This window comes from Ornithorhynchus anatinus, chromosome 2, assembly GCF_004115215.2.
Source record: "Ornithorhynchus anatinus isolate Pmale09 chromosome 2, mOrnAna1.pri.v4, whole genome shotgun sequence".
In the NCBI taxonomy this organism is placed as follows: Eukaryota; Metazoa; Chordata; class Mammalia; order Monotremata; family Ornithorhynchidae; genus Ornithorhynchus; species Ornithorhynchus anatinus.
The window spans coordinates 94,787,277-94,931,455 of NC_041729.1; the positions used below are offsets into that span (position 1 = coordinate 94,787,277).

The 144,179-nt window shown below is 42.3% G+C and overlaps 1 protein-coding gene and 1 non-coding gene across 3 annotated transcripts; one reads left to right on the forward strand and one right to left on the reverse strand.

The window, feature by feature from the left end:
- Window positions 1–16,873: 16,873 nt before the first annotated feature.
- On the reverse strand, window positions 16,874–100,340 carry TMEM200A (transmembrane protein 200A). 2 transcript variants are annotated; one of them, XM_029058617.2, is made up of 3 exons: window positions 100,035–100,340; window positions 97,857–98,385; window positions 16,874–19,986 (listed from the first exon to the last, which is right to left on the reverse strand). In XM_029058617.2, exon 3 carries the CDS (start codon window positions 19,968–19,970, stop codon window positions 18,498–18,500), a length of 1,473 nt encoding a protein of 490 aa, XP_028914450.1. In that variant the 5' UTR covers window positions 19,971–19,986; window positions 97,857–98,385; window positions 100,035–100,340; the 3' UTR covers window positions 16,874–18,497. The 2 variants fall into 2 exon arrangements, with proteins under 2 accessions (XP_028914450.1, XP_028914452.1); XM_029058619.2 differs by lacking the exons at window positions 97,857–98,385; window positions 100,035–100,340 and adding an exon at window positions 36,067–36,240.
- LOC114809445 lies at window positions 90,298–90,430 on the forward strand. The gene has a single exon (XR_003757229.1). It is a non-coding gene; the product is annotated as a small nucleolar RNA SNORA7 (small nucleolar RNA).
- Window positions 100,341–144,179: the final 43,839 nt, after the last annotated feature.

Sequence of the window (144,179 nt, forward strand, 5' to 3'; positions counted from 1 at the left end):
AATAATAACTATGGAATTTAAGTGCTTACTATGTGCCAATCACTGTACTAAATGATGGAGAAGATACAAGAAATAGGGTTGAACACAATCTCTGTCCCACATAAGGCTCACAGTCTTAATCCCCATTTAACAGATAAAGCACAGAGAAATCATGTGACTTGCCCAAGGTCACATGGCAGGTGAGGGAAGGAGCCAAGATTAGAACCCAGAAGCTCTGACTCCAAGGCCTGTGCCCTTTACACTAAGCCATGCTGCTTCCCAAATGATAATAATATTAACTGTTGTATTTGTTAAGTTCTTACTATGTGTCAAGCACTGTATTAAGCACTGGGGTAGATACAAGGTAATCAGGTTGGACACAGTCCCTGTCCCACAAGGTGCAAACCATTTTAATTTCCATTTTACAGATGAAGTAACTGAGATACAGAGGAGGAGTAAAATGACTTGCTCAAGGTCCTACAGGAGACTTAGAAACCAAGTTCTTAATAATAATAATAATGTTGGTATTTGTTAAGCGCTTACTATGTGCCGAGCACTGTTCTAAGCGCTGGGGTAGACATAGGGGAATCAGGTTGTCCCACGTGGGGCTCACAGTCTTCTGACTCCCAGGCCTGCACTCTATCCACTAGGCCATGCTGCTTCTCTAAAGACAGCTGAGCCCCATCTGTCCCTGGCAGAGAGAACTGGCAGTGGGTGATTTCTCCCATCCCCACCTTTGCCTTTCTCCCATCCCCACCTTTGCCCCTGACCTTTCTTCCCTGGACCCGAAATGCAGGGTCTGTGGCACCCGGTTACAAGTAACTTATGCATAAGTGCCCTTGTGCATAAGTGTGTGTGTGTACTAAATTGGAGTAGTAGTCCCACTGTGCTCAGGAGTTAACTAAGACTGTTGGGAGGGGATGTTGGGGAGTAACCCTCTTACTCCTCCTATCACCCTACACCCACCTTCCTGTTACCTTTGCTTCCTGAAGAGCAAACCACAGGGCAAAGCATGAGAGAGCCAAAGTGAAGTCTACCCAGAGGGTAGCAGAAAAGGGGATGAGAGAGTTTAAGGAGCAGAAACTTCCTTCTGCTGTGGTAGCTAGCTCAGTCCATTAAAGCAGGAATACAGAAGAAAAGGAACTTCTTATAATAACTGTGGTATTTGATAAGTACTTATTATGTGCCAAGCACTGAACTAAGTGCTGCGGGAGATGCAAAAATGATCAGGTCCAACATGGGGCTCATCCGTGTAGGAGGGAGAACGGGTATTGAATCCCCATTGCAATTGAGGAAATAGGCACAGAAAAGTGAAATGACTTTCCCAAGGTAACTCAGCAGGCAGTGGTGGAGTTAGGATTAGAACCCAAGTCCTGTAGCTCCCAGGCCTGTGCTTTATCCAATTGGCCACACTGCTTGGGAGCAGCTCATCTAACTCTCTGGCATTCAAGCCTATACCAGGAAGGGCATAAAATGATGTAGCCTCAGCAAAGTGGATACAAATTTAGGAGAAGCAGCAGCAGCTGGAGCAGCTTCTCTTCCTAGGTGCTCTGTGTGTAGCTCCTCTCTCAGTTCCACCTCCAGTAAAAATGCCTCCGTTGGATGGAGTACTCCAGACTGAGAAGCAGTGTGTCCTAGTGGAAAGAGCACAGGGCTGGGAATCAAAGGACCTGGATTCTAATCCCAGTTCCACTACTTGTCTACTGCATGAGCTTGGGCAAGTTGTTTAACTTTCAATGCTTCAGTTTCCTCATCTGTAAAATGGGGATTAAATACCTGTTTTCCCTCTGATTTAGAAAGTGAGCCCCATGTGAGGCAGGGATAGAGTTTGACCTGCTTATATTGAAACAACTCCAAGCTTAGTACAGTGTTTAGTACATAGTAAGCACTTAGTAAATACCACAATTATCCTTATTATTAAGGAATAATGAGGCTGCAGGGATGTGTTCCCCCAAATGTGGAAAATCTCTAAGCTAGTAGATGCCTCTTAGGTGATTCTGGTATGCTTTCTTCTCTGTCCATCTTCTCCCACTTTTTCCACTCCTGGGGATATCACCAGATATTATTGCCTTCTCTCAGTTTTTCCCTGTGAGGATCCTAAACCTTACATTTCCTGCCATTGTTTCCCAAAATGGCCACTTGATCTGCTCTAAGACTTGCTCTTACCTTGGGACAAACTGGTACAAGATATTTTATTGGAAAATGAGGTTCCTCACACTTTCAACTAACCATATCAATTTCTTGAAACTTGTTTGATCTTTATTAATGTATTTAGGGAGGAGGGTTTTTTTTCCAGTCTGGCAGTGACAATTTTGATTAATAATCTGATATCACAGTTCCATAATGGAATAAATCTGGGGAAGACACAAGATGAAAGACTTCTGGTCTAAAAAGTGTAGTATTTGCACATTCCAGCGTCAATCAGAAACAAATTTTAAGTGGTACATTATGAGCAGTCAATCTGAGGGCTTGGTGAATGATGTTTCAAGGTCACATAACCATGTGAAATTCTTTCATTTTTTATTTTCCTGTTTTTTGTGCCAGGCTCTGTACTGAGGTAGATATCCAGCGCTTAGAACAGTGCTTGGCAAATAGTAAGTGCTTAACAAATGCCATCATTATTATTATTGCAGAATAATCAGATTTGACACAGTCCCTGTCCCAGATAGGGCTCAATGTAATGGTCCTCCTTTAACAGATGAGGTAACTGAGAAACAGAGAAGTTAAGTGACTTGTCCAAGGTCACCTAGCAGATAAGTGCCGGAGCTGGGATTAGAACCTAGGTCTTCTGACTTCCAAGCCTGTGCTCTTTCCACTAGGCCACGCTGCTTCTCAAATATTATTTTACATCCAAGTCTATACTTCTCAAAGACTTCTATGACATGTCACCAATATGTAAATGTTTAGCAAATGCTTCTAAATATCAAGGGTGTAAAAGGTTGCCTCACACAGCATGGAAAAGAAGAGGGAATCTAGGAGGACATCATTGACAGGAATTATATGGTGATGATGATGATGGTGATGCCTGTCCAGAGAACCAGATAAGAATTGGTCCTAAGACTTCGGGAAAAATAGCCTGTGTGTATAAATTGCTTTCTGTCTTTCTTTTTAACCACTGGGGCACATGTACATTAAACACTTGTAAATTGTAGTCTGTGGAAAAGCTGATTTGTTCTGGTACCAAATACAAGAAGAGCGTTAGGGTTGTCTTTTAAAAGAACCCCAAACATGTTTCCCAAGTCATGACCAGGCAAATTAACTTTTTTCAAATTGTATCTGTTAAGGGCTTACTATGTTCTAGGCCCTGTACAAGCCCTGGGGTAGATACGAGGTTGGACACCTTGTGCCACTTGGGGCTCATAGTCTTAATCTCCATTTTGCAGATGAGGGAACTGAGACATAAAGAAGTTAAGTGACTTTCCTAAGGTCACATAGAAGACAAGTGGCAGAGTGAGGATTAGAACCCAGGTCCTCTAACTTCCAGGCCTGCACTCTTTCTACTAGGCCACGCTGCTTCCCTTTACCTTCAGTGGGATGACCATCTTGACTGGGAGTTGATCAAATGTCCTCCAAAATGTCTTCCCTGACTAACCTCTCATTTCCCCAGACTATTTGTCCTCCCTTCTGTGTTGTCAATACACTTGGTTCTGTACCCCTTAAGCACTTTGATACCCTCCCCACCCTTGTCCCCACAGGATTTATGCATATATCTTTATCACCTGCTGTTTTCCCTGTCTGTAATTTATTTCAGTGAGTGCCTCCCTGACTAGACTCCAGGCTGTTTGAAGACAAGGATTTTGTGTACCAACTCTCTTGTATTGTATTCTCCCAGGTGCTAGGCTGTGGGCAGAGAATATGTCTACCAACTCTGTTCCACTGCACTCTCCTAAATCCTTATTACAGTGCACTGCACATGATTGATTGATTGACTGCTTACTTTGCACACATTAAGTTCTCAATAAATTTCACTGATTGATTGAGAATCCAGAGAGTGAGATAGGAGGGGTTATATTAATCTGGTCTCCAGCCCAGATTGCTAGAGTGAGGAAGACTGGATAACTTTACTTTTCAGTGCTTAGAACAGTGCTTGTCACATAGTAAGTGCTTAACAAATACCACCATTATTATTATTTAGGTAAAGTAAAAGCCATAGTGTGCTCTCAGACTGATGGCAGAACCTGGGACAGAGAAATGGCACTGCTGGCTTATGCACAGTTAGATAAGCAGTGTGGCCTAGTGGATAGGGTACGGGCCTGGGAGTCAGAGGACCTGGGTTCCAATCCCAACTCTGCCACTTGTCTACTGTGTTACCTTGGGCAAATCACTTCATTTCTCTGTGCCTCAGTTACTACATCTATAAAATAGGGATTAAGACTGTGAACCCCATGTGGTACAGGGACCGTGTCTGACCCAATTTGCTTGTATCCACCCCGTCACTTAGTACAATGCCTGGCGCATAGTAAGTGCTTAACAAATAGTACAATTATAATTATTATTATTAGAGAGAAAAGTACAGCTGCTTCCACCTCTTATTCCTCTCAACTGTGCTCCTCAAGCTTGAAAGTGACCATGGACAAATATGTATGTATGTAACCTTCAGTGGATGCTCAAAACATGTGATGAAGCCCTCCAGCCAACTTAACAGCTGAACCTGGGCTAAAGAGCCTTAGCATGTGGTATCCCCCACAGTCATTAAGGGGTCAGTGCAGGTGGATTCATTTGAGGATGACTGGATAGCTGCAGCTTCCAAATGACTGATTCTCCAGAAGAGATGCAAGTGCAACCCAGATCAACTGAATTACACGGAGCATCTCATTCCCATCCCATAACAGAACCTAATCCTGACAGCTAACTTCCTTTATAATCTAATGGCTAATTTTTCCAATTTCTTTGGCATCATTTTGAGAGGAAAATTGGGACAAAAATATAGTTTCTTAGTTGTGTCACAACAGTTCAAATAAACTTGATGAATAACCAGAGCCTCTTAAAGCCAGGCAAAAAAAAATAAAACTTATTTTGTAAATTTCCAGAAAGCAAATGAAAATGTTGTAAGCCCTGAGAACCAACAGACCAGCTGTGCCTGATTCAGTTTGCTAAAATACACTCAACTTTTTCTAACTCTAGACAACAGTAAGAATTTTTTAAACTCATAAAATGTTCATGAATTGAACGTGTCTTACCTTCCATTTCCTACTCTAAATCTTGAGGTTGGAACTACTCTATCCAATCTCCTCTCCCACTGGGAAATCGCAAAGTAGCCAGGCTTCTGGGTAGGGTTGGCTAAAATGAGTCTGCCAGACTGATGCACCTAGGATATTGGTTGTTAGAAACCAATACCTGCATTAATCATTTTTGGCCAAAGTCAGTAGAGAAGGTTCCAGGAAGGAGCTGACCCATAGTGCTTCGGAAAGGAGCATCTGGAATTTTGGGAAGTAATCTGGCCTTGCAAAGCTATTATAGTCCCTCACTCTCCTCCCCAAACTCCCTTCCCTTCTGATTGCCCTGCTTCACTCCACATTGCTTTACAGCAATTCCTTTAGTTTGTAAGCTCCATGACGTGAAGGATTATGCCTTTTTATTCTTTGGTATCACTTGATGGTTTTACTGAGTATTTACTATGTGCAGAGCACATAGTACAGTGCTTGAGAAGAGTCAATATAACAGAGTTGGTAGATGCTATCCCTGACCCCAAGAAGCTTGTGATCTATAGTCTGTTTCTTAGAGAAGTGAATAGAACATGGGCCTGAAAACTGGAAGGCTCTAGCTTCTAATATCAGCTCTGTTGCATGTCTGCTGTGTGATCTTTGGTAAATTGCTTAAATTCTTTGTGGTTTAGTTCCCTAATCTGTAAAATGGGGAGGGAGAATATGAGCCTTACGTGGGACAGGGGCTGTGTCCAACCTGATCAATTTGTATCTACCCCAGCACTTAGAACAGTGCTTGGCACATAGTAAGTACTTAACAAGTATCATAATTATTATTGCTATAATTATTAGTCTCATGTAATGTGCTTCACCCAGTAGGTGCTTGGACAATGCTACTGAGACTAATAATGATGATTATGGTATTTAAATGCTCAATATGTGTCAAGTACTGTACTAACCACTGGGGTAGATGCAAGTTAATTAGGTTGGACACGGTCCCTGTTTCATGGTGGGCTCAGAGTCCAAGTAGGAGGGAGAACAGAAATTGAACCCTCAACTTACAGCTGAGGAAACTGAGGCACAGAAAAGTTATGGAACTTGCCCCGGATCACACAGTAGGCAAGTGGCAAAACCAGGATTAGAACCCAGGTCCTCTGTCTCCCAAGCCGGTGCTCTTTCCATTAGTCCTTGCTGCTTCTTCAACTAACCATTTCTTGAAATGACTAGTAGGGATGGATTCACAGAACAGGTGTTTTAGGGAGAAATCCCATTCTTGGTTCTGCATAAACGTTTCTGTGTTTAAAATCGAACCTCAGCTTGTAAAGAGAAGTGAGGGTGCAAGGAGATAGAAAAATTACTTCAAATCAAATCTCTCGACAAAATTTTACACTGCTAAGATATTCAGCTATCTAGTACCAAAGTACCATCAAAGGAAAAAACAACAACTTGTTATGGAGATGAAAGAGAACCAACTTTATCTTGGTGGCAAATATCTTTGAAAGTTAAATAGTACTTCATTCAGGAAGCCTTTCCAAGTCATTTGAATTGGAATCATTTCATGTCCTCTTTCCCTAAAACTGTGTTTGCACACAGATAAAAGTCCTCTTCGATGTCAAAGTCTGCCTTCTAGAAACATGCCTATCACCAACTGCAAGCTATCAATTATAATTTGTCCATTATTTTAGAGACACTCACGGGGACAGAGAATGGTGTACAGTTCTCTGGTTCATCAGCGGAAGGAAACTAGGAAGAAGGTAGCAAAAAGTGAGTGAATGGAGAAATGGGAGAGATAGCAGAAAATGCTATTGACCATGGTATCATCTAATTGACATTATAGAACTCCAGTAACTACTATCGTCAAGATGAGTGGATCATTCTTCCTGATTCTGGCTACTACACTCTCACAGTTCTGTTATTTCCTTGTTGGTTTGCCAGAAATTGTGCTTTGGCCCAACTCTTTTTTGGGTCAGAATTCCCCTCTACTACTGCCGGAGGCATTTAACAGTTCCCCATCTTCACTAGGTTAACAGAACACAAGAATCAGCCATTGCAAACACACTCATAGTTCTCCATTTCCCTGACCTCTCCTTAAGGTTTTCCAAGAAATGAATGAATCAATCAATATAATTTATTGAGCATCTACTGTTCTCTGAGCAGTGTACTAAGTGCTTAATGGAGTATAATAAAAGAAACAAGCTCTGTCCTCAGGAAACTTACAGTCTAGTGGAGGAAACAGACATAAAATAAAAATGTACAAATAGGAGGGTGAAGTACTCAATAGGGTAAGTAAAATGATATGTACAAAAATGAAATGGGAATTAGTGGTAGGCAAATTGGTGAGATGATAGAAGGGAGAATGCCACCTGGAAAGAAAAGAAAATGAATCAGGGAAAATCTCCTGAATTTGGGGGAGATTTCAGAAGGGTTTTAAGGATGGAGGGATTTGACAAGAAAGTTCCTGACTGGAGGTCTCACCTTTATAATGCCAGTCTCACCTTTATAATGCCAGTCTCACCTTTATAATATAGCCAAGATCCACCCTTTCCTCTCCACCCAAACGGCTATCTTACTGTTACAGGCTCTTGTAATATCCCGGCTAGATAACTGTGTCAGCCTGCTCTCTAATCTCCCTTTCTCTCTCACCCCGCTCCAGTCTATTCTTCACTCCGCTGCCCGGCTCATCTTCCTGCAGAAACGCTCTGGGCATGTCACTCCCCTTCTTAAAAACCTCCAGTGGTTGCCTATCAACCTCCGTGCAAAACAAAATCTTCTCACTCTAGGCTTCAAGGCTCTCCATCACCTTGCCCCCTCCTACCTCTCCTCCTTTCTCTCTTTCCACTGTCCACCCCGCACGCTCCGCTCCTCTGCCGCCCACCTCCTCACCGTCCCCCGTTCTCGCCTATCCCGCCATCGATCCCTTGGCCCTGTCATCCCGCGGTCCTGGAATGCCCTCCCTCCTCACCTCCGCCAAACTCATTCTCTTCCCCTCTTCATAACCTTACTTACAGCTCACCTCCTCCAAGAGGCCTTCCCAGACTGAGCTCCCCTTCTCCCTCTACTCCCTCTACCGCCCCCCTTCACCTCTCTGCAGCTAAACCCTCTTTTCCCCCCATTTCCCTCTGCTCCTCCCCCTCTCCCTTCCCATCCCCTCAGCACTGTGCTCGTCTGCTCAACTGTATATATTTTCATTACCCTATTTATTTTGTTAATGAAATGTACATTGCCTTAATTCTATTTGCTATTGTTTTAATGAGATGTTCATCCCCTAGATTCTATTTATTGCTATTGTTCTTGTCTGTCCATCTCCCCGATTAGACTGTAAGCCCATCAGAGGGCAGGGACTGTCTCTATCTGTTACCGATTTGTACATTCCAAGCTCTTAGTACAGTGCTCTGCACATAGTAAGTGCTCAATAAATACTATTGAATGAATGAATGAAAAAGTAGTGCATTAGATTTTGGAGGTGGGAGAGTTGGAAATGAGGCATGGTGAGAAGGTGAGCAAGGGAGAAAGAGAGGTCAAGCTGGAGTGGAGTGGGAGAAGAGTGTAGATAAGAGGCAAAAGGCTGATGGAGAATCTTAAAGCAGAGAGGCTGGAGGCAAGACCGGACCAGTAGAATGGCCGAAAGAGTTGTCAAGCTGGTATATGAGCACCAGCATTATGACTGTTTGAAGGATGAGGAAAGGACAGATCCATAGGTTCTGAGAAGGGAAAAAAAAACAGGATTTATTAGGAACATATGAAATTTAAGATTTGAAAATGTGCAAGGAATCAAATGTAATGCTAAGATTGTAGGCTATTTTATAAAGAGTAATTGATTAATTGTGGAATTTGTTAAGTACTTACTTTGTGCCAAGCACTGCATTAAGTAATGGAGTAGATACAAGATAATCAGTTCAGACTCAGACCGTGTCTCAAGAGGTCTAAGTGGAAGGGAGAATAGGTATTTAATTTTTATTTTATATATGAAGAAACTGAGGCACAGAGATGCTAAGTAACTTTCCCAATATCATGCAGCAGGCAGCAGATGGACCCAGAATTAGAACACATGTCTTTGAACACCCAGGCCTATTCTCTTTCCATTAAGCCATTTTGCTTTTGAAACTGATCCGTTGGTCCTTGGCAGTATTATTTATTTAAACTATAAATTCCCAGAGGAGCAAGGGCTATTTCTATCTGACTTGTTTGTATTGAGCCCATCCCAGTGCCTATGCTGCATGTATGGGTGAATCTAATAAACACTGTTTGATTATCAACATCCTTAATGGCTCAACTAGTTCAGATTTTCTTTTGCAGTCAATTAAACCATATGAAAATATTGAAAATCTATTTGAAAGATCTACAGAAAAGGTAACCCATTTAAGGATTTTGCAACTTTCACTGTCAAGAAATGTTCCATTGTTTCTAGCCTACATCTTTCCTACAGTATTTGAAGCTCATTTTATCTTGTTCCATCTCAGTGGAGATGATGAACAGCTGCTTAGAATCCTTGGGACAAATTCCCTTCTTGTACTTGAAGATCATCATTAAATCCTTTTTTGGCATTTCCTCTCCTGGCTGAGTAATTCTGGTCTCTTAACCATTAGTTTTTGGTAATGATGGTTTTCTAAAAGGAGAGATATTGAGTGAGCTCCAACAGAGGAACCCAATACATCCAAAAGGTCCACAATATGGTTATTGAGGGCTGGTCTTTCAACACATAATCTTTTAACTTCCCACAGATGCTTCTTAGTCTCAAAAATATTGAGGTTTTGCCATTTACTGATGTCTCTGAGATCCTTTCAGCCACACTGTTTAGACTTTTTTTAATGCTATTTGTTAAGCGCTTACTGCATGCCAGGCAATGTACTAAGTGCTGGTTAGATACAAGATAATCAGGTTGTATACTATCCATGTCCCATATGGGACACACAGTCAATCCACATTTTACAGATGAAGTAACTGAGGCACAAAGAGGTTAAGGGACTTTACTGGGGTCTCACAACAGACAAATAGTGGAGCCAGGATTAAAGCCTAGGTCCTCTGATTCCCTGCCCATGCTCTTGACTTGAAAGTCAAGAAAACTAGTGTGACCCAGTGAATAGAGCCTGGGCCTGGAAATCAGAAGGGCGTGGGTTCAAATCCCAGCTCTACCATTTGTCTGCTGTATGACCTTAGCAAGTCACATCACTTCTTTATGCCTCAGTTACCACATCTGGAAAAAGGGGATTAAGAGTGTGGGCCCCATGGGGGATAGGGACTTTGTCCAACCTGATTTCCTTGTATCTACCCCAGTGCTTAGTACAGTGCTTGGCACATAGTAAGGACTTAACAAATACCATTGTTATTATTATGATCATAATTATTCATCAGTAAACCCAACTGTAACTAAGTGTCTCTGGCCAAATAAAATTAATCCTACAGTCTTGTTTACTGACTAGAAGGATCTTCCTACTACTTTTTAAAATACCCTGCAAATAAGCATGTAAACTTTATCAGCCCATACAAAAAATGTTCCAGGTCAAATTCCCATGAAGAGATCCAGGTAGTAAGACATATTAAATCTGCATTGCTTTTCATTTGACCTGTTCAGGCCATTATTTACCACCGACAGAGGGGTGACAGGCAGTCTGCAAGGCAGCTTTCAGATTCCCATCTGACTTACTTTAATAAGTATCTACTGAAAGCACTTCAAACAAGAGCTAAAGACAAAAAGCTCTCTTCTAAGGATATTTGATAAATTCAAGCAATTTGGATGCAAGGACATAATGTGATATCTTGATAGATGAGGCAAAAAAGGAAAGACTTGCTAAGCAAATCAAAATGTCAATCTGAGTGTGTGGCACAGGGTATTTCAGAAAAAGACATTTCCTGCCAGTCATGAAGATGAGTCAGACACAGAGTTTTCAGGCCTTTGGTGCAATTGCATCTTTAATTGAAGCCTTGGGTAATTAACTTTTTGTGAGAAATGGAAAAGCAACTGTTTTTGCTTGAACAACACTTTGAAGTGATGGCTAAGGTGTTTTATAATGGGAGTGTGCACACAGAGTTATTGAGTCAAAATAACCTTGGTTAAAAACCTCGCACTTTTTTTGAAAATACAGTTTCCAACATGAGAGTTCAGGTTCTCCAGTTAACTCTCCTATATGATATGCTCCTCAAATTAAATCTGTTTCCCGAGTATACATTCCTCTTTGTGTTTGATACCTCAATCCCATATTTATCCCCATCTGTTTTCCATGTTTTTGCAATTTTACTTTTAACCTCACCTAACCCTAACCCTAAGATTGAAATTTTCAGTTAGTTAATACTACTACTAATAATAGTATTTGTTAATTGTTTACTATGTACCAAGCACATTCTAAGTGCTGGGTAAGTAAAAAGTTATCAGGTGAAACACAGTCCCTGTCCCACATGGGGCTCATAATCTTAATTCCCATTTTACAGATGAGGTAACTGAGGCACAGAGAAGTTAAGTGATTTGCCCAAAGTCATACAACAGACATTTGGTGGAGCTGGGATTGGAATCCACGCTTTCCGACTTCTAGATCAATGCTCTTCCCTCTAGGCCATGGTGCTTCTCTACTGGGCCCATGTTGAGAATCAAACTGAGTTCAATAAATATGATTGACTAACTATTTTGGTTTAGACAATCTGCTGCTCCACTATTGTGACCTTTCACCTGGCTGACCTGTGACTAACTTCTATATAATTTTCAAAAATTATATCTATAAATATTTCAAGTATATTTTGTCAAAAATTACCCCGTAAAACACTAGCCCAATTTATGCCACCATACTTGGGCTGTAGAATTGGAGAAAGAAATCATGAATGCCATTATGTTTATAGTGGTAACCTTCTTTATGTCAAATTGAAATATAACCTAACTGTGCCAATTTCCACCCATCTTCCCTCCCAAATCCCCTCCTCCCCCAGCTTTCCAAGCACAGTTGACAACATCACAACCCTTCAATCACCCCACCCTTAGTCCTGAAGCACTTATTTACATATCCATAATTTATGTAAGTGTTTGTCTCCCCTTCTAAGCTCCCTGTGGTCAGGGAACATGTCTACCAGATCTGTTATATTGTCCTCTCCCAAACACTTAGTACGGTGTTCTGCACACCATAAGTGTTCAATAAATACCATTGATTTATTAGTTCTAAAGCCCACAAACAGCATTCTATCATATTTATTCAGCATTTACTGTGTGCAGAACACTGAACTAAGCACTTGGGAGAGTAAAAAATAACAATATTGCCAACACATTCCTTGCCCTCAATGAGATTACAGTCTAGAGTTTATAATTTAGCATTGTCCTTGACTTTTCATCTCTTTGGATTCTTATGTTTAGATTGTGACTGAATCCTATTCATTTTTCCTCTACAAATTTCCAGCATCCCCCCTTGGTTTCCATTGAAATGGCTGCCACCCTGGCCCAGGCACCTGTCATACCCCAATTTGACTACTGGATCAGCCTCCTCATTAGTCCGTTTGCCTCCAGTCATTCCTCTCTCCAGTATACTCTGCTGCCTGGGTCATTTTTGTAAAATGTCATTCAGTGTGCAACTCACATCTCAAAAGTAGTCATTCCTCCCCACCTCAAGCAGACTCTCTGGAACATTGTAAATGGCCTACTAAATCATTTCTATCCCTCTTACCTCTCTGTTTCCAACACCTTTTTCAGGTCTTTCCTTCTGCCCAGAACTATCTACCCCTTCATTTCTGGCAAACCACAGCTCTCCCCATCTTCAAAGCCCTTCTGAAATCATTATTCCCTCCAGGAGGCCTCCCCCACTGAATGTTTGTTCCCATTGGGTTATATTCCCCTATCTCTTCAGCACTTCTGTATCAACTACATGTTTTGTACTCTCATACAACTGAACACTTCACTTCTGTATGTGGTGATGTATAGTCTCTTATTTAGGTTCTTATTCATCTACATATTCATTTTTCCAGTCCCTTCTCCCTCTGTAAATTATTTTGCATTTGTCTCTCCCACTAGATTGCAAGTAAGCTCCTTAAGAGCAGGGAAAATATATTCTGTTTCTGTTCTCTGATCCCAAGCATGTAGTACAGTGCCTTACCCTTAGGATGGCTCAGTAAATGGTAGCATTTTATTTATTTACTCATGCATTAAATCACAAAGAATGAGGCCCTTGAATACAGTCATTCTTCCTTCATCTACACATTGTTCATCACAACATTGCTGATGGGGAGAGGGGGTTAGGGTCAACTTCAACTTTCCGCTCTCTTTCCTATCCAACCTTCAACTAGGACTTGGAGCAAGTAGCAGCATTGACATGTAAATGCATCTTCCTTCTTGGATAACTTATAAATTGAACAATCTGAATCCAAGTCTTTGAGCAGTGACCAAATAGCTAAATGGCAAACTTTAGAAGCAATCCATAACATCTGCTTTGCCTAAAATATTAAATTCCCAATCAAGTAATGAGGAAAGGAACATTTATCAGCTCTATATGAATTCAGAGCATGTAAAACTCACATGCTCACCCTAGACCATCCACTGCCAATATTTCATGAAGGTCTTCCTGTATTAAAATGTTAATGAACTCTCTCCAGGAGTAAGAAATGTTTAATTAAGTTCTACTTTCACCATGATCCATTTTCTAAAGGCTCTCCAAATTTCTTTTTAGCTGCTATATTAATCTGACCCTCCTAAGACCCCTGAAAGCTACATGGCTTCAATTAGAAAGTCAACGAAAGAAAGAACGGTTGAAATTCTTGCATCTAGAATATTCCAATTCTAAAACCAATTTGGTTTGTGGTGCTGCACAACAGGAAGTGAATTTGGATTTCAGAAAGACTACTGGGGGAATGAAACAGCTAATGAATGCCCACCATGCTCTATTATGGGGTTGCAAAGTGAAATTTCCTTGCAGGCACTGTTTTTAAAATCATCATTTTCAAAAGTTCCTGAGTGCAGGGGGGAGTCATCGGTAGTCAGCTTCAAATTCACAACCAACTCAGTAGCCTTTAGGGGGATGAGCTCAAATGAACTGTATAGCACACATGGTAGGTATCCTGAATTCTTATTTTAATCCCAGCTGAGAGTATACTCTAACATCTATGGTGATTATGAATTAAAATGAGAGAAACTGTCCTAGCCTAAGGTGTGTGTGTGTGTACATCAAAACAGACACAAGCCTTTACATGGAGTTGTCCTTCAGATTCAAAGATGATGTCCCAGTAATGAATTTCAACCACATGGCTGAAAAGGCAGATGTATGTCTGACAGTTCCTTTTACACTGTCGCAGAAGGCCATGCCCTGCAGACAGTTTTCCATAGGTAAAGCTCAAGTAAAATTCTCTGTTGGGCTGATCAGTGATCAGTGATCATCAGTGGTGAGTTGTGTTCTGGTTTTCTTTTAATACTCTGTTTAGCTCTCTGTGGGTAGGAATTTCTCCTTTTATTTTGTGGTCCTGCAATGGAATGAACTGTTTTCTTTCATTCGTACTCTGGAAAAAAACATTTTGCCAATTTTGCCAACATTTTGTGTAAATGTGTACTATATATATACTATGTTTATAGAGAAGCAGCATGGCTCGGTGGAAAGAGCATGGGCTGGGGAGTCAGAGGTCATGGGTTAAAATCCCACTTCTGCTGCTTGTCAGCTGTGTGACTTTGGGCAAGTCACTTAACTTCTCTGTGCCTCAGTTCTCTCATCTTTAAAATGGGGCTTAAGTCTGTGAACCCCATGTGGGGCAACCAGATCACCTTGTATACTCCCCTGCGCTTAGAACAGTGCTTTGCATATAGTAAGCACTTAAATGCCAACATTATTATTATTATATGTGTAAATATGTACATATAGGATTAGAAAGAACATTGATTCCTTTGAACTGTGGTGTTGAAGGCTTTTGCCAATACCATAGACTGCCCGAAAAGCAAACAGATATTGGAGCAAATTAAACCAAAGTGGTCTTTGGAAGGCCAAATGACTCTACTTAGATGAACATGTTTTGGGGACATAATCAGGAGGACAAATTTTCTGGAGAAAACACTAATGCGAGAAAAAGTCCAGGGAAAATGTGGAAGAGGAGGCAGACCAGCAGCTAGATGGATAGAGACCATAACAATGATAAAAGAAGAACCATTAGAAAGGTTGCAGATTATGGCAGAGGACAGAACGTTCTGGAGAAAGTATATCCATGGAGTCACTATTAATTGGAAACAACTTGATGGCATTTAATAATAATAATAATACTATATACATATACATACAAAATTATTAGTAAATATTTTTGAAATAAAACTTCCCAATTCCTTCCAAAGCTCTCTATTCTCTCTGCTTTCAATTCTCTTCTCACCAGCTTTTCCGAGTTGCTGTCCTCCCAAGGCTTCTCCAAAGCCCACCCCCTCAAGTAGGTCTTCCCTGATTGTCTGGGAGAGAGATGATGATTCTTCATTCTCCCTTCAGAACTACAGAAAATCACAATCAGCATATCAGGATCCTCTGGATTTCTGGGTCAACCTGGTGCCCACACACATGCTTGGAACTGATTGAAGGGATTGAGACTTGGGGAGGATCCAGCTGGCACTTTAGGCTGGTGGCTCTCCATATCTGACTCCCATCCATACTCCAAGAGAGAGCTCCTCTGGAGTTGTTGTTTGAGATGCTGGTGCCAGGAGTATATAAAGCAGAGAAGAAGAGGCTCTCCTTTGTCCTGTATGCAGGAAGGTGCCCAGCCAGCATTTTAGGAGGAAAGACTTTAGCTGATCTCCACACATCACCTTGGGCCCTTTCTTTCAGTCTCAGAGAAGGTGGGAGCCACTGTTTTCAAACCTAGCATCAGTTTTTAAACAAGGACAAAGATGGCTAGAGGACTGTGAGGGTTATCTGGCTCTCATTCTGGCAAAAATTTAATTATATCCAGGGTACAAATAATCCTTTCAATGCAGCTGGTCAAACCTAGAACTCCACATTGATATTTCACAAACTGGAACAAAACACAATGATAATAATAATAATAATAATAATGAGATAAATGTTTACTATGTGTCCTTGTACTAAGCCCAGGGGTATGTTTAGTACAAACTGATCGAATAAAAACCCTGTCCCACATGGGGCTCACAGTCTGAGGGGGAGGGAAGCAGCATGGCTCAGTGGAAAGAGCACGGGCTTGGGAATCAGAGGTCATGAGTTCAAATCCCGGCTCTGCCACTTGTCAACTGTGTGACTGTGGGCAAGTTGCTTAACTTCTCTGTGCCTCAGTTACCCCATCTGTAAAATGGGGATTAACTGTGAGCCTCATGTGGGACAACTTGATTACCCTGTATCTACCCCAGTGCATAGAACAGTGCTCGGCACATAGTAAGTGCTTAACAAATACCAACATTATTATTATTATTAAAGATTGTAAGCTCATTGTGGGGAGGGAATGTGTCTGTTATGTTGTTATACTGTACTCTCCCAAGGACTGAGGACAGTGCTCTGCACATAGCACTCAATAAATATGATTGACTGAACAGGAATAACAGGTTAATTCCCATTTCACAGATGAAGAAACTGAGGCACAGAGAAGTTAAATGGCATGCTTAAGGTCATACAGCAGACAAGTGGTGACCTGGGATTGGAACCCAAGTCTCCTGGCTCCCAGTGCTGAACATTTTCCACTAAGCCATTCTTAACTGAAGATTTAACTGAAAATGCATTTAGGAGCCAACTGCCCTCAGGTATATGTATACATTCACTGTGTCATTAACTGCTTTCCTAGGCTTGAAGAAAGGAGGTCATGAACTCTGACCATAGTTGTCCATTTGATTTTATTTCAAAAAATAGCAAATGTATTAAGAACACGAACCAGAAATGTATTAAAAGCTTCATAGCAAAATAGCCCAGTCTGATACAATAGAGAAGATTGAGGTTCTAACAAATGCACTATGCCTTGATTCACTGAGCAAATATCACTGTGTGGATATGTATGGAGCTGGAAATAGAAATATTTCTGTCTTACATTCCTCATCAACAACTGTGGTACATTAACATTTTAACGTTTGGCTATTTTGGGGAGAAGCCATGAAAACTAATTCCTGAGTATTTCAGCTAAATAAGAATATTAAACACAGCATATGAATGATCATTTGAATGTCTTTTGGAAAACGAGAAAACTTTCCAGTGGATATCTATTTTATCATTGATTTCCTTTGCAACAGCCAACAACTGCAATTCTATTACTTGTTCTGCTAAAAGCTTCATGGGGTTTTCCTTTGCTAAGAATTATTTAAAAGCTGAACTTCAAGGCAATTTAAATTGTAGCTAAATTTTTACTGAGACATCTAGCTAGGTTTAGGCAAAGCTAAAAAAGAAAAGAAACAGTCAAACTCATTACTACCTCAGAAGGCAGGAATTTCAAAAATACATAGTGGGAGCCTTCAAGCTGAGCAGTGGAGCAGACTGGTTAATATGAAACTAAGACCTCTTTCTTTTGCAAAGAGTATGGAATATTTGAAAACTTTATCTTGGCTTGAGGAGTTAATTTCAGATGATGGAAATATATTTCTAAAGTCACATTTTCATTCATTCATTCATTTAATAGTATTTATTGAGCACTTACTATGTGCAGAGAACTGTACTAAGCGCTTGGAAACATTTTCTCATGTGTAGTTTAGTCCATTTGAATACACTTTCTTTTTGAGTTTCTAAAGTTGCAAGCTTCTGACAAGCTTTGCTGTTTGTCCTTAAAACTATCTGCATTTCTGAACCACAGCATGGGAGTATATAAATTCTTCCATTTGCTACACTAAAATATCATGGAATTGAAAAGCCAAAGGCATATAGCAGAATGGAGAGAGTTCACAACATTAGAATATACCTTCACCAGTTGCAATGAATTCACACATAACACGAGGCCTAATTTGCTCAGTCTTTTTTTTTTCAACCCACCCCAGCCCTTCATGTAAACAATTTTCTGAAAATGACAGCCTTAGATTTGCAGGTTTCCTGTCAGAACAAAAATAGATCTTGTCTATGGGCCTGGAACTGATCATTCCAGTCCAATCTCTGGTTCTTTCCTTTTCTAGTCCCTAAGCCTCCTCTTTAGAATGTGGCAACCAAGAAAGAACTGAAAACAGAAGCAGAGGTGAGCTTTAATTTAGAGGCAGTTTCTTGACTTACAGGGATAAAAAAAATCATGCTTTCATAGAAACCAAAAGCTACTGGGTCATGATAATGTTCTTTTGGTGTTACAGTTGTATGTTACTGAGACTTTGAATCTCTTTCCTTAAGGAAATCAATAGCTCTGCTCAGAGAAACCAATTCACATATACAGTAACCATTTGGTTAAAACTGGCCTGTGCCCATAACTTCAACAAAGAACCTCTTGTGCCAATTATTTTAAAATATGATACCTTGTAAAACTTTATTCTGCACACTAAAATCTTGTTTCTGAAGTCCCTCGCTTTAGATTGTTACTCAAAAATTCATCATGTTCAAAACTCAAGTTGTTATGAGACCTCGATATCATAAGAAGCTTCTCCTTATTGGTGAAGTCCTTTTTGATGGAGGCCTGTGGCACCAGTAATCTATCCATTGGATCCTCTTTGTTCTCCAGTTTCATATACCCCTTGCTGTTGCTGCGATCCAGCCTCGGCCAACTTGGATGCTTCCTCTGTTCAGCCTGGACCGTCAGGGTGGAAGGACCCCGATCTAAGTCTAAGGATTTTGAGTGTGAAGAGAGCAGATGTAAAGATGTGTTGGACCCAAACTGTTTCCTAGCTGTGCCGGGTGACAATAACTCTCCAGTGCTAGGTCCTAGTGCCATGGAGGATTTATACTGACAGGCAGGAGAGCCACTAACTGAGTTGTTTCTGGAAAGAACCGCATTGGCGGGCTGGTAGGATTCATTGATATCGGGCACGGGAACGGTCAGAGAATCCATTGACAGATTTCGAGGGCGGCTCCTGTGGAACTCTGAGTCCTCGGTTATGTTGTCGATGCTGGGTTCGTCGATGACGCAGTTATTGAGTTTGATCACTGGCAACGTGAAAGCGCTGATGGAGGAGGAGACGATGGACTTGGTTTCACATTTTTTCAAACCGCTGCTTTTGTCGTCTGTTGCCCTGTTGTGGGGAGAATAAAGACCGAAGATAGAGACGGAGCTCTCCGACAACAAGGGTGGTATCAGATGCCCGATGCCCCTGTTCTCATTGAGGACCAGCTCCTCATCTTCGGCTGAACCGTCTGTGCGAAAAGTGCCCCGGAGACCTGAGAAAGAGGCAATCGTGTTGGCCGCCAACCTTGCGGCACAAGAGTTCCCATCCTGTTTGACTTCAGCATCCATTAACCCGGCGTAGGCTCCGTTCATGTGCCTTTGTTCTTTGATTCTTAGTGAGTGGATGTCTATGACGGTGGAATAGATGTCTCTCATGTGTATGATTTTAGTTTCCTTGTCACGATTCTCATGCAGAATGGCATTGGCACAGATGAAAATAAAAATGCCTATGCCCATCGTGAAAGGGCCAAGCATTTTCATCTTGTCCGAGTGTAGGTGCTGCTCAAAGAAGTGAACCACGACACCCCCTTGGTTTCGAATGACGCGGGTCTGATTGGTGGACAGTCTGGCTTCTGCACCAATGAAGTGTTCTCTCTGGGGCCAGTAGCCCAGGACGGCCATCGCGATCCCAAGTATGGAGATGAGCACTCCCAGGATGAGGAAGAATCCAGAGGGAGAGTAGAGTCGGATCTTCCCCCGAACCACAACAACATCAGCTCTGGGCCGACGTCGGACCGGCTTTTTCTCTTGTGCGGTGGGCACCGGTGTGAGGTTGACATGTTGCTGGGATCGGGCAGAGTCTTGCCTCTTTAAGGCTGCCAGGCCCGTTATCACTCCGCCAGTTGCTATCATAGTTCTGAATTTGGCACTGAAAAGAAGAAGAAAAAAGCAACTTAAGCTACTTTATGAAAATGTATTAATCAGAGAATAGCTTAGTCTCACTGAAATAAAACCGGGAGTCACAACACCTTTACTCTGCCACAGAAAGCCAACTGGATGTGAAGTTATATTTGAATAAAACTTATAGAGAAACGTGAGCCCTAAATCAGTCCCATTCCTGGGGAAAGCCAATGATCCTTCCAGCCTAGTAGCCTGGCTCCAATGGGGACAAAAGACACTTAGAAGGACAGTGAGATCATTACCCTCCCTGGCCTCCATCCTCATAGTTTCCCTAGAGAAGCAGCATGGCTCAGTGGAAAGAGCCGGGGCTTGGGAGTCAGAGGTCATGGGTTCAAATCCCGGCTCCACCGCTTGTCAGCTGTGTGACTTTGGGCAAATCACTTAACCTCTCTGTGCCTCAGTTACCTCATCTGTAAAATGCGGATGAATACTGTGAGCCCCATGTGGGACAACCTGATCACCTTGTATCCCCCCAGCGCTTAGAACAGTGCTTTGCACATAGTAAGTGCTTAACAAATACCACTATTATTATTCTTATTATTATAGCTTTGGATGGACCATCTAACAACTCTAATTTTTGCCTCTGATAGTCCATCTTAGAACAATCAATCAATCAATTATCAAACAATCAATAGTATTTATTGAGCACCCATTATTTAGAAGCAGCGTGGCTTAGCAGAAAGAGCATGGGCTTGGGAGTTAAAGGACACGGGTTCTAATTCCGGCTCTGCCTCTTGTCTGCTGTGTGACCTTGGGCAAGTAGTTTAACTTCTCTGTGCTTCAGTTACCTCATCTGTAAAATGGAGATTAAAACCTTGAGCCTCACATGGGACAAACTGATTACCTTGTATTCATCCCAGTGCTCAGAACAGTGCTTGGAACATAGTAAGTGCTTAATAAATGCCATAATTAGTTATTATTATTATTATTATTAACAGAGCACTGTCCCAAGTGCCTGGGAAAACACAATTGAATGAATCGTCCTGATTCCTGCCCTCAAGGAGTTTACCATCTAGCAGCAGGGGCAGGGGACTGGTGGGGCTTCCAATCTAATGGGATCCATTATTCATGTCTCTAGGCCTGTTGAATTCTTGAATAGCTGTACCTTTTCTCTCTACACCTTTGACTTTCCTTATACTAACCCCTCATAGGCCACTCATCCATTATCCATACCCTCCTACATATTTTCAGCCTACACAGTTCTTAAATTAGTGAATTTGAAGTACTTACCAGTCACTGTAGGAAAATCCTTTCCTTTTGTTTGTTTTGAGCTTACCATTTCTAACCTTAAGTGGGTGCCCCATCTTCCTGGTGTGGGATTTGACGAACAAGAATTCTATTTCCTCTGCTCTGGTCCTTCATAATTGTGAAGACTTTTTTATGGTATTTGTTAAACATTTACTATGTACCAAGTACTGTTCTAAGTACTGGGGTAGATTAAAGAGAGATTGGACACAGTCCCTGTCCAACGTGGGGCTCACAGTCTTTATGCCTATTTTTAAAATGAGTTAATTGGGACACAGAGACTTTAAGTAACTTGCCCAAGGTCCCACAGCAGATTAGTGGTGGAAACGGGATTAGAATCCAGGTCCTGCTAACTCCCAAGCCCTTTTTCTAACCACTAGGCCATGCTGTTTTTCATAGCCTTCAGTCATGTCTCTCTTCTCAGCCTTTTTCTTCAAGACTAAAGAATCCTATCCCATTCAGTCTATCCTCATTCACAACTCACTCTATCCCCTTCCACATCTTTTAAGTGCCCTTCTCTTGTCTTTCCTGATACGCTGTGAGTAGAATTGCATGCAGGTGCAAGGGGTTACCCTGGTTTTATATAGCCGCAAATTATGCCCTTTGTTCTGCTTTCTATGCCCTTCTTGATGATCCCAACATTTGGTTGGCTTTTTGCCCAGAAATAAAAATCCAACTAAGCTATTTGCAGAGCTCATAGGATAAAATGTCACCTCAGAGACATCTAGGTTAGCCACCTAAGCCTGGCATGCACCCACTCCCTGAATCTCTTGTTTTGCTGACAATGCAGACACATCAGCCCCAGGGGGAGGCATGTTCCTCAGTCCTTCTCCACATCCCACTCCCAGGTCCTAACAACTGTATGTCAAACTGATGGACAGAGAATACCTCTGATTTTTCTGCACCCAGCCTGGTCTTTCAACTCAGGACAGCTGCATGTGTGTGTGTGTGTGTGTGTGTGTGTGTGTGTGTGTGTGTGTGTGTGTGTGTCTGCGCAAAAAAGGAGTGGGGAGGGCTGTGAACATCCTTTACACTTTGCCTATCTATTATGCAAACTCCTAGAATAATTAGGAACCACATATAAGGATGAGATCAAAGAACAAACTACCCAGCCTGCTTGGATGAAACTACTCCTACTGTATTTTATAGGACTAATCTGGCACAAAAACAAGTGTATCAAGTCCTCCTACACTAGACCTTTGGATAGTATAAGCTCCTCTAGACTGTAAGCTCCTTGAGGGCAGGAAATGTTCTACCAAGTCTGTCATAGTCTACTCCCCAAAGCGCTTAGTACAGTGCTCTGCTCACAATAAGGGCTCAATAAATGTGATTGACTAATCATTAAGACTTTATAAAAATGTGATCACTGTACATTTTTATTCACTTACAGATGTTTTTAAGTTTCTCTAGGCTAGTACTACCTCTACCATCATCAACTTCAGACGAATAAGATATCAACCTGAATTTCCCACAATGCATCATGGTTCCCAGATTTCCAGCTGTTATTGAGGTATGTCTAAATCATAACAGGTGTATCTAAAAATATCTCTTAGTAAAACTTTGGTCTATGCAGATAATGAATCATGGAGACCTGAGGCAATCAACCAGACTGCTGAGGTCCTGTGAGCCCAGACCTGATTTAGGCCTACATCCGGGGGAAAGAGATCTGTTGGGGAGGAAGAGTTATTTGGCGTGAGTCATCCAGATTGTCCATCTTCACTGCTCAAATTCACCAGATCAGCATGACATTGCATTTTCATTACATTTCATTGTATTTCATTCAGCACTGCACTGCATTAGAGAAGCAGCGTGGCTCAGTGGAAAGAGCTCAGGCTTGAGAGTCAGAGGGCATGGGTTCTAATCTCGGCTCTGCCGCTTGACAGCTGGGTGACCTTGGGCAAATGACTTAACTTCTCTGTGCCTCAGTTCCCTCATCTGTAAAATGGGGATTGAGACTGTGAGCCCCACGGGGGACAACCTGATCACCTTGTATCCCCCAGCGCTTAGAACAGTGCTTTGCACATAGTAAGCGCTTAACAAATACCACCATTTATTTTCTTGGACTAGATGCAGCCTTGCAAACCTGGATAGAGTTGTGGAATTTACCTATGTAAATGCACACACACACACACACACACACACACACACACACACGCACACAGTGATCACATATGCCCGAGATAAAAGTAATGGCAGGGTGAGAAAACTTTAGAATTTCAGACTGTGACTTAATGGTGTTACTGGTATCTGACTCATGGCAGTGCAAAACAGTTCCGCTACTATCCCTTCATCACAATTTAGTCTCATCATCAGTGCTATTTATTGAGTATAATATGATGGGGCAGGGACCTGTGTGCTGGCAGTGGGGCAGACAGAGAATTTTTGCCATGATTTATAGAGGCCACCTTGGTCATGCTGGAGCTTTTGCCTGATCAATAGCTGTTGTCCCTATTTTACGCACTTCCTGTCCACCAGCATCTTGGGTCTGAGCACCATCTGAGTTTACTGAAGAGTGTAAAAGAAGGGTTGGTAGTAGGGTCAAAATGGTAGTGGGATTGAAAGGGGAGGAGAGAAGGATAAGAAAGCAAGATGTTGTTTCTCAAATGAGCTGGCTTCAGAACTCCTGACGAGGGCTCAGAGTGGGAGCCAGAGGCACGACCCTCCAGAATGGATAAATCTGGTCTGAATGGCGCAACACACACTTAACATTCTGTTTATCCCTGACAGATTCGGCCTCAAAATACCTTAGTGTCATTATCCGCTCCTTCTTCCTTTTGCACTGTGGCTTGGGAAAAGCAGAATGTCTCTGTTAGGCCTCATTTATTGAGAGTTCGCAAATAGTTTGACTGTTCCTCAGGTTTCTCTCAGGGTCATCATTGACATATAAAGCTCACATTAAATCTCAGATGTTTACTCTGGAGACTCTAACCTAACTAGAATTTTATTTCCACAACCACAGCCCCAAATATTTTTACATGAAAGCCTTCATGGTGTTTGCTTTTAGCAAAACAAAAGAAAAAACCCATTAAGCTCAAAAGGAAAGAAAAAGGAGCATATTAACATCAAGTTTGGAGTAGTTATAAAACAGGGAGGCAAATCGTTCCAGTGCACGTAAAAGTTTACAATTTGACGCCAAGACCGACCATTTCATAACATTGCCTGGGTGTGTTACAACAGGGAATCCAGGTATGATGAGACAGGGGAATAACGAAGACTGAGTTTTGATTCTGATTAAGACAAGGTCATCCCCAGTTTTTGAGCATGTGCAATTGCAGAGAAAGAATCAACTTGGCAGCCGACTAAATGACTGCATGCCCGGGACTATGTCTTCCAAGCTCCATTTAACCCACATATTTAATCTGTTGCACAATTCTGTCACTTTTACCTTTACAACGTCTCTAGAATCCATGTTTTCCTTTTCATCCAAACTATTACAGCACTGATCCAAGCACTTCTTATTTTCGGTCTGGACCCCTGCATTAGTCTCTTCGCTGACCACCTTCTGTATCTCAAATTTACCCTCTCCATTCCATACTTCACTCTGCCTTCTGGATAATTTTCCAAAAAACCAACAGTCCATTTGTCCCCACTCATCAAAATCCTCCAATGGTCATCCTTCCACCTCTACATCAGTCAGAATCTCCTTACCGTCATCTTTAAGGCACTGAATCAGCTTTCTCCTTCCTACCTAACCTCACTGATTTCCTTCTGTACTCCTCTAACACCTACCTACTCACTGTTCCTCGAATTTATCTATCCCTCCACTAACCCTTTGTCCCCATTCTCTGGTGGGCCTTGAACTCCTTCCCTCTTCACATCTTAGGAGGAGCCGCATGGCATAGTGGATAGAGCCCAGGCCTGGCCGTCAGAAGGTCATGGTTTCTAATCCCAGCTCTGCCAGTTGTCTGCTGTGTGACCTTGGGCAAGTCCCTTTACTTCTCTGGGCCTCAGTTCCCTCATCTGTAAAATGGGGATGAAGACTGTGAGCCCCACATGGGTGAGGATTGTGTCCAACCTGATTATCTCATATCTACTACAGCACTTAGAACAGTGCCTGGCACATAGTAAGCGCTTAACAAAAACCATAATTATTATTATTATTAGATCTAACAGTCCACCACACTCCCTACCTTCAAAACCCTCCTAAAATCACATCTCCTCCAAGAAACCTTCCCAGACTAAGCCCTTTATTTCTACTATCTACCCTCACTGCTATGTCAACTATACACTTGGCTGTTTGGCCCATTAACACTTCAGTACTCACCCCAGCCCCACAGTGATCATGTAAATACTCTTATACTCTACTATTTCCTATTTATAATCTGCTTTCTTATCTGTCTTCCCCTGTAGACTGTAAGCTCCCTGTGGGCTGGGATTGCATCTACCAACTCTGTTATATTGTACTTTCCCAAGCATTCAGTGCAGAGCACTGTACTTCTGTAAATAAACTGATAGATTGATTTGAAGCCAGTATATATTGTTTGCTTTAACTAATCCACTCCACAGGTCCTCCTTTGTTCCCCTGAAATGCTCAGTGGTTGGGTAGAGTGCTCTGTAAGCATATGCTAGTAATCATCCTTCAAAGAATAATTCATGGGAAATTCATGCATAATCCATTTGGAGCTGGCAACCCAGCTGTGGTAGAGCACACACGGCTCTTCTGGTTAGCCCCTTGGAGCAAAATATTAAAAGTGAATCAGAAAGCCCAGGTTAATCTTTATTTTATTTTATTTTATTTTTTTAGGTGGCTCTGCTGTGGGATGTTTCAGTAATTCACAGCTACAGGGTTTGGCTAAAGGTGACAATGAGGTTTCGGCCAGCTCAGCGTCCTTGAATTGCAAAAATTCTTTTTTTTTCTGCTCTGCTCTCTAATTCTTTAAAACTTGAACAAAGGGCATTTCAACAGTGATAATGTTCCCAAATAAAATGTCCATGGGAAAGTAATCCCTTGAGAAGCAGCATGGCCTAATGGATAGAACACAGAGCTGGGAGTCAGAAGGACTGGGTTTCTAATCCCGGCTCAAGCCACTTGTCTGCTGTGTGACCCTGGGAAAGTCTCTTATCTTCACTGTGCCTCAGTTCCCTCATCTGTAAAATGGGGATTAAGACTGTAAACCCCAAGTGGGACAGGGACTGTGTCCAACTTGATTAGCTAGAATCTACACCAGTGCTTACAGTAGTGCTTGACACATAGTAAGTGCTAAACAAATACCATTATCATCATTTTTATTAATAATAGTCAGGGAAAATTGGGACCTCAGCACTGGTTTATGCTTCCCAGTCTGGGGCTATGATCCATATAGACACCATCTCCACATGAAGGTTGTCAGTTCCACTCCCTACCCATTGTCCAAACTGACATGCAGTATTTCAAGATTTTCCAGCCCTTTCCTCTCCTCCAATCCCATTATCTTCCCAAATGACTACTGGAAAGTATGCAGAGTCCAGGACTGCTGAGAGCCAAATACTGGGCAGTGACAGTGGGGAAGGCAGAGGAGAGACCTAAGGGGGACCCAGTCCTTTTCCCACCTTAAGCCTCACTGCTGGCCTCTCCCTGCAATATGTGCTCTCTCCTCATTCACTGGTGGGAATATGAACAGGGAGAAGCAGGATGGCCTAATAGGTAAAGCAGGATCCTTAGAGTCAGAAAGACCTGGGTTTTAATCCTGGATCTGCCTCTTGTCTGCCATGTGACCTAGGTCAAGTGACTTCACTTCTCTATGCCTCAGGTGCCTCATCTTTAAATGGGAATTAAGACTGTGAGCCCCATATGGGACAGGGACTGTGTCCAACCTGATAAACTTGTGTCTATCCCAGCACTTAGTACAGTGCCTGACATAAAGCAAGCGCATCACAGATACCATGAGAGAAAAAAATCATCCCTGCTGTGAACCATGCAGTGTCAGGCTGACAGGTGGGACTGAGGGGAGGACAGCTGTGAGGGTAGATGGATCAGAGCTGCCAAGGCAGCAACAGTATGGATGATGCAGACACTATAGAAAGGGCAGCAGTGACCATCGAGCTGGAAAAATTACAGAGAAGGGCAACCTAGGGCTCAGGGAGATGGAGCAGGATACATGGGAAGGATTAGGATTCTTCAGTCTGGAAAGTCACAGGCTAAGAGCATAATTGAAGCTTACAAAATCACAGAGGGTAGAGACTGGGCCAACACAAAATTCATTCATTCATTCAATAGTATTTATTGAGCGCTTATTATGTGCAGAGCACTGTACTAAGTGCTTGGGATGAACAAGTCGGCAACAGATAGAGACAGTCCCTGCCGTTTGACGGGCTTACAGTCTAATCGGGGGAGATGGACAGACAAGAACAATGGCAATAAATAGAGTCAAGGGGAAGAACATCTCGTAAAAACAATGGCAACTAAATAGAATCAAGGTGATGTACATTTCATTAACAAAATAAATAGGGTAATGGAAATATATACAGTTGAGTGGACGAGTACAGTGCTGTGGGGATGGGAAGGGAGAGGTGGAGGAGCAGAGGGAAAAGGGGAAAAAGAGGGTTTAGCTGCGGAGAGGTAAAGGGGGGGGTGGCAGAGGGAGTAGAGGGAGAAGAGGAGCTCAGTCTGGGAAGGCCTCTTGGAGGAGGTGAGTGCCGTTCATCAAATCTCACACCACCAGGGGACAACCCCTGAAGCTTAAAGGTGGAAGATTCAAAACAAACTAAAGGAAACAATTCTTTACATAGCTGGTAGTAGACAAATGGAATTTACCATAAGCAACTGAACAGTTGAAAGTACCAATAGGTTTGAGATGGGCTAGAATAAATTCACCCATGAGAAATCCATTATGAATTCCTAGAGATTTGTTAGTTCTAGTGGGAAGTGGAGAGTGGGGGAGTGGAATTAGTTTTGTTGAATGGAATATTCCTAATCATTAAGACAGACATCCAGGAGGGCAATTATCACAGAGCACTAATAAGCACCCTGTTGCCACTGTTGGAGGCAGAACGCTGAGTTGGATGGGCCACTGGTCTGACCCAGGAGTGACAGTATTTTTAGTCTCAATTTACCAGATTGCAGAAGGGGGAATTTGGGTTGAGAGGAGAGTAGAGAAGGAGAGGAAGAGGTTACTACTATTGTCTAAGGTAGGGCTGGGAGCAAACACCATCTCAAAACTAACATTCCTGAATCTTCCTTGAGGCTAATATTACTGAGCTCTGCCAAGGACTGACCTGAAATTGGTCTGGGTTTAGGGACTTAAGGATTTAGAGCCTCTTGGGGGGTCAAGCTGGGTCTTTCCCATCTGGACCGGCCCTCCTGACCCCAGCAGAAGATGGACTGGGCAAGCTGTCCCCTCAAGGCCAACCAGAAGTCAATTCAAAGGCAGCCACAGAGTGCTTCTGTGCTTCGGAAGGCCTTTCTCCACTCCAGTGTTTGAAATATGTTCCAATGGAAAATCTTTCTGGGTAGGCCTGTAACTGATTTTGCTCAAAAAAACAATCTTAGGGGCTCTAATCCTGGGAGGGTGCTGGTGTTTTAGTCTCAAAATGGACTCTAAGGACATAATTTGGGAGACTGTCAGACTTTTCCAGAAGGGGCATTCTGTTGAGATACCATTTAGAGGACTGCAAGCTCACTTCTTCCAGGAGACATGAAAAACTACGGAGACACAACCCTCTGTTGACAAGTCACTACTCGAGGGAAAGACATAATTCTCCTATACCAGAATCTCGAGGGTTCATTTCTGCTTTCCAATTAATTGATTTTTCTCTGAGGGGGAAAAACAGAAAAGATTTTCAGTAATCTACTGAAAAATCTTGATGGAAAGATTAGATTTAAAACAAAGATCAAATAGTTAAATTCTGAGATAGATGGAATCTTGTTGGTCAAGACTGAACTGCTGCCTCCCGAAACATTGACTTCACTTGGTAATGGCTCTGTCACCTACTCAGATGGCAGAAACCAGTGTACTTGCTCAACCATGAAGCTGAGGTGCTTCAGCTGTCTGAGAAACACAAAGAGGAAATCTTTTCAGACACTTTCAGCATGAAGCATGGATGCTTCTGTGTTCGTGAGGCAGGATAATGGAAGACAGAAAATGCCCCCAGATAATTGAAAAATTGCATGTCATTCAAGCCTCTTGATAATATAGCTCATCTTTAGAGCTTGAGCCAGAGGTACCAGGAGGGAATATCTAGTGTCAGGAATATCATAACCTGTGCAATCTTAGATGCAAAAACTACCAGCAGTGCAAGCACCATTTAGAAGGATATTAAACCAGTCTTGCAAATACCCATGCAAAAAACAGACAAAATAAGTAAAACTATATTCAAAACATTTGTCATCATTTATAATTATGGTATTTATTACTAGGTCCTGAAACACTATGCTGTACAGGGGGGCAAGTACAGGATGCTCAGATTGGACATAGTCCCTCTCCCACATGGGGCTCACAACAATAATAAAAATAATAATAATAATGATTATGGTATTTGTTAAGCAGTTACTATGTGCCAAGCACTGTTCTAAGCTTTGGGGTAGATACAAGGTAATCAGGTTGTCCCAGGTGGGGTTTATAATCTTAATCCCCATTTTAGAGATGAAGTAACTGCGGCACAGAGAAGTTAGGCAGATTGCTCAAAATCACACAGCAATAAGTGGAGGAACCAGGATTAGAAACCACGCCTTCTGACTCCCAAGCCCGTGCTCTTGCCACTAAGCCATATGGCATAAGAGGAAGCAAGATTAAGTAATTTAGCCCCAATTTGCCACCCAGCAGCTGGTAAGTATATGTAATTTGCTTCTATGGAAAGTTTTTCAGGCTTAAATTGTCAGCAGCTTGAAGAGAAGCTTGAATAAATTCCTGGAAAAGTGATCACAATGAGTTACTGGAATGAAAACGTTTATTAAAGATAGGGGAAAAGTCAGGGATGTTAACCAATGATGAGGCGGGATATCAGAGTAATTATCAGATTGTTCCTCCAAGAATTCTGGTACCAATGCTGGTGAGATGGAGCCTCACATGAGAAATGATGGATGAGCCTCAATCTTGAGACCTAGAGATCAAGAATTGTGCTTAGGAATTCATTATATTGAGCTGGGTGGATCATTCAGGCTCTGTTGGTATTTATTGAGCACTTACTGTGTGCAGAGCACTGCAATAATTGAATGATCAGAGCACTGTTAGAAGTGATTAATGGCATTGCTTAGGCTTAGGCATTGCTTAGGCATTGTTTAGGTGCTCAATGCAAGTAAAAATTTACATTATGCTGGTACATGCAACTTGGGATCGGCCAGAGAAGAGCATAGGAAAGGGGGTCAGGAGACCCGAGTTGAGCCCAGCTGTGCCATTGGCCTACTGTGTGACTTCAGGCAAGTCACTTAACCTCTCTGAACCTCAGTTTTCCATCTCTAAAATGGAAAAAAGTGATTGGGAACACCATGTGAAACGGAGGCTATGTGCAGTCTCATATCTTTTCCTTTACCTTCAGCACTTAGTTCATGTTAAGTGCTTAATAAATGTCTTCATTATTACCATCATTGTTATCGCTGTTGTTATTAAAAGTAGGAATAATAATAACTGGTCATTTACTTAATGTCCTACTTCCTGGCAGGAGAGTTGTTTGGGAGCTGAAAAAAATATAGTCTGGGTTTTACATTTTTGTCCTTATTTTCAAGGCTGCTCTAAGATAGTTGATCTCTAACACCATTTGAAGCCAAATTTGAAAAGGGAAGGGAGGACAGAATGTTTTAGGTAAACAAGCTCTTTTACACGATGATCAGATGTAGGCAGATGGTTGCCCTAAGACATTACATCATCACTCATCAAAATAATTTAGACTTTCACAAATAAAGCTATTCTTGATTACAGAAAAGTAATTGGCTTTGTGCCTTAGCGTTAACTTGGGTTAACAACCAGTTATCTCCAATGTTGTTATAACCAAACTGAAAGCAGTATGGGGCATAGAGGTATAACCAAATCATAACAGTGTAACAAGGTTTACCAAGTTGAGCTATAACTTTAAATAGAAAAATATCCTCAGTTAAACTAGTCTAACTCTGATAAGCCTGTATTGACTTCTTTTTCCCCAAACAGATTTTAAGCATTTTAGCAATTACCAGCTTAACTATCTGACCATCCCAGCTATTTTGTACTGCAGATGAGGAAGCTCTACTAAATCCAGATCTCTCTCTGTAGTGAAAATTCAAGAAGTCCACATTCAGGATGTGGTAGCTTTCCACTGGGTGACCGAAGAGCCGAACATCACATTCCATATGCTTTCTTCCTTTAAAAAGATTTCCCTTCAGCAATGTCATTTCTTCTCCCGGATGGTAATGTGGGAGGAGGAGGAGGAATCGTTTGAAAGTGGAAAGAAAGAAGAGGCAGAAATAATATAACCCTCCTCTATGGCCACTCAAACGGGCTCAGGCTAAGTTCAAGGTAAAGAAAGTACAGGTACACCTAGAGGCTGGGAAAAAAAAAAGAGAAAAGTGCTAAAAGGGGCCCAAGGAAAGTAAAGGATTAGGGTAGTGGGGCCAAGCAGGAAGCACAAACAGTGCAAGGGGCTGGTGAAACACATGTTCCGAAGTGGAGCAACTGTTCATCGACTCACATGGACGAAAACTTATGGAGGGAAACCCATCTATCAGTCAGCAGATGGGACTCCAGTATGGAAAGACTGATGCTTTCTGGGAGAACTACTCCCCGTAGAGAAGCAGCATGGCTTAGTGGAAAGAGCCCAGGCTTGGGAGTCAGAGGTCTTGGGTTTTAACCCCAGCTGTTTGACTTTGGTCAAGTCACTTAACTTCTCTGTGCCTCAGTTACCTCATGTGTAAAATGGGGATTAAGACTGTGAGCTCCACGTCGGACAACTTGATTCCCTTGTATCTCCCCAAGCACTTAGAACAGTGCTTGGCATAGAACAGTATAGGAAGCACTAAACAAATACCATTATCATTATTGTTATTATTATTACTCCTTCACAGTGCCTGGTGTCCTGTTCTAGCAATCTCTACTGTCCACCTGGGAAGTGATAATAATTACCAACCCATCAGTGGTATTTATTGAGCACTTCCTGTGCTCACAGCACTGCATTAAGCACTTGGGTAAGTGGAATACAGCAGTAGACACATTCCATACTCACAAGGAGCTTACAGTCTACAGGTGAAGCAACATGGTCTAGTGGATACAGCACAGGCCTAGGAGTTGGAAGAACCTGAGTTTTAATCTGGGCTTTGTCATTTGTCTGCTGTTTGACCTTGGGCAAGTCACTTCTCTTTTCTGGGCCTCAGTTCCCTCATCTATAAAATGGGGAATAAGACTGTGAGCCCATTGTGGAACAGGGATTGTGTCCAACCTGATTAACTTGTATCTACTCCAACGCTTAGTAGAGTGCCTGGTTCATAGTAAGTACTTAACAAATACCATTATTATTATTATTATTAGGGGCCAGAATACATTAAAATAAATTACAGCTAGGGGAAATAAAGGAGTATTAAATATACTTTTACTCCTACTAAAATGATAATAATAATAATAATAAGCGCATACCATTTGCCAAGGTCTGTATTAGGCATTGGGGTGGATACTACATAGTTAAATAGGTCATAGTCCATGTTTCACACAGGGCTCACAGTCTAAGGGAGAGGGAGAGCAGCCATTTATTCCCTATTTTACAAATGAGGAAACCGAAGCATAGATTAGAATCCCAGTCTCTTAACTTTTCTTAAAGGCACATGTTCTTTCCACTTAGACCATTCTGCTTCACTATTTCCAGCACTACAGATAATGCAAATTGTTGAGATAATAATAATAATAATAATGGTATTTGTTAAGCACTTCCTATGTGCCAAGCACTGTTCTAAGCGTTGGGGTAGATACAAGGTAATCAGGTTGTCCCTCATGGGGCTTACAGGTTTAATCCTCATTTTATAGATGAGGTAACTGAGGCACGGAGAAGTTAAGTGGCTTGCCCAAGGTCACAGAACAGACAAGTGGTGGATGCGGGCTTAGAACCCACATCCTCTGACTCCCCAGCCCAGGCTTTTTCCACTAAGCCATGCTGCTTCTCCGTTGATGTTAATGAAGTGATGAGTTGATGTTAGGTAGAAGAGTTTTACTTGATGCAGGGTATCAAATTCCAGCATCAATCCAAATTTAACACTGCCCAAATTTAGGTTTCGCATTTGGGGGTTCTACTTTGGGAGAGAGGAATGACGGCACTTATCCTATAGACTGAAAGCTCACTGTGGATAGGGAATATGTCTATCAACTCTATTGTACTGTACCTTCGCAAGTGTTCAGTACACTGCTCTGCACATGGTGACCATTCAATAAACATGATTGATTTGTTACCCAGAAGATAAGCAAAACCTCATTATGGGTCCCAGTTCCTTAAGGAAAACCTAGAGTCTTTAAAGAATGGGAAGAAAAATATCTTAGAAGATGGACTCTTTCCCCCTTCAAAACCCTATTGAAAGCACACCTCCTCCAAGAGGCCTTTCCAGATTAATCCCCCTTTTCCTCAACTCCCCTCCCTTCCACTTCACCTTGACTCACTCCCTTTGCTCTTCCCCTCCCGCCCCACAGCACTTTTGCATAAACATATATAGCTATAATTCTATTTATTTATACTGATGCCTGTTTACCTGTTTTGATGTCTGTTCCCCCATCTCTAGACTTTAAACCCATTGTGGGAAGGGATTGTCTCTCTCTATTGCTGAATTGTACTTTCTAAGCACTTAGTACAGTGCTGTGCACACAGTAAACTCTCAATAAATACGAATGAATGAATGAATGAATGAATAAATGACCCCTCCCCTGTAGTTTTAGTGGCAGCCTACCATCCAACTTTTCAATTTGATGTAGGAACACTGTGGTTGCTGCTATTTTCCTAACTGGTTGACCAGCAGCAAGCAGTGTGGCCAGAAACAGTGTAGCCAAATGGATAGAGCTTGGCCCTGGGAGTCAAAGGGACCTGGGTTCTAGTCCCAGTTCTGCCAGTTGTCTGCTGTTTGACTTTGGGAAAGTCATTTCACTTCTCTGTGCCTCAGTTACCTCATCTGTAACATGGAGATTAAGAGTGTGAGCCCCATGAGGGACATGAACTGTATTCAATCTGATTACCTTGCATCTATCCCATTGCTTAGAACAGTGCCTGGCACATAGTTAGCCCTAAACAACTATACATTAAAAAAAAACAACACTCTTCTGCCTGCCTCTTACCCTACCTGCAGTGGTTCACAGTCAGATTCCACACCATTGCTTATTCTGGGCCAGCAAACTAAGCTGTCCACTCCCAAGTGGGAAATCCAAGGAGAGGGCAGAGGAAAGTAGAATTTCTAGCTCCAAAGGGATTGCTGTAATGGAGGACACTATTGCACTTCCCTGTACATTTCCAATATCCCTTCCTGAAGAGGAGCCAGGAATTGGCTTCAGGGTAACAGCTGTTATAAAAAGCAAATAAATTGCTAGCCAAAACTAAATTGGAGAATTATAACAGTGGGCAAAACCAAGTAAGAGGATAAAAGTCAAGAACAGAGGGGTTACATAGGAAAAAAAGTTTTGCGATCACCATGAATCTAGGAGACATAGTCAAAAACAGCACCAGGTGCTGCAGAGAGCAGCTGCAACAGACCCCAGGATAGTTTTATATATGCACAGTATGGAGAGCTATTCTCCCTCCCCGGCCACACACATACACGTGCACACATATACACCAAAACACTCTCACTCACTTTCCTTTCCCTCTTATTCCCCCACACTGCCTCTCTCTCGGTCTCTCTTCCTCTCTCTTTCTCATGAATAGAATTTCATTGTCAGTAGTGTCAGCTTCAAAGGCAAAGGACAGCTAGAGAGGAATCTTCTCTCAGAACTATCACTTGAATAGTTTTGTAGCTAGAAGATATTACATTCTGAAATCTCTGGCCCAATCACCGCTGGCAAAACAAGCTGACAGTTTGAGACAATTATATAGATGATTCAAGCAAAATGCCCAGCTAATGAAGACCAAAGTGAGATTTTGCTGCTAACATCTCTTTCAAGTCAACTGTTTCTTTGGATTGAAGGTAGAATTTGGGTCCAGAATTATCCAGATAATTTCTCCAGCATTTCCTTCCCGGTAAAGTTTAGGCAGTCTTACTGTATTATTCCTGGGATAGTTCAGTTAACTGGAATTTGACCACATTCTTGCTGTTCCTTCTAGAGAGTAACCTCATCCTTTAGACTATAAGCCTGTTGTGGGCAGGGAACCTCTCTACCGACTCTATTATACTCTACTCTCCCAAGTGCTTAGTACAATACACTGTACACAATATTTAAGAATGATTGACTGTTGTAGGACTATTTATACCAACATTCATCTCACTTCTTGAGGCAGAAAACTGGTCTGTTTCAATGCCAAAAGGTAGATGTTTATAGGTACCTGATGGTCTAAAACCAAGCTAGCTTTGATTTAAACCAAAAGCACTGTTATGGAGCATTAGCCTATATTTTAGAAAGCAGCTTTGGGCTTTATCAACAGCCAGAACTAAATGCAATGAGCTAAATCTAGGTCAAAAGCTAGATCAAAAAAAAAAAAAAACAACACTCAACAAATCTGGCCCACTCTCCATTTGATAGAAATGAGAAAATAGAAAGAAAAAGAAGCTGACATTCCCAAAGACTGAAAGGACAGAAAGTGTTCGTTCAGAGGGGGAAGGACCACCGAGGAAGAGTGAACAGTTTGAAATATGAAGGGAGAATGTGGAGAGAGAGAAAAGGAAGCTTCTAAAAAGAGAGAACTAAAGAAACAGAAGAAGAAAGTCTGGGTGTGTCAGAAAAGAAGACAAAACTTTGATTACCTCAAAGGGAGAGGTCCTGTCTAATCGATTTTCTGCACAGCTCCTTAGTACTCAGCTCAACGACAACCATGGATGAATTAAAAGTTTTCCCCAGCGCAATTTAACCTAAGGACCTGATTTTGCAATTGCTTCTCGGGCAAAGACCCCCATTAAATCCACTGAGAACTGTGGTCGGGAAAAGAATTCAGAATCAGACTCTTTCAGAAAGACCAGGAAATAGGGGGTGGGGAGAAAGAGAAAACATTTTTTTTCTAAATGAAGAGAGCCTGGCAGCAACCCTAATCTGTTTAGACATTTATGGCTGTTTCTATTCTGGGACATAAGCTTTGATTTTTTTTTTCTCTTTGTTATAGTCCCATTGCAATCAGCTTTGTCTGGCTCTAGCTCCAAAAAAATGCAAAAAGAAAATGGGGAAAATGAAAAACTGACCTCTCCCCTCCCCTGAAATATCTGCCATCACGGGAAAGGAGGTTTTTTTTCCACTATAAGAAATATAGCCTAAGGAGAGATTAGTAAAGGTTTGCAGATTGCCCTATTTGATGAAACAGTCCTTTCTAATAACAGATGTGTTTTAATCTCATTCTTTAAAAGTGGGTTTACAATTTAGAAATTCAGTGTGAATCAGTGGAACCGTACAGAATCTTCTAAAAGATGGGAAAAGGGAGGCTTATCAACACTCCCACTGGAAAAGAATGACTGTGCTCTAAGAATTGTATTTTGTAAGACTCATTCCCTTTTCCTGTGGCATATGATAAGAGGAATCCTGTCAAACATATATTCGCCAAGTGATAGAGTGTTATTACTCAACTGAGCTGTGGCAATAGATGACAAATCCTGGTAAAATGTGTTATCATAATAATTAGAAAGTAGGAAGAGGTAAAAGATTGTCTGTTCCTTTGGCTGTACTGTCAAAACACATATAGATCTAGTGAAAATTAGGTTTGTTTGGATTAGGTTCAATTTTTAAAAATCCATATTAAAACAAAAGAATTTTGTTCATGTCCCTCTTCAGAGCTATCATGCTGAAATAGTCCAGGCCACCCATAAAGATATTTCTGTTAGGAAGCAGGCACCAGCACAGCATATTTTAAATTCAGCACAAGTTAATATCAATTCAAGCATGCACATCTAGCAAATAAAGAACAACATCTTTCCTTGGGAGAAGTTGAATAAAACTCACTTTCTAGGGTTCTCTATGGTTAACATTCTTTGGTGAAAATCCATTCTGATTTCAGGCATCTTCTTGAAGAACAGAAAAACCTTCTTTCAAATTGGTTCCCTGGAGGCAAACTCTCCACTACATAATTAATCAAGGATTTCAGTCTTCTTCAACTCTCTCTGGAGACAAAATTCCCTCAGTGGCCTGGCATAGAGTGATGGAAACTAAACCATCAGGATACAAAGTTGTCACACTGCAAGCAAAACCATGGTGACAACTGATTGGTCTGTGCCATTGGCCAATTAGCTGAGTCACTTATCCGCTCTCTTGAGCTTGCCAAAAGCCATGACCTAGCCACATTCCATGACCTTATTCCAAGTGCCCAAGGTTTAGCTTAGCAGCTGAGACATTAGGGCATGCAGGATATTTCAGAGCAAGGATATAATTCACAGATAGAATGCATTAGTGGCCTGAGGTTTTTAGCATGGGGGTAATAATAACATCCCTAATTGTATTTCATATACACAGGATAAATATTAAATATGGCTTGCCAGACTTAGTAGAAAAATGTCCCAGACTCTTACCACCCATCCATTCATACAATGGACACAAGCAAAAGAGAAACGTTTAAAGGAAAAATTTCCTTTGAACCTATGTTTCTTTTTTCTTCTTTGTACAGAATCAGCAGATCATACCATCCCTGACATTTTATTATTAACATTTCATTATATTTTGGGAAGCTGTGTTATTCAATTTAAACACAGCATCAAGGCCCCAGAATTCTGAGAGCATGGAGCCTATAGTAAAATATCAAAAGTAAATACTTTCAAAAGCTAACCAGCTCTCAGGATTCATCTCCAGAATATTTTAGCGGCTTAATATCTCAAAAATCTTAGCAACTATCCATTAAAAGGTTGAGTTTCAAACCGAAGTTGCCTTGGAATAAAATCAGAACATTTTATGGTAATTTTTTAAGTGTTTACTATGTGTCAGACACTGTCCTAAGTGCTAGGGTAGATTTGAATAAGCAGTTTGGACACAATCCATGACCCATATGGGACTCAGTCTTAATCCCCATTTTACAGATGAGGTAACACAGGCATGGAAAAGTTAAGTCACTCACCCAAGGTCACACAGAAGGTAAGGTGTCAGAGTGTCAAAAGGCTTGAGTTCTAATCCCATCTCTGCCACATAGCTGCTCTGAATCACTCTTTCCCCTAGGCCATACTGCTTCTTATAAAGTGAATTCAGCCAGAATGTGTTTTGTGGTAGGGAGTGTTTTTGCTATTATTAAAGATGCTTCATTAAAAAGGAAATTAGATAATTGTTTTATTGATAGCTAAAGTGAAATTGTGTATCATAGTTTATGAATTCATAGTATGTTGGGGAACTTACACTGGTATTATCCATCAAACTAAAACTTGCATCCATATTTGCAGAAGCAGAAACAGAATCCAGGATCGAATCCACATGATGAGTGTGCCTAACATCATTTTGTATCATTTTGTTTTGCAGATGAATTTATGTGTGATGAAAAGCACCTGGAGTCAAATCTAAATTTGGTTGTGTGTTTGTTAAGTAGCTCCAAACCAGATCTGGGATAATTTTCACCCTCAAATGGATATTGAATTGTAACATAAAGCTCCTTTTCTGTTTAACTCTCTCTGTGCATATGAAACAGACTGAGGTGGTTTCTAAAATATTCAGAAAATTGGAGAAGCGTCTGTGTGCCACCTGTGTGGCATTCTAGAAAAGAAACTGGATTTAAGGTGGCAAATTCTTCTTTTGATCTAAATTTATCCAGTAATTAACAGTAGCTTTGAAAAAACTATAAAAGTCATTCGTCACTCATTATAAAATGGTTGAGAATGGGATCACCACAAGGGAAAACCTGGAAATGGTCAGTAGATCAGCTTTGAAATTCTTTGTGCAATGTCATTCTGATCGGTCTGGGCATGTGTGAAGGATTTATGATAGCAGGATCCCCAACAGCTGCTGAAGAATAAAATCGGAATACGGAAGGTAAAATGGAGAAGCAGCATGGTCTAGTGGAAAGAGCATGGACCTGTGATTCAAAGGATCTGAGTCCTAATTCTGGCTCCCCTAATTGCCTGCTGTGTGACCTTGGGTAAGTCACTTAACTTCTTTGTACCTCAGTTACCTCATCTGTAAAATGGGGATTAAAACTGTGAATCCTATGTGGGGCAAAGGCTGTAACTAAGCCAATGAGCCAGTACTTAGTAGAGTGCTTGGAACATAGTGAACATTTAACAAATACCATAACAGAATACCAAAAACAGTGCTGGAAAAAAAACCAACACATTTTTACTTCAAATTATAAAGAGTTGGGGTTTTTTCAGTTCTATTTTTGATATTCTATATGTGTATATGTATTTTCAGTATATCTCAAACCTTGAATTTGAAGACGGCATTACTGAGATGAGATTTTTTTACAGGGTGTGTGGATGAGGCCGATAAGATCGAATGACTGACAATCCCTTCTGCATTACATGAATGAAAAAGTTGACCTGTAATATTTGTTCCCCACAACGTGCAACTGTTTTCTTCTCTTCCCCTTGGTGCTAAAACCTTCTTGAAGCCTCTAGACTATGAGTCCATTTCTGTTAGGCTGACCTGTCTTCTACTGTTGTCTCCAAACTGTCCACTGCTCTGTCACAACTGGGGTTTGGTTCATTATGCTAGAAAAGTATTTCTTCTGCCCTTCTCATTTGCAGCTTCCCTACTTCAGCTTGCTGTAAAGTATCTGTTGCATATCTTGCTGTCATTCGTTCTTTCCCTTTGTCTTGACCAGCTATACTGTGATAGGACAAGTAGTTCTTCACTCTTGGTGGTCTGATTTTTTTTTAATGGTATTTGTTAAGTACTTACTATATGTCAAGCACCATTCTAAGTACTGGGATATATACAAATTTCCAGGTCACAATGTGGCATCTTTTACTAAGGAGAAGCAGTCAAACTTTTCTAGAAGTCAATTTTCCTGGCGCATCCTGGTTCCTAACCTCAGATTTCTGCACACTAATGGACTGCTGTCTAGACTACCAGGGAATGTGTGTACCAACTCTATTATATCGTACTCCCCCAAGATCTAAGTACTCCCCCAAGATCTAAGTACAGTGCTCTACACACAGTAAGCACTCAATAAATATGATGGATTGATTGATGTATTGATGGCTAATCCATAGCACTTTACTGATTCTGCATGTCTTCTTGAATGGGTGTTTTTATACTATAGCCATTAGCTCCTCAGTGAAAGATTAAAGAACTCCTCCTTAGAGAAGCAGCGTGGCTCAGTGGAAAGAGCCCGGGCTTGGGAGTCAGAGGTCATGGGTTTGAATCCCGGATCTGCCACTTGTCAGCTGTGTGACTGTGGGCAAGTCACTTAACTTCTTGGTGCCTCAGTTAACTCATCTGTAAAATGGGGATTAACTGTGAGCCTCATGTGGGACAACCTGATTACCCTGCATCTACCCCAGCGCTTAGAACAGTGCTCTGCACATAGTAAGCACTTAACAAATACCAACATTATTACTATTATGATGCTCTCCGACTGTTGCAATGAAGGAGTCTTCCAGGAGAGCAGAATCCCACATTCTGAAATGAACTTCCAGGCTCCCAAGCATGTCTGCATGGAATAGGTTGAACAGGATTGAAACCAGTATCCAGTCTTGCTTCACTGGTAATAAGGAAAGTGTCGGAGAAGGCCCCTCCAATTCTGATATAGCCTATCATAATAATAATAATGGTATTTATTAAGTGCTTACTATGTGCAAAGCACTGTACTAAGGATAAAAGCAAATTGGGTTGGACACAGTCCCTGTCCCATGTGGGGCTCACGTTCTCAATCCCCATTTTACAGATGAAGTGACTGAGGCCGAGAGAAGGGAAGTGGCTAGCCCAAGATCACACAGCCAACAGATGACGGAGCTGGGATTAGAACTCATGACCTTCTCACTCCCAGGCCCACTTGGTGGTTTTTGTGTGGCAACTGAACTTTTTCAATAATAATAATGTTGATATTTGTTAAGCGCTTACTATGTGCAGAGCACTGTTCTAAGTGCTGGGGTAGAAACAGGGTAATCAGGTTGTCCCACGTGAGGTTCACAGTTAATCCCCATTTTACAGATGAGGTAACTGAGGCACAGAGAAGTGAAGTGACTTGCCCACAGTCACACAGCTGACAAGTGGCAGAGCTGGGATTCGAACCCATGACCTCTGTCTCCCAAGCCCGGGCTCTTTCCACTGAACCAGGTTGCTTCTCATAGTTGCCAGAGACTAGGCCTATCGATTTTTTTCCACCTGTGTATCTCTCCCAGCACTGATTACAGCACTCTACATATAATAGACACTTAATAAGAATTATTACTACTACTGTCTGTTCCGCTTGCCCTCCTCAGGCTTGGGCTCTGCGCCAGAGAGTTGAGCCTCGCAGTCTCTAACATGGATCCCCATGCATGGAGCCTTTGCTGCTGTGGGGTATCCTGAGGCTGCTTCTAACCTGGAGCCCTGCATAAAGAGCCTCTGCTGCCGCAGCAGCTTTTCCCCACTGTTCCTTCCCTTCGCTGGCTCCAAACCACTATCTGGATTGAGCTCGGCAGTGTGAGGAGGGAGATTCAAGCTAACTGTTGTCTCTGTGTCCCAAGGTAAGCCCTGCAAGCACAGAGTGGGGATCCAACCTGCTGATGCCGTCCCTCCCGTCCCCCATCCCCTCTTGCCTGCGGCACATGCCGAGGGAATGAAACACTGCCACTTAGAAGCACCTCTGTAGTGTTCAGCAAGTGTCTCCATGCATGCCCGAATGCAGTACCTCCCATCCCCTATCAGTCCCGGGGCCCGGCCCCTCTGTCTGGCTGGCTCCAACAGCCCAAACCAGCACCCCTTCCCACACATACACCCTAATAATGAGATGTCATGGCGGGTCCCCCAACCCTAGCCCCAGAGTGCAGCCCGCAGTGGCTCTTGAAGCTGCTGCCTCTGCAGGACACCTCCAAACCTTCATCCTATCTATCGCAGCTTGGCACTTACCCTAGCAGCCCCATGTTTCCTCAGTGCCTTGATATTTTGGGAGCCCCTCCCTTTCTGCCCACTCTCTCCCAAAGTCAAAGGGCTCCAAGATGGTGGATCAGGCCACGGGGTAGAGATCAAAGGACCATTAGAAGAGGGACTAAAAGTGATGAATGGTTATCATCAGAGTCCAAGGGATGCCAATTTCCTACTCAAATGCCAATGAGAAGCCATGGAACCAGACTGACTGCACATGGCCTAATGAGTCAGAGGTCATGGGTTTGAATTATGACTCTGCCACTTGTCAGCTGTGTGACTGTGGGCAAGTCACTTAACTTGTCTGTGCTTCAGTTACCCTGTAAATCTACCCCAGCACTTAGAACAGGGCTATACACATAATAAGTGCTTAACAAATACCGACATTATTATTATTATTTCTTTCCCGTGGGAGCATCTTCGGGACGGCCAAGGGAAGCTGACTTCCTCAGCCAGGGGTGGGATTATGCATATGAAACGTTGTGTTAAAACCCCTCCGCTGTAAGCAGCCCATGCTCAGTATGTGGACAGTTCAGTGCCTGGACCTGCAGTTGTGTGTTGAGCCCTCCCGGGAGGGAGTGGAATTAAAGGTGACTGACTTGGAGCTAGCTGTGGTCTTTGTGTTCTCTATGCTACACCTCCCTGGGAGCGATAGCACTGTCAGTGAAAGCAGAATGGTATAATGGATAGAGCACAGGCATGGGAGTCAAGAAGGTAATGGGTTCTAATCCTGAACCTGCCACATGTCTTCTGTACGACCTTGGACAAGTTACTTCACTTCTCATTGCCTCAGTTACCTCATCTGTAAAATGGGGATTGAGATGTGAGCTCACATGAGATAGGGACTGCGTCCAACCCGATTTGCTTGTATCCACTCCAGCGCTTAATACAGTGCATGGCACATAGTAAGCACTTAACAAATACCATTATTATTAAATGTTTTTGTAAGGTCAGTGAGCATCATATTGAGGTTTTGATGTCATTCCCTGCATTCCTCCTGCATCTGATATCAATCAATCAATAGCATGTAACAAGTGCTGTACTAAACACTTGGGAGAGTCCAACACAACAGGGTTGGTAGATATGTTCCTGCGCACAAGAATCTTGCTATGTGAGGCAGGTCATATCTGCTGCACCACAGTGTGTTCTGAGCCGTATTGTGATTTTGGGAGGGCATGGTCAAAGACAATTTTTAATAGATCAACTTCAGCGGAATCAATCATCTCCTGAGAATCCATGGAAATCCCCTCACAGGGCTTGGGCCATGAGTACAAGAAGCAATGACTGTTTTCTGTTCAAAACTACATGGGCAAAATAAGATGATCTTTTCAAAGAAAGCATTGCCTTATGGAATCCAAAAACTGGAGGATGCTATGCATTTATTCTAAATTGAGGACCAGTGAACACTTGTGACAAGGTCATGAAGTTTTTCCATGTTTCGCTTCATCTCCTTTAGAATCTAGAAGTAATTGGGAAGTTAGCAAACTTCTGACTGGGAAGCAGTATGGTGTAGTGGAAAGAGCTCGGGCCTGGGACTAATAATAATAATAATAATGTTGGTATTTGTTAAGCGCTTACTTTGTGCCGAGCACTGTTCTAAGCGCTGGGGTAGATACAGGGTCATCAGGTCGTCCCACGTGAGGCTCACAGTTAATCCCCATTTTACAGATGAGGGAACTGAGGCACAGAGAAGTGAAGTGACTTGCCCACAGTCACACAGCTGACAAGTGGCAGAGCCGGGATTCGAACTCATGACCTCTGACTCCCAAGCCCGGGCTCTTTCCACTGAGCCACGCTGACTAAGTGGTCCTGTATTCTAAATCCAGCTATGCCACATCTGCTGTCTGATCTTGGGGAAGTCACTTAACTTCTCTGTGCCTTAGTTCCCTCATCTGCAAAATAGAGGTTAAATTCTCTATTTCCCACCTACTTATTCTTTGAGCCCCATATGGGACCTGATTATCCTGTAGCTACCTAAGTGCTTAGTCCAGTGCTTCGTATATAGTAAATCCTTAACAAATACCACAGTTACAGTTATTATTATCATTATTATTATTATTATTATTCTCACTGAAAAGTTTCAAACACTGAAATAAGCACTGGCAAAATCTTCAGAGGCAATCAAAATGGGCAACTGCAGAGATGGAAAATTTATTAGACCCCAAACTGACTCTTAAAAGTCTAGGTAGCAGGATACCATTCCATCTTGTTTTGTCTCTCCCTTTTCTGAGCAATGACGGAAGCCAAATTTCACCTCTGCTCTTAACTATGGATAGATATAATAGTATAGACCATTAACAAGCCTTTACAATAATAAACCTTTACAACATCACCAAGATCCAGCCTTTCCTCTCCATCCAAACTGCTACCATGTTAGTACAATCACTCATCCTATCCTGACTGGATTATTGCATCAGCCTCCTTGCTGACCTCCCAACCTCCTGTCTCTCCCCACTTCAGTCCATACTTCACTCTGCTGCTCAGATTATCTTTCTACAGAAACATTCTGGGCACGTCATTCCCCTCTTCGAAAACTCCAATGGTTGCCTATCAACCTCCGTATCATGAAAAGAATCTTCACTATTTGCTTCAAAGCTCTCCATTCACCTCATCCCCTCCTACCTCACCTCCCTCCACTACTTCAATATCCCAGCCCGCACACTCCGCTCCTCTGGTGCTAACCTTCTCACTGTGCCTCGTTCTTGCCTGTCGCCTCTGTCAACCCCCGGCCCACATCCTACCTCTGGCCTAGAACATCCACCCTCCTCAAATCCACCAATCACACTTCCCCCCTTCAAAGACCTACTGAAGGCTCACCTTCTCCTAGAGGCCTTCCCAGACTAAACCCCCCTTTTCTCAGCTCCCCCTCCCTTCTGCATCACCTCAACTCGCTTCCTTTGCTCTACCCCGCCCCACCCCACAGCACTTGTGTATATATGTACATATCTATAATTCTGTTTATTTATATTAATGCCTTTTTACTTGTTTTGAGGTGAATATATCTATAATTCTATTTATTTATATTGATGCCTATTTATTTGTTTTGATGTCTGTCTTCCCCCTTCTAAACTGTAAGCCTAGTGTGGGCAGAGATTGTCTCATTTACTGCTGAATTGTACTTTCCAAGCACTTAGTACAGTGCTCTGCACACAGTAAGCACTCAATAAATATGATTGAATGAATGAATGAATGACAAATCAGTGTAGATGTACAGCTTTTGGGCTTCCATCCCCATTCCAGCTTGAAAGACCATTGAATGCTTATTTCCTGTGGAGAAAAAACCCATTTGAGATCTGTATTAAGAATATGCCCAAATTAACTTCCCAAGCATGAGTGATATAATTTTGTAACCATCAAATTCAAAAATAATGGGAACTCACTTGCTATATTTAATCTGAAAATATGTAATGGGAACCCACTTGAAATATTTAATCTGAAAGTTTGCTAGGGGGTATTCAAAGTCTCTTTCACTTTTTTGTCCTTTAGTCAAAGCAAAAAACTGGGCTGACTCCACCATTGTTCTTATGCATACAGCTTCACTCAGGGACTTTTGTTTTTTTGATTTTTTTTAAGGTTATTTGCTAGTACTTACTGTGTGTCAAGCACTATTCTAAGCACTGGAGTAGGTATGTTAATCACATTGGACACAGTCCTTGTCCCACCTGGGGCTCACAGTCTAAGTAGGAGGGAAAACAGATATTGAATCTTATTTTGCAGTTGAGGAAACTAAGGCACATAGAAGTGAAGTGAGTTGCCCAAAACCACACGATGGGCAAGTGGTGGAGCCAGGATTAGTGTGGTGAGCACACAACAAGCTGCCTTATTAATAACTGTTTGTGATACCGCAAACAACAACAAGGAAGAGACTCACAAAAACACTGATTGGCTCTACTTGAGGACAGGTGACTGCCAGCCTGTGGGGGCAGAGCACAGAGGGAGGCATGGCCTTCTCTCCCTGTTCTACCCAGTAAGAGGTCTGGACCAATCAATGACTGCTAGATAGAGCCACAGCTGTGACACTTAAGGCAGCTAAAAGGTGGTTGCTTTATTTCCTGAGGAAGGCACCTGGAGCAGAAGCACACAGAAGAGAAGCAAGAACATTGAGAGCAGTAGCAGCCAGCAGCATTTGGAAGCAGAGAAGAAGCATCAGCAGACTAGTAGTGAACTCTTGGTGGAGTGAGTTAGTGAAAGTATGTATTTGTCATTCCCTTGCATGTTGGTAAAACTAAGTAAAAAACTTTTCCACAATAACCTTGGTGATGGGGTCTGACTCTACTATGTGTCACTGAAGCTCCCTGATCCAGGAAGTTCCTGGTTGGTACGAACCAGGGGATTGCGACAATTAGAACCAAGGTCCCTCTGGCTCCTAGGCCCATCACTAGTCTTCAAGTAAAGGAAAGGCAGCCAACAGGCCCAGAGGTAGTCAGCACAAAGAGATTTTCTCCAGTTTGTGGTGATGTCAACCTGGGCATTCATAGAGGGTAACCTGTCACCTAAAACAGTGCTCAGCACCCACTGTTCCATGCTGCTGCTGACATGAGGATTTTCATATCTTGACCCCATAGTGAAGTGCCCAAGTTTGAAAGTCATTTCTAAATGCTCCTGCCTCCTGTTCTGGATCTCAATTGATAATACTATTTTGAGTTCTTAATGTGCGCAGAGCACTGTGCTAAGCACTTTATAAAGTATAATACAACATAGTTGGAAGATGTGATTGCTGCATTCCAAGGAGCCTGGAATATCTAGAGAGCCCCAGAAAGCATTAGGTTGTGAATGTTTAGTTGGAGGTTACATCTCCCTGGACAAACCTGTCTTTAAGCACCTAACTAGTTTTAAGGAGGATTGTACCAAGAGGATAAAACCAATGTTTCTGGTACTCCTGCTCTTAATTCATCACTCCTCATGGCACCTCTACCTGTGGAAGTCTGCCTTTCCCCTGAGGCTTTTGCTCTTCCCTCAGCCCTCTTCTCCTACATTTCACCAAATCTGGTGCTCCTAGACAGTCCGTAAGGGCCAGGCAGGCTAGGGACAGACTAACCGGGAGAGAGAAGGAGGGAGTGGGTTCTGTGCTCCCTTTCAGCTTCCACAGACAGCAGCTGTCAATTGCTGGATGTATCAGTCCAAGCAGGGAGCATGAGGTCTTAATTTTGTGGCAAAAAAAACCTTGCTTACATGACACTAAAGCTATTATCTTCCCACCCTTCCACGCTAAAAGGCAAAAACAAGTATTGCAGAAAATCCTGCTGAAGTTAGCTTGTGAGAAAAAGCACTTTTGACCTAGGATCAATCAACGGAATTTATTGATCTCTTACAGAGTACAGAGCATTGTACGAAGCACTTGAGAGTACAGTATAACTGAGTTGAGAGACACATTCCCTGCCCACAAGGAGCTTACAAGTCTAGAGGATTCTGGGAAAGCCTTATTAATCAGTATTTGGATCATTCCAGACTCGGCCAATAACTAATCTTGCATAGATTGAGCAGAGCAAGTTAGATTAGATGGAGAAGAGCAAATGATGTGCTTTTTTTTTTTTTGAAGACAGTAGGGTACAGGATCTCTTCACAAAATAATGCCCTTCTGACCAAGAGTTAAAATGCCTCTTTAATGGTGTTACTCACAGCCAGGGAGTGATGTAGCTTAGATCTACCCTAGCAAAGTAAAGCAGAGAAATGATTTATGTAGGAAGTCAGATTAAAAAACTACTCTTGCTTGAAATGATACTGATCATTGTGATAAGAAAGTTTGTTCTTCAATTATGTGGATAGTCATTTCCTTAGTAAAGACTGATTAAAAGCACAGCAGAGTATACAGCCTCATTCTTCTCTAACCACAGAAAGATTGATTTATTGCTGGGATTACAATTTTGGATTACATGAATAAAACATTTACAGTAGTTAAAAAAAAATAAACAGACATGCTTTTACACAAGAACCAAGGAAAATGTCAAAATATCATGTTTATGTTTTTAAAGCAGGCATATTAAACTGTCTAGCAGGATTTTATCTAAGTGGCATTTTAAAAGCAGACATTTTTAGAGAAATATTCTCACAGTAAAGCAGAAGCCCCTGGTTTACTAATCTAAGCGAGAAAACAGCTCCACAGGCACATCTGAAAGAAGTCATGTTGTGGGGAGACATATTTTCCCATGAAAACATTGACTTGCCCATGCTATGTCATGAGACCAGCTGAAGGTTAAAGTTAGAACTTCACATTAGCATTTCCAGAGCTGCTTAGATGAACCAAACACTGGGAAGGTGCATAGGAAGAAGAAAAAAATTCTTCCAGGCCTACTTCAGGAACCTTGGAACCACCTCACCTGCCAAACAGAGAAATTTCATGCTTCTCTAAACTCCACTTGCCTCTGTGCTTTTGTGCTTCTTGCCTCATGCTTCTCTAAACTCCACCTTGTTTTTTAAAGCCTTGGGGCAGGCTTCAGAACTCAGGCTGCAGGAAGGGTGAGGAGAAAGCACAAGGCAAAACCTATATCTATATTTCCTCCTCTGTTCTCTCTCCCTCCCTCCAGGTTCACTTCTCCTGCTACCTTCAGGACATCTCCACCTGGATGTTCTCCCTCAAAATGTCCAAGACTGAGCTCCTTATCTTCCCTCCCAAACCCTGTCCTCTCCCTGACTTTCCCATCACTGTGGATGGCACTACCATCCTTCCCATCTCACAGGCCCGCAACCTCAGTGTCAACCTTGACTCTGCTCTTTCATTCACCCCACATATCCAATCTGTCACCAAAACATGACAGTCTCACCTTCACAACATTGCCAAGATCCACCCTTTCCTCTCCATCCAAACCACTACCACATTAATACAATCACTCATCCTATCCTGACTGGATTACTGCGTCAGCCTCCTTTCTGATCTCCTAAGATCCTGTCTCTCCCCACTTCAGTCTATACTTCACTCTGCTGCCCAGATTATCTTTCTACAGAAATGCTCTGGACATGTCACCCCCCTCCTCAAAAATCTCCAGTGGTTTGCCTATCAACCTCCATATCAAGCAAAACTCCTCACTATTGGCTTTGAAGATACCCATCAACTTGCCCCCTCTTACCTCAACTCCCTTCTCTCCTTTTATATTCCAGCCTGTAGACTCCGCTCCTCTGGTGCTAATCTTCTCACTGTGCCTCATTCTCACCTGTCTCACTGTTGACCCTGGTCCACGTCATACCTCTGGCTTGGAATGTCCCCCTCCTCAAATCCACCAATCACATTTCCCCTCTTCAAAGCCCTTACTGAAGACTCATCTCCTCCATGAGGCCTTCCCAGACTAAGCCCCCTTTTTCCTCAGCTACCCTTCCCCTCCCCATTGCTCTGACTCTCCCTTTGCTCTACCTCCTCCTATCCCACAGCACTTGTGTATATATGTACATATTTATTCTATTTATATTGATGTGTGTGTATATATATATATTGGTGCTCTTGTTGCCTGTTTACTGGTTTTGATACCTGTCTCCCCCCCTTCTAGACTGTGAACGTGTTGTGGGCAGAAATTGTCTCTATTTGTTGCTGAACTGTACTTTCTAAGTGCATAGTACAGTGCTCTGCACACAGTAAATGCTCTGTGAATGCTTGAAGGAATGAATGAATGAACAGTTGTCAAGCAAGTCAAAATCAATGAAGGATAATGCTCAAGGAAGCAGCCTCTCACAGCTACTGTTCTAAAATCACATGTTCACCTGAGCAATTCCCAGGGGAGCTGCATTTATTTATGACCACAAAATACCAATAATCAAGTGTTCTTGTAAATAAAGTTGATAATGGGATCTCTTCACTTTCCGTTTTAGTTGAAGTGTGGAGCAGTTCACCCTATGTCAACACACCCTCAGGTTAAAATCAAAAGAGATTTGGGTAGCTGAAAGCTTGAATATCTTAGAGGTTTCCTTGGAAGTCTAAAGATTTTCTGTTATGGGTCTGATTATCCTATTACCAAACCCTTTCAGAGAAAATGAAAGATTTGTGATTCAATTCATTTGAGAATATTTATTGAGCACTTGCTAGGTGCAATGAATGCTAAGTGCTGGGGAAAAGTAAAATGGAGGACACATTGAACAGGGTCTCCATCCCAACAGGGGCTCCTAATCTAAAAATCAGGGGGAGGGTGTGGAAAAGAGGCAGAGCATATAAGGAAAGATTGAAACAGCAAAAATAGACTACTATTCATCAAGGGCAGCAATAAAACAATATATGAATGAAAGTTAATGGATAAGGGAGCTGTTTTCAGGATCTTGATGAGTTGATGAAATCTATCAATCTGTAAATTTTATATTATAAATTATTCATATTAATGCCTATCTACCCCTCCTGACTGTAAGCTCATTGTAGGCAGGGAGTGTGCCTACCAAATCAGTTGTAGTGTACTCTCCTAAACAGTACAGTGCTCTGCATGCAGTAAGAACTCAGTAAATACCATTGATTGATTTTCCTTACTAGGGCAGACCAATCCAAAGTTAAACAGACACAATCTCCCCAACATTCAAATGTTTACAGGATGATGGTGGGGGCGGGGAGACTGGTTGGACCTCAGTAAGCTAGGGTACTTTCAATGCTGAAGGAGCATCCCAGGCAGGATGGTACCACAACTTCTCCTCATTGACCCCTCAGAGAAGAGCAGCTCCCCCAAGGAGGCAGTGGAGAGGAAGGGAGGTCTCTCAAGCCTCTTGGGTTTTGACAGGCTGAGGTTAAGTCAAAGCCTTTGTTGCATACATTCCTGATTTCCTCCTGCGTTAAGATTTTCACAAATGCATCTGAGACATTGTGAGGGGGCTGGAAATGAGAAAGGATTGAAGAGCTGAAGAAATATCCTACAGAGTACTTAGAGGCACTCGAATGACCTGAAGGAGTAAATGTTCTCTCCGAAATACACTAATTTCCTAGCAGGAGGGGCTTAGGCACTGGAAAGAAGCTCACTCAACATGTATTTGTTTAAAAAAATACATAAAGTCGTTGAAATGATGAAACAACCAAATTTCATATTACTGTACTCTTCAGGTGTGTAAAAGTTTATTTGGAGGAGTTTGATGCCTGTTGTACTTTGTCATTGTTCTTAACTGGCCTAGAACCAACTTGAGAGGAACAATCAGCTACAAAAACTTCATCTGAGTGTTAGCATTCACTTTGATTTAAGCATCTTGTTTAGCAACTCCTTCCTTTCTGACAAAGTGGTGGTCCTGACTTAGCCCTCCTTTCACCTTTTCTCTCTCTCTTCTGTGTTGCCTATGCACCTATATCTGTACCCTTTAAGTACTTGATAGTCACTCCACTCTAGGCCCCACAGCATTAATTAATTAATTCATTCAATTGTATTTATTGAGGGATTACTGTGTGCAGAACCCTGTACTAAGTACTTGGAAAATACAATTTAGCAACAGATAGAGACAATCCCTACCCAACAATGGGCTCGCAGTCTGGAAGGGGGAGGCAGTTAACAAAAGTAGACAGGCAACAGTACCTTCAAAATAAATAAATAGAATTATAGATATATACACATCATTAAAATAAAAAGAATAATGAATATGTACAAATATACACAAGTGCTGTGGGGCAGGAAAAGGGGTAGAGCAGAAGGAGGGAGTTGGGGCAATGGAGAGGGGGGGAGGAGCAGAGGAAAAGGGGGGATCAGTCTTGGAAGGTCCTCTGGAGAAGGTGATCTCTCAGTAGGGCTTTGAAGGGGGGAAGAGAGCTAGTTTGGCGGATGTGAGGAGGGAGGGCATTCCAGGCCAGAGTTAGGACATGGGCCAGGGGTTGACAGCGGGACAGGTGAGAACAAGGCACAGTGAGGAGGTTAGCGGCAGCGGAGTGTGCAGGCTGCGCTGTAGAAGGAGAGAAGGGAGGTGAGGTAGGAAGGGGCAAGATGATGGAGAGCTTTGAAGCCAAGAGTGAATAGTTTTTGCTTCAAGCAAAGGCTGATAGGCAACTCCTGGAGATTTTTGAGGGGGGGGTGACATGCCCAGAGTGTTTCTGTAGAAAGATAATCTGGGCAGAAGAGTGAAGTATAGAGTAAAGTGGGGAGACACAGGAAGGTGGGACATCAGAAAAAAGGCTGATGCAGTAATGACACCAAGGTCGCAGGCCTGTGAGACGGGAAGGATGGTAGTGCCATCCACAGTGATGGGAAAGTCAGGGAGAGGACAGGGTTTGGAGGGAAGATAAGGAGCTCAGTCTTGAACATTTTGAGGGAGAACATCCAGGTGGAGATGTCCTGAAGGTAGGAAGAGAAGTGAGCCTGGAAGGAGGGAGAAAGAACAGGGGAGAAGATGCAGATTTGAGAGTCATCTGCATAGAGATGATAGTTGTGGCTGTGGGAAGCTGTGGGAGCGAATGAGTTCACCAAGGGAGGGAGTATAGATAGAGAACAGAAGGGGACCAAGAACTGACCACTGTGGAATCCGTATAGTTAGGGGATGGGAGGAGGAGAAGGAGCCCGCAAAGGAGACTGAGAATGAACAGCCAGAGAGATGAGGAGAACCAGGAGAGGACAGAACACTTATGTACATATCTGTAGTTTACTTTTTAACATCTGTCTCCCCCTTTAGATTGTAAATTCCTTAGGGGGTAGGAATGTATCTACCAAATCTGCTGCACTGTAGTCTCCCAAGTGCTAAGTATACAGTGCTCTGCACTTTCACCCACATCCTGCCTCTGGCCTGGAATATCCTCCCTCTTCACGTCCAACAGATGACTCTCCCTCACTTCCAAACCTTATTGAAGGCTCACCCCTGGGCCACATCCTCCCACAGTCCTGGAATGCCTTCCCTCCTCAGCTCCGTCAATCTAATTCTCTTCCCCTCTTCAAATCCCTACTTAAAGCTCAAGCTCCCCCCTTTTTCCCTCTGCTCCCTCTACCCCCCTTCACCTCTCCGCAGCTAAACCCTCTTCTCCCCCCTTTCCCTCTCCTCCTCCCCCTCTCCCGTCCCACCCCCTCAGCACTGTACTCATCCGCTCAACTGTATATATCTTCATCACCCTATTTATTTTGTTTGTTTAATGAGATGTACATCACCCTGATTCTATTTATTTGCCATTGTTTTTACGAGATGTTCTTCCCCTTGACTCTATTTATTGCCATTGTTCTTGTCTGCCTGTCTCCCCCGATTAGACTGTAAGCCCATCAAGGGCAGGGACCGTCTCTGTTACCGATTTGTACATTCCAAGTGCTTAGTACAGTGCTCTGCACATAGCGCTCAATAAATACCTTTGAATGAATGAATGAATGAATCTCCTCCAAGAGGCCCTTCCTAACTAAGCCTTCTTTTCCTCTTCTTCCACACCCTTTTGTGTCTCTCTGACTTGCCTTATTTATTCATTACCCCCTCCTAGCCTCACAGCACTTATGTACATATCTGTAATTTATTTAATTGTATTAATGTCTGTCTCCCTCTCTGGATTGTAAGTTCACTGTGGGCAGGGAATGTGTCTATTATTGTATTTTACTCTCCCAAGCTCTTAGTACAGTGCTCTGCACTCAGTAAGCACTCAATAAATATGACTGACAATAAGTGCTCAGTAAATACCTCTGATTAACTGATTATTTGATAGCTCCTGAGTAGGGCCTCTGCATTTGTGGGCAGGGTCGGGTTAGGGGAAATTTTAATCCCTGCTCTGCCGCTTGTATGCTATCTACTCTCTGCTGTGTGACCTTGGGCAAGTCACTTAACTTCTCTTGCCTCAGTTATCTAATCTATAAAATGGGGATTAAAATTGTGAGCCCCATGTGGGACAGGGACTGTGTCCATCCTGATGATCTCATATCTAAACCCCAGCGCTTAGTGCGGTATCTGATATATAATAAATGCCTAACAAATACCATAAAAAAAGAAGTTTAATCAAGCTGAAAATCCTCTTGTCTCTTTGTCAGAGAGATATTTGGGTTCCCACTGGCCACAACTGAATTACCTGACTCTACATCCATTCAGAGGTATTGCATTATAAAATTGTGCCTCAGTTCAAAGATAATGCTTCCTGCATAGTGACTCTACACCATGATTATGAGTATCTTTGAACTCTTTAGAATGTCCAGATTCCCTCTGCACAAGCCAGAAGTGGACCCAGTGTGAATGAGAAACTGGGAGGAAAGCAGGATGGCTGTAAATCTGGTGGGGAGGAGAAAGCTGAGGTCAGGGAATGTGTCTAATGTTATATTGTACTCTCCCAAGTGCTTAGGACAGTGCCTTGTACACAGTAAGTGCTCAATACATACAGTTGAAGGAATGAATGGATAATGGAATCAGGCATCTCCCAAGGGAAATGCTGTAGGTTTTGGGGATCCAGCAAATTTCCATTAAACATCATTATGTTAAGTTGTGTCTACTAAGGCACACAGTAAGAGTCAATCATCTAATCAATCAGTGGTATTTATTAACCTCTTGGGTGCAGAGCACTACACTAAACACCTGGGAGAGTACAATTCTACATATTGATAGACACATTCCCTTCCCACAGTGAGTTTACAGTCTAGAGGAATAGTACTACTACCACTAATAATATAATAATGATAACTGTGGTATTTAAGGGAATATTAAGGGCCAATCACTTTACTAAACACTGAGGCAGATGTTGAGATAATCTAGTTGGATAGAGTTAATCAGCTTCTCTGTCCAACCTATCCTTGCTCCTCTCCCACTGTAACACAGCCCATGTACTTCACTCCTCTAAACCAATCTATTTACTGAGCCTTGATCTCATCTCTCTCACCACCAATCCTTTACTCACCCCTTCCTTCCTGCTTGGAACTTCCTCACCCTTCATCTCTAATGGACAATTATGCTCCTCATCTTCAAAACCCTACAGAATCATATCTACACCAGGAAGTCTCCCCTGACTAACCACTCATCTTCCTACCCCATTGTTCCTCCCTTCTATGTTGCCTATGCATTTTGGTCCATACTTTGATAGTCACCCATGTCCACTCAACATTTATGTACAAATCCTTTAACTTTGTTGTTTCCTTTCCCCTCTCTATAATTTATATTGATGCCTGCCTCTAGATGGTAAGATCCTTGAAGGAGAGATCATGACTATCAACTCTGTTGTATTCTCCCAAGCACTTTGTAATAATAATAACAATTATAGTATTTGTTAAGCACTTACTATGTGCCAAGTACTGTTCCAAGCACTGGGGTAGAGACAAGGTAAGCAGGTTGTCCCATGAGGGCCTCACAGTCTTAATCCCCACTTTTACAGATGAGGTAACTGAGACACAGAGAAACTAAGTGACTTGCCCAAAGTCACACAACTGACAAGTGGCAGAGCTAGGATTAGAACCCACGACCTCTGATTCCCAAACCTGTGCACTTTCCACTTAGCCACGCTGCTTCTGCTTGTACACTGCTGTGCACACAGTAAGCACTCAATAAATACTGATGTTGGATTGACTGTTAGGTTTTAAGCACTTTTTAGGTAGTGCTCATATCCACTCACTCTATCATACTGAATTTTTCCACTTAATACACTAATACAGGGCACTGCACATAGTAAGTGCTCAATAAATGCCATGGATTGGTTGGGCACACAGAGTAACATAATGACATTATATGAAACAGGATTAGGTGAGGGAAAACTTTTCCCCAGCTCCCACTACTTTTTAAATTTTTTTAGGGGAAAAAGAGCTTTCGGTTCACATGTCACAAATCAGCTTCAACTCCCTTCCAAAGCTTTTAGAGCTTAAGTAGTATGAAGTACCGAAGAAGCATGACCTAGTGGATAGAGCACAGGCCTAGTAGTCAGAAGGACATGGGTTCTATTTCTAACACTTGTCTGTTGTGTGACCTTGGGCAAGTCACTTAACTTCCCTATGCCTCAGTTACCTTATCTGTAAAATGGGGGTTAATCTATGAGCCCCGTGTGGGAGATGGACTGTGCCCAACCTGATTAGCTTGAATCTAACCCACTGCTTAGTACAGTGCCTGGAACATAAGTGTTTAACAAACACTATTAAAAAAGATTTTACATAGATTAATCCTTAAACTTATAAAATGACTTGATTTAGCAGAAAATAAGTTCAGTGCAGGTTGCCAAGATATTTTCTTCATTTATTTTTTTAAGGGATCTTTTCCTCTGAAAAGACTCATTTCTTCATCAGTATAATAGCGATTCATCCCCTGAGGATCCTTGTTAGATAAAATTGTGAATTGCTTTGATGATCTTTACTTGAGTATGATATTGTAATATTTTTCCTCAAACTACTAGGTTTATTAGACAAAAGGAAGACCACCCAGCTGTGCCTGAATTTCCATAATTTGCCCTTTTTTGGAGAACTCATTTCATCAGAATAATTTAAAATTCTAACTAAGCTCTGTACCCTACTGGTAATGATTATCTCTTAAGAAGTTGCTTCCATTATTCCCAGTGTCCTGTTGTTAGCTACCTTCACTGGGAATTGAAAATGCAAATATTTTAAAAAAAAACATATGACATAAGTAATGCCATTACCGGGCAGACCAGTGTTCCATCCAGCCTAGGATTCTATCCGATAGTGACAAAAGGACTTGCGTACCAACACTGTTATATTGCTATATTTTACTCTCCCAAGTGCTCAGTATACTACTCTGCACATAGTAAGCACTCAGTACAATTGATTGACTAGAGGAGCTTGTGTTTCCCCACCTTTGCCATCCATTCTATTGGATAGGGTTGGTTTATGCGTTATTCAAAGTCCCTAAAGTTTTCATCTAATAACACTTCAGAGACCATAATTCATTCATTTAACCCTTTTTGAGCCTTGTAACATCTCTATTTCCTCTAAAATCCTTATCTTTCCCTCTTATTACCCATTATGGGCTTTTCCAAAAATCTCCCAAAAGATGCATGCAGATAATCTAATATAAAAACTTTTGTTTATCAAGTACTGTGCCAAACAATGAATCTGTTTATTTTGGGTTTTTTAGTCAAGTATTATCTTTAATTTTTTTACCTTAGAATCTTAATATTCACTAATAGGGGAGACACCCAATATTAAGAAAATGCATTCTATCTGAAGCAGATGGAGTATAATAATTCTTATCCTCATTTACACCCTGAAAAGAGATTTCTAGTTGACCACATTGTACCTCTGCTTCTCAAAAGCTACAAGAGAATCAATTAGAAATTTTAAGGGCTTTTCTTGTAAATCAATCCATTGTAACGATTGGTCTCCTCTTGTGTGTACAGCACTGTATTAATCTCTCAAAAGAATGCAATAAAATTAATATACATGATCTGTGTGCACAGTACTGCACTAAGCACTTGGGAGAGTACGGTACCACAGAGTTGATAGACACGTTGTTCCCTGACTACAACAAGCTTAAAGTTTAGGGAGTTTAATATTACACATTATAGTTAATAAGCCTCTTTATTTAGTTCATTGGCAGAAGAATGTTCTGTGGATTTCCAGGGGAAAGAGCACTGCTCTGGCAATCAGGAGACCTGGGTTCCTGTTCCTGCTTTTCCTGTAGCTGGTTAATGTAGGCTAAAACTGTGCATGCATTGCGCCATACATTGCACCTCTTCCCTTCTCCTCACTCGTACTCAGTTCCTTAAGAGGAATATGAATAGCAGTGATGAGAGAACATGTACGGTGCTGCTCAAGCCACTGGACTTAATTTAACTATTCCTTATAAGTACTTTTGCCACAGTATTAATGCTATGCTTAGTGTGCTGACAGTAATGTTGTTTTATTTGGTCTAGGCCACTTCCTCCTCTCCTATCTATATCCTCTGTACCTATTCAAAAAAAGATTTACTTTTTGCATCCTCCTTTATTTTTCCATCATTAATTATTCCTCACCTTCATTTTGCAACATCATCTCTAGTTCTTATCTATTTTGCCATTTCATTCATTCCATCGTATTTATTAAGCACTTACTGTGTACAGAGCACTGTACTAATCCCTTGGAAAATACAGTTTGGCAACAGATAGATACAATCCCTACCCAACAATGGGCTCACCAGCCTTCTAATCCTAATGCTTCATTTAACAAAGGATTGCACAATGAGGTGATGATTGATGCTCCAGTCTCTACTAAGAACATTCCACTTTGTAATTTGGGTGACCCAAGTTAAAGATGATATTTTTCAGTATTCCTGAGTTAAGTTACTTTTACTCTCTCCACATTTTTGAGAACATTCAAATTAGGCAGAACACAAAGTGTTCACTAGTCATCTTTTCATACTTCTCCACTCATTTGTACATGTCTTTAAATTATTTATTATTGTCCTTCTCCCCCTCTAGACTGTAAGCTCATTATGGGCAGGGAACATTTCTCCTAATTCTTTAGTACTGTACTCTCCCAAGTGCTTAGAACAATGCTCTGCACATAGTAAGTGCTCAATTAATACCACTGATTGATTGCCTTTCCTCAAGGATTTTACAATATGAGGAGACAAACAGATATAGGGAGAGGCAGTAGAGGAAAATGTTACTTAGTGTGAAGTTGTACGTACTTAAGTACTTAGGCTGTACAGAAATGCTGAAGTAGTAGTTGTGGAGTTACTCAGTGGGGAGATTGGAAATTATTTGGATTAGGCCTCCTGGAAGATGTGATTTTATGAGGGTTTTGAATATGGAGAGAGAGGTGATCTTCCATATTTGAAGAGAGAGGGACCATGAAGCTGAAGGGAGGAAAAGAGCAAAAGATCAGTGATGGGAAAGATGAGAATTAGGCACAGTCATACTATGAGTATAACTGACTGCCCCCTCTCCCCCACTTTCCCTTTGCTCCCCCCACCCCCAACCTCTGCTTCTCCCCTTCCCCTCCTCTCAGCACTGTGCTCATTTCTATATATTATTATTACCCTATTTATTTTGTTAATGAGGTATACATCCCCTTGATTCTATTTATCTTGATGATGTTGTCTTGTTTTTGTTTTGTTCTGTTTGGCTTTGCTGTTTCCCCTGTTTAGACGTGAGCTCGTCATTGGGCAGAGATTGTCTCTGTTGCCCAATTGTACATTCCAAGTGCTTAGTACAGTGCTCTGCACATAGTAAGCACTCAATAAGTATTATTGAATGAATGAATATGAGCTTGAGAGGAATGAGGAGTATGTGCTGAATTGTAGAGGGAGAGGAGCAGAGACAGGAGGGAGAGAGTTGACTGAGTACCTAAAAAGTGATGGTGAGGAGTTTCTACTTGATGGAGAAATGGATGGGCAATCTTGGGAAGTTTTTGTGGTGAGGGGAAGCAAGCCCAGAGCAATTTTTTTTAGAAAAATAATCTAGGCAGTAAAGTTATTGACTGGAGAGGGGAAATACTGGAGCCAAGGAGGTCAGCGGGAAGGCTGATATACTAGTTGAGACGGGATAGGGAAAGTACCTGGATGAGTATGGTGGCAGTTTGGATGTAAAGGAAAGGGCAAATTAGGAAATAATGTAGAGGATTAACTGACAAGATTGCTTGTCTGTAGACTGTAAACTTGTCTCTAGACTATAAGCTTGCTATGGTCAAGGTGTGTTTCAGCTACTTCTGTTGTATTACATTCTCCCAAGAACTTAATATAGTGCTCTGTATACAGTAAGTGCTCAATAAATATGATTGAATGAATGAAGAGCATAATGGTGTTATCAACTGAGATGGGAAAGTTTCATGGAGAAGAGGATTATAGAGAGAAGATGAATTCAGTTGTGTATGTATTTAACTTGGTGTCAGTGGAACATCCAGGTAGAGATGTCCTGGAGGCAGGAGAAATACAAGACCCAGAACAGAGCCTTGAGGGTCCAAACAGGAAGGAGATGGGAAGCAGAGGAATATCAGAGGAAGATTTGGTGAAAGAAATTGAGAAGGAATTGCCATAAAGGTGAAAAGAAGATTACAAGGGAATCCTTTCGGAAAAGTAAGGTTAGATGATGTTCCCAAGAGAAGGGAATGGTCCATGATGTCAAAGGTCGAAGAGAGGTAGAGAGGGGTCAGGAAAGGGTACAGCTCATTAGACTGTCAAGAAGGTGGTCATTAGTGACCTTGGACAGAACATTCTTGGTGGCATGAAGGAAGTGGGCAGTTGATTGTAGTGGGTCAAGAAGGGAATTGGAGGAGTGGGAGAGAAAGCAATGAGTGTATAATCTGTTTGAAGAGTTAGAGAAGAATGTGAGGAAAGAGAAGGGGCAAAGCCTGGTTGGTCCAGGAAGGTCTAGAGAGTTTTTTGAGGATAAGGGAAAGGTAGGTTTGTTTGGTGCAGAGACATGGAAGCAGATCAGGGCATATACTTTTACAGTTAGACTAGCTTGCCAATTATGAAAAGTTCTCACTAGAATGACGTTCTCCACCATGGACCTAAGCCTATGCAGGGGATAGTAAAAGCAGGCATTACTATTTCCACTTTACAGATGATGAGACAGGCACAGAGACCCATAGTTCATTCATTTAACCCTTCCTGAGAAAATTCACTCTGTGGTGAATAGAGTTACTTGAAAAACAAAGACTATTGCTATGGTTTGAACTTAATTTCTATAAATTCCCAAATCTCACCTAACTAGAAACTTCATTTCAGGGACTAAATTAAATTTAGAGAGTGTAGTCAAATGAGAAAAGCAGTAGGGCCTAGTGGACAAAGCACAAACCTGGGAGCCAAATGACCTGGGTTCTAATCCTGGCTCTGCCACTTGACTGCTGTGTGACCTGTGCCTGTTTTCTCAATGGCAAAAAGGGGATTCAATATCTGTTCTTCCTCTTACTTAGACTGTGAGCCCCTTGTGGAACAGGGACTGCATCCAGTCTGATTGACTTGTATCTATCCCAATGCTTAAAACAGGGCTTGGCACATAGTAAATGCTTAACAAATATCATTAAAAATTGGGGAACAACTATGCTTTTAATTCTGAACCTGTGGGAAATAATTGTTGTGGTGTTAGTGAAGACCTTACTATCTGCCAAGGACTGTACTGAGCACTGGAGTAGATCTAGATAATCAGATCACACACAGTTTCTGTCTCATAGGGGGAAGGTAAACAGGTATTTAATCCCCATTTTACAAATGAGGAAACTCAGGCACAAAAAAACCTTAGTTCACACAGCGGGCAAGAGTTGGAGCTGAGGTTAGAGCCCAGGTTTTCTGACTTAATAATAATGTTGGTATTTGTTAAGCGCTTACTATGTGCCGAGCACTCTATTCCCACCATGCTTTCCCTAGGCCACACAACTCAAAAAATAAAACCTAATAGAGGCCACAGAGACAGCAATGACATTACATGATTTTTTTAGACATAACTAAAATGTGGACAAAAGAAAAATACATCTAAGACATTTCCTATCCTTTTTGTTTATCACTATAAAAAAATCCACATGAAGGATGTACCAAAGAATGCTCTGTTATGTGTTGTACCACCTTGCTAAAAAAATGCCAGGAAATAATATTTAACCAGAAAAGAAGACCAACTGTTCTTATGGAAACAGTGTTGATGCTTCATGAATCATCCATGTTTTGAAAGAAATGTAAGTGTATAAACGTTCCCAGAGAAAGTCACCTACATTAAATATTTTTGCTGAAGTCAAAAGGACAAACAAAAAAAGCCAGTGTTTGGATGAGCATCCAAAGATTGTTCAATATAAATATCTATTTCCTGTATGCTTCGCAGAAATCAGAGAAGGGGAAATGAATCGATTTATGAACACAACTGAACTTCCTGAAAGAAAGGTTTAAGAAGAATGCAGGTTTAGAATGTCTATTTCCTGACAGGTATGAGTGGGGTTTACTGCCCAAGGATGTAAGCGACTAAAGGGTAGAATCTATATACAGCATGGGACCTAGAATGACCTCAATTTCCTTTTTTTTTTTTTCCAGGATCTCCATTTCTGTGGTTCTGGGTGAGTCTGGGCAGCAGCAATCTGCTCCAGTCAGGGTGGGCAGTGGCGTGTGCCCTTTTCCTGGTAGGCATGCAAAGATGTCACGGGGATAATAACAACAATAATAATGGTATTTTCTAAGTACTTACTATGTGCCAAACACTGTTCCTAGCATTGGAAAAGATACAAGATAAATCAGATCTGAGGCAGTCCCTGACCCACAAGGGGCTCACAATCTAAGTAGGAAGAGCAGGGATGGAATCCCCATTTCACAGATGAAGTAATGGAGGCACATAGAAGTAAAATGACTTGCCCAAGGTCATACAGCAGGCTTAAGAGAGAGCAGCGTTTAGAACCCGGGTCCTCTGAAACCCAGGCCCGTGCTCTTTCTACTAGACCATGCTGCTCCTCTATGAAGTTCTCAGATTCCCATGAGATAGCTAGTTCATATGTTAACAGTGAGAAGAACCACACTGAATAAATACAACAGCCATTCTGGACTCAGCCAAATAATGTGAAACAAAACAAAATGTCAAGTCAACAATAAATCCATTCAAAAAACAATACATGTTAAGCCTCTGTAAAATTTGATCTGAAGATTAGTATTGCAACTTTCCTTAAGTCAAACTGCACCCTGGAATTTAAGTAAACAGGCTTTGTGTGAAATCTTTGAGACTACATGAGGTGCTGCTGCAAATCAAATCTGAATGTAAATTCTATCATGAAATAAAAATCTTCATACTCTAAAATTAAAGTTCACAAAGACTTTCTAACATGATCTGTAGACTCTCCTGCCACTTTTATGCTTTAATTTCAAAATGGCCTTAATGCAAAATAAAATTTAAGCTTCCCCCCAAAAAACACAGGCAATTCCAAAAATAAAAGTATGAAAGATTTTTTTTCTCCCAACCTTTCCAAAGTTAATTTCAGAAGAAAGTCAAAAATTCCAGGAATAAAAGACTCTTGAATAATATTTTATTTGAGATGGGGGGGATGAAGAAAAGGATTCATATTTTTGTTAAAATGAATGCTTGGGTAGCTGAGGTAGGAGAAGAAGAAGCAGAAGCAGCATATATTAATGGATACAGAACAGGCCTGAGAGTCAGAAAGACCTGGGTTCTAACCTCAGCTCTGCCACATGTCTGCTGTGTGACCTTGGGCAAGTCACTTGACTTCTCCGGGCCTCATTTCCCTCAACTGTAAAATGGGGATTAAGACTATGTGGAGTGGGGACTATGTAAAACCTGATTATCTTGAACTGACCTTAGTGCTTAGAACAGTGCTTGGCACATCGTAAGCACTTAACAAGCACTGTAATTATTAAGTAGAAGTAGGGAAACAGCATTGTTTAGTGGGGAAAGCCTGGGCCTGGAAGTCAGAAGGACCCAGGTTTTAAAACTTGCTCTGCCAATTGTCTGCTGCGTGACCTTGGACAAGTCACTTAACTTCTCTGTGCCTCAACTTCCTCATCTGTAAAATGGGGATTCTATACCTTTTCTCCCTCCTACTTAGACTGTGAATCCCATATGGGACAGGGACTATTTCTGACCTGATCAACTTGTATTTATCCCAGGGCTTAGAACAGTGCTCGACACATAGTGAGCACTTAAATGCAGTGGTGCAATGCACTGTATTAAGAGTTCAGGAAACTTGACATAAGCATAAAAGATGGTCCTTGATCACAAAGATGACGTCCCTAAAAATATGTAAAAATATTAACAAAAGTGCTAATCAGAATAAATAGACTACGTGATCATTCATATGTACTAAGTGCTGAGGGAAGATGTGAGCCCCACGTGGGACAACTTGATTCCCCTGTGTCTATCCCAGCGCTTAGAACAGTGCTCTGCACATAGTAAGCGCTTAACAAATACCAACATTATTATTATTATTATTATATGAATAGATAAATAAGGGCTTGAGCTTGCTAGTAAATTGATGAGACTTGGGTTTGAGAAGTCAATCAGGAAGACTCGTTGGTGGAGGTGGGACTTTAGGAGGACTTTGAAAGGGGGGAGAGCCGTGGTTTTTTGGATTGAAGTGAGGAGGGACCTCAGGTCTGGTAGATAGCAAGTCTGAGGGGGTGGAGGTGGGAGAGTCGAGGGCAAATTTCAGGTAGAAAGTTGACCTGGGAGGAATGAAGGGACCTAGTTGTGGAGTAGCAGTGAAGAAGGTAGTGTCTAGAGAATTAATTGCTTTTCTAAGCCTGCCAAATGTGGCCGGCAGTTAGAGAAAAGATTTTGATGGATAATTTCACCAGTGAATTCTTTACCCTTGGACTCATGACATGAAGAATGAACAATTATCCAGTGCATTAGTGCTGGGCAGAGAGCCAGCCACACTGGAAATTATGGCAGAAAGTGTCCAATTTTGGAAACAAATTTATTTTCCAAACTAAGCATTAAGCTACATCAAACCTGCCTCTTTGAAGGCAGGTATCATGTCTTACTAATTCTATCAAACTCTTCCAAGTGCTTAGTATACTGCTCTACATATAGTACGTCCTCAAACACTATTTATTGATTAATCAATAAATGTTACAATACAGTTTATTGCCATAGGGTGCGAGGGAAAGAGGAATGAATATTACCAACTCCACCATTTTCTTGGATTCTTTTTTTATCTTAGTTGCTCTGAGCCCTGAGGAAGGTAGATGGGATAACTTCAGTTGGAGCCTTTTGACATTTTTGATGCTTAAGAATGATCTTGAATTTAGGTCTTGAATTTAGGCGTGAACTCGCTAAAGTCTCCCCTCCTCTTTTCCAGTCCCTCTCTCCTCCTGCTCTCTCTTTGTCTCTCCCATCTTTCATCTTTCCCTGAAATATCTTAAAAAGAGATCTCCCACTTCCTCTCAAATCTACCCCCTCCAGCTGTGCCTCTGACTCCGAGCCTTCACGCTTGATCAAAGCAATTGCCCCCTTTCTTCTTCCCTCCCAGACTACTACATTCAATGACTCAATTCTCAATGGCTCCTTCCCTACTGCTTTCAAACATGGCTATGTATTCTAAAAAAAAACCAAAAAACCTCTCCCTTGACCTCACAGCACCCTCCAGTTATCGCCCCATCTCCCTACAATTCCTCTCCAAACTCCTTGAGTGAGTTGTCTTCACCTGCTGTCCCCACTTCTTCTTATCCAATTCTCTCCTTAACCCCCTGCAATCTGGCTTCTGACTCTTTGACTCCATGGAAACAGATTTCTCTAAGGTCAATAAGTAGAGGTGCAGCGTGGCTCAGTGGAAAGAGCATGGGATTGGGAGTCAGAGGTCATGGGTTCGAATCCCATCTGCCACTTGTCAGCTGTGTGACTGTGGGCAAGTCACTTAACTTCTCTGTGCCTCAGTTCCCTCATCTGTAAAATGGGGGTGAAGACTGAGCCTCATGTGGGACAACCTAATTACCCTGTATACCTCAGCACTTAGAATAAAGCTCTGCACATAGTAAGCGCTTAATAAATACCAACATTATTATTATTACATTATTATTAATAATGACTTTTTTTGTCAAATCCAATGGCCTATACTCCAACCTAATCATCCTCAACTTCTCAGCTGCCTTCCCTTCAGTTTACCGTCCCCTTCTCCCGGAAACATTATCTAACCTTGACTTCACTGACAATGTCATCTCCTGGTTCTCCTCCATCCCTCTCATCACTTTTTCTCAGTCTCTTTCATAGGCTCCCAACCTGCCTCCCACCCTCTAAATGTGTAGGTCTCCCAAAGTGCTATTTTAGTTTCCCCTCTATTCTCTATTTTCATCTACTCCCTTTAAGAACACTTTCACCCCTACATTTTCAACTAGCATCTTTGTGCCGATGATTCCTAAATCTATCTCTCCAGACTTGACCTCTCTCCTTCTCTACAGTCTCGCATTTTCTCCTGCCTTCAGGACATCCCTACTTAAATGTCCCTCCATCATCTCAAACTTAACATGTCCAAAGTAGAACTCCTCTTCTTCCTATCTAAACCATGTCCTCCCTGACTTCCCCATCACTGTAGACAACACAACCATCTTCCCTGTTTCTTCTTCATAATTCTAGTCTATTCATCTCTCTCATTTAACCCACATATTTTATCTGGCACAAGATCCCATCGGTTCTACATTCACAACATTTCTAAAATCTGCTCTTTTCTCTCCTTCCAAACTGCTACCGTGCTGCGGCAAGCACCTATCATATTTCACCTTGACTACTGTGTCAGCCTCCGCTCTGACCTCCCTGCCTTCTGTCTCTTCCTACTCCAGTCCATACTTCACTCTGCTGCCTGGATAAGTTTTCTAAAAAAATGTTCAGCACATGTCTCTCCACTCCTCCAAAACCTCTAAAGGTTGTCCATCCATCTCCACATCAAACAGAAACTCCTTATTGTTGGCTTTAAGGCACTCGATCAGCTCTCCCACCTTCTATCTAACCTTGGTAATCTTCCAGTTCAACCCAGCTTGGGTACTTTATTCCTCTACAGCCATAAATACTCACTGTGCCTCAGCCCCATCTATCGCAATCAATCAGTCAATGCATTGCATTTATTGAGCACTTACTGTATGCAGAACACTGTATTAAGGGCTAGGAAAAATACAACATAACAGAGTTGGTAGACACATTCCCTGCCCATCTCATCCTGACCCCTTGCCCACATCTTCCCTTTAGCCTGCAAATCATATCCAGTAGACCACTATTCTCCCCACCTTCAAAGTCATCCTAAAATTACATATTATTAGTAGTAGTAGTAGTAGTCCTGATGATACTTGTTAAGCACTCACTATGTGCCAAGCACTGTTCTAAGCACTGGGGTAGATATGAGTTAAGCAGGTTAGACACATTCTCTCTCCCACATGGAGCTCACACTCTTAATCTCCATTTTACAGATTAGGTAACTGAGACCCAGAGAAGTGAACTGACTCGCCCATGGTCACATAGCAGACATATGGCAGAGGTGGGATTAGAAACCAGGTATTTCTGACTCTCGGTCCTGTGGTTTAGCCACTAGACCAAGCTATCCAAGAGATTTCCCTAACTAAGCTCTCATTTCCCCTACTCACTCTTCATTCTGAGTCACCTAAGCACTTTGATCAGTTCGCTTCAGGCACTTGTTATCCAGCCTGCCCTCGGCCCCATGGTATTCATGTACATATCCTTATACCCTGCCATTTTCCCTATCTGTAATTACCTTTAATGACTGCCTCCCCAAGTAGATTGAAAATTCCTCATGGTTAGGGATGTTACCAACTATATTGTATTGTACTCCTCTCCAATCACATAGTCCATTGATCTGCATTGATTAAGTACTCAAAGTACAGCAATCTACTTTGGTGTCCTGAATTCTCCCATTTGGTTATCAACATAAACCAACTTTAGAACATTTCTATGCTAGCACATTAAAGTGTACTGTATAAAATGCTCTATAGTTGCCATTTTGACAACTTTCCCTGATGACAGGAGGTGGAAAATTGTGGTGAACTTTTCACTGAATCCCAAATTCCAGCTTCTTACGTTGCCAACTGTATTCAACTGCCCTTCCACCAAAGTCATACCTCCCATTAGCCAGACTCATCCATGTTAAAGACAACTACAGTGGAAAGTAAATAACCCTCAGACTAAAACAGCAGTGATAACTCAGTCTTAGTTAAACAGAGAGTGCATGCAACTAAAATTTCTCAAACTTATAACAATTGACATGTCTTCACATTGCAGAGGAGCTTTTAAAAATCATTGTTCTTGTCATGTTCACTAATTAGCACGCAGTCTTATAGAAGTGAAGGCTTTGCAATGGTGATCACAAACTTCCAGCAATGGGAAAAGAAATCACAAACCCACTGATGTATTATTTCAGCAAACAGATATTAAATATTGCCCATCAGCTTTTAATTAAGTTACAGCAAGAGACACTTCACTGCCTTAATAGAACTACTGGGCAACTTGACAGAACTGTGAGTGTCATAATAATAATTGTGCTAGTTATTAAAGTCATTATTATGTGCCAAGCACAGTACTAAGCACTAGGGTAGACACAAGATAATCAGGTCAGATACAGTCATTGTCTTAGTTGAGGATCTCATTCTAGGGGGAAGGAGAACAGTCACCTTTTATTCCCATTTTTCAGATGGGAAAACTAAGGCACAGAGAAGTTAAGTCACTTGCCCAAGGTCACCCAGCACACGAGTGGCAGAATTGGGATTATTCATTCATTCAATAGAATTTATTGAGTGCTTACTATGTGCAGAGCACTGTACTAAATGCTTGGAATGAACATTTGGCAAGAGATAATAATGTTGGTATTTGTTAAGCACTTACTATGTGCAGAGCACTGTTCTAAGTGCTGGGGTTGTCAGGTTGTCTCACGTGAGGCTCACAGTATTCATCCCCATTTTAAAGATGAGGGAACTGAGGCACAGAGAAGTGAAGTGACTTGTCCACAGTCACACAGCTGACAAGTGGCAGAGCAGGGATTCGAACCCATGACCTCTGACTCCCAGCCCGGGCTCTTTCCACTGAGCCACGCTGCTTCTCTAACTGCCCAATGACAGGCTCACAGTCAGTCCTCTGACTCCCAGGCTTGTGCCCTTTCCACTAGACCATGCCATGCCTTTTTATAGTCTTTCCAGTCTCATGTTTAACCTCTTTTCTAAGAGGAACCAAAGTACTGTACTCCATAGTACCTCCATATTAAGTTAATAAGATATTCCAAAGTTAAGCTATAAGGCCAACAAAAATGACATGTTCATGCATCTTCATTAACACCCTGCTGTAGTAATATTTTTCATTTCTTATTCACTTGGAAAGGGACTTTCACCAGGGTTTCTTTCCAGTAATGTTAATGCACAATGGGAGTGTGTCCCAGTTGCCATGAAAATCATCTGAAAAGCTCCGCTCACAGTTTTACAAGGAAATGTGGAGAGAGCTCGGACCCCTGGGGAAATCCATGACTCTGCCTGTGGGGTTCAGACCAGGCTGGAGGACGCCTGTATTGAAACTCTTCCTGTTCCCAATCGCTCCCTGGATATTTATAATAGTGTTTGATATTTGATAACAAACCACTCTTCAAGCTGTTAATAATAAAGCCATAAAACTAAAAGTCATATTCTGCCCCCAGTGACTTCAAATAAATACTGTGATTTATTGCTTAGAATTTTTTAAATTGACCTTTTTATTACAGGCGAGATACACAAGAGCCTCTTAATAGCTAGCTCTCAGTCCTCTAAAGCCTCATATTGTCACCTCCTTTATAATCCCTTCACCTTCAAATCCCCAAATTTTGAAATACTTTATATTCTGAGGTTGGCAGAAAACACTATTTTTAGTTGAAGCCTGCCCCATCTCTTTCGATTAGAGCCCATAAGATTTTGGAGTAGTATGGCCAGTTGTAAATCACCTTTTCTGAAGGGCAAATTGGTGTAGAGGGATTTAAAAATTTAGGTACAGCTTAAAATGGGGTTTGTGGGGGGCAGCTCCAAGATTAGTGAGCAAAAAGACAGGTTAGAGAGGCAGAAATGAGATAAAGGGAGAGTCATGGGTGGGAAAGTAGAAGAGAAGGAAAGTTTCAAGGGAAAGAAGGAAATGGAGAGGTCAAGAGAAAAGACTGAAAGATGCAGGGACAGAAAGGGAGCTGAAATAAGGGGGTCACACACACACACACAACACAGAGCAAGGTGACAGCATATGGTTTTCTTTTTAAAAAAATTGAATAAGTGCTTGATATATGTCAAGAACTGTTCTCATCGCCGCAGTAGATAGAAGTTTGATCAAGATTGAATCCCATTTCACAGTTGAGGAAACTGAGGCACAGAGAAGTTGAGTGCCCAAGGTCACACAGCAGAGCCAGAATTAGGACCTAGGTCCTCCGACTCTCAGACCCATCCTCTAGACTATAAGCACATTGTGGGCAGGGATTGTCTCTCTTTATTGATTTCCAAGTGCTTAGTACAGTGCTCTGAACCCAATAAGCTCTCAATAAATACAATTGATTGAATGCTCTTTCCACTAGGCCATGCTGCTTCAGGAAAGCCAAACAAACAAGGCTGCCGATCTTTCCTTGTCCCATAGTTGAAGCTTCACTTCCATTCTAGCAGAGGCTGCACTTCTTGGAAGATATGTAATTTTAGTAAGATTTGTAAGGTGAGAAGAGTGGTATTCTATTGTATACAGTAGGAAAAAGAATTCCAGGCCAGAAGGAGGACATGTGCCAGTCGTCAATGGCAAGGTAGGCAAGTTGAGATACATTAAGTATGGAGCTTGAGGAGTAAAGTCTTGGGGCTGGGTTATAGAAGGGAGTCAGAGAGATTAGCTAGGAGGGGGAGAGTTGGTTCAGTTTTTTAAAATCTGTGGTAAAGAGTTTCTGTTTGATGTGAAGGTGAATAGGCAACCACAGGAGGTTTCTGAGGAGTAGGGAGACACTAGCTGAAAAGAAACATGATTTCCAGTTCATGATCTATAGTATTAATATATTTTCCCATAGCACAGTATAAAGACCTCAATGGATACTGTCTAGTTTTACACCTGATTGCATGGGAGATAAATCACTCAGTGAAGCCATTTATATTACTTTTATTGAATACAATGATTGTGAGTTACTTTAAGAATGTGGCACTATATTCTTGGCTTTAGGCTTTTCAGTTTAGCTAGTCTCACATTTGCTACAGGGAGATGTCTAAGCTAATTAAGATAATGTAATCATCAGTCCCTTTACCGGAATTTTTTTCACCCTCCACCTAACTTCTTTCCAAGTGCAACATTTGGTCAACTGTCCACCCAAGACAAACTCTCCAAAGCTATTCAAATCATGGTAAATTTCATTTGTACTTCTTATTCTCTCAGGGAAAGGGTAAACTCTACCTCATGTGAAGCCCTCAATGTTTTCAGCCATCAAATATTTCAAATGAATTTTTTTAAATGTATGATTTTTCTGTTTATAAGGTAATATTGCTTTTTTTAACATTTCTTTACTATCTAAGATAGTTTATGTTAACTAGGTAGAGTTCTTGCAAAATGGCACTTTTTATGGTATTTGTTAAGTGCTTACTATGTGCCAGGCACTGTACTGATCACAAGTTAATAAGCAGGTTGGACACTGTCTTAATCCCCATTTTCATATGAGATAACTGAGGCACAGAGAAGTGAAGTGACTTGCACAAGGTCACACAACAGAAAAGAGGTGGAAACAGTATTAAAATCCAGGTCTTTCTGACTCCTAGGCCAGTGCTTTTTCCACTAGGCCACACTGCTTCTCAAATGTTATCAAATGTATTTCGCAGAAAGGAGCAGAGGCAGGAACAGGAGCATTTCAATGGGTTAAATCACTATTCCATGACTGTTTAACAGGGCCAGTATTGAAATTCAGTGATTCAGGCATCTGTATTTATTAGAGGACCCACACAGCACAGAACACTGTAGTAGGCAATTTGGGGAGTTTCAAAAGGAGAATAAAATATGGTCCCTGCCTGAATTTACAAGCTCAAATGACAATGGGAAGCAGAATAAATCCAAATCCAGAAGCATGTATAGATCTAATGTACATGTGGGACATAACAGAACCAAATGTACACACATAGAAACATTACCTTAAAAAATTTCCTCAGTATTTGCAACAATGGCATAAATCAACGCATGACCAATAATCCCCTCCACACCAAATCCATGTGTTTATAACGATGAATCCTCTACCCCAGCGCTTAGAATAGTGCTCGGCACATAGTAAGTGCTTAATAAATACCAACATTATTATTATTATTAACTGCAATCCCACACTTGTTACTCAAGGTGCCTGGAACCAAACCTATCTGGGTCATGATCTTCTTGAACAGTCTGCTCTATGTGCTACCCCCTTTCCAATTGCTGCAGGTTAGAGTGGCCTATCTTCAAACCACACAAAAAATGGCAAATAAAATAAAATAATGGGGACTAGAATTGTGAGCCCCATGTAGGACATGGACTCTGTACAATCTGATTATCTTGAATCTTCTCCAGCACTGAGTATAGTGACTGACACATAGTAAGCATTTAACAAACCATATAATAAAGCATATAATGCTATAATAGAAGCAGAATGGTGTAGTGGATAGAGCAGGGGGCTAGAAGTCACATGTCTGCTGTGTTACCTTGGACAAGTCAGTTCACTTCTCTGGGCCTCATTCCCCTCATCTGTAAAATGGGGATTGAGATTGTGATCACCATGTGGGACAGGAACTGTGTCCAACCTGATTTGCTATTATTCACCCCATTGCTTAGTACAGTGGCCGGCATTTAGTAAGTGCTTAAATACCATCATCATTATTATTATAATTATTATTAGAAGGTCATGGGTTCTAATTCTGGCTCTGTCACATGTCTAATCTGTGGCCTTGGGAAAGTCACTTCATTTCTCTGTGCCTCAGTTATCTCATCTGTAAAATGGGGATTAAGAATGTGTGCTTTATGCAGGCCAGGGACTATGTCCAACATGATTTGCTTGTATCCCCCCCCAGTCTCCCAGTGCTTAGTATAGTGCCTAGCACATAGTAAGTGCTTCACAAATTCAATAATAATAATAGTATTTGTGAAGCACTTACTAAACACTGAGGTAAATGCAAAATAATCAGCTCAGACATAGCCCTTATCCCACATGTGGTTAACAATCTAATGGAGAAGGAGAACAGATACTGAAATCCCATTTTACAAATGAGGAAACTGAGGCATCAAGTAGTTACATGACTTGCCCAAGCTCACACAGCAGACAAGTTGCAGAGCCAGAATTAGAACCCAGGACTTCTGACTCCCAGGCCTGTACTCCTTCCAGTTGGCCATGCTGCTTCTCGTGAACACTTTACAGAGCTATACACTGATCAAGACTGTGAGCCTCATGTGGGACAGGGACTGTGCCTAAGCTGACTTGCTCGTATCCACTCCAGTGCTTAGTACAGTGTCTGGCACAAGGTGTGCACTTAAATACCACAATTATTATTCTCTAGGCTGCGAGCTCATTGTGGGCAATGATTGTCACTCTTTATCGTTGTACTGTACTTTCCCAAGCATTTAATACAGGCTCTGCATACAGTAAGCACTTAATAAATATGAATGAATGAATGAAGTGTCTGCTGAGAAGGGTAGGGCCTCAGGCAGGTGGAGTTGACTAGAGCCATTTCCATTTTCTGGGAAGATCGTGCTTTCTGTCATTCACTCAATGCCGCCAGGGAGTAAAGCTATTTTGGTCACCTATTTTAAGAGTATTTTCATTCTAAAAAAATACTGTTCAAAAGTTTGCAAATCCCATCAATTCCCAGTAAAACTTTTATGCTTAACCAAATCCTAGTACCTCTACTCCTATACTTATTTCACCCTGTCAAAAATGTACCAGCTGAAATCTGTTCCACAAAGTCAGCACTGAGTGAAGCTTTCTGTAATCATCATTAGCTGCAGCACCCTCTTCATTCATCTACCCATTAATGCATCTGGAAACACTTGTTAAAAATAAAACATTGATCTTGTCCATCATTAGAGCCTCTAAACTAAAATGTGTTTACTTGAGGCCTTGGAAAAGCAGGTTTGATGAATCCTCTATAATGAAATAAATAGAGAATTGATCTCTGGAAGCACTCTAGGATTTTCAGCAGATTCTGAAGGAAGTTTTCCAGAGCACTTCCACTCAAATCTGTTGTTTACGCAGCCGTTCCCAAAGAGATGACATGATTTGTGAGTTGCTCATGAATTATGCTTATGAATCTGTTATTAATGTTTTGGATGAGATCAATGTACAGACTGTCCAAGACAGAAATGGAACAGCTTTTACTCAGCCTCCTCTTCATGCTCCATTTTACTGGGCTGATGTAGAAACAAAGAGTCCCAGCTGAATACCCGGGTACAGGACACTCCTGAAGAGATGTCTTCCACAAGCAATTCAAATTATACCTACTGTTAACCCCACTAAACTCTAAGTAATCTTAGCAAAGGAGTAGAAAAGCAGTGTTGCCTAGTGGATAGAGCATGGGCATGGGAATTAGAAGGACTTGAGTTCTAATCCCAGCTCCTCCTCTTGTCTGCTCTGTGACCTTGGGCAAGTCACTTAACTTCTCTCCTCCTCTTGTCTGCTCTGTGATCTTGGGCAAGTCACTTAACTTCTACCCAGCAATTAGTACAGGGTCTGGCACACAGTAAGTGCTTAATAAATACTATAAAAGAGGATTATGGCTCTTACTTTTTAACTGGACATAGCACTCAATTCTGTTGATATTGAAGCTGATTTGGAACAGTCATCTTCACAAATGATTATCCTTTCCCAAATTTCTTCAAAGACATTCTGAGGCTGAGGAGATGAATGGATTGATGTTGTCTTATGCTTTGAGTTCCAAATGAAAGATCAATCTATAAATCAATCAGTGGAATTTACAGACTTCTTTCTGGGTGCAGATCTCTGTAGTAAGAGCTTGGGAGAGTACAATAGAAAAGACTTGATAGACATGTTCTCTGAAAGAAAGGTTTAGGGTCTAGAGGTGCTTAATACAGTGCTCTGCACACAGTAAGCAATCAATGAATGAATTGAATGAATGGGGATGATATAAGATTGAAAATGAAAATAACTTACAAGAGGTACAGTATTGGGCCATGTACTCATTCCATGGGAGAATTCCTCTTTTTCTCCCACTCTAGATTTTAAGTTCACTGTGGGCAGGGAATGTACCTACCAATTCTGTTTTAGTGTACTCTCCCAAATTTGTAGTACAGTGCTCTGCACACACTGAGCACTCAATAAACACTATTGATTGATTCTCTATTCCCAGATTGGGGACTCAGGTATGAGTTTAAGCTTTCTTCCTGTTTATAAGGAACAACTAGTTAGTTTACAAGGTAGAGATCCTTTTTTCATTTCATAACACCCTTCCTGACATCTTCAAGGATGAAAAAGTCCTTTCTTTGGGGAAAAATGCCAAACATGAAATTAGCAAGGGATTTTTTTGGAAGATATGGAAGAACAGACTTTCATTGCTAAAACACATCCATCCTCATGCACAGAATCTAGCAGGTGAAAGGAAAAGGAATCCCCACTTCCCAGAGCAGACTGCAATAAGACAGGGAGCCCCTATCAGCATCCAGTGTTTGGGCAGAAGCACACCTAAGGTGAAAAAAACAGAGAAAGATCTTTTCTCCCACTACACAGCAAATACAGATCCTGATCTATTCGCCAGAGAGGAATCTCTACTGTGAGGAGATGGTCCAGAGGAGGGGAATCAATCTTGTTTATTGAGTGCTTACTGTGTGCAGAGAACACTGTACCAAGTTCAGGGTAACAAAGTTGATGAAATGTTCTCTGCCCATCAAGGGAGAACACATGCTTCAAGAGAACAAGCAGACATTAATATTTTCTTCCCCCACTGTTAGACCATTTTCCTTCTCCTACCCAGAGGGGTAGAGGTGAGAGTTGGTTTGTCTGAAGAGGCAATAAGGAAGGGAAGCAGGGACTGGGAAGAGGAGGCAAAGTCATGAGAATAAGAGGAAGGTCAGAGCATGAAGAATTGCTTATCTCTGTGTCTTGACAAATCAGTACTCCTGACAGCCAACTACTAAGACTCTGGTCCTCAAATGACCAGGATTTTTTTTAATTCCATACTTCTCAGGCGTTCCAGAGGTAAGTAAATTGCTATGACATCCCTTGAACACTTCATCCTCCTCTTTACTCTTTTTTAATTAATAACAGCTCTCAGTCAGCATGATAAGTCTCCTGTCTCTCCCCACTTCAGTCTATAGTTCATTTTGCTGCCTGGATTATCTTTCTACAGAAAAACCCTGGGTATGTCACCCCCTCCTCAAAAATCTCCACTGGTTGCCTATCAACCTTCATATCAAGCAAAAACTCCTCATTATTGGCTTCAAAGCTCTCCATCATGTTGCCCCCTCCTACCTCACCTCCCTTCTCTCCTTCTACAGCCCAACATGCACACTCTACTCCTCTGGTGCTAATCTTCTCAATGTGCCTCATTCTTACCTGTCCCACCCGTCAACCCCTGGCCCAAGTCCTACTTCTGGCCTGGAATTCTCTCCCTTCTCTCATCTGCCAAACTTAGCCCACTTCTCCCCTTCAAAGCCCTACTGAGATCTCACCTCCTCCAGGAGACCTTCCCAGACTAAGCCTCCTTTTCCTCTCTTCCTCCTCCCCTCCCCATCACCCTTACTCCCTCCCTCTGCTCTACCCTCCCTTCCTTCCCTACAACTCTTTTGTATATATGTACATATTTATTTCTCTATTTGTTTTATTAATGATGTGTTTATATCTATAACTCTATTTATATTGATGCTATTGATGCCAAATTACTTGTTTTGTTTTCTGTCTCCCCCCTTCTAGACTGTGAGCCCATTGTTGGGTAGGGATTGTCTCTATTTGTTGTTGAATTATATATTCCAAGCCATGCTCTGCATACAGTAAGCATTCAATAAATATGATTGAATAATGCCAAGAGAAAAATCATATTTTCATACAATTCTTAGCACAAGTTTCCCCGGCGATAAGATGGATTTAGGAGGGGTCTTTCAATACAACTTTTTAGCTCACACTTTCGGGGTTTTATACAACACGTTACACATAAAGCAAGAGAAGTGTTCTTTTGCTGTCTCCATAGTCTAGGGTCTTCTGGGAATGGAGTTCCACTGGCACAGGAGATGGACTCTGAGCATGTGAAACCCCTGCACATGGAGAGCATGGACACAAGTGGGGTGTGAGGAAAATGTGGACCTAGGAGACAGATCCATATCTGGCCCAAATTGAGTTTTTTTAATGGTATTTGTTAAGTGATTACTTTGTGTCAGACACTGTACTAAGCGCTGGAGTAGAGACAAGACAGTTAAGTTGGACACAGTCCATATCCCACATGGGGATCACAGCTTTAATCTCCATTTTACAGATGACATAACTGAGGCACTGAGAAGTGTGAAGTGACTTATCCAAGATCACACAGCAGACAAGAGGTAGACTGGGGATTGGAACCTAGTTCTTCTTACTCCCAGGACCATGCTCTTTCCATTAGGCCATGCCGCTTCACAAGAGGTTCAGTCCTTGGAATCTAAAGCCCATTCCACATCTCTCAAACACTGCACAAAGGCACAGCATAAAGCTAGTTGACCCATTTCTCAGCTGTGTCATGTTCATCTTTGCTTCCTGAGAGCCAATTACTGCCACCATCAATATTTATGAAGTATTCGCCTGATGGCAATGTCCTGAGGCTCTCTCCTTCCTCTCATCATTCTGAGAGGAAAAGCTTGTGGGGAAGAATGCTGTTTACTGAGAGTAACAGTCACTGGAAAGTAATGTTTTAAAGTGTTTTCCTACATGCTGTTTTCCTCGTCATGGATAATGGTGGGTTGTTATTGTTAAATTACTGCTGCTTGGTTTTTTGCATGTTTCTAACCTTTGTAATGGTTAAATTCATGAAAATACTGTGGATAGTTAAAAAGTAAATCTTTACTAGCAGACTCTTTGGGTTTTTGGCTTATAATTCATTCAGGGGAGAAGGATTTTGGGTTGGTTTGTTTTTTCCTCCTCAGTGGTATTTCATGCATAAACTCTTACAAGAAATCCCCAAACAAAAAGGAAGTGTCTTGTAAAATATTTCAGCTTTCTAGAGAAATATGATATACCCATTTGAACAGCTGAAAACTGTATTGTTTTGAAAACTGAAAGATATATCAGTAATCCACAGCAAAGTAGAAACCTACTCTCCATCAATTTGAAAGACAAGCTAGATACAGCGGCAATATCCTTTCAACATACCACTCCCCAAACAGATCAGGAACCATATCGAAAGTAGAGAGAACAGATTTGATATATAGCTTAAAACTACTGGAGATGTGGGCATGAGACAAATTGTACAATGTCTTTGGTGGCATGAACACACTTGCCTGAGAAATGAAAGGCAAAATTAAAACTACAGGAAGGCCCTAGAGGTCATCTAGTCTTTCCCCCTGCCTTCAGGCAAGAGTTGGCCCAAACCACTGCAGAAAGATAAAAAGTCTTTTTAAAGAACTCCCAACTTCCCCTAATAATCCATACCAACAGACACTCAACTCTGTTAGGAAATGATTTCCTATGTCTAACCTGATTATCTCAGGCTGCAGTTCAAGTCCATTTTCTCTTCTTCTGCCCTTCATTGCAAGGGAGACTATCTGGTTACCATTTTCTGAAAAAAATCCCTTCACATTCTTGATGGGCTTTATTAAGTCACCTCCCAGTCTTCCCTTCTCCAGCCTTCCCTCTTCCAGTCTAAAAAATCCTGATTATTTTATTTTTTCTGCCTTAAACCTTTCTCTTAAGTCTCCTAAACACAAACACATACTAGCACAAAAGGTCATGCAGGACAGCTGGAACAATGTGTTAAACCAGGCAATTATAAGCTGGTAAACTAAATAAAATGTTTATTCTTCTGCCTCCACAGGCTTTAAAAAATAGCTTTGTGCTGACTTCATAAGTGCCATACATAAGTACATAAGACCATAAACAGTGTCTTTATGAGATAGATTAATGATCAGTGCCGCCCAATATTCTGTTTCTGACAGTGGCAGCAGGATGCATGAAGAAACTCTGTGATGTTTGCCCTCCTTGACATTCATTCTAATTAATAATGTTGGTATTTGTTAAGCGCTTACTATGTGCCAAGCACTGTTCTAAGCGCTGGGGTAGACATAGGGGAATCAGGTTGTCCCAATTCTCATTTCATTTTCACAACATCCTTGTGAAGTAAGAAAAAGCAGTCAATTATTATTATTTCCATTTTACAGACAAAGTAAAGGAAGTCTGTGAGGTTGAGTGACTTGTCTGAGGTCACCCAATAGGTCAGTGGCAGAATAGAACCAGCTGGAGAAGCATTTGTTTCAGTAAATAGAGCACAGGCTTGAGACGCAGAAGGTCATGGGTTCTAATCCCAGCTCTGCCTCTTATCTGCCGTGCCTCCTTGGGCAAGTCACTTCACTTCTCTGTGCCTCAGTTCTGTCACCTGCAAAATAGGGACTGAGACTGTGAGCCCCATATAATAATGTTGATATTTGTTAAGTGCTTACTATGTGCATAATATTGTGTTCTAAGCGCTAGGGTAGACATGGGACAGGGACTGTGTCCATCCTGATTTGCTTGTATCCAGGGCTTAGTACACATAGCAAGCACTTAAATACCATTATTATTATTAGGACCCTTGACTCTTAGATCCATGTTATTTCCACTAGATGCACCAAGAAAGGCTTCTCACCAATTATTATTTTTTCTGTCATTTCTCTAGTAATGGTAATAATGGTCTGTGTTAAACATTTACTATGTGCCAAACTCTATGGTAGACAGTCTAATCAAATCAAACACAGCTTCTAACCAACAGGGGGCTCAAAGTCTTAGGGGATAGGGAACAGATATTTAATATCCATTTTACAGACAAGGAAACTGAGGCACAGAGACGTTAAGTGATTTGTCTAACATCACAGCAGATACTTGATGTAGCTGGGATTAGAATCCATGTCTTTTGACTTCCAGTCCTGGGATCTTTCTACTATTCCACAGTGTTCTCTTCCACCCCTACCCTGCATCCCAGAGGGAAAAAGCAGTATACAAGAAAACCTATTACTAAAATTCTGAAATAAGGCATATGGCTTCAGTGGTTTAGTTTTGTTGAGTCTGCAAAGCCCATGATCTTATGAAAAGCAGTGGAAGGAACATGGCTCTGGGAATCAGAAGACCTGGGTTCTAATCCCAGTTGTTTGCTGTGTAAAATTGGGTGAGCCACTTAATTTCTCTATGCCTCAATTTCCTCAATTGTAAAATAGGGATTAAATACCTGTTCTCCCTCCTACTTAAGACTGTGAGCTCCATGCAGGAGAGGGACTGGGTATAACCTGATTAATTTGCATCTACCCCAACATTCCTGAGAATGGGTGAACAGATACCAAGGTGATCATGGGCATGAAGTTGAGCTTTACCCTTCCGAAGCCATGATGGTTAAATACCCATTTCTTTGAAATGAATTCTTGTTGGGTTAATAAGAATGCCTTTTTCCTAGTTCCCAAAACCTGTAAAGTTTACTGCCTGAGAGAACAGATAGTTTTCAAGATGTCTTCAAGATGAACACAGATGCATCCTGGGAATCCCTAACCTATAGACGTGTGGGATTGTGGGCAGGGAATGAGTCCATTGTATTACTATAGTGTATTCTCCCAAGCTCCTACTGTAGTGCTCTGCATGCAGTAATAGGCCAATAAATATGAATGATTGATTGCTGGAGGTGGGTACCACAGGAAATCCCCATTTTTTTGAATCCCATAGTTTTCAAGGGAAATGGATAGACCCGTAGAGGAAGGAGAAAATCCAAAAACACCATTCTCATCCACTATGGAAATGCAGATACTTAGACCATTAGCCCTGTGTGGGACAGGGACTGTATCTGATCTGATTATCTTGCATCTTCCTCACTGCATAGAACAGTGCTTAACACATAGTAAGCACTTAACAAATATCACAGTTACTATGTGTGCCCAAATGACCACAAACTTTAGCTCTTTCTAATTGGCTTATTTGCAATCTACAAACATACAAACAGCCTGCATTCATCTCATTCCATGATGGTGGAGGTGGTCATAATGTTTTTGATGATTAGGAGGTTAATAATGAGGTTGAGAATGAAGAAGATGATCCATGTGATAAGATACTGATCACCTTTAGCTAATTTTGATTGGATTAGGGCAAGATTTTTGCTTAAAAAAAAAGAACATCTATTTCATTTGATGATGAATACAAAGACAAGCCTGACAATTCACCATAATAAATTTCATTCAGAATTAAAGCATACTCAAAGACAGCTCTAAAATAGTAAACATACTAAAAAAATTAAATAAAACCGTTACCCACACAGAGTGGTATCTCTGCCCCAGGTAAGGCCTCTTGTCATTATCAATCACCTGTAATGTATTGTAACTCCTGAGAAATCAAGATTTTTAAATACTATTATTTCTGTGATTGATAATAGTCCTAAAAATACCTATAAAGAAAGCTCAACCGAAGTATACCCCCTGCTTTCTTTTTATGTCAACCTTCCTCTAGACAAGTCCAAAAAGACATATTTCATAGAAAAATATATTATGGGCAGAGAATGTTTCTTCTAATTCTGTTGTATTGTACCCTTCCAAGTGCTTAGAACAGTGCAGTGCATGTAGTAAGGACTCAATAAATACCATTGATTGATTGATTGATTGATTGAATAAGGACAAAGGTTGCAACAGTCTTGTTTGATGAAAAGTCATTTTTCTCATCCAGAGCACAGTCTAATGAGGATTGGATGATATAATGAGCTTCTCTGAAAGAGGCAATAAATATATGCACTGATGAAAAGTCTTTTGTGTTTTCTCAAACAATGAAATAATGTGAATGGAAGGATGATACCCCTACTTGCAAGTCCCAAACACTTGAGTATCTCTTGAAAATGCACTAGAGAAAAAATTGAGAGGATTTTGCGTATTTTCAAGTTAGCTTCAGTGTAATACAATATCTTTCCAAACTTGTTAAATTTGATAGGTGATACCTAAACACCCTAAAGGTGCACCAGGGATCCATAATGAGTTTCCACTCCAACACAGAGATAACTAATGGAATTTCCAAGTGTCACAAGAAAAGGTGTGCCTTTTTAATTCATTAAAAGTTGTGAATAAAGAATAGGGATTACTTGCAGGAAAAAAAATATGTGATAAATCTATTCTAATACTTGATTCCCCAGATATCTATTTAGAACCCTGAAAATATTCCTTTAATGTTCAAAGGTAATTGAAAAGTGTGTTCTGAGGCAATAAAGCACAGCTTTCTTTGTTCATTAGCGTCATCATCAGATCCTATAACATTTATTTAGCTTTCCCAAAAGGACATTTTACATTGGATGATATGGCTCTAATAGAGTTAATTTGGAAGTCCAATGGGTAATGTCCATACTTGACTTCACATTGACTTCTTAAAACACATTTTATTACTGTAGTGAGAAAAGTTGTTAATTCGTCCATTGTAAACATGCTGTTGTTGTCAAACATTCATACTGGGAAATGTGAGACCCATTTCTAAAATCTAAAATTTTGGAATATGTTGTGACTTTCAAACAATTTTAAGGTTTACTCTCTATAGCACATAAGAAAAATGTTAATCTACTTAAAAAGGTCAATATATGAAAAACTGTTCTAAAATATGTTTCCTGATATTCTTAAATTTATCTGTTATTTCTTAGGGGAGAGATCTTGTCTTTTCCTTCGGTAAATTACATGGAACCTAGTATTTCATTTTTTTCTGATTCTATTGCTAGGGAATATTTCTGTGTTTGCCCTCCTTATGGGCAGGGAACGTGTCTATCAACTCTGTTGTAGTATTCTCTACCAAGCGCTTACTACAGTGTTCCTGCATAGGGTTAGTGCTCAATAATACCATTGAAGATGATGATCATGTGTTGAGTTTCTATTATAGCTTCCAAGCCTAGAGGAAAATTACTAGACTGTGCAAAGTAAAAAGAAAATCTGTATCTTTCTGTTTGTAAATGACCTGTGACTCACAGGCCAGCAGATATTGCTCATCGGAAAAGAGGCAAAAAGCAGATTAGCCATGAGAAATGAGACAGTTCTCTTAGAGCACAGATTTTGGATGTAGAGAGGGAAAAAATGAAACAGGACCAGGCACTGTGGCTACCAAATGCAATGGTGCAATAACTTCATACAGTAATAATAATGGTCAAGTGTTTGTTCTATGCTAAACAGTGGGGTAGAAACAGGACAGTCAGATTGGGCACTGTCCCTGTCCCACATGGGGCTCACAGTCTCAAGTAGGAGGGAGTAGGATTTAATCCCCACTCTACAGATGCGGAAACAAGGCCAGAGAAGTTAAATGACTTGCCCAAGGTCACACAACAGATAAGCGGCAGAGTAGGATTTTAACCCAGTTCCTCTGACACCCAGGCTTGTGCTCTTTCCACTAGGCTGTGCTGCTTCCATGCTGCTTATGTATACTATGTGGAAGGAATTGTCTGTCAGACAACAAATCTAAGCCACACACACACACATCCCCCACTAAAATCATCTCTTTCTCTCTCTCTCTACACACACACACACACACACACACACACACACATGGAAAAAAAACCTAGTAGATCAATTCAGGACTCTCATGAACCTCTAAGAAGAAGGCAAGAAAGGACACTAAGATGTCCAAGTAAATGAGTGAACTGCAATAAAAAAGTTGAATGACCTGAGCCCAGAGTTTGGGAGACTTAGTGCAGGTCCAATTTGCTATTTTCACAAATCTTTAAACAGTACTAAGGAATCCAGTCAATGTTCAGTCACTTTTTGGATGGTGGTAATGATGGAGATCTCTCTGGTTACCTATGGACTTTCTGGGGAACTGGCATGTTTATGTCATTAGGTTATAATTCCTTTGAGAACAGCAACTGTGTCTCTTACCTTCTGTGATATGGTTAGATCTGTACTCTTTGGGCATTTGGTGTTCACCCCAACCTCATCCCCAGAGCACTTATGTATATATCCTTAAATTATTTATTTTAAAGTCTGTCTTCCCCTCTAGACTGTAAACTCCTTGAGGGCAGGGAATGTGTCTCTACTGTGTTGTGTTTGCCCAATCACTTAGTACAGTGCTTTGCACACAATAAACACTCAATGGGAATGTGTTTACCAACTATTTTATCTTGTTATATTGTACTCTCCCAAGTGCTTAGTACAGTGCTCTGCAAGCAGTAAGCTCTCAATAAATACAATTGATTGAATAAATACCATTGCTGATTGACATAATAATAATGATGGTATTTGTAATGATGGTATTTGTTAAGCGCTTACTATGTACCAAGCACTGTTCTAAGCACTGGGGGAGATATAAGGTAATCATGCTGTCCGATGGGGGCTCACAGTCTTAATCCCCATTTTGCAGATGAGGTAACTGAGGCCCAGAGAAGTCAAGTGAATTGCCCAAAGTCACATAGCTGACAAGTGGCGGAGCTGGGATTAGAACCCATGACCTCAGACTCCCAAGCCCAGACTCTTTCCACTAAGCCACGCTGCTCTCCCCAAGTGCAGTTCCATGCAGTGAACAACATAAGTGCTCATTCAAAGCTGTGGACAATAATAGTTCTTCCTTATTTTCACTCTGTCTTTCCTGTCAGAGTATTTATTCCTCCGGGCCCAGTTGTACGACAAAGCAAAGGATCCCCTTTCTTGGAATCTACAAACTTCTCTTGAGATCCCTATATGGCAGAAAACAGAATAAGATGCAAAAAACAGAAGCTAACTCAGACACCCATAGCTGAAATATTTATTTTCTATATCATAATACTGCTTGCCTACAGTGCACAGAACACTGTACTAAACTCTTGGGAGAGTACATAGAGTCAGAAGACATAGCCCTTGCCTTTGAGGAGCATCAGAAGAGATAGGTATAAAATAAATTACGCCTAGAAGAGAAAGTAAATAATGGATATATAGATGAATAAATGCTTAAATAATAATGAATGTAGGTTGCTAGCTAAAGATTTATGCTATGGGTGCATAATTGACATAGGAGTGATGAGGTGGTATTAGGTGCCTATGACCTGGGGATAAGAAGAAATAATTGGGCCAAAGCTTTTCTTTCTATCTTGTTTGCATTACTTTAAGGTACTTTTTTTATCTATCTTTCCTGGCAAAGGTATACTTTGGGTGGTTTAAACCTCTTTATATGGCTTTAGAAATATGCACTGCAGTGTTGATACACATCCTGTTACACAGTGCCATCTGCCCTCTAATGGGATTGACCTTTAAATGCATTATTTTGTGTCCTGCAGTCAATCTTGATTATTTTATCAGGGAAATATTAGCAAGGTCTTTATAATTCAGGGGCAGTTAAGTGGATCTGAGCCACTGCTTCTATACGGTATTTCTGAAACACATTTTCTGAGTTCTGGCCAGGGCTGCTGGCGACCAGGCTTCGGATCAGAGAAGCAGGGGACTTATGTTAGAGGAACAACTGCAATTCAAATCAGGGAAAAGCTTCTGAAACATGGATTGTGAAGTCCCAAGCGTCAGATCTGTTTTTCATAATAATAATAATAATAATAATGTTGGTATTTGTTAAGCGCTTACTATGTGCCGAGCACTGTTCTAAGCGCTGGGGTAAACACAGGGGAATCAGGTTGTCCCACGTGGGGCTCACACTTAATCCTCATTTTACAGATGAGGGAACTGAGGCACAGAGAAGTTAAGTGACTTGCCCACAGTCACACAGCTGACAAGTGGCAGAGCTGGGATTCGAACTCATGAGCCCTGACTCCAAAGCCCATGCTCTTTCCACTGTGCCACGCTGCTTCTCACACTCCCACACTCCCTTTCATGCCACACTCCCTTCGTCAATACTAGCCTGGAGAATCACACCATCCTCATGAAGTCCCAGGCAAGGGTGGGTTAGAAGGAAAAACTGAAAAGTCTGAAATAATCTAGTGTGGAATTTAAAATCAAGAAAATAGATTCCATATTCATAATGTGCCAATTTTCCTCCTTTGATAATTCTCCTTTGTTTTTTCTTTTTTAAAATTCACTCCACAACCCACGATGCTGCTGCATCTGAATCCAACAGTATATCTGTAAAGGAAAGCTTGGAGACATGATCACAAAGACAGTCCTCAAGGAGGATGCTATTCGGCTGTTCTCCTAATAATAATAATAGTAATAAATGATAATAAAATAATATTTGGTAATCACAAACACAGAGAGCAGGAAACTGGGTTAAGTAGCAGAAAGAGAGATTTAGATTAGATCAAAAAAAATCCACTTACGGACATTTTTAAGTGATTTATAAGAGAATATACCTCAAAGGAGTTTTGTGGAAACCAGTTTCCTGGAGATCTTTTACAACACCTACATATATTAGGCCCAGCTCTGCCTGAAGGCGAGGCTTTGCTGGATAAGATTTTGAGGGTTTTTCCAATCTGGGGAGTCCGTAATCCTGTTGAAGCATCTAATCTGAGAATGTAAAGAGTTAGGTTATCTACAAAACTTTTTTTACACTATTTGACTCAGTGTTTATCTGAGAGGTTGGTGTGTACGAAGAGTGTTTGTGTTAATTTTTTTTCCAGGCAAGCCAAATGACTTTAATGGTCCTAAAAAAGATAGTTATTAAATCACCAAAGAGCTTTCAGTTTTATCATTTCAGGATGAACTGATAGGTGAATAAGCAAGAAAGCATTTCCAAATTTGGGTAAATTTAAATAATATTATCCAGAACTGATTTTTTTACATCATATTTTTCTAAATCCTAAGCAGAGATGTGTATTTTTAAAATGAGTAGGAAATCTGAAGTGCAATATCATTGCAATAGTAGTCATAGTGTTATTTATTGAATGCCCACCATGAGTTCTACGTTGTACTGAGCACCTGGGAAAATATAACAGAAGCAAAAATGTATTCACTGTCCACAATGAGTTTACCCTCCAAATGAGGAGGCAGACATGAAAGTATTTATAGATAGAATAAGAATAAATAATTGAATGTGCATTTAACTATACATATAAGTGCTGAAGACGGATGTAAATGAATATGTAAATACTAGAGGTAGTGGTTGGGTTGATATGACTCAGAGGTTGGGAATTAATCCCAGTAGGATTATTGGAGAAAGTGAGACTTTAGTACGACTGCGGTCGTTTTATGGTCTGGAGGACTTGTATTAGAATTACGCACCCCCTTTTCTACTTCAATTTTGCTTATTTAAAATGAGCTAAAATGAATGTCTAAGATATTTACCAATTTGTCAAAGAATTAAATAAAAAAGTCACAATCAATCCCATCCTGTTTTAGGAGGAGTAATAGCTCCACTATGATTTCAAACAATCTATTTAAACCACAGGTCTTCAGAGCAACCACCTCATTCTTCACCACTTGCAGAATCAAAGCCGGCAACTGATACCTGGGTACTATTTTCCGAGGAAAATTAAATAAATCCAAACAAGGGTAGGTTTTGGTATTTTTACTACATTTACTGCTGGGAATGCGAAGCTAAGACCAGTCTCCCTAGTAGTTGATTCATTTTTACTTGACATTTCAAGGAAAATGGCTATGCCGTATTCACATCCAGCTTCCAGTTCCCTGTGTAGACTCAAATCAGTGTAACAGGGACATCAGCTAGACACTCCAATCAGACACACCAGCAGAGGCTACCCAGATTAAGGACCATACTATCCGACAGAACTTGTTAATGGTGTTCTACAGAAAGTGACATTCCTCTTCTGTCCCTTTCTCTTTCCCCAACCAGCCAGTTGTTGTTTGAAAAACACCAGATCGTGTCTTCCCAACTGTCATCTTGGCACTTTGCACCATCTCAATCAGTAATATTTGAGCACCTATTATGGACATTTAGGAGAGTGAAATAGAGAGGAAGTCGACATGATCCCTGCCCTTGAGAAGCTTACAATATAAACAGGAAGACAGACACTAAAATAGTATACAGATAGAAAAAATAAAGTGAATAGAAGCTGCTTGAACTAGTGGATAGAGCACAGGCCTGAGAATCAGAAGAAGCTGAGTTCTAATCCCTGCTCCACCACTTGTCTGCTGTGTGACCTTGGGCAAGTCACTTAACTTCTCTGTGCCTCAGTTACCTCATTTGTAAAATGGGGACTAATACTGTGAGCCTCATGTGGGACATGGACTGTGTCCAACCTGATTAGCTTTGATCTACTCCAAAGCTTAGTACAGTGCCTGGAACATAGTAGAACAGTGCCTGGCAAATAGTAAGTGCTTAACAAATACTATCAGAAAAGAAAGTCTTAAGTGATCACCTTAACATTTAGGCATTCAAAACCTCCCATCACACTTTTGTACATGTTGATTTACATGCTCTGTTATTTTGGCCCCTCTTCCTCCTAGCTGTAAATGATTTTGTTTCTGCCTTCCCCATTTGCTTATTAGCTCCTTGAGGGCATGGATTATATCATCTATCACTTTTACTCTCACAAGTATTTATTAGAGTCCTCTGTCTACAGTAGGTGCTCAGGAAAATAACATTAATTGTTGTGTGTCCTTGTGGTTTCTTTCTTCACTAATACAATCATAAGATGACTGGACTATGGACTATAGCTCATTATGGCAGGGAACGTGCCTCTAATTCTGTTGAATTGTACACTCTCAAGTGCTTAGTACAATGCTCTGCACACAGTAAACCCTCAGTGAACACCACTGACTGATTGACTGGAACCAGGAAAACCTCACCCAAAGCTATTCACATGGAGCTGTCACCACAGTAATCACCGGGGAAGGCCAGGGAGTAGGGTTCTGTGGTGGGTATTCCAAAGAGGCTAGAAGACGTTGTGGACCATTGTCATAATGGCTTCTTGAAGTAGCCACAACAAATCTAAATGCAGATCTCCTGCCCAAGTTAACTGTAGCTGAACACTAACTCAGGGAACTGAGACTTTTCCATCAGTTAAATTTTCCCAAGCACCTAGTGCCATGCTCTGCTCACAATAGGAAAGTATGGAGGTAATAATAATAATTGTGGTATTTGTTAAGTACTTATTATGTGCCATACACTGTACTAAGCACTGGGGTGGATACAAGAAAATCGGTTTGGGCACAGTCCCTGTCCCACATGGGGCTCACAGCTTTAATCCCTATTTTACAGATGAGGTAACTGAGGCACAGAGAAGTGAAGTGACTTGCCCAAGGTCACTCAGCAGACAAGTGGTAGAGATGGGATTAGATCCCATAGCCTTCTGACTCCTAGAACTGTGCTCTGTCCACTGAGGTAATTACATGATAATCAGATCTTGGTCCCACATTGGACTCATGGTCTCAGGGGGAGGAAGAATGGGCATCTTATCTCCATGTTTGACATCAGGAACCAGGCACAGAGAATCTAAGTGAGGTCACCCAGCGGGCAAGTGTCTGAGCCTGGATTAGAACCCAGGTGTCCTGACTCTCAGCCCTTTGTGTGCCTCTTGCACTAGGCCATGGTGCTTCCTCAGGTCACACTGCTGATATTGCTGCTGCTACTACTGCGGCTTCTACTGATGGCGAGTAAGTTCAAGTAGCCCTACCGGCTCAACTAAGGAGATTCATGCTAAAAATGTCAGTCTTATAAGTACAGGTACCTTATTAATCCACAGCAATCAGTTAGTTGTATTTATTGAGCACTTACTCTGTGCAGAGCTCTGTAATGAGCATTTGGGGGAGTACAGTATAATTGAATTGGTAGACATGTCCCCTGCCCACAAGGAGTTTACAATCTAGAGGACTGTAATCCATACCAATCAATGGTATTAACTGAGCACTTTTGTCATGCAGAGCACTCTATGAAATTGGTAGACACAATCTCTATCCTCAAGGAGTTTACAATCTTGAAAGGGCAGGCTTCATTCCATATATATTTTGTACACAGTGATCAGCACATTGTACAAATGTAGTAAATAATAGGCTTAATCTTGCAAATCAGTAGCAAAAATCTGTCAGCTTGCGCTCCTCCAATCCATCAATTAATCAGTGACATTTATTGAGTGCTTACTGTAGTCAGAGCATTGTATAAGCACTTAGAAAATTACAGTACAACAGAGTTGGTAGACATGTTTCTCTGACCACAAGGAGTTTACAGTCCTCCAGTAATAAAAATGAATGAATGAGGAGTTTTAATTGCTCATTCCCATCTCTCCAACTCTCCCTAATACTTAGGTATAGCTCAGTAAACAATGAGTGAATGAGTTTCTGATGTGTTCATTATGATTATACCCTTTTGTCTCTCCTGCTCTATTTACTTGCGTGTTGGTGTATTCTGATTTATATTTTTTTCTGCCTTTCCCATTAGGCTGTAAATCCCTTGAGAAAACAAATTTTGCCTTGTTGCTTCTTTTGTAACCCCCACATATCTCTAGCAACCAGCACTAAGTCTAGCACACTATCCTGTAGGTTATTCGAAGACAATGTTCTGCTAGGGATACCTTGTCTACATATGTTTGGTGTGGCTGAAAATACCTTCACGTAGCCACCATTCTTTTCCACTCTGTGTGTATGAAATGATTCCCCCTTTGCCATACTGATCTGTTTGTCACTTGAAGCACCTATTGCTGATTTCAATTCTGCCTATCGGTCTTCCGCTCTTCCCCAGATGTCTCCTCAAAGAGAATAACTCCTCTCCTGATCACCACCATGTCAGGCTGCCTTGGCTACTACTGGTTCTGAACAGCCTGATGTCATATCACAGTGTTTGAGACTACTTCACTGTAATTTTAAAATGTTTTCACTACCTTCTTGAATTGCAGGTGCCTCCTTTCAATTCTGCCTCTCAGGGTCGCACCTGGAGAGCTTCTAGTATTCTTCCAGTCTCAACTAAGGGAGGGAGAGTCAAGCAGAGGCATTTCCATTCCTACCTTGAGTAGTGGCTAGTGAGTGGAAGGCAATCTGCTACAAGTCAAAACTCTCCTGTGCTGGGCAGCAGCATCACAGAAAAGAGGAAGGGCGAAGACTCAAGTTTACTGCACGGAAGGAGACAGTGGTAAACCACTTCCATATTTTTACCCAGAAAACTCTAAGGATACATTACCAGAATGATTGCAGACGGAGGTGGGGCATTCTAGGACAGATGTGTCCATGATGTCGTTATGGGTCAGAGACAACTCAACAGCATAATAATAATAAAAAAAAAATGGTATTTGTTAAGCGCATACTATGTGCCAAGCACTGTCTTAAGCTCTGACAAGACCTTTCAATTCACTAAACCTTTCAGTTGACTTATGTGACTGATTTGACCAAAACAGAGCATCCTGGGGTTGCATTTGGATATATGCCCTTTGGGCATTTGGTATTCGCCTTACCCTCAACCTCCCAGTATTTATACATACCCGTGCAGTATTTATTGCCATTGTTCTTGTCTGCCTATCTCCCCCGATTAGACTGTAAGCCCGTCAAAGGGCAGGGACTGTCTCTATCTGTTGCCGACTTTACATTCCAAGAGCTTAGTACAGTGCTCTGCACAGAGTAAGCGCTCAATAAATACTGTTGAATGAATGAATACCCATAAATTATATATTTTAATGTCTCTCCCTCTACACTGTAGCTCACTGTAGGCAAGTAATGTGTCTACCAACTCTATTGTATTGCACTCTCCCAAACACTTAGTACAGTGCTCTGCACACAGTGAGTGCTCAATAAATGCCATTGATTGATTGATTATACTACCACATCCTAGTTCTGTTGGCAAACTGACTGCTACTCACCTGGCACTAGATTGAGGTTCAATTCATTCATTCAATAGTATTTATTGAGCGCTTACTGTGTGCAGAGCACAGTACTAAGCACTTGGAACGTGCAATTTGGCAACAGATAGAAACAATCCCTGCCCAATAATGGGCTCACAGCCTAAAAGGGGGAGACAAACAGAAAAACAAAACAAGTAGTCAGGCAATTAGTTCAATTAAACACCTGTGCATTTACAACCTCCTAATTACACTTCTGTATATAAGTGAGCAGCTTTATGCTGATCTATATCAATAACAATAATAATATTATAATCAGTGGTTTACCAAAATAAGAACAGAAAGCCATCAGCAATGTCATTTCTGGGTCAGACCAGTGGTTAAGGCAACCCAGTATTCTGTCTCCAACTGGAGCAACAAGATGCCTGAGGAAATCATAAGAAGATTGCCCTCATCATCCAAATAAGGCCGGGATGGTGGACAGAGAAGAAAACATTTTCTTTTGACCTTAAACTTCTGTCTGTTCTTTGAGTGCCCTAAGGACTGTCTCCAAACTAAAAAAAGACAACCCTGTCATCTCTCTTTAAATACACCTCTCTATAAAACAATTGAACCACATATATGATAGGAAGATTCTCTCCATTCATAGGAGTAGAAAAAGGAGTGGCACAAAAACCTCTCTCAGTTTCATTCTTACATAACTGCCTAAAGGTGAATTTAGGCAGAGTGACTGCTGACCACATTTCCTTGCTTTTGCATTTAAATCGCTGACTTCTACCCATCTGAGTTGTGTCCAGGTTCCCCTTGGAAAAATGACAGATATTGAATTATAGAAAAGACCGATCAGACTGTTAAATCTCCTGAGAAAAGCGGATACAATCCACAGGCGGAAGAAGTATCAGGCCCATGAATCAGTACAACTTTAGAGCTTAGCCAGGGTTGAGAAAAAGTTAATAACAAAATGAATAAGGTTTCTAAGGCTCTGGCTCATTGGAATTAACATCAGTCAATCAGTCAGTACCATTTGTTGAGTGATTATTGTGTCCAGAGTATTGTGCTAAGCTCTTCGGAGACTTCAATATAGTTGGTAGAAAAGATCTCTGCTCTCAAGGAGATTACAGTCTAATGGGCTAATTCACAAGTCAATATAGAAGAAGTGTAACTTAGTGGAAAGAGTACAGACCTAGGAATCAAAGGACCTGGGTTCTAATTTTGGCTCTGCCACTTGCTCATTGTGTGAACTTGGCTAAATAAATCACTTAGCTTCCCTTTGCCTCAGTTTTATCTGTAAAATGGGAAGGCAATTCCTGTTCTCCCTCCTATTCATTCATTCATTCAATAGTATTTATTGAGCGCTTACTATGTGCAGAGCACTGTACTAAGCGCTTGGGATGAACAAGTCGGCAACAGATAGAGACAGTCCCTGCCGTTTGACGGGCTTACAGTCTAATCGGGGGAGACGGACAGACAAGAACAATGGCACTAAACAGCGTCAAGGGGAAGAACATCTCGTAAAAACAATGGCAACTAATAGAATCAAGGCGATGTACAATTCATTAACAAAATAAATAGGGTAACAAAAATATATACAGTTGAGCGGACGAGTACAGTGCTGTGGGGATGGGAAGGGAGAGGTGGAGGAGCAGAGGGAAAAGGGGAAAATGAGGCTTTAGCTGCGGAGAGGTAAAGGGGGGATGGCAGAGGGAGTAGAGGGGGAAGAGGAGCTCAGTCTGGGAACGCCTCTTGGAGGAGGTGATTTTTAAGTAAGGTTTTGAAGAGGGAAAGAGAATCAGTTTGGCGGAGGTGAGGAGGGAGGGCGTTCCAGGACCACGGGAGGACGTGACCCAGGGGTCGACGGCGGGATAGGTGAGACCGAGGGACAGCGAGGAGGTGGGCGGCAGAGGAGCGGAGCGTGCGGGGTGGGCGGTAGAAAGAGAGAAGGGAGGAGAGGTAGGAAGGGGCAAGGTGATGGAGAGCCTTGAAGCCTAGAGTGAGGAGTTTTTGTTTGGAGCGGAGGTCGATAGGCAACCACTGGAGTTGTTTAAGAAGGGGAGTGACATGCCCAGATCGTTTCTGCAGGAAGATGAGCCGGGCAGCGGAGTGAAGAATTCTGATTCTCTTTCCCTCTTCAAAACCTTACTTAAAAATCACCTCCTCCAAGAGGCGTTCCCAGACTGAGCTCCTCTTCCCCTTGACCTCTCTGCTGCCTTTGACACTGTCGACCATCCCCTCCTCCTCCATACCTTATCTCACCTTGGCTTCACGGACTCTGTCCTCTCCTGGTTCTCCTCTTACCTCTTTGGTCGGTCATTCTCGGTCTCCTTCGCTGGCGCCTCCTCCCCCTCCCATCCTTTAACTGTTGGAGTTCCTCAAGGGTCAGTTCTTGGCCCTCTTCTGTTCTCCATTTACACTCACTCCCTCGGTGAACTCATTCGCTCTCATGGCTTTGACTACCATCTCTATGCAGATGACACGCAGATCTACATCTCCGCCCCTGTCCTCTCCCCCTCCCTTCAGGCTCGCATCTCCTCCTGCCTCCAGGACGTCTCCACCTGGATGTCGGCCCGCCACCTAAAACTCAACATGAGCAAGACTGAGCTCCTCATCTTCCCTCCCAAACCCGGTCCCCTCCCAGACTTCTCTATCACCGTTGATGGCACGACCATCTTTCCCGTCTCTCGGGCCCGCGATCTCGGTGTCATCCTTGACTCGTCTCTCTCGTTCACCCCACACGTCCTATCCGTTACCAAGACCTGCCGGTTTCACCTCTACGATATCGCCAAGATCCGCCCTTTCCTCTCCACCCAAACGGCTACCTTACTATTATGGGCTCTCGTTATATCTCGGCTAGACTACTGTGTCAGCCTTCTCTCTGACCTCCCTTCCTCCTCTCTCGCCCCGCTCCAGTCTCATCTTCCCGCAGAAACGATCTGGGCATGTCGCTCCCCTTCTTAAACAACTCCAGTGGTTGCCTATCGACCTCCGCTCCAAACAAAAACTCCTCACTCTAGGCTTCAAGGCTCTCCATCACCTTGCCCCTTCCTACCTCTCCTCCCTTCTCTCTTTCTACCACCCACCCCGCACACTCCGCTCCTCTGCCGCCCACCTCGTCACCGTCCCTCGGTCTCGCCTATCCCGCCGTCGACCCCTGGGTCACGTCCTCCCGCGGTCCTGGAACGCCCTCCCTCCTCACCTCCGCCAAACTGATTCTCCTTCCCTCTTCAAAACCCTACTTAAAACTCACCTCCTCCAAGAGGTGAGACTGAAGCGCCTCTTCTCCCTCTACTCCCTCTGCCATCCCCCCTTTACCTCTCCGCAGCTAAACCCTCTTTTTCCCCTTTTCCCTCTGCTCCTCCACCTCTCCCTTCCCATCCCCACAGCACTGTACTCGTCCGCTCAACTGTATATATTTTCGTTACCCTATTTATTTTGTTAATGAATTGTACATCGCCTTGATTCTATTTAGTTGCCATTGTTTTTACGAGATGTTCTTCCCCTTGACTCTATTTATTGCCATTGTTCTTGTCTGTCCGTCTCCCCCGATTAGACTGTAAGCCCGTCAGACGGCAGGGACTGTCTCTATCTGTTGTCGACTTGTTCATCCCAAGCGCTTAGTACAGTGCTCTGCACATAGTAAGCGCTCAATAAATACTATTGAATGAATGAATGAATACTTCTCAGTGGGAAGCACTTAACACATAACACATAACATTGCTGATGGGCATAAACTCTTCAATTTGATTTGAAGCAACAATTTGAAACTCAGAGGAATATCCCAGGATACCCTTCCACATGCCCCTCTCTATTCCTTTCCATGCCATTGATCCCAGGGGCAGGAACCCAGCATACACCCCACCTTCTCCCTCAATCCCCACCCCAACATCATCATGGAAATCATTTTTAGTAGCCAGTGCCTGGCATGCAACATTCAATAAATAATATTCATTCCATTACAATACTATCATTATTATGTCTTAACTTTCTAGCATGAAAAATATAACTTAAATTTTCTCAGAAATGTTTCTTGTCTCCTAAAGTAACTGGACTTGCCCCTCTTATTCCTTGAGAGACAAGTTAACATCAATTGCATTTAGCCCATTAGTTTTGATCCACATCTATGCTTTCAGTGTAATCTATTGCCCTTCAAATGTCTCTTTGAAGTTCAGCAAATTGCAATCCACCACAGAAGCCCAAATCTTTGAGCTTTGTGAATTCCTTTGGTTTTCCTCCCAAATGCCAAAAGACAGACATGTCTCATAGTTGAAGTAAATGCAGGCCAAGTATACACCAGCAAATTATCTGATTAAGGAGAAAAAAATAGTATCATTTATCCTCAACAGTCCTACTATTTTAGGCAAAAGTGTTTTTCTGGACTGAAGCAGTTAGGTGGTTGAAACCAAAGTGTGGCCTTAATTATGAAGATAATTTTCTAGGTTGGTCCTGGCTTCCCTACAGTGAACTTTCAGATAGAAGACACTTGAGTGGAGAGGGCTTTTGGCTTCACTAGAATGAACTTTTGGACATAAGCCACTTGAACTGAGAGGGTCTTCTGGTACAGTGGTCTTAAGCGATTCAAGTGGCTTTTGCTCTTTCAGGAGCAACGGGTCAGATAGGTTTCTATGCCAATGAAATGTAAATACCACATTCCTCCAAATTCTGATCTCTTCTCTTCTTGGTGAATGTTCTCCGGCCTGTGGCCAAAGGGCTAATTAAGGGTATCTCAAATCACCGCAAATTGTCTCATAATGACCCTCAATCTGATAAATATTTTGTTCGAAGTAATGGAGGCCAACAACATGGGTACACACATCAAAATGTACCAAATAAAAATAAAAAAGTCTCACAGCACTGATACTGGGAAAGCACTTAACTACAGTTTCAATTTAATGGAGGCATTATTTTTTGTTTACATGAGTTTCTTTGCTCAGTTTAAGCTATTTAGAAAACATAAAATCGGAAATTACCCTAGATGTTTGTTTATAGCCCAATAAGAGAAAATACATTACTGAAAAAATGAATAAAGTCATAAACCAGCCTCTTGTATTTTCATTAAAGGGTCTCATGAAATAACATTTTGTCACATTAACATCAGGATATTAAAAACGAACTGGTGTTTCTTTGATCTAAGGAGAGTCCGAATTAAAGGTGAATGCTTTGACACTAACTGGAGTATGTTCTGCTTGGGTTAAAGCACTATGGAAGGTGTCTTTGAGAACTTATTAAATAGAAAGCAATATGACCCAAAGAATAGTTCTCAACGTAGTGGAAGACTTGGTAAATTACAGACGAGAATAGCTATTCTTGAAGCATGAAGGTGTTGGGGGGGAGGACTGCCTCAGCTACTAGGGTTCTTCAGAGGAAAGGCGTTTTAGCACTCAATTAATCTATTCCGCTATTTACAGTGAGATTCCTGATTTTTTTTTTCCCAACAGGACGCTTGACACTATATTTTATGGGGAGTATCTTGGTGTGCAAATGGATTTCACTGGAAAAACACCACCCTCAAAGTCCCAGTCATTTATGCGTTTACTGTGTTTCTTATCTAGCTACCGGGAAGGTGACCCAGTGCTCAGAAAGGAGACCATTGTTCACTCAGCCATTGCGATGCATTGTTTCCAGAGCAAACATCGCCCAGACCCTCACGAAGGACAAAGAAAAACCACCACCATCCACCCCAAGGCCATGTCTACCCAGCAGGTGGGCATCTGAGTCACAGGCCGGTTGAATGATTCCGTTTTGTGATCCCCCCTCTTGCCCGCCACCCAAGATGGGAAATCTCTCTCTGCATCCCAGCCCCTTGCGGGCCCTCCCTCGTCCTCCTCCCGTTATCTGGACAATTGTCCCAAAGTTTGCTTTTCACTTTTCCTGGGCGGACCCCGCCCCGGGGATGGGAATGGCTTGGGGAGCCGCAGACAAAGGAGGAGGCCCTTGGCTGGGCTCTGCCGGCGTGTGACCCCGAATGGTCCCATCCACCCCTCCCGTCCTCCGGAAATCTCGAAGCCCCTTCCCCACTGCCCCCTCTCTACTATCTCTCCTTGCAGCCCCCTCCCCACTGTCCCTTACCCACAGCCCCCTCCCCACTGTCCTTTACCCACAGCCCCTTCTACTGTCCCCTCTTCGCTGCCCCCCTTTGCAGCTCCCTCCCCACTGCCCCTTACCCACAGCCCCTTCCTACTGCCCCCTCTTCGCTGCCCCTCTTTACAGCCCCCTCCCCACTGCCCCTCCCTACTGCCCCTCTATGCAGCCCCCTCCCCACTGCCCCTTACCCACAGCCCCCTCCCTACTGCCCTTCTTTGCTGCCCCCCTTTGCAGCCCCCTCCCCACTGTCCCTTACCCACAGCCCCTTTCCTACTGCCCCCCTTAGCTTTCCCCTTTTGCAGCCCCCTCCCCAATGCCCTCTCCCCACGTGTCCCTACCCACAGCCCCCTTCCTACTGCCCCTCTTCGCTGCCCCCCTTTGCAGCCCCCTCCTCTCTGCCCCTTACCTACAGGCCCCTCCTCTCTGCCCCCTCCCCACAGCCCATCTCTGCTACCCTTCCTCGCATCCCCTTCCCCACTGCCCCTCTTTGCAGCCCCCTCCCCAACTGCCCTCTTTGGAGCCCCATACCAGCCTCCTCCCACCTCCCTGCCCCCGCCGCGGTTACCTGCAGGGTGTGGGCGAGGCCTGGACCGGCAGGACGGGCGCGGAGTGTTCGGGCAGGGTGGGGAGGGGAGCGGCAGGACCTGTCAATGCCCACCCACCCGGAGAAGAGGAGGGGGTGGGGGCTCAGCGAGGATGCCGCCGGCGGCGGGGGAGATGCCCATCCTCCCTCATCCTCCCGGTGGGGGACTCCGGGACGAAGATGGGGACTCCATGGAGGACGAAGGACTCAAATGCCCAGGGGAGGGATGGGGAGGGGGGTCACTTAGCCCCAGGAGGGGCAGGGGGAGGAGGAAAAAGAGGAAGGAGGAAAGGAGGAGGAGGAGAGGGGAGAAGAGAGGGAGAAAGAGGAAGAGGTGGGTCTCCTCTCCACCGCCTCTTCCCTCCAGTCCAGCCGTCCCCTCGGAGTCCAGGAAAGCCAGCAGGGACCACGGGAGCTGGACCAGCTCAGTGCCAACCCCACCCTCTGTCCTTTGAGTCCCAGGAGGGTCAGGAGCTGCTAGGGAAAGCTCCCTCCGGCTTGGCACATCCGTCTGGAAAAGACAAAGGGGAAGGTTGTGGGGGGAGGGAAGGAGAGGGAAAAGTTTTTTAGCTCATCTCTGGATGGATGCAGTCCTGGAGAGGAAAGCATCGGATGCAGGCACCCCAGGACGGGCGAGGGAGAAGGGACCCAGAGAGGGGTTTCCAAAAAAAAGTGTCCCCCGGGGTCAGCAAGGCTATAGAGGGCTAGTCTCCCCCCAGACGGACCCCCTTGCAGAGGGGGGCTCAGGGGCCCCCCCCCCCATTCGCATCCCCCTCCCCAAGTTCCTGCCCTCAAAGTTTTCTCTCCCAACCCGCGAGCTTCCATCTGTCTCCATAGAAACAACGCTCTCCTGCTCTCCCCATTCCCTCAACACAAACACACACATACACAACACCCCTCTCTAACCAAAATCTCCGGCTTCAAGCAGGACCCACAACCACACGGACCCCTCCAGACCCATGCCCACTCGCCCAAAGTCAAACGGAAAGATCCACGGAAAGGTTGAAAGGCTCACAGAAAGATGCCCACAGAAAGATGCCCACCCTCACGGGGGACACACGCACATAAAACTCGCACACCTCAAACACCCTCACCCTAAATTCACAACCCACACACAAACCCCTCCTCAAACATAAACTCTCATCCACACACAGACTTCCGCGGACAAAAAATTCACAATCCACCCATAGACATCCACACCCGCAAAGTCACACCCACACACAGACACCCATAAACACAATCTCACCCACACAGACACAGAATCATCCCCACACAGACATACTCTTACAAAAAAAAATAACCCCCCCCCCCCATACAACTGCAAACACAGACTCACCCCGACACAGAGAAACCCTGAGATACACAGCCACACACAGACATCCGCGGACAAAAAAATCACAACCTCCATCCCCCCATACAACTGCAAATACAAACTCACCCCCACACAGAAAAGCCCTGAGGCACACACTCAGCCACACACAGTCCTTCGCGGACAAAAACTCACAAACCACCCATAGTCAACCACGCACGCAAAGTCACACCCACACACAGACACCCGCAAACACAAACTCACCCACACCGACACAAAAATCACCCACAAGCAGACATACGTTTACAAAAACGCACAGAACCCCCTAGACGACTGCAAACACAAACTCACCCACCCACATAGACGACACGCTCAGCCACACACAGACACATCTGCGGACCAAAACTCACAATCCACGCCCAGACACGGGAGCACACAAACTCGATCAGCCCCACACAGGCATCCTCGGGCAAAAACTCACAATCCACGCACAGACACGGGAGCACACAAACTCTCTGAGCCACACAAGCATCCGCGAGCACAAACTCACAGCCCACGCACAGACACGGGAGCACACAAAATCAGCCACACACAGGCATCCGCGAGCACAAACATCACAACCCACGCACAGAGACGGGAGCACACAAACTCTCTCAGCCACACACAAGCATCCGCGAGCACAAACTCACAACCCACGCACAGACACGCGGGCACACAAACTCCATCACCCACCCGCCGGCCCCAGGGCACAGAAACTCACCCACACTCACCCAACCGCAAACACAACTCACACCCACGCACCGTGTCCCACCCAGACACACCCTTGTTCGGGTACCCACATGCTTTCTTACCAAATTGAAGGATGCCTGATATTCGGGCCTCGGGGAGCCTGGCCCAGTTATAAGTTTGCAAAAAGCAGAAGTCACCTCTTCGCCGGGCAGAGCTGGTGTCCCGGGGCCTTCTGGCTTTGCTCATGCCAACCTTGTGCCCACCTCCACCACCCGCTTCGCCCGCACTGAGTGCCCGGACCCCTGAGCTTTGCCCGGCAGTGACAAGGAAGGAGGGACGTGGGAGGAGTCGAGGGAGGAGCCGAAAGCCTCCTGGTCCAGGGAAAGAGATGCTCAAGCGCTTGGAGACGTTTCCAAAGAAACGAGAACTCCTTCCTCCTTCGGCCACTAAATCTAAGACCCACGCCCGGTCCTCGTCCTTTTCAGGCATCCACGACACTAACTCACATTCCCCTCTTATATAGCTATCTTGGGGCTGTTATGTAGTACTTAGGGAACCATGCGAGCTTCCTCTGAACCTGGTAGGATTATTCTCCAAGATGCTTCAGTGAAAAGGAAATCCAGAGTGGGTGGCAGAAGGGAGGAAAGGGCTTACTGTACCCTTCCCAGAGCGCTACAGTCCTGCAGAGAAATAGTATTGTATCTGAGGGAGAATCTGGGTGGGAATGCGAGGGGAAAGTGCGGGGAAGAGGAGTTCAGGAAAAGGTTCGCTTCAGAAGGAGGAAACTGTATCTTCTGAGAAGGGGAACTAACACGGACATTATCACCGTCAAGAAAGGAGTTCAGAAGACAAGTGTGTGTGAGAGAACCACCTCCAGTCTTTAAAACACCTTAGAAGCACCTGGTAGGACAGATTCCTCTATCAGAGACTACAGATAGACGGGAGAAAACAAGGGATGCTTGTTCTGGAAATTCATGGGCTAGTTTTAAAATCTCAGATGGAACGCTCGATGTCTTCTTTATCGCTGATGGAAAGAATTTGCAGCGACTAAACAAAAACAGGACATAGATTCAGCCTGAGGTGAGGGTACATTTACCTCTAAGATGATTAATGTGTTTCCCCAGTAAAGGCCAGGAGAAAATAGTCTAAAAATAGAAAGCAGCTAGTATCTGAAGGGGAGCAAATGGGATTCTGCAAATTAAGCACAAATAGTAGGTCTAATCTCTGCTTCTGAGAATGAAGCACTTAATCTCAGATAACGACTACTCTTCCTCTTTTATAAATGACTTTGACCCTTGTTACACAAGCATACATAGAAATACAGACACACACACTCTCACACACACACACACACACACACACCTCCTTACCCCCATCCCTACCTACTTACCTCTGCCCTTGTTTTTGAAAATGATGTTCCAGGTATTGAGATGGTAACAATACATTCAGGTTGAGACTTCATTTCATATTATAGTCACATAAAGTCATCCTGTGCCACACTGGTAGGTTTATCATTTGCAGCCCCTGTCATTTTCTAATCTGTATCCTGGTTTCTGGTTCTTCCCAAAAATCTATAGGATGAGCTGCCCAATATCTCATCACCTCATGAATGCCAGGCTCATCATATACAAAACTTCTGTCTTTCTGTGGAAGTAAAGGGCGGGAAACAGATTGGCTTACATAACCTTGGCAGCAGCCCATCTTACTGAGATAATGCCTGAAGCAATACTTGCTCTGCAGCATTCTTCCACATATTATGAATCCATTTATAAATGGTAAAATTAATATCCAGAACAATTGCCTAGATTATCAGACACCCACAGGGATAAGGTAGAGAAAAAATATACTCAATAATTATTATGGTGCTATTTGTTAAGCACCCACTATTGGTGTAGATACAAGAAAATCAGCTGGAACACAGTCCCTGTCCCACAAAGGGGCCCAGTCTAAGTAGGAATCAGTCAGTCAGTTAATCATATTTATTGAGTGTTTATTGTGTGCACACCACTGTATTAATTCTTTAGGAAAATACAATATAACAGACACATTCTATGCCCACAAGGAGCTTACAGCCTAGATGGGAAGATAGACATTAACATAAGTAAATGAAATTACAGATATGTACATAAGTGCTGTGAGATTGGGCATGGGAATGAATAAAGGGTGCAAGTCAGGGTGAGGCAGAATACAGATGAAAAAACTAAGGCACTGAGAAGTTAAGTGATTTGCTCAAGGTCACCCATCAGGCAAGTGGCTTAAATGAAGTGAAAAGCCAGATCCTCTGACTCCCAGGCCCATGCTCTTTCCACTAGGCCATATTGCTTAAAAAAGCCTCCAGCACAGGACCAAGATGAAAAATTCTCCCTCGACTTTATTCCCCCACTCTCCATAACCCTTCTCCTTGTCCTGTGCTGTCGATGCTGGCAAATCATCTCTGACCAATAGAAATGCCATCACATCTCTCCCAGAGGTCCCCCTTTTCCATCTGCAATTGTTCTAGTAGTGTATCCACAGAATTTTCCTGGTAAAAATACAGAAGTAGTTTACCATTGTCATCTTCGTAGCTGTTAACTTGAGTCTTCACCCTCGACTCTCTTGCATGCCGCCGCTGCCCAGCACAGGTGAGTTTTGGCTTGTAGCAGATTATCTTCCACTCATTAGCCACTGCCCAAGCTAGGAATGAAATGGGTATGACTACTTGACTCTCCCTCCCAGAGCCGAGAGCGGTGGCTCAGTGGAAAGAGCCTGGGCTTCGGAGTCAGAGGTCATGAGTTCGACTCCCGGCTCTGCCACTTGTCAGCTGTGTGACTGTGGGAAAGTCACTTCACTTCTCTGTGCCTCAGTTCCCTCATCTGTAAAATGGGGATTAAAAGTGTGTGAGCCCCACGTGGGACAACCTGATGACCCTGTATCTCCCCCAGCGCTTAGAACAGTGCTCGGCACCTAGTAAGCGCTTAACAAATACCAACATTATTATTATTAAAGTACTAGAAACTCTCCGGGTGCAATCCTGAGAGGGGGCCCTTTTCCTACCCAACTGAGAGCCTACCATCTGCTGGGGTTGGGTTAGAAGGAAGCTCTTCTGTGGTGGTGCACTGTTCCCATTGTCACTGTCACCATTCTCACCACCAGTGCTGAAATAAAAGAAGTTTCTAACCAGAATGGCAGTGGCGGCAATGGCCATGGCAGGTAGTGGGATGGGGAGATGGTGGTGGCGATAGACAGGGTCAGTGAGATTTTAGGGGGGCAGATTGGCAGTAATGAACGATGAATGGTGAGAGGGTTTTGTGATGGAGAGATGGAAGAAGTGCCAGTAAGAGACTACTCAGTCTATCTCTACAGTTGGAAGGGTGGACTTAAATCAGTCATCTTGATGCTCTTTCAACTGGCCATGCTGGTGTGAGCCAGCAGGAGGTCATCCAGCTGCTGAAGAAGACACCAAACATGGGGCTTTGGGGTGGACTAAAATGGGAGAGACAGGGTGTCTTCCCAACCCCTGCCCTCACCACCCTTCCTACCTTAGAATGGCCATTCTAAGATTTTTTTCTTACAGTGGAGTCGAGTTCTGGTCAGTTCCAGGGTTTTTTTTAAATGACATTTGTACTATGCCAAGCACTGAACTAAGCACTGGGACAGATTACAAGATAATCAGATTGGACACACTCCCTGTCTAATAATAATGATGATAATAATGATAATAATGGTATTTATTAGGCGCTTACTATATGTCAAGCACTGTTCTAAGAGCTGGGGTAGATACAAGCTAATCATGTTGGACTCAGTCCCCATCCTACATGGGGCTCACAGACTTGTTCCCCATTTTACAGATGAAGTAACTGAGGCACAGGGAAGTGAAGTTACTTGCCCGAGTCACTTGACAGCAGAAAAATGGCAGAGCTGGAATTAGAACCCAGGTCCTCTGATTTCCAGAACTGTGCTCTTTCCACTAGGCCACCCTGCTTCACAGCACTGCTCTCCATCCATTCCTTCTTTCCCAACTTGACAACCTCAGATAATGACAACCTTGAATCTCTCCACCCCACAACCCCTGCCAAGCATGTGCCTCCAGGTGGTGTTAGAATTGCCACACTTTAGCTCCAGCCTTGGCATTTCAGTCTCTTATTTCTATATGAGTCAGTGCTTGCTCAGTTTCCATTAAAATTCTCGGAAACACTTTCAGAAATAGAAGCTCTTCATCTGGAATCAGGAGTTAAATTAATGAGAAAATGTTAACAAGCCTATGGACTCTTGATTGATGTCAAGATCAATAATTTTATCCCCAGAAGTCTGCAGAAGTATACTTAATAGATGGCAGTGAATTTTTAATGTATTAATTATGAAAAAAAGACATTTGGGAGTATACAAGAATTAGAAGCTTCAAACAGAGATTCTTGCAATGAGGCTGGAGAAGGTGCAAGCTGGAAAGCTTTGTACAGTACCATTATACTCAGCTTCATTCTATTTTCATTCTTTTCCAAGCAGGAGTTTAATTCACTGCTCAAGAAACTAACTGTCCATTCTTAAAACCAGTTTTTCAGGTAGACATTTAAAGGCATGCAGCCATTTCAGAAACCTCAAATAACTGGAGAGGATTTCTGTCAGTTATCGAATGAAGGTTTGAAGGTCAATGATAGCTTCCCTTAGTCAGGAACATGTGACCCCAGCAAAACTCACACTTTCTTCCCTTAGCCATTTCCCACCTCTGTCCTCATTTCCACTGACCCCTTTTATCAAAGAATCAAATTGGAGCAGCTCAGATCCAGTATTTCACCTATATTTTTTTTGGACTGCTGAGGATACAGAAAGGCGCTCAACTAAGGAAAAACTCAAAAGTTCCCAAGTATTAAGGTGAAGAAAAAATTAAGTGCCCAAGGTAAATATTTTTGGACTTCACTACCCTGCAGTTAGGAGATTTCCTTTCTCTGCTGAGCAAGTTGGCTTCAGCAGCTGATTGGAAACATTGCTAATGCTGATTTTTCCTACACCATAAAAATTAAAATGGAAGAGGAGCTAGCAGAATAGAGACCCTTTCAAAACTTCGTGGTAATTTTGTTACTTAGAAAATGCTACTTGGTGACAATGATGTTGGTGATTCTACTCTACATTTTGTGAATATCAACTGCTTCTTTAAGACATCATAAGTTTTCCCAGCTCCCTTAAGATGTCCCTCAAGATGATCAGAGTCATATAATAAGCCACTTTCCACTGTCAATGAAGCAAAATCCATTCCATTTGCTGAACTGAATTTCTAAATTACCATCTCCCTTGTGGGCTCCTTTCCTTTTTCAGCACTGTAAAAATCTATACACATTTTCACTGACTTTGTTAAACAGAAACCATTTTCATGTATGCATAAACTAATTAAGCTACAATGTTTGTAAAATAGTATTCTGTTGAATAATGCTATTTTAAGGGATGAGGAAAGGCTCATTTGTATACTTATTTTAGAATGTGAGAAAATGCCAACACATTTAGCTTCAGAGTAATCTTCAAACTTGTGAAATTGTTCTAGGACAATAATCATTTGATGAATGTTGGCACAATGGACAGTTGCTAACTGTGCCCCGTTGACCTGTTTGCCATCTGTTTGTGGAAATGACCATAATGTCCTTCTGCTAGGTAGGGTTTCACATGGACAGTAGAGTTCAATTGCTAAAATAAACCCTAGTTCTTCAAATGTGTTAGTTGCTGAAATGTTCATCTTTACTTTGTACCCATGGAAAAGGTTCAAAGAGTGACAAGCCTTGAATATAACTGTCTTTACAGTTAGAAGACATTGCTCTAGATGCTGAGAAATTATCCATAATAATAATAATAATGATGCCATTTATTAAGCACCTACTGTGTGCAAAGCACTGTTCAAAGTGCTGGTGGGATTACAAGGTGATCAGCTTGTCCCACGTGGAGCTCACAGTCTTGATCCCCATTTTACGGATGAGGTAACTGAGGCACAGAGAATTTAAGTGACTTGCCTAAAGTCATACAGCTGACAAAGTCAAAGTCGCACAGTAGAGCTGAAATTAGAACCCATGATTTCTGACTCCAAAGCCCGTGCTCTTTCCACTGAGCCACTCTGCTTCTTTAATGCTGCTTCTATACATGTGACAGAATGCCATTGACATAAGCAATAAGTGACCAAAAATCCTTCCACATTGCTTGCATGTACACAGGGATCCTTCCAGCTCTTTAATACCAATGAAAATCTTCAGTTGTGCATGGCCAGATCCAGGATGGTTCAACAACCTCAGTCTCCAGCTTGGCTTCATGTCAGCCCGTATTATGTTGAGTCTGCCAAGTGGTTTGTAATCATCTGCGAGTCTTCTTGGGCATGTGCTTCCAGGAATCAGTCACTATTTGTTCATGTCATTTAATCCTACTTACTAAGTGCTTACTGCTTGCAAAGCACTGTGCTAAGTCCTTCTGGAGAGTACAGTATAACAGTAAACAGGCACATTCCCTGCCCACAATGAGCTTAGTGAATTGCAGATCCTGGTGGATTGGTGAAGGGATTTCCAGTGTTCCCTATAATCTGTCGAGTTGGAAGAGGTTCCTGGAGAAGACATGATCCCTCAGGCCCGGCTTGTCTGCCCCTCCTGACCCCCTGCTTCGTTTGTGAACTGAGGGGCAGGAAAGAAGTTCTGCTCCACAACGAACGAGTGACAGGGCAGCAATCCATCAAACTTGGGCTCTGAAAAGGAGAGGTGATGACTTCTCTTTCAGGTACCAATTTCTCCCCTCCATCGCCTCAACCGCTGCCAGGCTCCTCACCACTCTTCTGGAACTCAGGAACTGTAGTTCTCATTTCATTGTTCTGCAGATCATTGAATCACAGGTGACTGTTAGTCTCAGCAGCACCAGACAGCTCTAATAATAATAATGATAACAATAGTAATAATGAACAGTGGTATTTGTTAAGCACTTACTATGTCCCGAGCACTATATTAAGTGCTGGGAAAGATACATGTTAATCGGATCAGATACAGTCCATGTTCTACATGGGGCTCACAGTCCAAGATGGAAGGAAAACCGGTATTTACTTTTCATTTTACAAATGAGGAAAGTGAGGCACTGAGAGATGAAGTGCCTTGCCCAAAGTCACACAGCAAATTCATAGTGGATCAGAATTAGAATCCAGGTCCTCTGACTCCCAGGCCCATGCTCTTTCCATTTGGCCACACAGATTTCCACAGCCCTCCAGCAGAGAGGTCCCTGGACAGTCCACTTTTGGAGGGTGACCTTCCTCTTCAGAAACAGCTCCTGATATCTGCACGTTACCCACGTCAGGCTTAGCCCTCATCCCGCCCAGGAGCTGGGCATGGCAAAGATGCTCCTGGAGGGAAAAATGATAGGACTTTACAGTAAGCAGTGAGAAGTGGCTAGGAGCTGGGCATGGCAAAGATGCTCCTGGAGGGAAAAACGATAAGACTTTACAGTAGGCAGTGAGAAGTGGCATGGCCTAGTGGATAGAGCATGGGCCTTGGAGTCAGAAGGACCTGGGTTCTAATCTCTGCTCCACAGCTTATATGCTGTTTGACCTTGGGCAAGTCACTTCACTTCCTCTGTGCCTCAGTTACCCATCTGAAAAAGGGCGACTAAGACTGTGTGCCCTAGAACTGAGGACTGAGGACAAGGACTGAGTCCAACTTGCTTAGCATGTAATCTAGCCCAGTACTTAGTACAGTGCCTGACAAATAATGAGTGCCTAACAAATACCATAAAAAATGTGATGACGAGAGAGTCCCCAGAATTTTGGTTTGGTTTATTTTATTGGCAAGTGGTCAAATCTCTAGAAAGATTGAATTGGGTGCCATACCCCCTAAATTCTCTTCCTGGCTCTGCTTCCATCCAATTCATTATATAGAGCCTGTAATATAATCCTTTGCCTTCCCCTAAAAAATGTCTCACATAAGCGAAAAGAGAACATCTTGTTTCATGCTCTCAGACAGGTACTTCTGAAAAAGAACAGGTTTCTTTTTATGATTTTTTCAGTAAGCTTCATATATCCTTTGCTTCCCATCAAAACTCTAACTGTTCTCCTTATAACAGTTAAATGAGAGAAAGCCCAAGAAATCAAGGAATAGTCACCATTTTATAAAATCAAGTAAAGAAGAATAAAAACTGCCCCAACGAGAGACAATGCTAATGAGAACTTTCAAATGATCATTTAGTCCTAGATTTGGAGTTGCTTTAGGCTAGGGATTGTGTCAAATTCTCACCAGCGTAGTCTTTCCCAGCACTTAGTACACTGCCTTTTAAAAAAAATGGAATCTGTTAAGCGCTTACTATGTGCCAGAAACTGTACTAAGCGCTGGTGTAGATACAAGCTAATCAAGTCAATAGAGTTGGACATAGTCCTGTCCCACTTAGTTGTGCATAGTCAGTGTTTAAAACATCCTGCTAAGACATACTACACTATTACTATTACTTCTAATAGTGTATCCAACTTCTCACCTGGCACAGCAGAAGCCCAGTCTCTCCCTTCCGCCTCCCCCATTCTTATATAGGACAGCACAGGGTGTGGCAAAAGCCACTGAACCAGATCTGGAATGTGGAAAGGTCATTTTGATTCCAGCAGAGAGCCAATGGAAGCTGAGAAACTAAACTGCTACTGTTTACTATTGTTGCTTGTGTTTTTTGTTTAGCGTTTAGTCTTCCCTTTTTCTTTTGGTCTGTCCTTTTCTTTGTTGTTTGATTTTTTTTGTTTGTTTTTGATTTTTTTGTTTGTTGTTAGAACCCAGGTCCTTCTCCCAGGCCCATGCTCTATCCATTAGGCCAAGCTGTTTCTCCTCCATATTAGAATGTGAGCAAGGACTCATGTTTGAAATTTTTCTTCCCCTGGTGCTTAGCACAGTGTCCCTCAGATGTTATTATGCTTCACTCTGATTTTTTTGGCTACAAGTTTCAGCCTGACCCAGAATTTTAGTCTTGGACCAAGTGCGGGGTGGGGCTGACTTATATTGCCTTATATTACTTTCCACTGTCTCAGCCCTCCAATGGGGAGGAAGAAGGACAGTAAAAGGAAAATCTTCATTATGACATTTGGAGGTGACCGGTCTCGCACCTTGGCTCCTGCCACCATATTGCAAGGCCAAGAACCGGATCCTGTTCAAAGAGACTTTTTCATGGTACTTTTAAAAGCACTTACTATATGCCAGACACTGTACTAAAAGCTGAAGTAGATACAATCAGTTTGGCCACAGGCCATGTCCCATATGGAGCGTCCAGTCTACCCATTTTACAGATGAGGGAACGAGGCACAGTGAAGTGAAGTGACTTGCCAAGGTCATGCAGCAGACAAATGGTGGGATTAGAAACCCAAGTTCTCTGACTCCCAGGCCGGTGTTCATCCACTAGGCCACACTGCTTCTCATAACTTGGTTTAAAGGGGAAATGCAAAGACTCCAGAGAAAATGAGTGAGTCCACATTTCCCTGTCTTCAGACAAGTAGACCAGTCTAAACAAATGAATTTAGGTCTAAACATCCTATTTGGAGACCGACCTATTTGACGTTTTCACATGAGGTCATTCAACCTGAAAGTCATGTGAGTCTACCTTAGCTGGATCTGTAGGTCCAGCCTCCACCTCACACTGATGATACTGCCTGAGTTGCCAGATGAAGCATGAGAACAAGAGAAGTTGGATCTCAGCAGGCCTTTAGGTAGGCCTGGAGTGAGTTGCTATGTTGTAGCTCATTATGAGCAGGGACATGCCTGCTAATTATTTGTACTGAACTCTCCCAGAACGCTTAGTACAGTGCCCTGTATATAGTAGCACTCAATGAAATACAATTGAATGGAATGAATGAATACCATTGAATTAATGGATGATTGAATCCTCACTGACTCCCAAGCTCCCAAGGCCTGGACAAGATGACCTCGATTTGGCTTTCTACTTGCTGACCAGTCAGCTTGTTGTTGGATGGCATGAATGTCCAGAGAGACAATATTTTAACCTTTAGCTCTAACATGGCTTTAGGGAAGTGTCCATCAGTGGGAAAAGATTCTCTTGATTATTTTCTAATAACTGTGGTAATTTGTTAAACCTTACTATATTCAGGCACTGCACTAAACCTGTCCTGTCTCATAGTCTTAATCTCCAGTTTACAGTTGAGGAAACTGAAGGCACATAGAAGTGAAGTGACTAGCGCAAAGGCCACACATCTGATAAGTGGCCGAGCTGGATTAACAATTTAACTATTGTACTCTTCCAAGAGTTTAATAGAGTGCTCTGCATGAAGTGCTCAATAACTTAGTCACTAGTCCATTGCTCTGTGTACCTTGACATATATATATATATATATGTCATCTTTGACTCGGCTCTCTCGTTCAGTCCACACATCCGATCTGTCACCAAAACCTGCCGGTCTCACCTTTATAAGATAGCCAAGATCCACCCTTTCCTCTCCACCCAAATGGTTATCTTACTGTTACGGGCTCTTGTAATATCCCAGCTAGATTACTGTGTCAGCCTGCTCTCTGATCTCCCTTCCTCCTGTCTCTCCCCACTCCAGTCTATTCTTCACTCCGCTGCCCGGCTCATCTTCCTGCAGAAATACTCTGGCATGTCACTCCCCTTCTTAAAACCTCCAGTGGTTGCCTGTCAACCTCCAAGCAAAACAAAATCTTCTCACTCTAGGCTTCAAGGCTCTCCATCACCTTGACCCCTCCTACCTCTCCTCCCTTCTCTCTTTCCACTGCCCACCCCGCACGATCCGCTCCTCTGCCGCCCACCTCCTCAACCATCCCCCATTCTCGCCTATCCCGCCGTCGACCCCTGGCCACATCCTCCCGCAGTCCTGGAATGCCCTCCTCCTCTCCTCCGCAAAACTCATTCTCTTCCCCTCTTCAAAACCCCACTTACAGCTCACCGCTCCTCCAAGAGGCCTTCCCAGACTGAGCTCCCCTTCTCCCTCTACTCCCTCTACCACCCCCTTCACCCTCTCCACAACTAAACCCTCTTTTCCCCCATTTCCCTCTGCTCCTCCCCCTCTCCCTTCCCATCGCCTAGCACCGTAACTCATCTGCTCAACTGTACATATTTTTCATTACCCTATTATTTTGTTATGAAATGTACATCGCCTTAATTCTATTTATTTGCTATTGTTTTTAATGAGATGTTCATCCCCTAATTCTATTTATTGCTATTGTTCTTGCCTGTCCGTCTCCCCCCGATTAAACTGTAAGCCCATCAAAGGCAGGGACTGTCTTTATCTGTTACCGATTGTTACATTCCAAGCGCTTAGTACAGTACTCTGCACTTAGTAAGCGCTCCAATAAATACTATGAATATTGAATATATATATATATATGTATAGTACCTAGAGCACCTGTTCTTGTAAGAAATAATTATGCTTGCATCCCAAAACCAATCTCATCTATGTCACTGTCAATTCCTTGTCCTTGTCCTGCCTCTGGCCTGGAACTCCTTTCCCTTCATATATGACACAAACTCCACTCTCCCATCTTCAGAGTCTTATTAATTAACATCTCCTCCAATAGGCCTTCCCCAACTTAAATCATCAGTTCCCCTAGCTCCCTCTCCTTTCTGTGTCTCCCTTGCCCTTGGATTTGCAGTCTTTATTCACCACACCCTCATGCTCCTCAGCATTTATGTGCATATCTGTAATTAATTTTAATGTCAGCCTTCCCCCTCTAGACAGGGAAGCAGCATAGCCTAATGGAAAGAACGTGGGCCTGGGAGTCAGAGCACCTGGGTTCTGAATCCCTGGCTGGGCCACTTCTATGCTGTGAAATCTTGGACAAGTCATTTCACTTCTCTGTGTCTCAATTACCTCATCTGTAAAATGGGGGTTAAGACTGTGAGCCCCACATGGGACATAGACTGTGTCCAACCTGATTATCTTATATCTGCCCTAGCACTTAGTACAGGTGCCTGGCAACCTAGTAAGCACCTAGCATATACCATTTAAAAAAATAGACTGTTACCATCCTGGTGGACAGTGAACATGTCTGAAAACTCTGTTATATTGTACTGTCTCGAATGTTATGCACAATGTTCTGCAAAGAGTAAGTGTTCAATAAATAAAATTGATCGATTGATAGCTTTTTCTTCTAATGGAGGCAGCCTGGAATTTTTTTCCCCCTAATAATGAAGGGTTTCTATTCTGCTTCTCTTGGACAATATAAGATGAGGAATAAGTGCAGCCAAGAGAAAAGACATTAAGGAAGAGAACATCAACAGGATCCCTGAAAATGATATCCAAGGCAGTCGTTACAAACCAAGGGCAACGTTTACAAAGCCCAGATCCCTCTGGGATCTGCTGTTTGTACTGCTGCTGCAACTTCTAACGAGAGAGTGAGTCCACTGAACTGAAAATTAATCCTTCTGAAATTATTCCACGTCAATTACCAGGGAGGGCAGAGTCCCAAGAGGTCAGTTTCCAGTTTATTAATAAAACAGAAAGCTATAAATTAAAGTGTGGAATAAAGCATGAATGATTTGGGCAGAGATTTGATATATCACTATCCTCTGTATGTTAGGGGAGACTTTTGGAAGCTCAGGAGGAAAGACACAGATGATAGTGACTCTGGGAAAAGAATACAGAAAGGTTTTTCTTCCTCAAAATTAGAAACCTCCCAGCAGTGGAGGAAAGAAATCTCGGTCAATGAATAAGTACAGATTCGGATGTACGATTACCATACATTCTGATGGCAAACTGTCGAACTTCAAGGAAGATGGCTGTGGGAGAGTTCTTCAAAACTGACCACTGGCAGGGAGAATGGGTTCCAAAAGAGTATGGAAACATCTGGATACAGCCAATCCCAATTCACCTGGGTGAAGTTTCAATGAAATGAGATATTCTAGATTACAATTTAGCAGTCTAAAGATTCTTTGATGAGTGCGTATCAGAGAATCAGAGGGAGACGGATTTTTGTCCCAAATGGAAAATTTGACCACCAGAGACTTCCTGTTCAATAAACAACCCGAGAGACCCACCCATGTGCCTTTCAATCTGTCCTCCCCAACCTATGGTTGAAATTCCCTCCAGACTATAAGCTCCCTCTAGACTGAAAGGCAGGGAATGCCTCTGTTTATTGTTCTATTGTACTCTCTCAGCACTTAGTACAGTGCTCGGCCATATGGTAAGCGCTCAATTAATATGATTAAATGAATGAATGAATGAATTGAAAGAAATCCATAACAGGCCAGGATGGTGGTTCCAATAAAACCAGAATTACTACCATTATTTTAAAGTTAATGTTCCTTCTTGTCTGTTTGAGTCCATGTTTAGGAGTGGAATTGGCATGCCTGATCTTGGAGTTGTTGGATTGGAGGTTTGGACCAGGCATTTCATGGAGAGGGGTTTTGGGCTGAAGGGGGTCCCTGCAGAAATAAAAATAGGAGGTAGGGCTGGGGTTATGGCCAGTGGGAGTATATGAGATGAGCTGGTAAAGGAACTGTAAGCTCATCAGAGGCAGGAACTTTTCTGCTAATTCTGTTGCACTGTACTTTCCAAAGCACTGAGAACAGCATGGCCCAGTGAATAGAGTAGGCCTGGAGTTAGAAGGACGTGGGTTCTAATTCTGGCTCTGCCACTTGTCTGCTGTGTGATTTTAGGCAAGTCACATAACTTCTCTATGCCTCAGTTACCTCATTTGTATAATGGGGATTAAGATTGTGAGCCCATGTGGGACAGGTATTATGTTCAACAAATTAGCTTGTATCTACCCCAGCGCTTAGTACAGCTCCTGGCAGATAGTAAGCTCTTAACAAATACCACCAAAAAAGTACTTAGTACAGTGCTCTGGATACAGTTAGCAATGTCTACATACCACTGATTGATTGATCGATTGTAATTCCTTCAATCAATTCCTCATACATAAATGGGTCCTGCACATAAAAAATTCTTGATGAGAATTTTCCAGTGTTCTGCACTTCTGCTCAACTTATTTCCGTTCACTGCCTATCTTACCTTGCCAATTTCCTACTACAACCCAGCAGGGATCACTTATATTCCTCTAACACCAACACTACTCATTGTACCTCGATTTCCTCTATCTCACTGCCAACCCCTTGCCCATGTCCTGCTCAAGCCTGAAACTCCCTCCCTCTCATTTCTAACAGACCACAACTCTCCCCACCTTCAAAGCCATTCTAAATCCTATCTCCTCCAAGAAGCTTTCCCCATCTAAGCCCTCATTCCCCTACATCTTCTCCCTTCAGCATCACCCTTGCATTTAGATTTGTGCCCTCTATTCACCCACCCTCAGATCCACAGCCCTTCCAAACATATCCATGAATTATTTTTAAATGTTTGTCTCCCTGCTTCTTATGACTGTAAACTCTTTGGGGGCAGGGAAAATGTCTAACACCTCTGCTATGCTGTATACGCCCAATCAATTAGTACAGTGTTCTGCATATGGAATAAACACTTAATAATATGATTGATTTGATTGATTGATTGATTGCTCCAAGCCTCAGCAGAAATAGAAGGGTGGGTATGAGCATGTATGCAAGCATCACTGAGAATCCAGTATCACAATCATTACTCACGCAAATCTCCAGACCTAGTTTATCTGTTAATCTCAATGGGAGATTTCCATCATCAACAACTATTAATTTGATTGCTGTTCTTTTCCAGTAGATTACCAACTTCTTGAGACAGACATCATATTATATGTCTTCTGCCTGTCTTCCCCAAGTATCTACTGCAGTGTTCTGCCCACAATAGATTGTTAGTCAGTGCTCATGATAATAGTGATTCTTAATCTTGGGGGACTTAAGACCTCAGCCATCCCCAAGTTCAAAGAGGCAGTGGGGAGAAAGGTGAGAAGGGGCAGGTGGATAAGAGAATATAAATTTCTGTCTAGATCTTTTTCCCAAAAGTCTTTTTTTCCCTTTATTTTGGCCACTTTCAAATTCATCCACCAGTCCTTGTCTCTATCCCTCCTTCCCTCAATGAGACCCATGAGGTCGCAGGCCGAAGACATGTTGATCACCAAAATCAGGCTTCCTCTAAAATGCTTCTCTTTAATCCTATTCACAACGAGCTAGGTAATTTCACCACATCCTTGCCCATATGATTCCTTCCTTAGTTCAGATTTTCATCTGGAGTTCTCTGATTTATTGACATAGTAACTAGAAACCAGCCTCCAGGGACTCTGACTCCCTGACAACTGGTGTGGATAATTTCCGCAGGATTAATTCCAAGCCGAGTGGATTGCTCTCTCCCTGGGAGCAGCAGCAGTGACAGCAAGCTGATTTAGAATCTCCAAAGGTGATGCAACTGCCATGCGAGTTACCCATGGCTTATAACAGGGCCTTGGGCATGATTTTCTGGAGCTTAAGGGAATGCCCAGGAACTGTTCCTTAATTCTTTTTGCCTTCCTGTGATTAGTAACAACTGCTCCAAAGCAGGGAAGTCTTTTCTGTGATAGGAAATAGTGGAGCTTTTTCTCCTGAAGATAAACTCTGCCCTTGCTTTGTGTTGCCACACATAGTTTTCTAGTATCTTGAAAAAGCCATACATTGTCACAAGGAAAAATTTATCCAAGTAGCTCAGATTACTTGGTTATCATTCAATTGATACCTTAAAAAACAGCTCCCTGGTTAATTATAACCCAAAGTACAAGGGTATTGTTCTGTTAATGATGATACTTGTTTAAGTGCTTACTATGTGCCAAGTCAATCACAATGGACACAATGCCTACCCACAAGAGCTCAAAGTCCAAATAGGAGGGAAGACGTGTATTGAAACCCCATTTTGCAAATGAGAAAACTGAGGCACAGGGAAGTGAAGTGACTTTTGCAAGGTCACCCAGCAGACAATGGTAGTTGGGGATTAGAACCCTGTTCCTCTGAGTCCCCAGCCTGTGCTCTTTCCACTAGGCCATGCTGATTCTCATAAAGCTAAAAAAATAAAGCTTATACTTCAGGTTTGCCATAGTGGGGACAGCCAAACCAGCCAATAATTTTGGGCCAACCCATTAACCTCTAGACAGGTTTTGACACAAGCCTAGGGAAGATAAATGGCCCCACTGAAGATGATTGACCAGAAGCAAGCGAATGTTTTTTTTTGGTTGTATTTTTTAATGGTATTTGTTAAGTACTTACTATATTTTAAATGCTGGGATAGATACAAGTTAACCACATTGGACATAGTACCCGTCCCACATGGGGCTCCTGTCTAAGTAAGAGGGAAAAGAGGTACTAAATCCCCATTTCACAGATGAAGAAACTGAGGCACAGACAAGTGAAATGATTTCTCTCAAATCACACAACAGGCAATTGCCAGTCCTCTGACTCCCAGGCCTATGAACTTGGGTCTGTACCCCTTAAACACTTTATTTCCCTCACCACCACCAGCCCCACATTCACCCTTACTACTCTGATACTCACCCCTCCCATCCCCATGGGACTTATGTACATATATCCTTTATTTCTTTTAGTGTCTGTCATCCCCAGTAGACTGTAAGTTCCTTGAGAGCAGCAATCATGTCAGCCTACTGTGTTGTATTCTCCCAAGCACTTAGTACAATGATCTATACACAGTAAACATTCAATAAATGCCACTGATTAACAGAAAGACAGACAGACAAGCTTCTGAGGTAGATTACAGGGGGTAGTTGAAATCATGCATGTGGATGAGTTCACCAAAGGAGCAAAGGAGTAAAGTGAGAAGAGAAGGAGACCCCAGAAACAAAACCTAAAATAAAAAAAGTGGTATTTGTTAAGTGCTTATTATGTGCCCAGGCACCGTATTAAGTGCTGGGATGGATATGAGCAAATCAGGTGGACCCAATCCCTGTCCCACGTGGGGCTCACAGTCTCAATCCCCATTTTAACAGATGAGGTTACTGAGGACCAGAGAAGTGAATGACATGCCCGAAAGTCCACAGCAGACAAGTAGCGAAGTCAGGATTAGAAACCATGATATTCTGACTCCCAGGCCATGCTCCTATCCACTACACCATGCTGCTTCAGAACCCCCACAGTTGGGGTTGGCAAAAGCAACTCAGTAGGATTAAGAGGAGAATAAGTAAAATCAATCGGTCATATTTATTGAGCACTCACACATACCTAAGCACTTAAAAGGATTATGTCCAAAAAAAAAACCCAACAAGGCTATATATAGCAGTTACAAGAGAAGAGAGTGGATCACAGTACCAAAGGCAGCTGAACGGTCGAGGAAGGATTAGAGCAAAGTAAATTCTGCTGGTTGGAAGTTAGGTCACTGTGACCTTGAAGTGAAGGGGGATGAATACCAGATTGTAGAGGGTCAGAAAGGGAGTTGGAGATGTGGAAAGTTCCTCTAGCTGTAAGATTGTTGCAGGCAAGGAATGTGTCGTGCTCATTCTGTTGTATGGTACTACTCCAAGTGCTTTAGTTCAAGTGCTCTGCACATAGTAAGCGCTCAATAAATGGCCATCTGATTGATTGATTGATTGGAGGCAGTGGGTGCACAGAACCCACTGAGGATTTCAGACAGGAGTGCTAGGAGGGGGGAGAAGAGACAATGGTTCAGTGGGGTCTAGAGAAGATTATTTGATGATGGGGAGTCATTTGGCTTGTTTGAAAGTAAAGGAGAAGGAGCCACCGAGATTGAGCAGATGAAAATGGTAGTCAGGGAGGGAAGAAGTGTGGGGGCAGTGTCTTCAGTAGGTGAAAAAGTGATAAGGTCAGAGGTGCAAAAGTGGGGAGGAGCAGGGAGGTCAGTGATTGAAGGAATGAGAAGAATCAGGTGGCTCCAGAGTTTAATCGAAACATCCACTTGGATAACTGAAGTCCTCAAGGGATCTCAAGAGAGAAAGAGGGTGCTCCAAAAATTGGATCCAGGACCAGTTACAGGTCAGGGAGGGGTGTTGGACACTGGATTACTTTAACAAATAATTAAATTATATTGGTGGCGGTGAATGGCTGTGGGATTCAAAAGGAAGGGAAGGTGATGGGTGGAGGATGGGTGGGGGAGCACAAAAGTGGCATTGGGTGGTAAGCAGGAGGCCCTGTAGTGTTGAAGAGTGGGCAAAGATGAAACTCACTCAGAAGAGAGTGGCACCATAGAGACTCATTATAATGCTTGGTATTGGTTCAAAGACTAATTGGTTCTTTCCATTGGAATATTTTAGTATCAAATCTGAGCAATTTATTTGAAATGCTTGTTCAGGGCCGAAGTATTATTTTCCTGTATTATGAATGTCTGACCTAACTCTGGATAGATGATGCTGGTTTCTAATGAAATATAGAAGAACCTGGAAATTGGATTCTATACTGCTAAGAACTTAAGGCCCCAGATCAGGGGATGGGGGGTGGAGAAGCAGGGTATGTTTATGCCATTTATAAAAAGAACTGAAAAATCTCAGAAATGAAAGCAATGGATTTTTAATTGAAAGAAATGATGTGAAACCAAATTCTGTATATGAACAGTTTAGAATTTTACATTTGCACATTCACTTTCCATAAATGCTGCTAGAAATCTGTATGAGGTCAAATAACAAAATACTCTCAAAACATCTTCACTTTCTTTTAATTTAGTGGAGACATATTACAATAGGAGTCTGACTCTATTTTAATTCTTTGTTGTTGTTGTTCCTGGTTGGCAAGGGACATGTCTATCAACTGTTGTATTTTGCTCCCTTAAGCCCTTAGTACAATGCTCTGTACATACTAAGTACTCAATAAATACTAACTGGTGGAATGATTTGGTTCATTTGCAGAGAGCACAGCATTGTCAGTGCTAGATCTTCAAGAAAGTACTTCCTGTCCCTAGCACATGCCAACCCCACTAGGCATTATTTCTGGGAGGTAGAAACTGAGTTTCCTGATTTATGTGACCCTAAATTGTGTGGTCCAGTTGAAAGAGCATGGCCTTGGGAGTTAGAGGACCTGGATTCTAACTGTGACTCTGACCCACCTGGCTGCTGTGGTGGACCTTGCAAGTCACTTCACTTCTCTGTGCCTCAGTTCCTCATCTGCAAAATGGGGATTCAATACCTTTTATCCCTCCTACTTAGTATGAATCCCATGTGGGAAACTGATTTTCTTGTATCTACCCCAGCATTTAGTATGGTGCTTGGAACATAGTAAGTGCTTAACTATACCAATATTAGTATTATATTATCATTATTACTAATAAAAAGAGTCTTGAATTAAGTGACAACAATTTAGCCCTGGTTAATAATGTCAAAGTGGAGATGGCATAGAGAAATGCCATTCTCTAATCAAAATTTTCCAGTAAAGGTTTCCAAAATATAATGTTCAAAATATCCTGTTTAATAACTTGGTTCCACAACAACAACCTTCCATTCACAAAAACAGTCATGAACACTACTAATAGAAGAGCCACTCTAAGCCTGTATCACAAACCCCCATGAATCAACAGAAGAAAGCCGGATGCGCTGACGCAGGACTCTCCTGGCATACGTGTCTCTGCTCCATTTGGAGATGACTCCAGCAGCCCAGATAATTACAGGTTTCCTTTATACTCCTGAATGATGTCACAGGAAAATGTTTTCATAGGAGAGAATTATAATTAACTACCACCACCTTAACGAGATGACAGTAAATCAAGCCCAGTTCCATCCTAACCTCCCGACCCCCTTAAATTAATTTGTCAGCCTATTCTTAAGGACACAGAGAGAGCTAATAAGTCACAGACCCACAAGGACTGGAAGTCACGTATCTTTTCTGAAAGCACAAATGTTATTCCTTCAGGGCGATGACCCTTAGAGGCAACAGCCAAGAGGCAGCTGATGACCGTTGACTGGGCAGAGTCCACAGAGTCATTGAGATTAATAGGCAATTTAAACCCGCCCAATCTCCCAGTCAATCCACACCAAGCGTGCCCGCAGAAGCGGCCAGTGAGAGGGCAACAGTGGCAGTCATTTGCTGAACTCCCGCTGCCTTGGCAGCAGGCTGTCAGACAATGTGCTCAGTGGTAATTGAAAAGCAGAACAGTAACAAAGCCCCTTCACCATTTGTCAGTCTAGTTTACGGAGTCCTGTGTCAAATCGCCTCAGACCAATTACAGACTCGTAGAGCTATTATGTAGCTTGGCATTGATGGGGTTGGGAGATCTTTTAATACCTTCGGATCAGATTGAACTCCTGGATGGTTTTCATTCCTAGGGCCCTTGATGAGCTAAGCCGTTCCATTCAGGAGGCTGGCAGAAGGACAGTGGTTGTACCTAAACTGGGCAGAACAGTCTGGAGGACAAAGTGAAGCATATTTGAAAGCAACACTACCTCCGAGTTGGCAGTAGGTGACATCAACTCTCAGCCCACTTTGGAGTGAAGCAACTTGGGAGAAACGTGTTTGCAAAACCCTAAACTATGAGCATCTTTGAAACCTTTACCTAGCTTTTTTGCTGTGGTAGCCATTCAAATACAAAGCTCTTAGTACAATGCTCTGCATACAGTTAGTGCTCAATAAATAACAGTGACTGATTGGTTTGTTTAGAGGAGCAGCATAGCTTAGTGGAAAGAGCACGGGCTTGGAAGTCAGGGGTCGTGGGTTCTAATACCGCTCCACCACTTGTCAGCTGTGTGACTTTGGACAAATCACTTCTCTGGGCCTTAGTTACCCTCATCTTTAAAATGGGATTAAGACTGGTGAGCCCCACGTGGGACAATCTGTTTTCCCTGTATCTACCCCACTGCTTAGAACAGTGTTTGGCACATAGTAAGCACTTAACAAATATCATTATTATTATTATTATTATTAGAAGCCCATGATTGAACGGGCTGCCTAGATGGAGTATTAACTTTTTGGACCACTAGGGGGCGCTTAGGGCATTACAATACAGTGTAGACAGCACCAAATGGGATGCTCCACTCCGATGTGAAAGGGTTACTGCTCTTCCCAAAGTGCCTGATTTACTACCCTCCCAATTATCTTTTGTTTAAGGCTTATAAATTGCTTTAAAATGCATCACTGCCCACTCTCAATCCTCATTTTCTGTGGGTGAGAAGCTAAGGGAAAAGGGGGAGAGAATAGTAGATGGAGGAAGGAGGGAAGTAGGGAAGAGGAGGGAATAGGTGAAGGGAAGAAGAGGAAAGCAGTAGGGACAATAGAAGAGAGAGGAAGGGAAGGGAATTAGGAAGAGAAGGAGGATAACAAAGCAGAGTCAGAATTGGGAACTGCAAGATTTCAAAAGTGGGCCAGAAAGAAGCAGTTGGGAAAGAAAAAAAATTCCTCTATCCACCAAACTCACAATTGTCATCAATCAAGCACATGGGCTCCAATTGAAAATGAGGGGCAGCTAGGGGTACAAACCTAGAGAGAGAGATCTGTCTCCCTGCGATGGATCTTGTGTTGTCTTGAAAGAATCAAAGATCACACTAATGATGGTGAAATCCCTTCCATGTATGCAGGGTTGACTGACAGATCAATGCACGACTGTCAGTCCATTCCCCACACTGTGTGCACAAAAATATAGTTTCTTGAGGCACTATGCTTGCCCCACAGAAAATTGTTATCTCTTATTTTTGAGGCTTCCTCTTGGAATCCTAAACTTCCTGAAATCTCTGTGAAATCCACAGGTTTGGAGCATTGTTTGAGACTGGTCTTTCCTGTACATGGATAGCCCCAGCATGACTCGGAGCCTACTGTGTGCATAACTAGCCCTCCGCTAGGCTCTGTAGGAACACATGTAAAGAGTATAAAATGTGACTCCCTACAGGCCTGGCACTGAAAAACTCTGCCAGTCTTTTAGAGGTATGAAGTGCTCGGTTTTAGACCTTTTATAGGCATAGAACTTCCTCTGGACTTAGCAGGGGCCCTTGAGGATTGCTGTTGACTCTCACAGAGCAAACCCACTGCTTTTCTTTGGTCCGTGGAGGCAGGGATGACCTGATAGTTGAAACTGACAGATAATCCCCAAACCTCATTTTGACCTATTACTTAATCTGGTCTTCTTTCCCCATATTCAGAGAATCTAACAAGGAGGAAAATGACTGACAGTACACTGTCTTCATCAAGCCCTCATTAACCCCTTGCTGAGGGGCTAACTGGCTCTGAAATGGCTGAAGGACAGGCAGCAGTGGTAGGGGGCAGGTGGAAAGATGAGAAGGAAGGAACAGTGAGTTGATAGATTAAGCCCACCCACTGCGTAATCAGAGTCAGACTAATGGAGTGCTTTTTCTACTATAATGGAGTGCTTTTTCCCTAACTCATGACTTCTAGCAATTCCTAAGGGCCTTAATTAGAATTTGAGCTTTGAATGGGGACTGAATCTGCACTGGCGGCTAAAGAAAGGGGTGTATTATTGAAGCAATGTGGCTCTAGAATACAGCTCAGTGGTTCTCTCCTTGTGGACCACTGTGCTGATGTAGGATGATTGCAGGCAGGTGATGTTCCCATGCTGGAAAGACCCAGGAACAAGAAGTAGAGTAATTAGGTCTTTGGAATCTGTATCCTTTTCTCCAAATAGCCATGTGTTTGTTTCTTAAATGGTGGCCATACATGTGCCAAGCAACCATGGCAGAACTTCATGATTTGGACGTTAAAGACAATTAAAGGATTTGACCATACGTTTAAAATCCTTCATTGTTCACCTTAGCATCTGCTTGCCACTGATGAAGTCAGGACATGGATCCTCAGGAGTGGATTTCCAACAAACCATGGGTCAGAACCCTCCTACACAGGACAGCAAAGATCCACCTATTATGGTCAGAGATGGAGAGTATGGAAATGTTTATCTTAGACACTTCTTACACTAAGCTTCAGTCAGGGAGGGAAGGCAGTCCTATCCTGAGATAAGGCAGGAGAGCAAATTTTTCAGTTTAGCAAAAGCCCTTCCTTTAAAGCACAGGGTATAGTTTAGAAGGGGGTAGGAAGGGGAAGGAAGGAGAGAGAAAGAAGAAGGAACAAGAAAAAAAAAGGAAGAGTGGGAAACAGAAGTGCTAGGAGAAAATAGGGAAAAGAGAGATAAAAATGTCCGAAGGTAAGAGGAGCAAGGGTAAAGGAGAAATTGAAGAGTGAGGGAAAGGGGATGTGATGCTTTGAAAGGCAGTGAGAAGGCAGGAGAAAGGATAAATTGGGTTTATCTGACCAGAAGACATACTCCCCATATTTGAATCCACCTCCAAACACCATCCCTTTCTTTGATTCGCAAATCAATCAATCCATCAATAGGATTTACTGAGCTCTACTGAGTGCTAGGAAGATTTGCTATGAAAATCCTGGAAAAAATCATAAAATGTGCTGATGTAACCATTGCCACAAAAATACAACTTGTCACTTCTATGGTGTTTCCAGTGAAAATGTATGGATCTGGAAGCTGGACAGTGGAAAAGCAGGACGGAAAGAGAATCAATTATTTTGAAATGTAGTGTTGGAGAAGTCTTTTGCGAATGCCATAGACTGCCCGAAAAAGAAACAAATGGGTTTTGGAACAAATTAAGCCAATGTGTTCTTTGGAAAGCCAAATGACTAGACTTAGATTAGCATATTTTGGACACCTCATCAGGAGGACTACTTCTCTGGAGAAGACATTAGTGCTAGGAAAAGTCCAGGGAAAACGTGGAAGAAGCAGACCAGCAGCAAGAAGGATAGAAACTATAACAACGATAACAGAAGAACTGTTAGCAAGGTTACAGATTATGGCAGAAGATAGGGCTTTATGGAGAAAATGTATCCATAGAATTGCTATGAATTGGAAATGACTTGGCACTTGATAGTAATAATAATACCACAGTCTAGGCACCAGATTAGACATTTGGAAAAGTACAGCAGTAGCAAAGCACATGTTCCCCAAGCAGTTTAGAACCTAAATGGGGAAGCAAACAAAAAATAATTAACAGATAATGCAAGCCAGAAAAGAACAAAAATAAAGCAGTAAGTATAAACATACAATGGGAGGAGATAGCCAAGTCAACATCTGAGAAGATGCCACACATAGAGCCCAGGGCTTCAGGGAGGAGTGAATGGAAAGTGATGGAGCTGAAGATGCTGGTGACCAAAGAGACAGCTGAATAGCAGGGTTTGGGGGCAGGACTGGGGGAGGGACTGGGGGAGGGACTGGGGTTCTTTCTCTGCCTGGCCCACGTGACTAAGGGTATCATTCTCCAATCCACCAACAGAGAATTACTCTTCTGGGGCTTTCTGGGACCTGAATTTGGGACAGTTCAACCTTCCAGTACAGTTACCCACTCATCCATCCTCAAGAGAAAGAGGTAGTTCTTATTGTCTTTTCCACACTGAATAATCTTATAGCGGGCCCGCAGCTAGCTGCTTTGATGTTTACCAGAGTTAGCAGTTCTGTTGAACTTGAGTTGTTCCATGCTACAAGTTAGTGTAGTGCCTCTATCCTTCATTATTCCTGTGTTTCCTCTGCCCTCTCTGTTCGCTGCCTATTTCTTTCAGCAGATCATTCAGGTGTCTCTTGAGTATCAGGTTTCTAGATCTTCTCCAAGGTGTAGCCCAAGGTGGCTCAAGGACAGCAACTAGTCTGCATCAAAAACAATGAACTACCACAAATGGGCTGCCAGGAGTGAAGGTCAATAAAGCTGCATCAATCTTAGCTTTCTTCCTTAGTCTGTGCCTGTTTCCACTACATCTCCACTCATGCTCTTCATTCTTTCCAAACTAACTTCTTCACTTGTATTTTGCTCTTGACTCTCCTCTCAGTTAATAAGTAGCAGTTACTGAGCACCTACCGTGTGCAGAGTACTGTACTAAGCACTTGGGAAGGCACAGTAGACGTGATCCCTGCCTTCAAGGAATTTGCAAGCCAGCAGGGAGACAGACATCTAAATAAATTATAGATAAGAGAAACTAAAGAGTGATGCTTGGGGAATGTGAAGATTTAAGTGTCTGTCTCCACCTGTTTAGACTGTGAGCCTGTCATTGGGCAGGGATTGTCTCTATCTGTCGCCGAACTGTTCATTTCAAGGAGTACAGTGTACAGAGGTACAGTGCTCTGCACATAGTAAGCACTTGATAAATACTACTGAATGAATGAATGAAAGTGTTTAGCACATGAAGGGAAGCAGAGTGGCTCAGTGGAAAGAGCCTGGGCTTCGGAGTCAGAGGTCATGAGTTAAACTCCCAGCTCTGCCACTTGTCAGCTGTGTGACTGTGGGCAAGTCACTTAACTTCTCTGTGCCTCAGGTCCCTCATCTGTAAAATGGGGATTAACTGTGAGCCTCACGTGGGACGACCTGATTACCCTGTATCTCCCCCAGAGCTTAGAACAGTGCTCTGCACATAGTAAGCGCTTAACAAATACCAACATTATTATTATGAAGAAATATGGAAATGAAAGTCTCCCTCCCCTCCATCCTCTGCTCTTCCCCCTTCCCCTCCCCTCAGCACTGTGCTCATTTGTATATATTATTTATTACCCTATTTATTTTGTTAATGAGATGTATATCTCCTTGATTCTATTTATCTCGATGATGTTTTCTTGTTTTGTTTTGTTCTGTTTTGCTTTGCTGTCTGTCTCCCCTGTTTAGACTGTGAGCCTGTCATTGGGCAGGAATTGTCTCTATCTGTTGCCGAATTGTACATTCCAAGTGCTTAGTATAGTGCTCTGCACATAGTAAGCGCTCAATAAATACTATTGAATGAATGAATGAAAGTGTTTAACAGATGCAGAAATATGGAAATGAAAGTTGGGTGGAAGATAAAAAGTCAACAAGGGAAGGCTTCTTGGAGGATATGTAATTTCAGTAGGGCTTTGAAAATAGGGAGAACAAAGGCCAATCAAGTCAGATGTGAAGGGAAAGGGAGTTCCAGGAAGGAGGAGGGAAGGCATGAACAAGACCTCTTCAATGGGATTGACAAGAACGAAGCTCAATTCTCATTCAAATCCACAAATCATGCCCTTGCTGCCATCTAGCACCTAGAAAGCCACCTCTTCTAGGAGATATTCCATGATGCATCCTCACCTCTCTGTCATAACATCAGCATCCTTTGGTAGTCATGCAGATACGTACCTCATTTAATTGTTTACTTTTGTTTTTATAAGTTGTATTTTTCTTCTTATTCTTACATGTCCAAGCCAAGCATCACTACAGTATGGGGCAGACTGGGAAGGAGCATCAGCCAGAAGTAGGGTAATGCCTGCTGGGATCATGTCATTAGTGGTGAAGGTTTAAAGCACTCAATTACCTTTGCCCCCTCCTACCTGACTTCACTGGTCTCCTACTACAACCGAGCCCACACACTTCACTCCTCTAATGTCAACCTTCTCACTGTACCTCTATCTCGTCTTTCTCTCCATCAACTCTCACCTACATCCTGCCTCTGTCCTGGAACTCGTTCCCTCTTCATATTTGACAGACAGATATCTCTCCCCATCTTCAAACCTCATCAAAAGCACATCCCCTCCAAGAGGCCTTTCCCATCTAGGCCCTCATTTCCTCTTCTCCTACTCTCTTTTGTGTCGTCCTTGCTCTTGGATTTACTTCCTTTATTAACCCCTCCATAAGTCCCATAAGTTAAACACATAGCCTTAGTTTATTCATTCATTCATTCATTCAATCGTATTTACTGAGTACTTACTGTGTGCGAAGCACTGTACTAAGTGCTTGGAATGTACACTTCGGTAACAGATAAAGATAATCCCTGCCCAACAATGGACTCACAATCTAAAAATTCATATTAATGTCTGTCTCCCCATCTAAACTGTGAGCTTGTTGTGGGCAGAGAATGTGTCTACCAATGCTGTTATATTGTATTCTCCCAAGCACTTAGTTCAGCACCCTGCACTCAGTAGGTGTTCAAAAAATATGATTGATTGATTGAGAACAGATCACATTATGGGCAGACTTAGCCGTAATGCTGAAAATAACTGGCTAGCATGGGTGGCAAAAGTTTTGGTGGCTACTGGGATGGCTACCCTGGCAATCACCTGCTCACCTCTGGACACATGGCACAGATTTGACAATATGCTGAGGTCACTCTATGAATTGTGTATGCAAACCTTTGGAGTATATTTTGTGATACACAACCTCTACTGAAGTGTTGCAGTCATTGTCCTAGCAGGAACATAGCTGGCAAAGACAATAGAGTGGGAGTGCACTGTGCAAACCACTACCACTATAGTCAATTCCTTCACTCAAGTTCTCATCCCAAAGTCTTTATCAATAGTGTGTATTGAACCTCTGTCGTGTATAGAGCACTTGTGAGAGAACACTAGCCTCAAAGCCTTATTCAAAGCCTTTTTCAAAACACATCTCCAAAAGGCCTTCCCTAACTAAACCCTCATTTCCTCTTCTCCCACTCCCTTCAGCATCACCTGTGCACTTGGATTTTCACTCATCGGCCCCCAGGTTCTTATGTACATATCCATAATTTATATATTTATATTAATGTCTGCCTCCCCTTTTAGATGGTAGGCTTCTTGTGGGAAGGGAATATGTCTACCAACAGTGTTATATTATGCTCTTCCAAGGACATAGTACAATGGTCTGCACAAAGGAAGCATTCAAAAATATGATTGATTGATATAGAAGTTAGAAGTCATAATCACTGTTTTCAAGGAGGTCACAGTCTATGGGGGAGACAGGTTTATAAATAGATTATAGATAGGATGAATAAAACAAGATTCATGTATTGTTTACACTGGGAGTATACATCACCATCATTGTTGTTCTTATTATATTTTTACAGTTTGTGTCTTGCTCTCCCATTGGATTATTAACTCCTGAAGGTTATGGAGTGTGCCTTTCACTATCATATTTTTAATGGTATTTATTAAGTGCTTATTATATGCCAGGCACTCTTCTAAGCTCTGCAGTAGATACAAAATAATCAGATTGGATGCAGTCCCCATTTCACACGGGGCTCACAGTCTTAATCCCCATTTTACAGATGAGGTAACTGAGGCACAAAGATGCGAAGGCCACACAGCAGACACATGGCAGAGCTGGAATGAGAACCCAGTCCTTCTGACTCCCAGGCCAGTGCTCTATCCATTAGAGCATGCTGTTTATCTCCCAAGCACCTAGAACAATGTTTTGCCCAGAGTAGGTCTTCTACAAATACTGATGAAGAAAATATTAACTATGTAATTGCACCAGTCTGAACATGCAGGGTTGTATTTCTGTCTACCCTAGACTGTTTCTCTGCATGCACTAGACCTGTATCTAGCTGTGCACATTGGACCAGTACATGGAAAGAGCCCGGACTTGGGAGTCAGAGGTTATGGGTTCTAATCTTGCTCTGCTACTTGTCAGCTATGCGACTTTGGGCAAGTCACTTAACTTCTCTGTAAACTGTAAACTTAACTTACCTCATCTGTAAAATGGGGATTAAAACTGTGAGCCCCACGTGGGACAATCTGATAACCTTGTATCTCTCCCAGTGCTTAAAACAGTGCTAAGCACATAGTAAGTGCTTAACAAATACCATCATCGTCATTGTCATCATTAAGTAATTTTTAAGATAGGGTTGGAAAATTGGCAGGGGAAGGTGGAAGTGTTAGAGGTTCTGAGCCACTGGATAGAGGTTTGGGATAAGTGGTAATGCAGGCAGTCTTCAACCTGAAACATTTCAAGTTTGAACAAATGGCACCTATAATACTTCTAAATTTATAACCAATTAGATTCTAATTTGTGAGACTCCTGTTACCTTGTTAAAGTACCTAGAAAGAGAAGTAAAAAGAGTACTTCACTAATCTAGACATTAAAAAGAAATAAAGGAGAAATGAAATCAGAACAGAATTTCAAAGGGAACTCTGCCAGAGTCCTTTGAAGAGTTACAAAACTCTGATTGAACTTGTCTGCCAATAAATAATCAATCAGTGGTGTGTGTGGAACTCCTACAGTGGGCGGAGTACTTTCTTAAGTATGTGAAAGAGTTCATTAATCTAAGTAGACACGATTCCTTTTAATGAAAGATACAATTGAAAGTAATGCAGGAAAAGAGGTTACAAATCAAGACAGCCAGGCCCTGATTTCCCTAATTAATCTTCTCCACAAAGATTGATTAAGGGGAATTGATTTGCCATATGCCACTGGCCAAACTCAAACTAAAGAGCACATTGTTGACAACCCCAGGATCAGAGATGGAAGAGACAAGGCTTCCTACAAAACTCAAGAGAGTTCTGAGAGCTCTGCTCTATCCTCTGAAAAGTAATACATCAGCCACTCTCTGTTAAAGTGATTTGCCTCTTTCCTTCCATACGACACCCTTGCCACCTCCAACAGAACCTCTGAGAGGAAGTTTGAAAATCACACAGCTTTTACTCTGTCAATTGCCCAGCTTTACAACAAAGACTGGTTGTTTCTCATGCACTGCAGTGCAGTCTAAGACCCCCTGATTCAGCTTCATAACACATCAATTTTGGCTTTACAATACTAGCCTTCTTTATGGCAGTAGCTCCATTTATTGCCTTCATTATTTCTTAAGCAGTGGAAGGAGAGCATAGAGAAGTTATGGGGAGATTGGGTAATTACTTTATAAGCTAAAATGAGGTGGGAGAGGAAAAAAGAAAAGTTTAAAGCAGGTGAAGGGGGTAGAGCAGTAGAAGCTGGAGATTACAGGCAGGTCCCAGAGGGGACAAATTTACCCATTATATTTTTGATAATGCAAAGTCAGAGACCTTAAAGTGGAACCTCTCTGACTCGGTAGAAAAGCATTAATAATAATAATAGTAATAATAATTGTGGTATTTATTAAGCACCTACTATGTGCCAGACACTGTACTAAGCGCTGGGGTGGATACCAGCAATTTAGGTTGGACACAGTCACTGTCCCAAGTGGGGCTCATAATCTCAATCCCTATTTGTCAGATTCATTCATTCATTCACTTGTATTTATTAAGTGCTTACTGTGCAGAGCACTGTACTAAGCACTTGAGAAAATACAGTACAACAATAAAGAGTGACATTCCCTGCCCACAATGAGCTGATAGTGTGGGGGTTGGGGGGAGGGTGGAGACAGACATCTACACAAATAAATAAAATTACAGATAGATACATAAGTGCTAAGAGGCTGGGAGAGGGGGGAAGAGCAAGGGAGCAAGTTAGGGTGACACAGAAGGGAGTAGGAGATGAGGAAAAGTGGGGCTTAGTTTGGGAAGGCCTCTTGGAAGAGATGCGTCTTCAGTAAGGCTTTGAAAAAGCAGGGAGTAAATGTCTGGCAGACTTGAGGAGGGAGGGCATTCCAGGACAGAGGCAGAACACTGGCCAGGGGTTGGCTGCGAGACAGGTGAGATCGAGGCACATTGAGGAGGTTAGCATCAGAGGAATGAAGTATGCAGGTTGGGTAGCAGAAGGAGAGAAACGAGGTGAGGTATGGTGGGAGGGAGGGGCAATTTGCAACTATTTTACAGATGAGGCAACTGAGGCACAGAGAAGTGAAATGACTTGCCCAAGGTCACACAGCAGACAGTGGCAGAGCTGGAATTAGATCCCGTGACCTCCTAACACCCAGGTCCATGCTCTATCCACTGGGCTGCATTGCTTCTCTGATTAATGTAATTAATATAATCATCCAGCACTGTAATTCCTAACGTTGGTTCAGGAATCAACTCCCTTTTTATAACATTGTTCTTATGAGAAAATTTGTCCTGACTCATGTTTTGACTTCACTGTCATTGGCATTTATTGAACGCTTACTATGTGCCATGCACTGAAATGGGTGCTTTGAAGAGTACAATAAAACAGAGTTGGCTACAGTGTAACAGTCAGCAGGCATGTGCCCTGCCCACAAGAAGTTTACAGTCCAGGGTACTTCAGCTGCAGTTTTCATGTACCAGCTGGGTTAGAAGTGCAAGGACCGCCTGTCAAGCTGGAGGACAGTTTCAAGCTGGGTTCAGATGGGAAAGGAATTCGGTTTGCCTCATTTGTTTACAGTGACAGAAAGCTTTCTCCTCACTGATCTCCACTACTGATTGAGTCCTCCTGATGTTGCCAGGGGTTCTTGACTCTAAATACCAGATGGAGTAACCCTGGGAATCATTTTAGGAGTGCTTGGGTCCTATTAGCTTCTGCTGGGTCCTAAAGCCCTGAACTTCTTCACTCCTTGAGACCAGCAGGATGGGGAGCGCTGCCTAGTGTAACCCAAGTCCCTGCAACCCCTTCCCTGACACCACCCCTCCTCTGAAGCCCTGGAGTCTTCCCGGAGGTAAGAGGGATATCAGAGCCTAGCCTACCCCTTCATCTCCCAAGGCCGGCTACAGGAAGCTTGCAGAGAAAGCACTCCCTTCCCCTCCCATGGCTTCTCAGGACCCTGTGTCTCCCTGGCATACAGAGCTTCTCCTCCAGCCCTATCACAGGCAGACAGTAAGGTCAGAGATATCAATAACATTTAATAGCATTCTTAATTCAATATCAATAAAACAGAATTCGGTTTCAAATCACCTCATCCTAGATCTCATAGTTCTCATCCCAGGACCCTCTGTACCTTTCTGTAGGCACCCTGGGATTCACATTCCTCTGGTTCTTTCCCCTTTTGCCTTTGGGAATTCCAAATTCCCGTCTCATCCTCTCCGATTCCCTCAGACGCCAAGGTAATTCTGTGCCATTTCCCTTCCTCGAGGGCATAAGAATTGCTCCTCCAGTGTCTTTTCTCTGGACCCTGAGTCTTCAGGTTACTCTAACCTTCACCCACTTTCATCTCTGATGACTCCCTTGTGCTCTGCCTCTGTCCAGGGTCACAGCCCAGAGCCTTCCCTTTGTCTTGCTCTCCTAGGAATCTGAAACCCAATCTGTCACCTCAGACAAAGGTCTCTGAGATAACCAAATCCACTGACCTCCTCTCTTAGGAGGAGCATCATTCCCTGGTGCCCCTCCCTGTGGAAAGTGTAAATGCTTAGCTGAACTAATCAGAGGGAAGGATTGGGAGGAAGTAAGGAAACCACTTAGTTGGAGAGGGAGACCCTCAGCCATTTTAGATGGTAGAGTTAGTAAGCTGTGTGCCTGGGAGGGAAGTATCGAAGATAATTGATAGCAGGTTAGGGTTAGGATGCCCTGAAGGCTCAGGGACCAGAGTTAGGATTCTTGGGGAGCAAGAACAGAGGGAATGCTTGGACTATGACCTTGGACTGTGACACAAAGAACAGGGAAGTATCGAAAATAATTGATAGCAGGTTAGGGTTAGGATTCCCTGAAGGCTCAGGGTCCAGAGTTAGGACTCTTGGAGAGAAAGAAACTGGAGAAGCCCTGGGCCTAAATGACTTGGATAGGGTGGGACTGAAACCTGGAATGCCCTAAGAGAAGAAGGAGAAGCCACCGACCTCTTCCCCACATCCTGCCTCTGATCCAGAATACCCTCCCTCTTCATATCAGGCAGACAATTGCTCTCTCCTCTTTCAAAGCCTTATTGAAGGGACATCTCCTCCAAGAGGCCTTCCCTAACTAAGCTCTCCTTTCCTTTTCTTCCATTCCCTTTTGTGGCACCCTGACTTGCTCCCTTTATCCTCTCCCAGCTCCCAAGCACTCATATACATATCTGTAATTTAGTTTATTTATAGTAATGTCTTTCTCCCCCTCTAGACTGTAAGCTCATTGTGGGCAGGTAATGTTTCTGTTATATTGTTCTCTCCCAAGCACTTAGTGCAGTGCTCTGAACACAGTAAACCCTCTGTGAATACAACTGACTGAATGAATGACTGACTTGAGGAATGGGAACCCTGGAATGCCTACAGGGGACTACAGGAGATCCTTGGATTTGGTTGTGAAGAGAAGAGGAAGAAGCTTTAGATCTAGAGAAAGGCATTTTGAACCAGAATTGCTGTTCTTGCTACCCAGTTATAGAACCTTTAAACATTATTGAGATCTCTTATCTTGGTGTCTGTCTGTGATGGGGTGGGAGAAGAAGAATCTGCTGCTGAGAAAACACACAGACTTGGAAAGCTGTGGGATAGAGAGGGACATTTTCTCCACAAGCTTCCTGTAAGCAGCCCTGTGAAGTGGGTGGTAGGTTAGTCCATCACGACCCATTAACTTTTGTGAAGTTGCTTGGGCTTCGTCTGAAGAGTGGTGGCACTAAGTGCTTGGAACGTACAATTTGGCAACAGATAGAGACAATCCCTGCCCAATGCAGGGGTAAGGGATTCAGAGACTTGGAGAACACTGGTAGAATGTACCCAAACCTGCATTAGAATGAAATAACTGGAGGGCTTAAGGACCATCAGAGGCTGACCGGGGTCCAGGTGGTTCTTGCAGCTGGGATTTAGGGCAGAAAATCCCTAATATGGTACAGTCTCCTTCTCCAACCAGCTGACCCTCCCCTGCTATTTCCTTTCTAATCCTTCTCCCTGATTGACTGGTTACAAATACTTCCATAGAGGGATCAATTAAACTTCCCTCAGACAAGGGCCTCTTGGAGTGACTGTCCTGGCTTCTTTTCCTCTTTCTGAGTGCTTTGACAAATTCTGTTGTATTGTTCTTTCTCAAGTGATTAGTCCAATGCTCTGCATTCAGAAAGCCCTCAATAAATATAGTTGACAGATGAATTGATTGGAGGCTAGTTGGAGTAACTGCCAGTCTATCCAGATATTTCTTACTGATATCTTCATTTTCTTTGAATTGTGTTTTTCTTTTGTCTTGCTCAACACTTCTCCCCACTAGCACTTCTCTTTGGTTTCACTGCCTTTGTCAAAAATCAATGGAGTGTGAAGCTGGATTGATTGTGGCTTCCTTATAACATCATGGGAAAGTACATCCTTGTTAGGTCCAGACCATGGCAATACAGTTTTGCTCATTTCCCCAAGGGGTCACAGGATTTCTTAAAGCAATTAATAAATTCCTTATCTACTGTTGGTTCATTGACTATCAAAGGAGCAAAATGTAATGACCAATGTCAACATTGACTTGCCAAGGGCATTTTGTTTCTGCAAACAGCTTCTAAGGTGTTGGAGTGGGGGAGAGGAGAGCAGGATCCATAAAAACCTACCACATATATTTTTAACTCTGTGACATTTCAGTTTGACTTTTTTACTGCAGAAAAAACTATAATTAAGATTTGGTGGTACTGGATTATTTCAAGTCTTTCTACTCCTATTTTTTTTTTAAATGCAATTCCATACTTTTTGGCTCTTCTTACGAAGGTCTCCTTAGTATGCAAATTTTAGGTCTAAAAAGGTGGACACATGAAAAAGAAACTATGCCTTATTTCTAGATCCTGTGAAGTGTTAATCAATAACACATGCAATATCTAATGAGACGAAATGGGTGAAAAATCATTAACTCACCTAGGAGAAAAAGAAGAAATTTATCACAACCAAGCAGATATTTACTGGGAGAAAAAGGTCTTTGAAAGGGAAAGGAAACAAAAGAACATTTTGTTCTACAAGGTACAGTCTGGAAGCTAATGAAAATCTGTGCTTAATACATTCAGATCCATTTTGCTGTTCTGCAATACATCTTCATTCAAAATATAACTATATTAAGCCAGCTGCATGTTACAGCTGTCTCTAGATGGTCTCCAGGGTAAAGATGCTAGACACTGGAGTTGTTTCAGTTAGCAGCCTTCCTCATTGACCATATACTTTTTTTCTTCCCACAAAAACAAAAAAGAAAAACAAATAAATGTTTTAGTTAGGTAAGCTAGGGAGTTTAAACATAAACTTCAGTAGCACTTCTTGTTCCTCCTCTTAAACCTATAAAGGAATAAACTATCTCCAATTGAGCAAAACTGTAATTTCACTTGGGAATTTTGCACAACGCATCAAACATCAAGAAGGCAGTTCAAATAATTTATGAATGGCTGCCAATCTCCTTGACTGAGTTGCAGCTGCAAAGCCTCAGTGGCAGCCATGTTGATTTTTGTGACACGAGAAATAGGTTTCATTAACAAATGGACGGGGTGTCATTAAGGAAGGCGAGCACTGTGACTGTGAAGGGTTGACAATGCAAGCCACTTGATAGCAGCACTCCCGCTCATGTGCTACACAAAAGACAATGTTAAGCACTAAGGGTACTGCTGGGAGACCCCGAAAATTAGATCATTACATTTGAATGTTCCAGGAAGTATTTGTTGATTCTCGAAATGTTTTTGCAAAATGCCATAACTGTTGGTTTTCTTCTGCCTGTGCTCACTGATGACTTGTAATGTCAGCTCCTTTGAGTTCAAGAGGTAATGGAGATTTGATTCACTTACCAGTTTTTTCATCCTCTGGTGTCCTGCTTTCCTAATTGGTGGAGCTGTGAGATGGTTTTCCATCCAAAATGGTAGATTAATCCATTGACAACCAGAGCACAGTAACTTGCTGTGAATATTCATTCATTCATTCATTGTCAGTCAGTCATATTTATTGAGCGCTTACTGTGTGCAGAGCATTGTACTAAGTGCTTGGGAGAGTACAACATAGCAATAAGCAGACACATTCCCTGCCCACAACAAGCTTAGACTCTAGAGGATATGGTTCGGGGTGTCTCCTAAGAGAAAAAGTTAAGCTCATTGTGGGCAGGGAATGTGTCTGTTTATTGTTATATTGGTACAGTTGTTTGAATGAATGAAAGGGTGGCCCCTGATGACACTCAAAAAAAACCGGACAGGGAGACTCATGTGACTTCACCTAAGTAACACCGGACATGCAAAAGATCATCCAAGGCCACCTGAATATAGAATGTTTCTTTGGAAAGATCCCCACTCCCCACTTTATCAGAACCATTATATTTTCCTCTAGGATTCCTCTGAACATGTGTTCCACATCCAAACCAGCTGACTCACAGCAGGAGCTGAAATGGAGGAAGGCTGGATACTTAAAATAAAAATACCAGAAACAAAGCTCACTGGTACTGGGAAAAGGTCAGGCCACCTAAAAAATAGCCTTGCCCATATAAAACCAGATAGGTGGCCATTCTAGTCAAAACAGAAGCCAATGCCTCCACCAGTAAAATTTAGAAAGCCAGGACTAAAGTGACCAGGTCAATTCTGAATGCAGAATACAGGTTTGACAATTGGGGAATACTTTCAGATAATTTCTATAGGGACATTCTTATATCCATATTTATCATGGACAAATCAAAACTAAAGCGTACCTTTGCTTAGGTTGAAATTGTTTTCCAAGTTAATCTTGAGTAACTCAAGTCATAGGAAACACTCACTACTTCTGAATTTTTTTGTCCTGCATTTCCAGATTAGGTGTAAAGCTTCAAAAGAAGTTGGGTAGACCCTAGTTACCAAAGGACTAGAGCTCCATACTATTCTACTAGAGGGAAAGCCAGAGATGTTAAATGGTGCTTTCCTAGTTTGAATGTCAAGGAGGACAGTCATTATACGGGTACTCCTAGCATCCTAAACCACTGCTAGAGGCAAAACTGAGATGGGTGAACCATTGGTCTGACCCAGTAGTATGGCGTAGTGGAAAGAGCCTGGGACTTGGAGTCAGAAGGTCATGGGTTCTAATCTCAGCTTCGCCACTTGTCTGCTGTGTAACCTGTGTGTCACTTAACTTCCCTGGGCCTTAGTTTCCTCCTCTGTAAACTGAGGGTTGAGACTGTGAGCCCCACGTGGGACAGGAACTGTGTCCAACCCAATTTGCTTGTAACCACCCCAGTGCTTAGTACAGTTATCTGGCACCTAGTCAGGGCTTGACAAATACCATTATTATCATTATTATTATTATTATTATTACTGCTTATGCAAAGATCTTACAAAGAAGGCAGTCACCCAGGGAAAGGGTTGGAATTAATTTTCCAGTTAATTTTCCAATTTCACTTTTCTTCATTTCCATATGCTGCCTGGATTTTGGCAGTTTCACTAGTCTTCAGCCCCTCCACCTAAAGAGAAGGGGAGAGAAGGGATGGAGCAGTAAAGCAAGAATTAACACCTCTGGCCCTGATTGAGGATTGATAGTGGGTAGGACATATATGTGGATATGAACATGTTACAAACACTTATTGTAATAATAAAAATGTGCTATTTGTTAAGTTCTTATTTTGTGCCAACCTCAGTTCTAAACTCTGGGGAAATACAAGATAATCAGGTCTACACTCCCACGTGCTTAGTTCAGTGCTCTGCACACAGTTAAGTGATAATAAATACTCCTGATTTATTTCAATCAATTGTTTTTATTAAACATTCCAAGCAGCCTCTGCCTGCACCGAGAAAAAGTTGATTTTGGGGACAACATGAAGCATTAGCAGTGGTCAAAGAAAGTCTATTTTTCCCAGTAACTTGTCTGTTTTCCCTCTAGTTCCTTCCACTGTAGACAAGAAAAATTATAAGTATCCTCTAAACCAGACTTCACTTATTCCTAACTGGCCTTCCATTATCCTTCTGTCTTTTTTCCCTACCTCCTTCCAACAAACATAGCCAGGCACTTGATGCATTTATTTCCCTGTACATGTCTGACAATAGGCCTATTAAAGGGATCATTAATATTCCTATCACTAGAGATTAAATTAAAGCTCAATCACTAAACTGTGTTTGATTCCCTGTTGCTTGTCATTGTGGCTACTTGGAAGACAAGTTTCATTTTATTGCAATTAGTGTTTTATGTTTAGTCATTTTTGGACTCTTCCTTTTTATTGTCTATTCTTCCCTAGGAATTTCCTACCTAAGGTCTGCAAAACTATATTAGTTTGTTTGGAATTGTTTCACTGCAGGACTCTGGCCATGCTCTAGTCTCTAGCTCCACTGCCATCTAGTGATATTCTTCAGTGTCCTGCAGATGAAACTGGTTCAGATTTCCTTTCATTTCTTCTGGGCAGAGAGTAGACTCCCTTAAATACCTTCAAAATAGCTTTGGGGAAGAAGAGGAGGATCCATTCAACCATTAATGTACGGGGAAACTTTTTAAAGGTTTCCACTCAGACTGCCATGGAGCTTTGAGCATTAATCATAATGCATGCTTTCTTGGTGGAAAACCGGAGACTGAAAGGAAAATTTCCTCACCCTTCATAAAACTCCTGGCTATTGGCTTTAAGTCATTCCACTAGTTCTCTGTTTTTACTTATCCACTCTTGTCCCTCTACCCTGCAGCACATACTCTTCATTTCTTCCAAGTGAAATTACTCGCTGTGTCTCGTTCTCATCCCTCTCTTGGCCAACCACTTGCTCACACCCACCCATTTCTCATCCGGCTCTCCTCATCTTCAAAGACTCTCTGAAATCACACCTCCTCCAGAAGGCCCTTCCTGATTAAATTCTCATCTCCCTACCTTTTATCTTCCAAATGCCACTTCTTTCCTTCTGTCCCATCTACAGCATTTAAGTAATCACTATCACCGCAACACTTTTGATACCCATATCTTTATCCCTATAACTTCCTCTTACCTTTAGTTTGTTTTAGTGTCTGTAACCCCTTCTAAATTATAATCTCCTTGAGGACACCAAGCATGCTTTCTAGTTCTATTGTACTAGTAAATACTGCTGATGGATTGATTACATTTGAAGGTTTTATCTTTACTAGTCATGTTTTCACCCTGCTGGGACATGAAGCTGCATTTTAATCAATTAATCATTCATATTTATTGAATGCTTACTGTTTGCAGAGCACTATAATAAGCACTAGGGAGAGGACTATATAATAGAGTTCGTAGACCAGTTTCCTGCCCACAAGGAGCTTACAGACTAGAGGGGGAGGCAGACAATAAAATAAATTCCAGATCTGTACATTAATGCTTTCGGCTGAGGATGGGATGAATAAAGGATTAAAAATCCAAGTGCAAGGGCAATGAAGAGGATTCCTCTTCTAGTCCTCACTTGATTTATCTCCTTTAACCTCAGCTTCCCACCTCCAGTGCAAAGCTACTGAGGCCTCTGTCAAAGGTTCCACTTTCAGAGATTTTGAGCTTCTGGAGATCACATAGCTGAAGTAGATGGAAAGAACAAGAAGAGAGCTGGGGCATTTTGGTTCCCATGGCAACATTTCACAGTGAACCCAGATTGGGCCTTGTGTCTACAGACTCATTACCTTTAATAATCAATCAAAATTGCATTATTTATCTAGCGCTTACTCTTTGCAGAGCATTGTTCTAAGCACTTGGGAGAGTTCAATATAACGGAGTTGGTAGATATGTTCCCTCCCCACAACCAGCTGACACTCTAGAGAGGTAATAATTAGGCTATTTTTTCAGGCCTTACTAGGTGCCAAGCAGGGTACTAAGCAGTGGGGTAAATACAAGATAATCAAGTCCCACAGGGGGCTCACAGTATGAGGAACAGGGAGAACAGATCCTTGAAGACTATGAGCCCGTTGTTGGACAGGGTTTGTCTCTATCTGTTGCCGAATTATACATTCCAAGCGCTTAGTTTAGTGCTGTGCACACAATAAGTGCTCAATAAATACAATTGAATGAATGAATGAATGAACAGATATTGCATCCCCATTTTGCAGATGAGAGAACTGAGGCACAGAAAAGTGAAATGTCTTACCCAGTCACACTACAGGTAAGTGTTGGAGCCAGAATTAGAACCCAGGTCTTCTGACGCCCAGGCCTATGCTCTCTCCACTAGGTCACATCTTCCGCTGTAACTGCAAATTGGGTACCATCCTAATTCACTAACAGTTTTCCAAGCAGTTTAGATTGTGGCTCTCTCTCCTCTCTACAATATGGTCCACACATCACAGTTACCAGCCTCTGTTCATTCAGTTTTTTCTCCAGTTTGTTTTCTTTATAGCCTCTTGAGACCTCCTTCTTGGCTGTCCCATCCCCTTGCTCTCAGAAGTTTTCCTGCCCCAAAGGAGCTTCTATTCACATCCTTAACCTAGTCACTGTGACTTGTTCTTGCCTCTCCTGTGGTTTTCTTGCCCACTCCCTTCCCCATATGGAAGTCCCTCCCCTTCAAATCCAATAGACCCCAGCTCTCCCTAACATAATTAATAATAATAATAGTACTTTCTAAGTGCTCACTATGTGCCAAACACTGTTCTAAACACTGGGGTAGATACATGTCTATCAGCTTGGACACAGTCCCTGTCCCACATGGAGCTCACACTCTAAGTAGGAGGGAGTAGGATTGAATCCCAATTTTACAGATGAGGAAACTGAGGTACAGAGACAGTCCTTCTGACTCACAGGCCCATGTTCTATCCACTAAGCCATACTGCCTCTCAGCGCTTCTGCAATTATATCTCTTCAAGGAACCCTTCCCTGATCAATTTCTATGTCCCCTCAACTGCCAGTTCGGCACTTCTGCACCTCCTAAACACTTTAATACTTAGCACCTTCCGTAGCCATTATGTACATATGTTTTATACTGTTGCTACTTAAGCATTAACTCAAGCACATAATTCCTTTGTCCTCTTCCTCCTACTACATCTAACCTTTGTGTCTGTCACCCCCACTGGACTGAAGCTCCTGAGGTCAGGGATCTTGTCTACTAATTCTATTATACTCTCCCAATACCCTGCACATAGTAGTGCTCAATAAATAAGCTCTTTGTGGGCAGGGAATATGTCTAGAAATTCTGTTGAATTGTACTCTCCCAAGATATTAGTATAGTGCTCTGCACACAGTAAATGCTCAATAAATACCATTGATTGATTGATTAATACTACTGATCTACGATTAAATTGACTTGCCCATTTCCTGGATTCCCCTATGGCACAGAGTAAGTGCTTAACAAATTATTATTATTATTCTCATCCCTTCTCCCCAGAAGTGCTGAGTCTGAACATACATAGTTCTGTAAGATGAAACTATAGATGGGATGAGCAATCAGTTGATCAATCAATTGTACTTATTGAGAAATTACTGTGTGCAGAGCACTGTGCTAAGCACTTGGAAGAGTACAATATAATGGAGTTAATAGATACGGTCCCTGCCCATAATGAGCTTACAGCCTAGAGGTCCTTTCCTTGTGTGTTCATGATGCTGAAGAGACTGATGAGGGATTTACCCACACTCCTGTATTGCTTGCAAGTAAAGATAAATCAGAAGCAGCATGGTATAATGGCTAGAGCATGGTCCTGGGATTCAGAAGGTCATGGGTTCTAATCCCAGCTCTACCACTTGTTTGCTGTGTGATCTTGAGAAAGTCACTTTGCTTCTCTGGGTCTCAGTTTCCTCATCTGTAAAATGAGGATTGAGACTGTGAGCCCCACGTGGGACAGGGACTGTGTCCAACCCAATTTGCTTGTATCCACCCCGGTGCTTAGTACAGTGTCTGGAACTTAGTAAGTGCTTAAAAAACACCATTATAAGTATTATGATTATAAAACCTTTGCCCCTTATCAGGCTTATCTTTTTTTGACCCTACCTCCTTAAATCCTGATTTTCAAGAAGCTTATACTCTTAGAGGGCAATGCCTAGCCTGATTTCTGCCCACCAGCCTACTCTTGTCTGCAAGTAGTGATCTTCTAACAGCCCCTTATTATACTCCATTGTTTGAGACTACCTTGTGTTTTTAAATTGTTTTTTCTACCTTCTGGGTTTTCATGAGCCCCCTTTCAGTTCAAAATTCCAAATGAACCCAGTCCCAATTCTTCTCCTGCGAGGTTAGTTGGTGACACTACTTCTCAAAAAGCTTTCAAAGATGCTCATAGTCTGCTGAGCTAGAAGAGTTTCCTAGTGGATCTGACTCCAGTTTGAAGATCTTTCCTTATACCCCCAAGTATGGCAAAAATCAAGGATCTGAACCACTTTTCAGCAGCTATTTCAGGAACACGACAAAGAATCCTCAAACACAGAGTTAGGAGCTCTTTCTCCTGCAGATACCAGGGCTCAAAAATTTTCTGCTAAATTGTACTCTCCCAAGGGCTTAATACAGTGCTCTGCATACTGTAAGGGTTCAGTAAATATGATTGATTGATTGATTGATTGATTGATTCCCCTGACTTCCCTTTCCAGCACATTCCAAAACCTGAGGTAGAATCTGTAGTCTGGACTCCTCTGTGACGAGGGCATTCTATCTGGCCATGCTCAATATGTGATCAGGGTAGGTCTCAAGGTAGAAGAAGCTTCTGATTGGCCCTAGAATGTGGACTTTGGAAGTGCCTGGATGATCTCACTGTAAACAAATCGACATTACCTAATGTGTCCTTCACCACTGCAGTCTCCCTCTCCTACTCCTACTTCACTCACCCCACTCCTCTTCCCTTGATTTCCTCCCTCTTGTCCAAACTCTGACTGAACTGACTGTGGTAAGTCCATCCCTGATCATTCCATCCCTATTCCCCCTTGGTATTAGAAGCCTGACAACACAGAAACCCATAGCCACTTCTGTTTCTTCACTCCCCTTTACTCAGTCAATCAATCACTGGTACTTATTAAAGCACTTACTATGTGCAAAGCATTGTACTAAGAACTTGGGAGAGTACATTTCAAGAGAATTTATGGACACATTCCCTTACCCCACAATCCGTCTAACCGGAGTTCAGAAAGTAGAGTGGGCAAGAAAAAATCTCCTTAGGAGCCTTATAACGGGGAACATTTCATAAGGAGAAATTTGTCTCTTTCAGATAATGATGAACGATGTGTCTCTGTCTTCCTATAAACTATGACTGGATCTTTGCTAAGCCAATATTTCACATCCGGAGTTCTAGAGTTCTCTTTGCTCTTCTCTAGTGGCCGGCTGAATTGTTCATTAACATTTCAGGCAAAATGACAGTATTTATCGAGGGCTTGTTGTGTACAGAGCACTATATTAAGCACTTGGGAGAGTAAAGTACATAATAGTTGGTAGATAAGTTCCCTGTCCACAAGGAGCTTACAGTCCAGAGGGACATTAATATAAGTAAATTACAGATAGGTACATAAGTGTGTGGGGATGAGAGTGGGGTGAATATTAAATGCTTAAAGGGTAGAAATCCCAAAAGGGAGATATATTGTAAACTCCCTTGGGACAGTGTTCTGCCCACAGCAAGCACTCGATAAAGATGATTGATTGATTGATTGATTGAGAGGAAATAATGTTCAAAAATCAAAAGTGGAAAGTAAACAAAAATTTTTCACTGGGATTTTTTTTAACTCACACTTATGCTCCCTGGATTAAGGCCGGCATTATTTCCCTAGAAGGGACCCAATTTAATGTAGACACATATTACTGTGACTATGTGGCTAAAACCAGAACTCATAATCCCTGTGTTTGTAAATGAAGGGAACTTAAGCTAGTGGTAGTTGGCTAGTTAAAATTTGTGGGAAGTTTAGTAAATACTGTCATGTTCTGCTTTATAGATGAATGGCTTCTATTCAAAATCTTTTATCTCAAGAAAAGATTCTATGTTAGCTGCTATTTTGAAGAGAATAAAAGCCATTGTGTTATTCAGTTGATCTCCTTTTCTCTAAGGTGGTGGTTTTCCATAAGGGAATGTTTGACCAGAAGTCATAAATATGTGACTTTTTGACAAGTTTACAAGTATTTGGAGAAGGAGAGGGGACTTGTTTATTAATCCGTAGCCAAAATCTTTATACAGAAAAGAACTAAGAGTATTTTCCTCATAGACTGTAAACTCTTTCACTAGACTGTGAGCTCCTTGAAAGCAAGGGATCATGTCTATTTCATTGTAATAATAATGTTGGTATTTGTTAAGTGCTTACTATGTGCAGAGCACTGTTCTAAGCACTGGGGTAGATACAGGGTAATCAGGTCGTCCCACAGGGGGCTCACAGTCTTAATCCCCATTTTACAGATGAGGGACTTGAGGCACCAATAAGTGAAGTGACTTGCCCACAGTCACACAGCTGACAAGTGGCAGAGTCGGGTTTCGAACCCATGACTTCTGTTTCCCAAGCCCACGCTCTTTCCACTGAGCCACGCTGCATCTCCTAAGACTTTGCTACAGTCGTCTGCACAGAGTAAGGGCTCCAGAAATAGTACTGATTGATTGAAATATTGCTTTGGCTTATTTTTACCTCGGTCCTTGAATTTAGGATATCATAATGAGTACTGTTATGATGATAAAGCATGGTACTAAGTACTCATGCAACATACTGAAGAATAAGATATAATCCCTACCCTAGAAGAACTTTCAACCTAGTGGGGAAGAAAAGAACACATGAAGCGGAATATGCAATAGTTAAAAGTGCATGAGTAAAGATAAACACATAGGAGGGTGATAAAGAACCAATCAATTAATCATATTTATTGAGCACTTACTGTGTGCAGGGCACTGTACTAAGCTCATGGGAGAATACAGTATAACAGAGTTGATAGACGTTTCCTGCCCACGAGGAGCTTAAAATAGACATAGATAATAAACTGCAAGCTCCTCCCGGGCAGGTTACATATCTATGAACTCTGTTTTACTGTATTCTCCCAGGCCTTTAGCACAGTGTTCTCAACAAATTAAGTGCTCAGTAAATAACAATTGATTCATTCATTTATTGATTGATTGAGAAATACCCAAAGGGCTATCTGAATGCTTCAATGACAAGGGACTAGGGAATTAGGTAACTGGTGGTGGCAAGATTAATCGGGAAATGCCTCAGGGAAAAGATGAATTTTTAGAAAGCATTGAAGGAGGG

Coding starts and splice junctions, on each gene's coding strand:
- TMEM200A (XM_029058617.2), bottom strand. CDS start 19,970: ATGATAGCAACTGGCGGAGTGATAACGGGCCTGGCAGCCTTAAAGAGG.